The sequence below is a fragment of the Geotrypetes seraphini genome, chromosome 15 (assembly GCF_902459505.1).
Source record: "Geotrypetes seraphini chromosome 15, aGeoSer1.1, whole genome shotgun sequence".
Lineage (NCBI taxonomy): Eukaryota > Metazoa > Chordata > Amphibia > Gymnophiona > Dermophiidae > Geotrypetes > Geotrypetes seraphini.
The window spans coordinates 27,984,891-28,129,069 of record NC_047098.1 but is presented as its reverse complement, the minus strand read 5'-3'; the positions used below and the strand labels follow the sequence as shown (position 1 = coordinate 28,129,069).

Genomic DNA, 144,179 nt, shown 5'->3' with positions numbered 1-144,179 from the left:
CTGTGAGGATCGCTATAAATTAAATTCACTACTCAGCTCTAATAATATTCAATAAATAATTAATTATAATTAATTATTTATTGAATATTATTATTATTAATAATAATAATTTATTGTTTAGATACCGCCAAAGCCAAGGTAGTTCGAGGCGGTTTACAATAAAGAAGAGCTGGACATACAGCGAAAAAACAATGAAGTCTTTGAGTGCATGGCTGTTTGTAGAGAATAATGTAACATTGTAGGGACGGGATTACAATAAGAGTGGGACAATGGGGAGCTGTGAGTAGTGAATTTAACCCTAAATACAGACCATATTTTACTTCCAAGCAAAAAGCCTCCACACCCATGAACCACAGCTAATGATAACTGAAACTAAATGCAATGGTGTTTTTACAGCGACTGGCTTTGTGCCACAGTCAGAGTGACAACTGATGCCAGGGAGGTTAATTCCTAAGGAGTTTATCGTCCCAGATTTACAAGCTTAAAGTCTTGGTAGAATTTTGTATTCAAAGCATTTATTGATAAACATTTGTGCAAGATCATAACTGTATTAAGTGCAATCGCTGTACAAAAATTTATAAAATGAATACAAAGAGTAGCCCCTCCCCATAGGACTAGTTTGATTTATAATCCCTGATGGTCTAATGGTATAGTCAAGGCAGGAGTGAAGCCTCAGTTACAGCAGCCTTTTTGAAAGCAGAACCAAAATGGGTAGGAGTAACTGGGGATCACTCCTGCCCCAAGTACACCCCTAGACCACCAGGATTGTAAAATAGGCCTGGGTAGGAGGGGCGAGGCACCTGAGGGGTCTGGGAGGAAGATGGTTGAAGCTAAAATTGAAATAACCTTACAGCCAAAACTAAAACTGGGCAGAAAAAGGGATTTTAGGCTGGTTTTTGTACCATAACCAAAACCAAAACTGAAATTCAGTCATCTTCTCAATGAAGGGTTCAGTTGTCTTCTCAATGGTCTGCATATTCTCTCTTTATCATGCATTGAAGAATTAATATTTTATATCTTTGCAGTATGTCAATTCTATATATGAAGCATGAATGTTATCGAGTTCCTGCATTATTCCGGGTCCCTTCAAACAAACAATCTCTTCTATATTAATAGTATAAAACCTGTTTTGGTCTTATGTTTCAGAGCTTATCCAGATTGTTAGATGAGGATTTTGAACACCCCTTAGGTTCAGAGGAACTGGATCATGAGAAGGAAGAGATTATGCTAAATGAGTCTATGGAACCCCAAGAGCCTGAGCTCAAGTGGACCCGAAGCTTAGGGGACCCATTTGACAGTCCATCTCTGACCTTTCAACGACTCATGAATGACTTCCTTCGCTCTCCAAGGAGATACAGAAGCAGAAGCAAAAAGGGTCTTTCCAGGGGATGCTTTGGTGTCAAACTGGACAGAATTGGAGCACTGAGTGGACTAGGTTGTTAACTGTACATTGGTGAGTATGTGTGGAAGGAGACTTGGGGAGGACTAGGTGAGAGAAATTTCATTAGTACCGTTTACTATACAATCCCTAGGACAGAGATGTTTCTCCTTCTTCCTGGTTTCCTTCAATGTATAGTTTCAGATGTTCCCCATATAATCTCTTCTACTTGTGTTATGAATGTGAAGGGTCTCTAAAGAATTGCCACCAGATCCCATAATGAGAATAATTATATAAAGAGACTAGGAAAATATCTATTTGAAGCATAGTCTATAAAAAATAGGTGCCTACTTTTCCTTATGGAATACTTATGTAAGGTACATTAACGTGTGCTTACATTACAGGCATAGACATTTACACCAGCCACAGAGCTGGTCTCATTACTTGCACCTAATCTGGAAAAGAATATGCATAGATTTACGGCTTTTATTTTGGAAGTGATAGTCACATTTTTGATATCCCAAGACTGGCACTGGGATGTCAATTCTGCATGGATGTCCCCAAGTGCCGATTTTGCAAAAACAGCATCTAGATGTGTTCAAATGATAAAGGGGACTGATCTGGATGTACTTTTTTATTGGGGGGGGGAGGGGACAAGGGCAGACCCAAAATATGGACCTCCATGTTCTATTTCAGAAAGGACACGAATGCCTGTGTTCAAAAAGATGGAGGTAAGGCATTAGACCTGCCATTTGGGACATACAGATGTCAGTAGAGGGCTTGAACAGAGCAATAATCCATGAGAGAGCATAGAGGCCACTTCGCTCATCCCCAGTTGAAACCACCAAGGGATAGTATGACAGTGGGGGGAGACAAACATCCATGCTTCTAAAATGGTTGATACAGGGTTACCATATGGCTCCAGAAAAAGGAGAACGGATTGAGACATCCGGGTTTTACCTCTATTGAAAGCAATGGAAGTAAAAGCCGGATGTCTCAAACCGTCCTCTTTTTTCTGGAGCCATATGGTAACCCTATGACATAACCATTTATGTGTCAGCACATTGGCGTCTATCTGTGCCATTTTCTAATCACAGCTGTCCTCTGCTACCACTAGCACTACTTTTTCCAATCATTTCTGTAGTGCTACTAGACACTGTACACCAAGCCACAGGAAACTGTCCCTAATTAAAAGAGCTTAAAATCTATGAGACAAACTGGACGAGAAGGTGCATCAGTGGTGTGGTGTAGCGAGGATGAGTGGCGCCCTGGGCCAGTGACGCTCCTCTCTTGCCATCTTCTCCTCTCTGCCCCTCCTGCCGCGTGCGCGCCACCTTTCCTTCCCCCGCACCTTTTTGATATTCAGGCGCAAGCAACATCACGAACTTGCTGCCCGCGTCGTGTCGACTAGGGGACACTCGATGAAGTTACAGGGAAATACTTTTAAAACCAATAGGAGGAAATATTTTTTCACTCAGAGAATAGTTAAGCTCTGGAAAGCGATGCCAGAGGTTGTGGTAAGAGCAAATAGCGTAGCTGGTTTTAAGAAAGGTTTGGACTAGAGGAAAAGTCCATAATCTGCTATTGAAAAATATATGGGGGAAGCCGCTGCTTACCCTGGATCAGTAGCATGGAATGTTGCTCCTCTGGGGATACTGGAATCTTGCTACTCTTTGGGGATTCCACATGGAATGTTGCATTCTTTGGGGTTCCAGAATCTTGCTTACTCTGAGATAATGGAATTTTGCTACTCTTTGAGTTTTGGCCCGGTACTAATGAACTGGATTGGCCGCCGTGAGAACAGGCTACTGGGCATGATGGACCATTGGTCTGACCCAGTAAGGCTATTCTTATGTTCTTATGGTTTTATCCCTCTGATGTCACTACCTAGGTACGGGGGCTGAAAGTGACATCAGAGAGAGGAAACGCCGACATGGGCAGCAAGTTCGTTATGCTGCTCCACACAGGGAAAATTAAAGAGGTTTGAGGGAAGGGGCACACACACATGGCAGGGGGGGAGTGGTTGGAGAAGAGGATGGGTGCCTGAGCCCCTTACAACAGAGATGTCAAAGTCCCTCCTCGAGGGCCGCAATCCAGTTGGGTTTTCAGGATTTCCCCAATATATATGCATGAAATCTATTTGCATGCACTGCTTTCATTGTATGCTAATAGATCTCATGCATTTTCATTGGGGAAATCCTGAAAACCTGACTGGATTGCGGCCCTCGAGGAGGGATTTTGACACCCCTGCTTTACAAAGACCGCACCTGGGGTGGACCGCCCCCTCCCTTACTATGCCACTGAATACACTGTGCTCAGGTGGGGAAATAAGAGAGATCTTGGTGCTTAGAAGGAGAGTTGGGAATTGAAAGCATCTATGCCAGGGCTGCCCAAGTCCGATCCTCGAGATCTACTGGCAGGCCAGGTTTTCAGGATATCCACAATGAACATGCATGAGAGAGAGATTTGCATCCCAAGAAGGCAGTGCAGGCAACTCTCTCTCATGCATATTCATTGTGGACATTCTGAAAACCTGGCCTGCCAGTAGATCTCGAAGACCGGACTTGGGCAGCCCTAATCTATGAAGGACCGCTCGCACCCCCACAGCCTCCCCACCCCCCATCATGGAGAAGCTGCCTACCGTTGTCCTGCTGCTTCCTCTGCCGGCGGTCCTGCCCCTTCTCTGAGCCCAGCGTCTGCGCTGCTTCCTCTTCCGGCGGTCCCGCCCTTTCTCTGATGTCAGAGAAAGGGCGGGACCGGCGGAAGAGTAAGCAGCGCAGACGCAGGGCTCAGAGAAGGGGCAGGACCGCCGGCAGAGGAAGCAGCAGGACAACGGTAGGCAGCTTCTCCATGATGGGGGGTGGGGAGGCTGTGCGGGTGCAAGCGGTCCTTCGGGGTGGGGGTGCAGGTGCGAGTGCGAGCGGTCCTTCGGGGTGGGGGTGCGAGCGGTCCTGCGGGGTGAATCGGACGTCAGGGGGGGGAACTATGTAAAAAAAATGTGTACAACGCGCTCATGAATATAACGCGCATGATTATACTCGGTTTGTAAAATCGTGTATAACGTGCTCATTATATGCGTGAAAATACGGTACTTGTGTATCTGTCCACATATATGTATAAATGACTAGAAGATTGCAATGGCGCATGTTTATGCCACCTAAACTTAGGTGGTTCCTTAAAGAATCGCAGTCCGTGTGTATTTCTCTTTCATTCTCCCCCTCCGTTTCTCTTTTCTGCTGCTCCTTATACTCCTTCATCATCATCTTCCTGTAATATAGTCTATGAAGGATTACAAAGTCCCATTTGATTAAACCAATCCTTTCTTTCCTTTCACAGAACACAGGGGGTCAGCTCCAGTTTCCCATAACTGTCTTCACTTAAGTCATCTGTAAAGTTTGCACCAATTAAATATATTTATCTGCAAGAACCACTGTGTTATTGATTTCATATTTTAATGATACAAATGTAAAAATTATGGCACTCTGTTTTATTGGTAACGTTCTTGTGTTGGTTAATATGAATATTTTTTCACATGACAAAAATATATGAAGAAAATAAAAATTTTGTTTACATAAAATTACTGAAAGCCAATTCATCAAAACGTATTGTATTATTAAGAGCAAAAACAAATAAAAGAGGAAATCCAGTAATTTCAATAACTTTAACTCAAGTTTGAGGTGCAAGGAAATCTCACAATAGCTAAGCAGTACGTATCAATCTTTTTGTGGTTGTGATCTCCTAGAGGTAGCAGAATAACGATGCATCTTTGGAGATCTCACCTAGAGAATGACATGGGGACAAATTTTCCCCTGTCCCCACAGGAACTCTATTTCCCTGTCCCATCCCCATGGGGTTTGCCCCATTCCTGTAACCTTTGCCTTAACTGCACAAGCCTTGAACACTTACGATTTGAAAGTGTTTGAGGCTTGTGCAGATGAGGACGGAGCTTAGGCATTGGTGGAATGAGGCATTATGACATCACAATCTGAGCTCTATCTAGAATGTTGCTACTTATGATTTTAAAGTGTTTGAGGCTTATGCAGATGAGGACGGAGCTTAGGCATTGGTGGAATGAGGCATTATGACATCACAATCTGAGCTCTAGAATGTTGCAACTTATGATTTTAAAGTGTTTGAGGCTTGTGCAGATGAGGACAGAGCTTAGGCATTGGTGAAATGAGGCATTATGACATCACAATCTGAGCTCTAGAATGTTGCAACTTATGATTTTAAAGTGTTTGAGACTTGTGCAGATAAGGACAGAGCTTAGGCATTGGTGGAATGAGGTATTATGACATCACAATCTGAGCTCTAGAATGTTGCTACTTATGATTTTAAACTGTTTGAGGCTTGTGCAGATGAGGACAGAGCTTGAAGGAATGGGGCAGGGACAGGAAGAGAACTCTCCGGAATGGGGAAATGAGTTCTTGTGGGGACAGGACCCCTGTGTCATTCTCTATTCCTACCCAGGCAGCAATCCTAAATATGGGTTTTGAGACCCCATTTGGGGTCCCAACTCACAGTTTGTGAAACTCTGAACCACCTAGGGATTGATATTCAAAGTGATTTATCCAGGCAGAAGCGGCAAAGATTCTTAGAAACATAACATTTAGAAATCTCTAGTCCCTCAGAATCAGAAAGAGCAAGGAGCTCCTTCAAATATTTTCTAAACATTCAGAACAAATAGGAACATTTAAAAATGAAAATTCTTTCCTTCAGCAACATTAGTATTTTAACAAACTGTCTTTATTCACTGATACATGCAGCCTTGCATCTCTGATTCCAAAGCATGCATACGAGTCTTCTTTCCTGGGTAAACTCATACAGATCTCGCTACTCTGACAATCTTCCAGACCACAGCAGCCAACTTTTTCAGATTATTTTGGGTGTTAAACTTTACAGAAATCTTTTCAACAGAAATGATCTCTCCTTGGACACAGTCAAGAAGTTTGATCAGTATTGGGGGGTGCTCAAGTACACACAGCATCCATAGAACTGGCTCCTATTCTCCACACTTACCATCTCAAGTGAGCTTAGATATTCAGAGTTACAATAAACAAAAATAATTTTTTTTTTGTTCTCTGTACACTTCCCCAGGCTTAGGGTATCATGCTCAGAGAGCCACCATTTGCCTAGCACAAATTTTATCATCATATGTACCAAATGTGGTGTGACCAGTGGCCACTAGGGAGTGCTACAGTAATTGTCATTAATCTTTTAGGACATAATGTAGATGTTTAATCCCCTACTGAAATGGAGGATAAACATCTATGAATTTACCATTCCCTTGTCCCACCCAAGACACGCCCAGATTACACTCCCTTGCCATTTGCATGCGCTTGGCTTTGATACATATCCCAGCTTTGTAAAATGTGGACTTAGCCGTTTTAATATATGCGGTGTATAAATATGGTAAACAAATGTCTAACAAAACATACACAAACATTGAACTGCTGATTTGTGCACATATCAAATGTGAATAGGGCTGGATTTAGCTCACATTGAGCTCTATATTGTACATGTACCAATAGAGAAAATGATCTCAGGTAAAATAGTCCCTGAAAGGAAATTGGAACCATACATAGAGCAAGAAAAATGTGATCAAACCTACCACCCTGTTAGAAACAGAGCGAACCAGAGGTTGGTGGCAGAACCTCACATTTCCAACGTTCTACTTCCTGAACATGTATCAGAATTTCAGACTTTCACTCAATGGACAGTGCAAAACACGTCCAATGACATTCCATGTAATTTAACAAAACAGAAGACAGAGAAAGGGAGTCCAAAAGTGCAATGAAACTGCCTCCAGAACTGGAATAAAAATTGTACTTTATTACACAGTATGTGAACAAAACGTATGACCCGACACTGACAGTGTTTCGGCTCTTGCCTGCATCAGGGGTCTTTGCTCTTTTTACAATAATGCATCCAAATGTAGCAAAAAAATCCGATGCGACGTGTGTTCTCCTCACTCCAGCATTAAAACTCTCCAAAAATGGCAGATAACAACGTCAACTCTATGTACTATTGTTTTTTCCTTAATTGTTCTCTTTTACTTTGACTATTGTAATTCTTGCCTTTTACCTTTTGTTCCTGTTTGTCTTTGTCTTTAAAAGTCTTCAAAAGTTGTTAAAAGTTACCGTTTGGTGACGTAATGTCAGCTTAAACTTGTATTTTAGCTAAAGTTTGTTTTATGGTTTTATGAATTTGTACACCGCCTAGAAGGCTGATTGGGCGGTAGAAGAAATTTTAAATAAACTTGAAACTTGATTGGAGTAGTGACGCTGATTATAATTAAAATCATGTGCTAGCAGTTCGTATGTTAAACAACCACATGATTTTAATTATAATCAGCGTCACTACTCCAATCAGATGGTTAATCACATTCAGCGTCATTAGTACATAGAGTTGACGTTGCTATCTGCCACTTTTGGAGAGTTTTAACGCTGGAGTGAGGAGAATACACGTCGGATCGGATTTTTTGCTACATTTGGATGCATTATTGTAAAGAGAGCAAAGACCCCTGATGCAGGCAAGAGCCGAAACACTGTCAGTGTCGGGTCATACGTCGTGTTCACATACTGCACTCCCTCGAGTACCGCCATGTCCTTCTTGAGGACATGGCGGTACTCGAGGGAGTGCAGAGGAGGGCGACTAAGCTGATAAAAGGTATGGAAAATTTTCCATACGCTGACAGGTTAAAAATGCTGGGGATGTTCTCCCTGGAGAAGAGGAGACTTAGAGGGGACATGATAGAAACCTTCAAAATCCTAAGGGACATAGAGAGAGTAAATAAGGACAGATTCTTCAAACTGAGAGGAGCCACAATCACTAGGGGTCACTCGGAGAAATTGAAAGGGGACAGGTTTAGAACAAATGCTAGAAAATTCTTTTTTACACAGAGGGTGGTAGACACATGGAACGCGCTTCCGGAGGAAGTGATAGGCCAGAACTCTGTACAAGGATTCAAGAAGGGTTTGGATAGGTTCCTGGAGGATAAGGGGATAGAGGGGTACAGATAGAACTTGAGGTAGGTTATAGAAGTGGTCAGAAACCACTTCACAGGTCGCAGACCTGATGGGCCGCCGCGGGAGCGGACCGCTGGGCGAGATGGACCTCGGTCTGACCCAGTGGAGGCAACTTCTTATGTTCTTATGTTCTTAAAATACAATTTTTATTCCAGTTCTGGAGGCAGCTTTCACATTTCTGGTGTTGTTGTTTTTCGATGTAATTTAACAAAACATTATTTGTTTGTAGAATGTTTAGTTCATTATTTTAAATTTGTTACCTCTAGGACTTCTTTTTTTATTTTTTATTTTATTATTTTAGAAGACTACAACAGTGTATTACATTTGTTACAGAAAGAGTATTTACAGACCTATTTTCATAAAATACACCAATTCATACAAGAAATTATCAAAAATATTGTTTTACCCACCCACCCTACTTATCAAATAATAATAATATTCAATAACTTATTATTACATAAAATAATATAAAATATAAACAATTATTAGAAAAGTACATCAATCCGTGTGTATGAAATAATAATAAAAGTTAAATATTCTTATTAAAAAAAAATAATAATTTGATATATAAATTTAGGATGTTGTAATGTTCCCTGAGTTAGATGTGACTCATGCGAGATTGGAAATCAAGATGCTCATGGGAGTGATGATTTATACACATACTATGTATACCCAATACATATTGACAATAGTTTGTGTTCACATCAGAATAATAATTCTGATTGTAAAATTTTAGACATGCCTTGAATACTTCATGCCAGACAAGGATGGGCTATAAGAAAATAACAAGACTATTTCTGGACTTGCATAAGCGTCGAACAACTAGCATAGGTTATGACTCTTAGTAGACATTGCATGAAATCCTCCTTCCAATCCCTTAAGAGGGTGCTCTAATATGATGCTCTCAACAACCATCTCTCCAGAGGTGCGAGTTGTTCTGAGAGGAGTCCTTTTCTCAAGTGCCTCTGGCATGTTGCCTTATCTTGCTAACTCAAGACCTTCTGTTGCATCACATTTTTCCACTTGCATCCGATTTCCTCGCCTCCTTGTGCTAATAATACCAGTCAAGACTCACCATTGGACCTGTAGTTATTTTTTTGGCACTATCTATGGTACTAGAGTACTCCCATATGATTTATGGGAAATATAAGATACAAAAGAGTAGGAGCTCATTTAACTACCAAAATGAGTCATTATTTCAGCAGCTCAGTTTACAAGGATGCTCCAAGACATCTCCATTGAACAAGTTACTGTCTTTTTAGCACTTCAGTCTGACAATTGACAATAATTTCACTCTACCAATTCCAAAATACATAAGGAATTGCAACTACATTCAATGTATTCAGCTGGATCGTCAGAATACCAGCAAAGTAATGTAGCTTGATAGATTTGCCGTTGCATATCTAAGTAACAAACATTAATTTATTTTGATATATAGTAGAGCGGGACTGCCCAAGTCCGGTCCTCGAGATCTACTGGCAGCCCAGGTTTTCAGGATATCCACAATGAATATGCATGAGAGAGAGATTTGCATTCCAAGAAGGCAGTGCAGGCAAATCTCTCTCATGCCTATTCATTGTGGATATCCTGAAAACCTGGCCTGCCAGTAGATCTCGAGGACCGGACTTGGGCAGCCCTGTAGTAGAGAATAAGAATCATTATCAATTCTCTTGAAAATCATATAATACAACAAAAAAGAAGAAAAAAATGGTTTGTTTGAAAAAAATGAAAAATAAGTTATTCACTGCAGCATAAGGATCAATGACGAGCCCAGCCAGCTGAAGTGACATTACTTTGCTGGTATTCTGAAGAGCCAGCTGAATACATTGAATGTAGTTGCAATGCCTTATGTATTTTGGAATTGGTAGAGTGAAATTATTGCCAAGTCATCTCCAGCATATATGGACACATTGAGGGCAAACCATTCCTAAGAGAGAGGGCAGCCTTTCCAGTACCACTGTATCATAGATATCTGGGGGAGGGGGCGGGGAGCCATTACAGCTCTCTCTGAATGTTATTCATCAGAGATGCATGATTCAAAGAGGGCATTGATATGCAAAAAGATCACAGCAATGCCTTTATTTTTCATCTCTGCAAAAAAAAAAAGAAGGCAAAACCAATTTTCTTTTTTTTTCATTTCTCTATTCTGTCTGATATTTAAAATTATGTAGCATAAGGGAAAGCAGAAGTAATTAGGGGGCCCTTTTACTAAAATGCATAAAAGCCTGGGCTTAATGCGTTTTAACAATGGAGTTTCCCCACTAAGCCCAGATTTAGTACGCCAGGATTTAGGGCTTTTAAAATATTTTTGGTAGATTGTGCACTCATTTTTCCACTAGTGCACAGAACTTGTAAAAATATTAACATGAAAGCACTTACCAATTCCCTATTTCGGAGGTGCCGAATGGTCCCGTGTTAAGTCTCCGTTATCCAGTTAGCACATGCTAATGTGAACACGCAAGCTGGATATTGCTTCAATGCCCACTTTCTACGCACGACACACCCCATCTCAAAAATATTTTTGAAAAATGTGTGATTAGCGCACAAAAAACTGCCAAATTACCGCAAAATGCTTAATGTGTTTTGCAGCAAGCCTTTTTTCATTAAGGGCCTGATTCTGTAAATAACACATAAAAAATTGATGCCAATCATAACGGTGCTTAGTGATATACACATTATATGCACTCTCCTCTATCCTTCCTAGTCAGCACTTCTCACTCTTTCCCCATTGTCCCCATTCTTCCCAATCGAGCATCTCTCTCTCCTTTCCCACCCCCTCAAACCAGCATTTCTTATTTTCTTTCTCCTTCAGACAAGATCTGTTACACTCTGTCTCCCCTCTGCCCCAAATGGCATCTACTCCAAATGGAGGCCTTGCATAAGCCCCTTGCATGCGCCCTTCTTCCTAAGGCTCCCCCTGTGTACCTCAGCAATGCTGATTCCAATAGGCAACTTGCCACCAGCTTTGCAGACTTCCCTCTACTGTGGTCCCACCTGCGAAGAAAGAGGAAGCGACAACATTGAGGGAGGGAATGTGGTAGAGGGAAGCCTGCAGAACCCGTGCAGATGGAGAGAGGGAATTCTGAAGCCAAATTGCATTACAGTTGCACAGAATTCCAGCAGGAGCAACTAGCATGCACCACACATCCAATAATACCCAAAAAGCACCCACTGTGCCAATTAAAAACTAAAACAAATGCTTGGCAGTTATCTAATCTAATCTAATACCTGAGATTTCAATGTGTTTTTAACTACTTCTCTGTTGACCTGGTTGTGTGGTGGAAGTTCTTTATTTACATAAACACAGCACAGAGAAATAAAACCACCCTTAGAAAACCAAAGTAGTGTTAGATTTAAAGACCCAACAAAATAAGTTTTAAATTTACTTGAATTCATAGAAGGAAAATACATTCCATGGAAAATATTGAACAGGTTTCTGCTTACAGAGACATTTTTTCTATGGATTTTTTTTTTTTTAAGTTGCAGGAAGGGAAAATTTGAGGCAAAAAGACCAGAAATTCATAACAATGCATGCAAATTCATGGAAGGAAAATACATTCCATGGAAAATATTGAACAGGTTTCTGCTTACAGAGACATTTTTTCTATGGATTTTTTTTTTTTTTAAGTTGCAGGGAAGGGAAAATTTGAGACAAAAAGACCAGATATTCATAACAATGCATGCAAATTCATGGAAGGAAAATACATTCCATGGAAAATATTGAACAGGTTTCTGCTTACAGAGACATTTTTTCTATGGATTTTTTTTTTTTTTAAGTTGCGGGAAGGGAAAATTTGAGGCAAAAAGACCAGAAATTCATAACAATGCATGCAAATTCATGGAAGAAAAATACATTCCATGGAAAATATTGAACAGGTTTCTGCTTACAGAGACATTTTTTCTATAGATTTTTTATTTTTTAAGTTGCGGGAAGGGAAAATTTGAGGCAAAAAGACCAGAAATTCGTAACAATGCATGCAAATTCATGGAAGGAAAATACATTCCATGGAAAATATTGAACAGGTTTCTGCTTACAGAGGCATTTTTTCTATGGATTTTTTTTTTTTTAAGTTGCAGGAAGGGAAAATTTGAGACAAAAAGACCAGATATTCATAACAATGCATGCAAATTGACTTGCAGGACTTTGCATGGAATTGCCTAGTAGTTAGAGCACTGGGCTGCCAATAGAGAAGCCCATCTCAGATCTTACTGCCCCTCCTGGTACTTGGTGAGTCATCCAATTCCTCCTTGCCCAAGGTATAAATCTAGAAGATTACAATAGAGAATGGCACAGGGACACATTTTTCTCCGTCCCCACAGGAACTCAATTTCCCCATCCCGTTCCCACGAGTTATGTACCTGTCCCTACCCCATTCCTGTAAGCTCTGCCTTAACCACATAATCTTTGAACACTTATGATTTTAAAGTGTTTGAGGCCTGTGCAGATGAGGACGGAGCTTAGGCATTGGTGGAATGAGGCATTATGACATCACAATCTGAGCTCTAGAATGTTGCTACTTATGATTTTAACGTGTTTGAGGTTTGTGCAGATGAGGACAGAGCTGAGACATTATGACATCACAATCTGAGCTCTAGAATGTTGATACTTATGATTTTAAAGTGTTCGAGGCTTGTGCAGATGAGGACAGAGCTTAGGCATTGGTGGAATGAGGCATTATGACATCACAATCTGAGCTCTAGAATGTTGCTACTTATGATTTTAACGTGTTTGAGGTTTGTGCAGATGAGGACAGAGCTGAGACATTATGACATCACAATCTGAGCTCTAGAATGTTGATACTTATGATTTTAAAGTGTTCGAGGCTTGTGCAGATGAGGACAGAGCTTAGGCATTGGTGGAATGAGGCATTATGACATCACAATCTGAGCTCTAGAATGTTGCTACTTATGATTTTAACATGTTTGAGGTTTGTGCAGATGAGGACAGAGCTGAGACATTATGACATCACAATCTGAGCTCTAGAATGTTGATACTTATGATTTTAAAGTGTTCGAGGCTTGTGCAGATGAGGACAGAGCTTAGGCATTGGTGGAATGAGGCATTATGACATCACAATCTGAGCTCTAGAATGTTGCTACTTATGATTTTAACGTGTTTGAGGTTTGTGCAGATGAGGACAGAGCTGAGACATTATGACATCACAATCTGAGCTCTAGAATGTTGATACTTATGATTTTAAAGTGTTCGAGGCTTGTGCAGATGAGGACAGAGCTTAGGCATTGGTGGAATGAGGCATTATGACATCACAATCTGAGCTCTAGAATGTTGCTACTTATGATTTTAACATGTTTGAGGTTTGTGCAGATGAGGACAGAGCTGAGACATTATGACATCACAATCTGAGCTCTAGAATGTTGATACTTATGATTTTAAAGTGTTCGAGGCTTGTGCAGATGAGGACAGAGCTTAGGCATTGGTGGAATGAGGCATTATGACATCACAATCTGAGCTCTAGAATGTTGCTACTTATGATTTTAACATGTTTGAGGTTTGTGCAGATGAGGACAGAGCTGAGACATTATGACATCACAATCTGAGCTCTAGAATGTTGATACTTATGATTTTAAAGTGTTTGAGGCTTGTGCAGATGAGGACAGAGCTTGCAGAACTCTGCACGGTTGGGACGGGAAAATGAGTTTCCGCGGGGACCAGGAAAAATGTGTCCCCATGTCATTCTCTTTTCAAACCCAAAATGCTTTCTAATACTCAAATATTTTCTGCTTTATGAAGCCTTTGCAGACTTCATGCTATTTTTAACCAGATGAAACATGAACATGAAACAGTTTGTATCCAAACAGGTTGGTGAACCTGGACTCGACATGGTCCATGTTTCGAAGAAACACTCCTTCCTGAGGGGTCCTAAAACAGTCTCATATACTGGGGAACTTTATGGATAACAACTGGAAACAGCAATGTAATGAACAACAAGGCAGGCTTGGAAAGCTCCTTCGCAGTGCGGGTATGAAAGACTTGGGGCCTGTTTTACAAAGCCGCGCAGTAATGGCCCCGACGCCCATAGAGATTTAGGGCTCCTTTTACAAAGGTGCGTTAGCGTTTTTAGCGCATGCACAAGATTAGTGTGCGCTAGCTGAAAAATTAGCGCCTGCTTAAAAGGAGGTGGTAGCGGCTAGCGCGTGCGGCAATTTAGCACGCGCTATTCTGCGCATTAAGGCCCTAACGCACCTTTGTAAAAGGAGGCCATAAAGGGCTTCGGGGCTGTTGCCGCATGGCACGTGCCCTTCGTTCGCCACACGCCATTTTGAGGTGCGCTAAATTGTCGTTGCGCTGAGTTATCCTTGCGCTCAATTGTCTCGTGCGCTATTGTCTTTGCGCGGTATTATCTTTGCGCTGATTTGTCTTCGCGTTTTTGTCCGCGCGCTGTTGTCTTGCGCGCATGTGACCTGTCACCTTGTAAAATAGGCCCTTGGTGGTCTTGTAGACCATTCCTGCAGTTTTTTCTTTTGTTCCTTGTTCAAAGTGCCCACACAGCTAATTGAAAATTGCTCCCACAATTTTGTAGAAGTTAATCCTCTCCATTCTTGTGCTATAAAAGCTTCAGTGATCCTGTGATTCTCATAAGTTGTACTTGTAATAAAATATTATGACAGTACTGAGAAACGAATATGAATCCAACAGACAGAAAGTCGTGAATGAACTTCAAAGGGGAAGGGGTAAAACGCGGACCTGACGGACCTCGCGGATCTAAACCTGCACGTCCTTAAAAATCTGAGGTCCGTGCCACTTGTAGTTAGTTTCTGGCTCTGACAGACCTTGATGAAAATTTAGCGCTGACAGATCCGTCTCAGCATAGGGAGGGAAAAGTATTAGGATCCGTCAGCGCTAAAATGTCACCGAGGTCTGTCAGAGCCAGAGACTAAAAGTGGCGCGGCTACTTTGCTGGCAATAATTGAATGTTTATAGAGCCCGGACAGTTGGGCCGAGTCCCCGCCACTGGTATCTTTTGCAGGAGAGATTTTCTGCAAAACTTCAGGGGAATGGTTTTAGTCTCTGGCTCTGACAGACCTCGGTGACATTTCAGCACTGACGGATCCTAATACTTTTCCCCTCCCTATGCTGAGACGGATCCGTCAGCGCTAAATTGTCATCGAGGTCTGTCAGAGCCAGAAACTAACTACAAGTGGCACGGATCTCAGATTTTTAAGGACGTGCGGATTTAGATCCGCGAGGTCCATCAGGTCCGTGAGATCCACGTTTTACGCCTTCCCCCTTCAAAGGCTTCCATATTATCAGACTCACAATTTCCGATACACAAAATAACAAAACAAAAAACAAGAAAACAGGTAAGATGGTTGTTGATTTAATTGGAAGTGATATGAAATGTTCTGAAATCTGGTAATATAACTGGTTTATTTTTTTTAATAAAAATATCTCGATATCACCATCACCTGTCATCTTAACCTGCTGTCACAAAATTGTGTGGACAAACTCATTGGTTCTCAAAGTCCTGTATATTCCTCTGGCTATTGTGTGCTGAGGATTCAAGTTGAGCTCCTTCTGTGCTGTTTTCTTGCCATATTAAGAACGCTCTGTTCCTTGCAACAACAAAGTTATGCGTTTCTTCTTGGAAACGTCATGTCAGTGGGAGAATCACGGGAGGAGCGCCTGAAATAATTGACTTGTGACACATTCCTCATCTGCAACTCAATGCCAACTAAAAAGGGACTCTTCCTTTGGGCGAGCTGACTTTGGAGTGGAATGGAGTGGAGTGCTGGAATGTGATAAGGATAAGTTTGCAGATAACCCCGGGATCCGGGATCATCCCGGGAGGGTATAAAAGCGTGAGGAAAAGAGGGGAAGCAAGCAGGAGGGAAAAGAGAGACACTGACCCAAAATCCTCAAAGGACAGACATCCCAAAGTTGACCAGCATGGACTCCAAAATCTATTTTTCCTGCGGTCTCCTGATGCTTCTCCTTGTCCAGTTTCGGTCCAATGGAGCCAATCCCGTGTATGACTTGAGTCCATATCACGAACTGGACAATTTAAAGGTGAGCCCTTCAGCCTTTTTTTTTTTTCTTCTTTCCAATTTGCAGCATTATAGAAATAAAGGAGGGAACGGAAGTCTCTAGCAGCTCTTGTGGTTTCTTACACTGATGTCTGAGCTTGCTGATTTGTGATGCATAGTGAAGGAAAGGTAGCTGACGGCTAAAGATCATGGATGTCAAAAATTCAAAGTTTGAAGATATGTTCCCCCCTCCCTCTAAGACTGCCTTTGATCATCAAAGGCAATCTTAGAGGGAGGGGGAAACATATCTTCAAACTTGGCTCCCTTCTGAACTGTGTGCTGCTAGTGGTTTTTTTTTTTTGGGGGGGGGGGGTTGGGAGGGGGATTTCAATTTGTGATTCCTGCGGACACCGCTAGGAAAGAAAGCCCTCAAAGCCTGCTTGCATTTTAATAGGGAAAGAGATGATTTCGTTTCATTTTCGAGTGGCGTTCTAGAGGAGAAACTGAAAATGTCGACTACTGCGCGCTCTATGCATGAACGACCTGATCTTTTAAAAAAAAAAATTTTTTTTTTAATACTGTATGGTTCAAATTAAGGGTACCATATGACTCCAGAAAAAGGAGGATGGATTGAGACATTCGGGTTTTACGTCTATTGCTTTCAAGGGCAGTAAAAGCCGGATGTGTCAACCCGTCCTTCTTTTTCTGAAAAGCCAAAGGGCGATCCTAGTTCAAATGAACTTTGGAGAAGCCAAGTGCTTTGGCACCTGAGAAACTCCTGGCAGGTAATAGAACATGCATTTTTTTTTTTGGGGGGGGGCATTGGCAGATTTTACTGCATCTATATAATTAATATCTCTCTTTAATATAGGTTTGTTTTCTATACACATGCATATCCAGGAGGGGAGGGGAGGGGGGTATTTTATTGTACTATGAATAATTTTGTTTACACCATTGATTTCTAAAAGGGGTGGGGGAAAATGGTGACTTTAAATTCTGTAAGTTAAAGGTGCTTCTTTCTGTTTTTGTTATGTATTTAGATATATATGTATTGCACTGTTCATACTTTTTTTTAAATAATTCTTTATTCATTTTCAAATTTGACAAGTGCACAAAATAATATAATTCAACAAGTTATTACATAATAGCACTTTGATATCTACTACATAAAAATCTAGTGATACATTTAACCCCCCCCCTACCTCCCAACCTTCATCTTATTTTCAATCAGAATATACACATATAATAGAACATATTATAACATATTATGTAAGATTGTTCCCAACACCCTCCCCCCTTTAGTGTGCCAAAAGAAAAGAAGAAGAGAAGAAGTGATGACTATTCACTACAATATACTGTTCATACTTGAAAATTAATAAAGATATTAAAAAAAAAGAAGATGCAATTTTTAGGCTGTTAGGCAGAGCTGCAAAGTTCCATTCATAAAGAGAATGCATGTGATTTTGCGACCAGTCGCTGCAACCTTTGAACAATTGTTTCACCAGAGGGTTGAATCTGTTTCTAGGCTATCATTGAGAGACTGCAGGAGAAGTTTGCTCTGATCGAAGCCATCGATTCCAACGCCGAGCTGCAGGACCTGGGAGTGCAAGGGGGTATTCAGTCCGACTCCTTGGAGGACGGTGACAGCCAGCAGTCGGAGTCCCGGATGATCCCCAACAGCCCCGTGTCTTTCAAGGACTCCATTCTCAAAGGGCTACGTGGTCTCCAGAACCCCAAAATGCTCCGAGACTCCAGTTGCTTTGGGAGACGGATCGACAGGATCGGTTCCCTCAGCGGGTTGGGCTGCAACAGTGAGTCTCATTTCATTTGCCCTTAACTGGGGCTGGCGGTTGGGCACAAAGAGCAATTAAGAGCATGAGCGTCAAAATGAGGCACCACTTCTGAAGTTCAATGGGGGGCTGGGATAATGTTATTATAGGGCAAATGGGAACTTTAGGGCGAATTAGCTTCATTAGGAGACAATAAATCAATGGGCTATTAGAGCACTTTGGATCATCCTCGGCTCTATTCTGTGCTTTATTCCTTTTGCATTGAAATGTGTTCTTTATAAGTTCCAGAAATTCCAGCATAATTATTTTCTTGTAAAGTAATTTGCATATCTTGAATTGAAACCGACTCTTAATTTATAACATTTTTATTGAAGAAATTCAGTAAATATACAATAATATCATACAATAAAATAGTCATTACATTAAAATTCATCATATTAATTTCCATCAAATGTCTTTCATTTCTTCAAAATATATTTCCAAATTACCCATTACATCTCTCAATACCCTCCCCCTATTTCCTTCCCCCTTCCCTTTTTCCTATTCACCTCTTTCCCCCTATCCCCCTCCCATAATTTTTAATTATAATATTGTAATAAATGAATTAAACAAAATACAATTCAAATAATTCAACACATATATTACTATCATCCCCCTATTTTGAAACCGACTCTTAATAGACGGGGAAAATTACTTAAGGCGCAATTGGTTGGAGACGTCTTGTTCCAGCCAATACTTTTTTTTAGTGTTGTTGATTGCAGAATCGCTCATGACTCTTTGAATAAGTTTTTGGTATTATTTTATGGATATGATTCCTGAAGATTACAATATTTGTTTAATTATGTTTTTTACAATTTTATGTAAGTAAATCATGTAAACCGTTTAGTTTTAAACAGTATAGAAATTTAATAAATATACGGCTCTTTGATTTAGAAGCTAGAGCACGTGACAAGGCGAATATGAAAAGCGGCCGATCTATTTCTGTACAATGACATTGAGTTGTCTTTTCTTCCAGGTTCACGGAAGAATTGAAGTGAGCTGCTTTGGACCTGGGGACACTTTCCGCTTTGGTTGATTTTGTGACTCAGGCGGTGGTTTTTACCCGATTTCTAAACTCTCCAGTCATCCATCCATTTATTTATTTATTTATTTTATATTTATTGGTTGATTTTTAAGTATGTTCCCTTAGTAGATATTGCACATTAAATATGTTATCTTTTTTTTTTCCTCCTCTGCATTGTGTCTACCATTTTTCAACTGGCATAACTTGACAGATCACTCTTTAGGAAACATCTGAGGTTCAATTTCAGATCACTTTTCAAGTTTTATTAAAAATTTGATACAATTGCTTATCAGGATTTCTAAGCAAGGTGCAAAAAAAAAAAAGTGGGGAATTAAAATTAACATCAATTTTAAAAATATGGACACCAAAACTAAACAGAGACATTGGACTAACAGACAACAGAAGGTATGAGGGAATGAAATACAATTGTTATAGTATGAGTAGCAGGTGAGTTTCCCTGTGCTGAGTCACTTTAAGCACAGCTGTAAAATGGCTGGAGCCCTCAACACCTCTGGTCTATGTGCTAATTGGCTAGGCCAGGGGTGGGCAAATTTTTTGACTCGTGGGCCACAATGGGTTCTAAATTTTGACAGAGGGTCTGGACCAAGAGCATCTTTCTATACCTCTATCCCTCCCATCCTCCTGTGCAGCAGAACCCTTGCCCAGCTTCTAGCTTTCCCTCCCTCCCTCGTGCAGCAGAACCCTTGCCCAACTTCCATCCTGCCCTCCCTCTCATCCCTTGTGCAGCAGAATCCTTGAGCACTCGCCCCCACCGTGCAGCCAAACCCCCACTGACCCTCCATCTTTCCCTCCCATCCGAACCCTCCAGAGCAGCATCGGGCCGGCAGCACTCTAAACAAGCTGCTTCATGGCCTTTTCTCGTTAGGGGCTTCCTGGTGCTGCATTACTGATGACATCATCAGTGATGCGGCAGAGGGAATTCCCCGACGAGAGGCCATGAAGCAGCCTGAGTGCTGCTTGCCTGATGCTGATCTGTAGGGAGGTATGTAGGACTCATGGTTGGCAGGGTTCAGATGGTCAGCGGGTCAGATTAAAAAAACTAAACAGGCCAGATCTTGCACGCGGGCAGTAGATTGCCCATGTCTGGGCTAGGCGCTTTGATGTAGTTGCACTGAGTAGCACTGCACATGCCTATCCTCACACGCAGACAGGCCCCTAGCGCTAAAAAAGGAAAACTCTTTTTTAACATGTGGGAAGCAAGCAGAGATCCAAAAACGATCTTGGACCGTGCTCAGGCATCCCATGAACTTTTCAATACAGCAATATACTAAAACATATTTCACCAAAGAAAAATTTAGGATTCTCTGTTATAGACAATGTTTTTATCTTCATTTTACCATTCCTGGGCTGAAGCCTACTCTCAGGTATTTAGAAAATATGAGAAAAATAATGGTTACAATTCCTAATTTCCAGGCCATATAATTGCAGTTGAGTTCTGTTCCAGTGGTTTGATTTTTCATTAACTGCTTAAAAACATAAAGAGAAGTAAAGGGTGCTTATAAAGAGAAATGAGGTCTCTCCCTGCTCTCCAGCTGTGCTTATAAGCTTTCAAGTTTATTTAAAAATTCTTATACCGTCCAATCAACCTTCTAGGCGGTGTACAAAATCATAAAAACATACTTTAGCTAAAATACAAGTTTAAGCTGACAATGCATCACCAAACAGTAACAATAGCTTACAAAGACTTTTAAAAACAAAGACAAACATGAACAAAAGGTAAAAAGGCAAGAACTACAATAGTCAAAGTAAAAGAGAACAATTAGGGAAAAAGCAATAGGAAGGGCTGCTATAAATAATGTTGAACTCAATTGCCCTTAAAACGACAGTTAGGTCTGGAAGGCATCAAGAAAGAGAAATGTCTTCAGCTTCGTCTTAAAATTATTAAGAATTGATTCTTTGCGTAAGTAATTTGGGATACTATTCCAGAGAGAAGGGGCGGTAACAGAGAAGATAGTCGACCTCATTGTATTTATATATTTCAGTGACGGAATAGAAAAAAGGTTATTGGCTGTTGATCTTAGAGTCTTAGAAGGATTATAAGGGGTGAGAAGACTTGCTGCCTAGGAGGGAACCTAGGGAAACTTTCTGCCTTGTGCGCCTTCACCAATTAACTTTTTTTTTTTATTTTTTTTTTTGCTGTTTATCCCTGTTTTGTCTTTCACCAGCAGGCAGCTCGATTGATTCAACTATTCTGAACCCCTACAGCATTTTTTTTAAAACTCCATCACCTATCCTACTTGTTTGTAATACAGCTCTTGCTGCCAGTTTAGGACTGTCAGGGAGGATAATTACAACACCATGAGTTTACTTCATTTCAAAGTCATTTAATTCTCTGGGGATCTCCTAATAATAACCTGTAACGTCTTTTAATCTTTTGTAAACCGCATAGAACTTCACGGTACTGCGATATATACCGTAAACTGTTGTTATTATTATTATTATATACTGCCAAAGCCATGATAGTTCGAGGCGGTTTACAACAAGAACAGCTGGACAATCAGCGAAAATATTTTTATTTATTTATTCAATTTTCTATACCGTTCTCCCAGGGGAGCTCAGAACGGTATACATGCATGTATTCAGATACTCAAGCAGTGCACCTCATAACAACACACACAGACAGGAATCTCAGAAAGTAGGTTAAAATATCATCTTGGAAGTGCACTCCACAAATTGATTATTTTTTTGTAATTCTTTATTTATAACGCAGACATAGAACACGAGAAACACAATGAGCCCTGGCACAAGAAGGGCAACATCAAACCAACAATAGCTCTCCAAGCACATAAACTGTGTTAAACATTTTCAAGATAACAAAAGAGAGAAATAGGTCCCCCTCCCGAGAGATGGCCAAAAGACCTCCCCCAACCCCCACGAGGACCATGAGAAACCAGCCTCCTCCCCCACTATCCAGACCTCCACCCAACCAGGCACCTCCCCTCTTCCCCTATCAATCCTGCATTCCGGAACTATCCATTCCCTCCACTGAAAGAAACCGCCCCCCCCCCCAGATCTTCAAATTGCTGCTATCGACGAGTCAGCAACGCAGATAATCTATAGCGCTCACATACCCATCCCAGTTCCTCTCTCATTTGCAAGGTAGGCACCGTCGAGCTCTTCCAATGTATGGCAATCACCATCTGGGCCGCCGTGAAGGCCAAACAGGCCAACCGATCCTGAGCAACCTCCACCCCTCCAGGCAGCACCCCCAACAATGCAGTTTCTGCTCTCAGGGCTACTGGGCATTGGAGAAGTTGATCCACATAACCAAACACCTGAGATCAATATTCCAAAATTGTAGGGCAAAATGCGCTTCCGGAGATTGTGATAGGACAGAGTACCCTACCGGGCTTCAAGAAAGGATTGGATAAATTCCTGAAGGACATGGGGATTGAGGGATGCAGATAGAGGTAGAGATAGGTTATGAAAGGGCTTAGGAAGAAGGATAAGGGGGATTAAAGAGTTTAGACAACAATCACCTTACAGGTCATGGACCTGATGGGCGCGATGGACCTCTGGTCTGACCCATCGGAGGCAACTTCTTATGTTCTTATGAAATTATTATTTTTTTAAAATTTAAAAGCAAGATCAAATGACTTCTAGTGTGGTTAAATAGTCCTGTGAAAAAGGCTATTAAAGCCAAGTTAATTAAGCTTTAGAAAAAAAAAAAAAATTGGGTCTGCTTAGGAAAATAGGAAAGAGTATAAGCACAAGTTCTTTAAAACATTAAGCTAAGGCAAGTAATAATTGGAAATATACATTTGCCACAAAGGCAAAAATTAACTCTTTTACTTACATCAACACAAGAGACTTACAAGGAAGTTTCCAGGAGGTAAAAAGGGCACTCAGAAAGAATAGGAACATAGTAGGGATGTGCATTTTCCAGTTGGAAAACTATCTGCACTTAAAGAAACCACACTCAACCTCTGATTGATGCATGCAGAGTTAATTTATGTGCATTCAATTTTCACATACATTAAGCACATTTTGTGTACATTAATTTTAGAAAGGAAAATAGTAAAAAATATTCCAGAAACTCCAAAAATGATTCCAAAACAAACAACGCATTTTTGTGAGCACTACCACAGCAGAAAAACTAAATCCCTTGCACTTGTTTTAACGGCAGAGGATACTGAAGAGACAGCCATACTGGGTTCATTTTCAGATAATTTAAGGGAAAGATTCTTGGAACTGCATACTACCTAGATTTGACAGACTGTAATAGCCCTTACTCTAAGCACCCTAGGATTAGGGCCTGGGGTAGGGGCATTTAGGGATGATTGCGGTTAATAGTGTGCAGTAGGTGGGTGTAGGGACACTAGAGAATATGAATGTTAAGGTATGAGTGATGGCGTGTGTTTATATAAAAGAAAGGAGAAAGATATAAGGCTGGTAGCAGGTCTGGAAAACGGGGTATCGTCTTGAAACAGCCCTAGCGAAACATGGATCCAGGAGAAGCCCCATTCAGCTATATGATAAGCTAAATTATTATACTAATTTCTTGAATCAAACTATTTAAAGTTTTATGGATTAAGACTGAAAATTTAAATAAGAATTAATTTATTAATAGGATAGTGGTTGGGATATGACCAATGAGGAGGCTAGCTACATTTGAATTCTGTACTATGCCAGATCTGATTCTGTACAGAAGTAGCCACTGAGATCTATTCCTTTCTAGCACTGAAAATTATGAATTGAGCATACAAAAAAGAAACAAATGAATTGCTATTTGCTAATTATAGAATACTGAAATTGATTCAAGACCACTAAATCAGATAGATCAGAAAGAATTTTTGAAAATAAGCTTTTTGACTACTATTTGATACATAATTAAATGAGGACATTTGACCTGACACCAACAGATAACCAGAGTCTCTCAGAAACACACTTTAGTTCAGGTAATATTTTATAAGTACTACATCCAGCAAAAATCAACCATATCATGCTACACAATCATCCTGGAAAACTACAGGTTAAAGTAAATATGTGATGATGGTTCTTTGCTGACACCCAAAACAAAAAAAGCTGCCTAGCTATGCCAATGCTGCTGCTTTCTCTGGCTTCCAGTTATAGGGGATCTTACTCAATCAGCTTCTGGGGCTCCACTCTATTCTCTGATCTATCCCCTACTTTGGCCTTTCTTTTTCGCTTCTTATACAGCTGCTTAAATTTTAAATTTCAGGCTATAGCTCCAATTTGCTATATTAGTTACCTTCTTCTATATTAGCCTGTTTATCTCTCTTGTAATCTCATGACCCTTGAATACCACCATGATGTCTAGCAATGACAAAAACTGCCAGTTTTCACTATTTCCATATTTTCACATACAAGTGCTGCATACTTGAGCGCCGTGGAGTAGGGTTACCATATGGCTTCAGAAAAAGGAGGACGGATTGAGACATCTGGGTTTTACTTCCATTTGATTCAATAGATGTAAAGCCCTGATGTCTCAATCCGTCCTCCTTTTTCTGGAGCCATATGGTAACCCTAGGTGTGGTGCCACAAGCTCAGGTTGGTCTCACAGTTTCAAGTCTTATGAGATGTGAAACCACAAGACCAATCTGAACTTCTAGCCTGATGTGGCTCAAGCTTACAGACCTGAGTTAGGATGGAGAAGCAGAAATCCCACTGTAAACAAGAAAAGAATTGCCAAGCTTTCAAGGGCCAGAATAAAAAGCACTTGGTGGGCTGGATTCTGGCCCACAGGCCATAGATTGGCCATGCCTGTACTAAAGTCTTTGGTTTCATGTTCAACAGCAGTCCTAAAAGCAAATATAATACTAGAAAGCATTAAGAAGAGAATCACTAGTTAAAGCTATACTGTAGTGTTAAAATTAAATATAAAATGCCAGCAATATTTCCTTGTTTACTTCCATTGAAAACAATGGAAGGAGGACAGATCGATCCAGGTTTTACTTCCATTGAAATCAATGAAATTAAAGCTGGATGTCTCAATTCGGCCTCCTTTTTGGGGAGGGGGTAGTCACAAAAGTATTTTTTTCCAGAGTAAGCCATTTGTGAGGTGGTGAGGCAGTTGCAGGAGTAGTTTGGAGATGAGTATAGTTTGTAAGGTGGTGAGGCAGTCTGCTAGGGGTAGGTTTTAGGCGACTGGACAATTGTACAAGCTAGTTTTTTAGAGTGGGGCAGTGGGATAGATGAAGCAATTAAGATTTATACAAAAAAAAAAAACCCAAACATTTTGCACTTTTGATTCAGGCCACTATTTTAACATAACTTGATTATTGTAATTCCTCTTATGGGGGAACTACTGCCTTTTATTGAAAAAAATTATAGCTTATACAGAATATACGGTAGTTGCAAAAATTTTTAAAAAGAATATCACAAATCACCCCTGTTTGCAGACCTTCATTGGCTTCCATTACAAGCATGTATTGATTTTGAATTAGCTTGTTTTACTGGGCCAGACCAATGTCCATCAAGCCCAGTAGTCCGTTCTCATGGCTCCAATAGAGCAGTGTTTCTCAACTCGGTCCTGGAGTACCCCCTTGCCAGTCAGTTTTCAGGATATCCATACTGAATATGCATGAAAGAAATTTGCATATGCAAATCAAGTTAATACATATTCAGTGTGGATATCCTGAAAACCTGACTGGCAAGGGGGTACTCCAGGACTGAATTGAGAAACACTGCAGTAGAGCTCCTTTTCGTAGCAAGTTTTCTCTATGGCACTAAAACAGCAAGCTTGAAGGAAAATTCTGATTGATTTTTCCATTTTTTAAATAACTTTCTGCTTTAACAGGTTTTTAGAAAAATCATTTTCCTACAAGGTGCAAATAGGGAATGTTCGTCCCATGTCTTGAAAGTTTCTTCAAATTTTTATTTCATAGACGCTTCAAAACTATTTTATTTCAACAGTTTTCAACCAAAGATTGATCTGGCTTCTTTATGCTTTGGAATTACATTTTACTGATTTTCATTGTAAACGGTTTTGAGTGCACTCATTGGAAAAAGTGAATATAAGAATAGATATTATGTATGTACTGTAAATGAAGCCTCTCCCCCTTTTTTTACTAAATCGTGAAAGTGGTTTTTAATGCCCACTGGCACACTTTTTATCCTTTTCTCAAACTACTTCAACTGAAATTATGAAGTTGACAGAGGGGAAACTAGAACCTTCAGGGATGCATGTAAATAGATTATATTTAGTTGAAATGGCCAACCTCTTTAAGAGGTGTGTAAAAAAACAAACAGTGTATAGAGATTTTAGCTGCAATAGTAAATCTAATATTACATGTGCATTTACATAGGATGATTGATTTGGTATAAACATGTGCATATTAAGAAGGATGATGGAATAATCATGCCAGTATTAATAACTCTGTATTGTAACAGCACCAAAGAGCTCTATGTATTTCAGTATTGAGCCCATGTATTGTAACACCTCTACAGAAGCCCATGTATTGTAGCACCTTTGCAGATACTCTTATAGACCGCTCTAAATTGACTCCCCCAGTCATTAGTGGCGGTATAGAAACTCACAAGAAACACTGAATGCTCTGAGCTGCTCCCGATGCTCATAGGAACTCTATAAGCGTAGGAACAGCACAGAGCATTCAGCATGCTGGCTGGTGCTAAAAACTGCTTTTGCGGTTTTGTAAACAAAAAAAAAAAAAAAAGAAGGGGGGGGGGTGTACATAACCTACCTTGATCATTGGAAGGGGAAGGTATGGGTCAGAGATCTCTAACCTTATTCACATAAAGGACCACAAAGAGGCTTCAAAAGGTTTTGGGCTCACACTTAAAAAAAAAAATCAAATCATTATTTTTACCTTTGTTGATTTTACTTAAGCATTTTATCCTCCTTCACTTCCTGCCTTATATAAGGGAAAAGGGATTGGGACTTGTATACCGCCTTTTTGTAGTTTTTACAACCACATTCAAAGTGGTTTTACATACAAGTACTTCAAGCGTTTTCCCTATCTGTCCAGGTGGGCTCACAATCTATCTAATGTAGCTGGGGCAGTGGAGGATTAAGTGACTTGCCCAGGGAGCAGTGCAGTATTTAAACCCACAACCTCAGAGTGCCGAGGCTGTAGCGCTAACCTCTATGGCACACTCTATATCCCTCTTTCACATTCTTTCTTCCTCCTTTCTCTAACCTATTTAGTTTCCATCTCTTCCCTTCCATCTACATGCACGATTACCTCCTTTCCCCTCTGCTCCATGGGCATCAGCTCCTGCTTTTTGTCTCTCCTTTCTCTTCCTCAATCTCTCTCTCCCCCCCTCCCCGTACAGCCCACCTCAGCCCTCTGAACCTACGTCAAATGCTACGACCACACTGAAGGCCTACTGCTTTTCTGTATTCCTCTCTCCTCCTCCCCCCTCGTCTCTGTGCTGCAGCCCACCTGAAAAGAAGTAAGACTGGATGGGATGCTGCAGAGATGGGTACAGATCACTCAACACCTGCTGGAGACTGAAAGAAGACTGAGGGAAATAGAGAGGAGGGGCTAGGATATACTGTCCCAAAGTTTTGTTTTCAGTCTCCACCTGCTGGTCATGATTAGATATATACCCATTCGTAAAGTTAACCTCTACTGGTCTGGAGAGTGCTAAAGAAGTAGAATGCTTTCAGTGCAGCAGTACTTGAGGCAAGTTCAGAGGGCCACAGCAGAGAGATGTTTGAGGACTGCTGGGGGCCACATGTTGGAGACCACAGATGGGAGCTATTTAAACATTTTAATAAATAAGGTTATTTAAAAATAGTGTGTGTGGGGAAAGATGTTTGAGGGAAAATGGGCTGATGGGAAGACGCAGGGCTCCTTTTACAAAGCTGCACTGATTAGCAGCACGCTGAATGCAAATAAGCCTATTCTATTCGCAGGAGGTTCTTCGCATTCAGCAGGCCACTCAGGTGTAGTGCAGCTTTGTACAAGGAGCCCTCAGCGAGGTCTGACATTAAATTTACAGCTAATATGATCTTCCAAATCCATTGAGTAAAGCAACATTTTTTTTCATTCTACTGTCTAAATCCAGAATAAGACTGTATTCATTACTAAAGAAGTTGCTATGTTCTGAGAAGGCTTTTCTTGGCTCCCTGCTACAGCCTTTGGTTGCAAAACAGGAATCATGTTAGCACAGACATCTTGAACGAGAAGAGTGGGGATGAACAGTACATATCAACCTTGGGTAGAAATGAGTTTGAATACAAACATCTACAATATTGTATCTAAGATTCTATATTTTATGTTTGTATTCAATAAACTCATTTCTACCCAAGGTTGATGTGTACTGTTCCTTCCCCACTCTTCTTCTCATTGTACATTAATCTTGAGGTTGTTTGCCTGGTTTTTTTTGGACTAGAGAATGACACAGTGACAAAATTCATCACCGTTCCTGTCCCCGTGGATAACCGCGGGAAATAAACCCATGTCATTATCTAGTGTCTATTTCATCCTCTGTCCTTCTACACCAGCATTATTCAAAGCAAAGCTTGCGGGTCAGTGGTTGTGGCCATTCATACTCTGATTCTTCCCTCTTTCCTTAAAGAATGACATGAAGATGGTTTCCCGTGGTTATCCGCGGGGACGGGAACGGTGATGAATTTTGTCACCGTGTCATTCTCTATTTTGGACTAGGACAGACATCTTGACAGCCAGTAACTTGCTGACATTTTCACAGGATAAAGTAACACAGCAGCAGCCCCCATGATAGTGAAGTGCTACTTTATTTGAACTTTTAAACACATGGTCACGTGACGCATTTACATTCCAAATGGTCATGCAATGATAATACATGATAATTAATGAATTAGGTATTTAGGCTGGAATGAAAGCAATACCTAGTGACATATCTATAAGAGCCTGCCCGTCAGGTTCCAGAACAGAGGCTTAATCCACGGCTTAGACTCTTAGTTATAGCACTGAGCTCTAGTTGTTATGGACCGGATCCAGTAACTGGCATTGGGAAAAGTGAGTATTTAGTGCTAGCTTAGTGCCAATTCCCATGACTAAACTTAGGTAGCAGGACTTATGCCTGATGAAACCAGATGTAAATCCTGGTGTGCATCCCCCACCCCAATTCCATAACACTGCATGGAACTTTTGGGAATGCTCATGACGCACCTGTGCCTCCCACCCATAGGCATGCCCCCTCTTGGGTTGCGCACAAGAGAATTTAAGAACTGCTCTTTCTACAATCGCACAAAGGCAGTTGCATGCACAACTCCAAATTATTGCCAATACCCATAATTGATTATTAGCAGCCAATCAGAGTTAATGGCTCATGGATTAATTTAGCTGCGCATGCAACTCAGGATCGTGCACAAATTTGGGTGTCATTTACTGATTTTTTTTTTTTTTTTTTGGGGGGGGGGTGGAATATGTGTTGTCCAGTGGACTGGTTTTCAGTCTTGCTTTAAAAAAAAAAAGTTTTTTTAACAGCTTCTGAGATACACCAAGCCTTAGACTGTGTTACTAAACTACAATTGATTTAGAAGGGCTGGAACTAGAGGTGACATAGTTCCACAGAGCCAGTGTATCATGCTCATTAGATACAAAGGTTTAGGGATGGGGAAAAAAGTTAACTTGTTAAAAAAAACAAAACCAAAACACTTTATGCTAAGGAATAGGCATGATATCTTTGAGACACATTATGATTATGTTGCCACATCAAATATTTCTACAAAAATATACAATTTATGTACACAAATTAATTAGCTTATATCATTGAACAATAAACAGTGCAAACAAAATACTGAAAGAGAAACCATCCACGGTGAGGGAGCAGATGGTTATACAGTTTGGGGACTTTGCGCTGGGGGTGAAGCCCTTGCTATAAAATGTACAATTTCAAGTTTGCTTTGTAATATGTTTCCCCCCCCCCATCTTTCAAACCCATAGAAATAGTCCTTATGCTAGACAGACTACTTCCAGTCATCTGGTGAAAGTCATCCTTTCCAAAAAAAGCAGCTTGGAAAAAATAAGTGCTGGGACATGTTTACTAAACGTAAAATCGCTTCTTTACCTCTGACTACAGTACATAGCAATCAACAAATGCAATCAGGCGACTCTACTGTAGAAATTCTGTTGTTCGTGTTCCTAAAATAATTGAAGAGGTCCTGATCTAAACCTCCATTTTACACCGATAAACCACTTTAAAAAGGAAACTAGGGTCTAGTTAAGAACTGCAGTTCCCTGGTTAGATTTTCTGTACGATACAGGATGTCATGCTTAGGTTTTCATCCATAGCCTAGAGACAAAGGGAAAAAAAGTAATACAAGAAAGGAAAGAAAAGAGGGGAGACAATGACAAGAATAGAACAGCAAGAAAAAAAAAAACATGCTAAGAGCTTGTGCTGTTTCTGATAAAATAAGGTGGAATATATATATATATATATATATATATATATATATGCCACCTTATATAGAATTAAACTAAATCAAGAAGGGCAATATCACAGATTTCAAAATTAAAGTTCTATATAATGGCAACACTGGAGTTAATGATCATTCACGTCAAAACTAACTGGAATGCCACATTCTCTCCATGGTCCCACAGTATAATTAGAATTTCCTGTTTAACAATCCTGAGCTTACTTGAACCACAACAGTCGATGCAAGGGCTGGACCAGACACGTGCCGCTTAAAGACAAGAAACTGGTGATGCTGTTATTATACAGCAAAACACAATGCAAAAAGAGGCACCATTAAAGGCATTAACCATACCAGCATTCAGTGTTATAGCAGAGAGCAAAAGGCACAGTATGTGAGCACTAATTTATGACCTGGTCCCCAACTGCAATGGAATCAGAAGGAGAGCCATATAATTGCTTCTCATGAGAATCCAAAGTCTATGAAATGATTTGAGTTAGAAGAGCTTATTCTTCAGATGATTTATCTGAAGTAAGATCTATTCACATGCACTCAAAGTATTTCAAATTGAACAGTTTTCCTATTCAGAGAAGGATGTAAGAAGTAGAGAGAAAAAACAGTAAAAGGAATAGCTTCCAGGCGAAGCAGATGAGGTTGACCCTTTTGGAAATGGTTTCACTGTGATTTTTATTATACAAATTTTTTTCCAAGCAATGGAGGAGAAAGGCAAATACAAAATATAAATAACAAATAACTTAAAAAAAAAAATCTCTTTTTGAAGAGAGAATGAGGTAGGGAAGGAAAAAAGAAATGGATCCAGGTCAGAACAGTATTACAGTTTCATCATCAAGAAAACCCTTTACACCTGGGCTAATGAGCAGATGACAAGGTATGTAATGCTGCAAACATTTTCAGACCTTCATTTCTGTCCTGAATGAGTGCAAAAGCTCTGTCCTGGGCATACTGCTGTGGAATGTATGCACATGTCCTTAGAGGAAGTTGATTTTGTCGGTCAGACGTCAAAGGCCAGAGGTCAAGCAGTGCTGTCTCAACCTAGCTTGAAGGAATTCATTGGTCAGGTTGTGCCTTGTGATTATTCCAACAATCTAAAAACGAATAGAATAATCTTGAAAGAGTTACTAACTCACAAAGTAGCTTCAACATTGCACAGGGTATGAACATGGAGCATGTTGAGGAAAAAGCATGTATATATACATTCATATCCTCATAAGTAAAACGGAACTAGGGAGATGTATTCAGGCAGACCTTTATATATGTAGCTATCCATATGGGGGTAGAGCAGGGGACTCAAAGTCCCTCCTTGAGGGCCGCAATCCAGTCAGGTTTTCAGGATTTCCCCAATGAATATGCATTGAAAGCAGTGCATGCACATAGATCTCATGCATATTCATTGGGAAATCCTGAAAACCCGACTGGATTGCGGCCCTCAAGGAGGGACTTTGAGATCCCTGGGGTAGAGGGAGGGCACAAAACAAGAGCAACCAGAAAATAGAAGTGCTTTTATGTTAAATAAGTGCTGAAAAATAGCTAGACATGGTCTAATTAAAAAAAACAACCAAACAAACTCACATGCACTGCAGGTATAGTACATTCAGGGCTAGATGCATAAAACATGGTCGCTAAGACCATGTGAGTCATTGTTGGCTGATATTTTGACCAACTGTGGAACAACGATTGATGCTCCCCTATTCCTCTGCCCTCCATCCAAGCCCGCTGATTAACCATTCCCCTTAACTTTATCCATGACATCCTGTTTGTCTTTGGGAAACAGAGAAAGTTGAGATCGTGATGTCATAATGCCTCATTCCACCAATAAGAGCCAACCTCATCAGTGATGTCATAATGGCTTGATTGTCCTGTACTCCCCTCTGCCCTCCAACCCAGCCAGCAGATTAACCGTTCCCCTTAACTGTATCCATGACATTCTGTTTGTCTGTCTTGGCTGTTTAGATTGTAAGCTCTTTCGAGCAGGGACTGTTTTCTTCTTCTTCTTTGCGACGCTGTACAGCGCTGTGTACATCTGATAGCGCTATAGAAATAATTAATAGTAGTAGTAGCAACTCTCAATAACCTTTAAGAATGAACTTTATTAATCTACTACTACTACTTCCTTTTCAGTGTCAAATAGCACAGCATTAGCAATGGAAATTTATGTGCTTGTGCACACCCTTCTCCCCATCCTATAGCTTATTTAGAAACATGTTTTCCTATTATACTGCTTGTGACAAAGGGCTAGATTCACAAAGCAAACTGATCATGTACCGATCGGTTTGCGACCCCTTTACGGAGTAAATTTCCCTCCTGGCCTGATTCACTTATCTCTGCTGCAATCAGCTTGGAATCTGTGCATGCAAATGAGGTGAAATGCATGCAAAGTAGGCATGAATGCAATTCACAAGCACAATTAATCCGATCCAACTGGGAAGGCCGATCAACCGAAGAAGCGACTGCTGGGGACCAGTCAAAACGTCTTTCCAACTGGAAGCCCTGCTCTGCAATCTCTCCTGCTGCTCGCCCCGCATGCTGCCCTGATCTTCCCCACAAATGCCGCCCTGCTCTGCCTCGATCTTCCCCAAATTTCTCCTGCCCTTCCCCGCCCTGCGAGCCCGTGATTTTAACCAGCGGGTTTAAAGCGGGTTAAAACCACAGGCTAGCAGGGCTAAAAACTAAAAAGTTAAAAAGATGCCCATCTTGGACGGGCATGCGCAGACCATCTACAGATGGTCTGCACATGTGCACGGATCGGACAACAGTGATCCATGCAGGCAGATGGGGGCGTTCCTCCAATCACCCCCATCTGCATATTTTATCTTCCATAATTCGTCAGACTTGCCCGGATCGGACCCGATCGGGCAGGTTGATGAATCTAGCCTTAAGTACCCTGGCAAAATAGGAGATAGTGGAATGATACAAAGGGGTGATCAACTCATTTATACCTCTAAGTTACTAGCAGTTCTGTGTGATTAAAACCCCAATGACATGCACTCGATCACTGCTTTCCTCTTTCAGCAGTAATTGGAGATGGTACCCGACGCAAGAAAATATACGATAACCTTCTAGCGACACAGGCAACGAAAATTGACCCCACCATCTCCAAGCTGCTGATCAAAACAACAGACATTAAAGTATTCCGAAAAGAAATCAAAACTCATCTTTTCAAAAAACACTTCCCATCATTCTAACCTCACTCCTATAGCACTAGAATATTCTCTCATGAACACCACCACCACAGCAACACCTAGTCAATTCTTCAAACCATTTCCCCATTACATAGTCAGAAACCTATACAAGAAATCACCGTCTGTAACCAGAAAACTGCTTCCTTCAACGTTGTGTAACTCACTACTGTATCCCGAATGTATTATTACTCATCATCGTAACCTATTATATACTTACTTCTTTGTTCTGTAACGCTCCTGGAAATGTCCAGACTACTAAATTTGTAATCTGCTTAGAACCGCAAGGCACAGGTGGAATAGAAATCACTAATGTAATGTAATGACTCACCTCCCCCACTGCATTCACCACCGGCAAGTGCCGTAGGCCCATGGTTCTGAAGAGGTTGAAGACCTGGGATACGTGACTATTGGGTGACACGGTGAAGGAAGAAGGGTTCATGTAAGGGGTGACATCCTGTCAAGAAGTGGAAAGTACAAGATATGACTAAAAATATGTTATTTTCTCAATAACAAAGAAGTTTAACCATATCAATGTATATATAAAAATAATTATTAACAATTACTGAAAAGCCCACGCTGAAACCATGCAGTCAAAAGCTCCACGGAGCTTGATGAAATCACAATGTGTGCCTTGAAACTGACAAAGTGTTGACAGCCCTAGTAGCCAATTCTTTATAGAACACAAAGGAGGTATTTATCTGATCTTAAAAACTCACACTGGCATCAATACAGGGTATTTCTGATATCAGTCTAATAAAAGGTATCACTGCCTGCAAAAAAATCCAGTTTTCTTCAAAACCCATAAGGCAAAGGGATCAATTTAAACTCTGAAAAATAACTTAGTAAGGATGAACATGACTATTCTTGCTTTACATTGTTTAACAAATATTTGGTTTTATTTAATTTTGAAAGAGAATGCAAGCCTCATAGATCAATGGCAGTACCGTGAATTGCCACAAGGAGATAATGGTTACTGTGGATGGGCAGACTAGATGGGCTATTTGGCTTTTATCTGCCATGATGTTTCTATGTTTCTAAATCCTCCTTCCAACCAAGGCTTGGGCTACTGCAGAATGGACATTCATAGCCTCTGGGGGGTCCCCAGTCGATACACAATAGCAACACCTAATGGCCAGATTTAAGGACCACGACTGAAAATCTCCAAATAGAAATTTAACATACTGTGGCCAGGATTCTCAAAAACTTGCGTTAAAAAGCGACAGTCTGCTAATGCAGCCGTTTTGATAGCGAATTGAAAAAAAAAAAAAAAAGCAAGACATTCTCAAAAACTCGCACATGCAAATCAGGTCGGCGGACAGCTGCGAAGATTCGCTAAATTTGCATGTGCCCACTGCTGGGCGTGATGGCGTTAAAGTTTTGAGAATCTGGGCCTGTATATCCACCAGCCAAAGGACTGTGGCTGAAATGATTAGGTTGAAATAGGCTGAGAAGGGACCAAAAATAAGGGTGGGGGGGAACCCCTAAGTAGTTGTGGCGATAGAAATTTCTGGACCTAAGAACAAGAGCAGTGTGATGTTGACAGAAATCCTGCATTGCAGTAGTAGTTTATTAGAATAGACAGTAAGAAATCATCGAGGTCAGTGGTACAGCACTGCCAGAGAGTTTTTCCAGTGATCAAAGAAGCTTATACACTGAGGAAACTAGGCTCCAAAATATGACAGCATTGCTGTTGTGGATCAGGGATAAATACAGTAAACCTTCGATTTAATGGACTGTTTGGAGGGGAGGGGTGTATGTTAACGCGATTGTCTGGAAAATCCAAATATCCCTCCCTCCGTGAATAACTCCCTTCCTCCGGGGGGGGAGTGGTTATTACTAGAAAAGCCCTTCTTTTCCTTTGGGAAGTGGCTGCTCAGCCCCCGAACACTGCACTGGTGTCACTCGAAGAGCGTCGCTGAAGAGGGTGATACATTGCAAACTGGGAGTTGTAGTCACCGGGGAACGGTCCGTTAAATCCAAAGTCCGGATAAACAAGGTCCGGATAATCGAGGGTTTACTGTACATTGCAAAACTGTTGACTAGAGACAGGTATAGGAATGCTGCAAGGTCATAGACCATAAGCAAGCAGTCTAGAAACCATAGAAGAGAACTGCTTACCAGAATCATGCGTGGGTTTAAGAGTGTCAGATCCAGGTCATGGATATCAGGGAATCGTGGGTAATCTTCAGCCATCTCTGCATGCGACAGACGAGGTTGGCTGGCACTCTGCAAAGCATATCAGATATACTAGTTATTCAGAAAATACAAGCTCACCTTCATAAAAGCTAACTAAATAAAAGAGTATTCTGATTTTTACTTCCCCCCCTACTTTCTGTACAGATAAATTTAAGTACAATGTTCACAGTTCCTGTAAGTTCCCCCTCCTTCCCAAACAAAACCAGCATAGCCAGTCCCAGAATTACAAGACTCACTAAAAACAACAAATGGATAAAACAGCAAAACTAAACAAAAATATATATAATTAAATGGAAAAAAAGAATCTAAAATCCAAATTTGATTACTTGTCTTCCAAAATCTGGGTTTAAGGAAGTTACAAATCCAGGTACTGTTTGTAAGCCCTTTTGAATAGGAACCTATCATCTAAATTGTACCTGAGGAAGTGGAAGATGAAGTGACTTGCCCAAAGAGCACCGGGGGGGGGAGGAGGGAGAAGGATCTGGAACCCTGGCTATTCTGGTTCTCAATATCCTGTTCTAACCAATAGGCTACTCAGTGAGCAAGGACATCCTCTTTGTCCCTCAGAACACAGAGGGTGAGAGAATATACATAACATACCCCAGGACTCAAAGAGAGTGAATATAAAAACTTACTGATTGATTCTCAGAGTAGCAAACCCCTCGAACCAATAAGGTGACCAACTGAGACCGCAAGATCAGTCCATGAAAGGTCAAAGGTCGAAAGCGCTCCTCCATAGTCCACTCTTCACTTGGTGACTGGTCAGGGTAGAGATTAGGGTAAGGAGTATATCTAAATAATCAGAAGACAGATGGAAGGATAAAATGCCAAGAAGCATCTGCAGTTAGGAATGAACCAAGGTCAAGCAAAAATGAAGGAAACCAAAAAAAAAATAATAATAATAATAAAAAAATCAATGTACAGTATATTTTCAGTGTTTTGCAAAGTAAAGCACTACAGCAAAGAGCACAGGGAAGGTCACCTGCGCTCCAGCATCTGTTGTAATAAGTCCTCCTTCTCATCTGGTTCCACCGCTGAAATATTTTCATCACACATGTTGCGCAGTTCACTGGAGGGGTAAGACTTCATGGACTGGCTCCGTTTACGCTGCTCCCCAGCTCGGGTCAAAATGTTGGATTTCTGCAGTGTGTGTGTGTAGGGGGAGGGGAGACAACAAACAAGAGAAACCAGTGCTTAGGGATTACTTCCAAACAAGGGGATAATTTTAAAGAATTTTATGCATAGAAACCAACAATTACAACACTGCATAAGATTGTGCACCACCTTTGAGGATAGCTCTGGGTGCCTATTTTATACAGGTTGCCTTATAAAACAGGAGCTTTTGGAAACTCTGACACAAGCACCTTTATAGGAGATGAAGATCCGTTTTTACAACAGGACTGCTGGCTATAAAGCATAAGTGGAAACACTGGGTTAAAAAACATAAACATAAGAACATAAGTAATGCCTCTGCTGGGTCAGACCAGAGGTCCATCATGCCCAGCAGTCCGCTCATGCGACAGCCCATCAGGTCCAGGATCTGTATAGTAATCCTCTATCTATACCCTTCTATTCCCTTTTCCTTCAGGAAATCATCCAATCCCTTCTTGAACCCCAAAAACGCACTCTGTCCTATCACGCCCTCTGGAAGCGCATTCCAAGTGTTCACCACCTGTTGGGTGAAGAAGAACTTCCTAGCATTGGTTCTGAATCTGTTCCCTTTTTTCTGAATGCCCTCTCGTTCTTGTAGTTTTCGAAAATTTGATGAATCTGTCCCTCTCCACTTTCTCTATGCCCTTCATGATTTTGTAAGTCTCTATCATATCCCCTCTAAGTCTCCGCTTCTCCAGGGAATAGAGCCCCAGTTTCTCCAATCTTTCAGCGTATGAAAGGTTTTCCATACCTTTTATCAAGTGTGTCGCTCTCTTCTGAACCCTCTCGAGTATCGCCATATCCTTCTTTAGGTACGGCGACCAATATTGGACGCAGTACTCCAGATGTGGGCGTACCATCGCCCGATACAACGGCAGGATAACTTTCTTTCGTTCTGGTTGTAATACCTTTCTTGATTATACCTAGCATTCTATTCGCTTTCTTAGCGGCCGCTGCGCACTGTGCCGACGGCTTCATTGTCTTGTCCATCTATTACCCCCAAGTCCCTTTCTTGGGTACTCTCACTCAATGACAGCCCTCCCATCGTGTAGCTGTACCTCGGGTTTCTGTTTCCTACGTGCAAGACTTTACATTTCTCTACATTAAACTTCATCTGCCATCTTGTCGCCCACTCCCCTAGTTAGTTCAAGTCCCTTCGTAAATCTTCGAAGTCTTCTATAGTCCTAGCCCCATTAAATAATTTTGTGTCATCTGCAAATTTTATTACTTCGCACTTCATCCCTGTTTCTAGATCATTTATAAATACATTGAATAGCAGCGGTCCAAGCACCGACCCCTGCGGAACACCACTCATGACCCTCCTCCAGTCTGAGTAGTGGCCCTTCACTCCTACCCTCTGCTTCCTACCTTCCAATCAATTCTTGATCCATCTGTGTACGTCTCCTTCCACCCCATGGTTCTTCATTATCCGAAGTAGGCGTTCAAGGGATACCTTGTCAAAGGCTTTTTGGAAGTCTAAGTATACGATGTCTCTGGGGGTCCCCTTTGTCCATCCTTTTGTTAATTCCTTCAAAGAAGTGCAATAAGTTCTTCAGGTACGATCTTCCCTTGCAGAAGCCATGTTGGCTTGTTATCATAAGTTTATTCCTTTCTAGATGCTCCTCGATGCTATCTTTTATCAGTGCTTCCGCCATTTTCCCCGGAACCGAGGTCAGACTTACCGGTCTGTAGTTCCCCAGGTCACCTCTCAATCCCTTTTTAAAGATGGGCGTAACATTGGCTATCTTCCAATCCTCCGGGATCACGCCTGTTTTCAGGGATAGATTACAGACTTGCTGTAGTAGTTCCGCTATTTCCTCCTTTAGTTCTTTCAGTACCCTAAGGTGGATTCCGTCTGGGCCTGGTGATTTGTCAGTTTTTAATTTTTCTATCTGCCTGTGTACGTCTTCGAGGTTTACTTCCATGGATGTTAATTTTTCTGCTTGGTCTCCTTTGAAGATTTGTTCAAGATCAGGTATATTAGCTGTGTCCTCTTTTGTAAATACTGACGAAGAGAACATGTTTAGTCTTTCCGCCACTTCTTTCTCCTTCTTCACCACTTCCTTCCTATCTCCGTCATCCAGCGGTCCCACCTCCTCCCTAGCCGGCTGCTTCCCTTTAACATATGTGAAGAACGGTTTGAAATTTCATGCTTCCCTGGCAAGCCTCTCTTCATATTCTCTTTTTGCTTTTTTAACCACGAGGTGACATTCTTTTTGATACTTCCTGTGTTCTTTCCAGTTCTCCTCGGTTTTGCCCTTTTTCCATTTCTTGAAAGAATTCTTCTTATCACCTATCGCTTTCTTCACTTCTTTAGTGCCAGGTCTTTTGTTCGGCTCTTTTTGCAGCATGTCACATGTGATCTATTCTTTAAGCTGATAGGCCTGTGCTGCTGAAATACTGCTTCCTAAAATCTGCACTTGTACTTATTACACTCCCAAGGCCTAGATTTATTTTTCTTTTATCAAAATCACAACTCAAAGTGACATGAGTTATTCCCAGCCAAAACTGGCTTAACAGTCTTCTTGTACCTGAGGCAATGAAAGACGAAGTGACTTATCCAAGGTGGCAAAGTGTCAGTGGGATTTGAATCATTAAGGCAATGCTCCTCATTCCTCTCCTGGAGGGCCATCTAGCCAGTTGGGTTATACATAAGTATGAGATAGATTTGGTAATGTGGTAAAATGTTGCTTTTTTCGTTTGCGCTTAATCCGCTCTATGTCTAAATTCCTAGAACCGAAATCATTGAACATTTTAATACACTCCCTAGTCATATCCAAATTAGATTACTGCAATTCACTCTTGTTAAATATTACTCAAAAAGAAAAAAAACGTTTGCAAATAATTCAAAATACTGCAATTAAAATCATTCACAACGGCAAAAAATACGATCATGTAACACCTTTTTTAATAGACTCACATTGGCTTCCTATTAATCAACGAATAACCTACAAATGTAATGTAATGTAATGTAATTTATTTCTTATATACCGCTACATCCGTTAGGTTCTAAGCGGTTTGAAGAAAATATACATTAAGATTATAAATGAGAAGTAAGAAGGTACAAAATATTACTTCTAACATTTAAAACATTATCCAGTAATGAACCTCAATTTATAGACCGATTTTTAATTCCATATAACTCGACTCGTTCCTTAAGATCCACAACACAAGGGTTGCTTACGGTTCCTTCTTTGAAGATCATTGGAACCAGACGTCACGACATATTTTCAGTTATGGCCCCTCTTACCTGGAATACTCTCCCTTTATATATCAGAGAAGTTAAAGACCTGAACTTATTTAAAACCAACCTAAAAACATTCCTTTTTAAAGCTTATTTTAATATCTAAAACACATTCTTCTTTTAAATCAGTTTAATTTGATTATAATAAATTTCATTGTAAAGTTTCTTTTACTTTTTAAAATAACTTTTTAAAAACCCAATCCTAACGTTTTTTTCCCCTACTAGATTTTCGTTTTCTTCTCTCCTGAGAAACTGCAATTTGTAACTTTTACCCACCTTTATTCCTTCCTCATGTACCTCAGTTCGTCTGTATTGTCTGTTAGTGGTCTCTTACCCCCCTTCTTAAGGTTGTACATAACATATTTTTAATTGTTACTCGCTTAGTATTTAATAAGCGATTTATCAAATTTAATAAAACTTGAAACTTAAAACTTGAAACTATATATGGATGTACATTGTATGTGGTAAACTGACCTTTGCGCGAAGGACATGGTGCGCCAATTCCGCTCAGTCAAACGTGTGCGCAGTGACAAGTGCGCACATGAAGGAAACGGAATTGTCGGGGCGAAATGGTAAGTGTAGTTGGGGGGGGGGGGGTTGTGGCAATCTTTGAATTTAGAGCGCGTCGGCATTGAGCACCCCCCCCCAAGAGCGTGAGAGTATGTAATTGTAAAAGGTTCCCACATCCACGTTAGAATGAGAGTGCGAGTTGTAATCGAGTTCTAAGTGTAGTGGTGGGGATTCTCCCCCCTAAACGAGAGCGCCAACCCCCTCCGAATGACAGTGTGTGGGGGAGTGCCCTGTCCCAGAGAACAGAAAACAGAAGGAATAGGGCGGCGCGCATGTGTCGGGGCTGAATTGTCGGCGCACCAATATCCTGCACGCATTTGACGGGTCACCTTGTAAGCATATTTATCCTATGTATACCGTAAAGCCCGTCAGGCTTTACGGTAACCCTGAAAGCCTGACGGGCTAAGTGAGGTTCCAGAGGAGGGTTGAGAAGAATTGCATCAGGTACTCTTCCACATGACACATGATCTTACCTTATATTTAATGTTATTGCTGATTAGCTGATTGCCCTTCATGAACTCCCTCTCATTAGCACGGTTCTCCGTCACTACAGGAAAGGCATGATGTGCTGTGGTGCGCAGAATACTAACTAGGGACTGAATCCGGGTGTGGGGATACACATAGGTCAGATTGGGCTCCATAATATCACTGGCTCTCAGCCTGGAACAGAAAGGAGATTGCCTTCAGCAATATCTATGGTAGAGAGTAAAAAAATGTATACAATGGCCTGAATCCACGGTGGGCTAGTACTCAAGACAGAAGTCATGTACAACATGTGCATGGCTGAAGGGTTATCCATACACCCCGATTCTGTACTTTGCAGGCTATAATGCCATATAATGAACCAATCAGAGGGTGACCAAAACCGTTTTTTAATTTTGGGTTCAGCCAAAAACCAAATCTGCAAATCAGAACTTACTCTGAGATTTCAGCTGACGCCAAAATTGAAAACTGTAAAGACATGTCCCTCTCCTCATGCGTATAAAAGTGAGCCACACTCTCTGAACAAAATCATTCCCCCGCCCACAGCTGGGTCTACCTTAAAAATCCTGGTGGTCTAGTGTCCAAATTAGTGTCCACAGTCAAAATGATTTGTCGTAACATCCTGCAGCGCCGGCAAAGGCAGGAATGCCTGGGGATTGCTCCTGACCCAACCAGGTCACTAGACCACCGGGGTTTAGGTCTTAGGAGGGGAGTTAGAGCAGGGCCTGCTTTTTGTTCATGCGTGTGTGGAGTTGTGGTGATGGGGGGGAGGGGTTTGTGGCATTTTTAGCCAAAAAAAGACAGAACTTGAATTTCAGGCCCGTTTCTTGCTGAAACTAATATTTGATTGGCCTCTAGAACTAAAAATGCAAGATGCTGCTATAATGGAGTTTCAAAGACCACCATGGCCATTGTGACCTACAAAGAGCCCAACATAGATTCAAGCCCACAGTCCTGAAACAGATTAAAAAAAAAAAAAAAAAATCACTCTAGGTGTCCGATTCCTAAGGACATGCAAAAAAACAGTTCAAATAAGACGAGAGAAAAATATTTATATGCCTTTAAATAAGATATTCAACCATTTTCCCATCAATCGGACATTAAAGGCCCCAGCCCAGTTGTTTACTAAACCTCATAACTCACTCTAAGACACAAATCCACTGAAATAATTTTTCTCACTTGTCCATTTCTGGTCTAGTTTCCCATTCTAGCAGCGGCACACCACGTAAACCTATATGGATATCATAAATCCCCTTGTTAAAGAAATCGCCTGTCCATTTTGCCACCTGGAAAAGGGAAGAAGACAGCAATATAAGGTGATGAGGAAAACTGTAGATAGAAGATGGAAGGCCAGCAAGTAAGACAATAACTCTACACTGTACATATAGACACCCTGTACACCTGGTAGCTGAATACCACAAACCAGCCATGGATCACATTTTGGGGTGGGGAAGGGAGCAAAAATAAAAAACAACGAAAAAAAACACCTTACCATCAGTGTTATCATTATAGGCAAACCATAAGTGATCTCATTAGTGGATTCTACCAGGATGACAGTCAGGCTAATGGTCATGCGAACCACACCCCCCAGGAATGCTGCAGCACCAATCAGAGCAAAGGTACCAGAGTAGATGTGATCCAGTCCTATGTAACTAGGAAAGGGAAGATCACACAACATGTCAAGCCAAATCCAATAGGCCTCCTCCATATATACACACAATCCTCACCTACATGTGCACACATACCACCACATTTGTACCTACAGCCTCTACGTATGCACCTTTTGCCTTAGGCAGGTGGACTTCTGAAACATCCATAAAGACATCTTCCACTCAGATAAATCTACATCTAGACTCCTGACAACCACATAGCCACTCAATCTATCTATAACCCCCTTTCAGGAATATCCACACAAGGTGCCCCCACCCACCCATTAACAAATCATCCTCTCCAGATACCTCCATACACCTTAAACACGCCTTTCAGAGAAAACAAAATGTACCCTTTAAGAAGGTTCGCAACAAGACGTCCAAAAGCTGCACCACAGAGCAGGGATGGTACAAAGAGACCGCTAGGCACAGAAACCCCATATGTCCAGCAGGAGAGAAGGAAATAAAGTCCAAAGAATAAGGACAGCGTAACAGGACTGAAAGTGCCTGGAAGAGAACAGCAGAAAATACAGCAGCTTACTGCACTCAGCACTGAAGGGAGAAAGAGAAGCTCTGCAACGCCACTGGCAGAAGCGGCGAATACTCACCGTCCTGGTGAAAGAGCTGCAGGATAGCCGACTCCTGGGTGTTGAAGAAAAGCGTGGCCATGTCATTGTACGTCTCATTTGGACAGAAGAAGGTTCTAATGCTGGAATTCACGGCCTCAGATGAAGATACCTGATCAAGATAGTTAGATGCGTCCCGGAAATGAAGGTTACAAATGGGTCAATGATAACTGGAATTCCAGACCAGAGGGAGACTATTTCCAACCCTCCCTAGCCCCAGTATGTTTACAGTAACCAGCATCACCACGCCTCAGTGGCGAGAACTGTGCTAGTGCCAACAGCACTGCATATTTCTGGTTTCTACAATGATGTGTTCTCACGTATGGCGTTTTTATTCAGTAATCTGCATTAAACATAAAATTATTAGTTTTATAAGATAAATTGGAGTAAATCAGAAATTCTTCCACTCAATGTCCATTGTACAAAAGGTTTGTTTGATTCATTCCCCTTTCTTTGGAGGGAGGATGGAATAAAGTATTTAGGCATTTGGATTAAAAATATGGAAGAAACAATGAAAAATCGTTATTACAGAAGGTTACAGAAATGTGTGAGCAATGGAATCCTTTACATCTTTCATGGTGGGGGAGAGTCCAAACTATCAAGATGATGATTTTGCCTGTGGTTTGTTATCAGATGGGTATGTTGCCAGCTTATTTTCAAGGTTCCTTTTATAAAAAATTAAATAGCATTCTTATAAAATTTATTTGGCTGGGTAAAACTCCTAGAGTGGCCTTGGTATCTTTACAAAGACCAATTTCAGAGGGAGGGGTAAATTTTCCCAATTTTTATAGGTATCATAAAGCCTATATTTTGTGCCAGGGTATGTATTGGGTCCTCCCAGAGCTCATGGAAAAACTCCCAGATTGATTGTGGCTAGAATGGCAACTCATGTCTCCATTACGCCTTTGCCATGTGCTCAGTATCAAAATGCCTAGTTACAGTAAAGATAACAGAATATTAGCTGATACATGGAAAACATTGCGTTATGTAAGTAATTTAACAACTATTCCAATTCACAAATCTACAAATCAATCTATATGGCTGAACTCCAAGATTCAAATTGGCGGAGAAAGGCTCGCCTGGAAGCAGTGGATGATAGCAGGAATACGTTTAATAGATGATTTTATTTCTAATGGTAAAATGTTTGAATTTTCACAGTTGCAACATAAATATGGCTTTAATAAATCAGAAAGTTTTAGATTGTTGCAACAGAAGCATGCCATTCAGGCGGGGTTCCCTGACTGGAAAAACCTTAATAATCAATATAGTATGGAGTTCTTATGTAAGTAAGGGAATTTTTTAAGTACCTTCTTACTTCTCATTTATAATCTTAATGTATATTTTCTTCAAACCGCTTAGAACCTAACGGATGTAGCGGTATATAAGAAATAAATTACATTACATTACATTATGCTTTCAGGCGGACTTCTTGGGTCACCAGGCCACCCAGTGGTATAAATTGCTGACAGGATTTATTAAAAAGAAACCAAACACTGGTCTGAGAGACATTTGGAGCATTGAGATCAAGCATCAAATTACTGCGTCTCAATGGCCACGAATTTGGACTTGGAGGATGAGATGCACAGCGTCAGCATCTATGAGACAAACTTGTTTTTTCTGTTACATAGACCCCTGTTCGGTTACAAAAATTGGATAGCTCTAAGTCTAATAAATGTTGGCACTGTCATCTCGAAGCAGGGACTTTTAGATCATTTATTATTCTATTGTCCATTTATTATGAATTTTTGGAAATCAATTTGGGACCAAATTAATTGTTTACTAGACAACCCAGTGGCATTATCATATGATACTGTGCTATTTGGTATGGCAATGAGAGCAAAAAGTCAGATTTCTACAAATAATAACAAATTATTACTTATAATGACTGGGGTTGCCATTCAACAAATTACGTATAATTGGAAAAATTATACATAATTAAATTATAATTTTTGGTGGAATTCCTTATGTCATGTTTATAAAATGGAGAGATTTATTGCAATACAGGGGGGATGTTTCAGGAAATTTCAGGATGTGTGGGAGCCATTAACAAAGTATTGTACTGATTAGATGACATTTTTTCCCTTAAATTTACAAGTTCAATTGTGAGAGGGGGTAATTTTATTGTTACTTATTGTATAAGGTATTGATTATATAATAGGAAAGGGTGGGAGATAACAGCATATCATTTATACCATTGATGATTATTAAGTGATATATTTATTGTTAATTTGTTTGGACAGATTGTTACACTTATTGTAAGTTTGAAAATGAATAAAGAATATTAAAAAAAAAAATTATTAGTTTTGTATGTGCAGAAAATAAGTTAATTTAATTGAACTAATCCACTGGATTTGGACAATAATAAAGATTACAGATGCTGCTCTGGAAGTGCAAAGTCCAGTTTCAGTGACCTTAAATGACTTGCACTTAGATGAGGAGAGGAAACACACACTTTGCCTGGGCCATACATGTACAATGATTGCATGTTCGCTGCATAAACGTGCATTGTACTAAAGACACATTTGTTTTAAAAGTGCACGGTTACCTGTGGGATATCGGTGTCATTAGCTCCAGGAGCAGGCAAAGATAATTTTCTGCATTCTCCTAAAACCATTGAGCCAGTAAACATGATAACGGTAGTGACTAAAGCCACGAGCAAACTCTCCAGCACTCTGCAAGGAAAGAGAGAGTCAAAGAATCATGACAAACCAAACCTGCAAGTATTATAGCGCCAAGGATCACATACAGTCAGTGCCCAATAACTATTCAACCCAGAGAATTCATTAAATGGTACATTCACACTCCGATCACCACCTAATAAAATTTATACTTAAGTCTGGGCACAAATTTCAAAACTGCTCTGCGTTGGTGCAAAGTCCATGAGAACTTTTTATCCCCAAGCTTTACGTCAGATACCCAGACATTGCCCCCTGCTTTTTCTGTAGGTACTTCCCCTTGAAATCCCATGTAGGTTTGCAAATATAATCTTCTTTTTTTTTGTAATTGTTTATTTACACCATAAACACCACAATACATAAATCCAAAAAGCAGGAACCAATATTGCAACAGCACAAGGTTCACAAATAGTAACATAGCCACAACATTATTACTGACTTTTAAAACTAGAAAAGCAGGCCAGCTGGAATTTGTCAATAGACTTTTGATTCCATATACCTCATTACGTTCTCTTCGATCCTCTGATCAAAATTTATTAGCAATTTCATCCCTGAGCTATATAAATACTAGGAGAAAAACTATCTTTTCTGTGGTTGCTCCAACCCTTTGGAACTCAGTACCAAACACGTTGAGAGATAACAACTAGAGAATGACATGGTGGATGTTACCCGTGGCTAGCAGCAAGTAACCAAACGTTTGAGGGGGGAAAGGTGCTCACCGCAGGTACGGGGACAAGGCCATCCACCACCCCGTGGAGCAGTGAATGGCCTTGTGCCCGCGGTTAAGGGAGGGAACATGCGCAGCCCCCTCCCTCCTTCCTACCTACCCGAATCTATCTATATCCCTCCCTCCCCCTTAACTTTACGACATGTTTTAAGGTTTCAGACTTGTTGGAAGCCGCCGGAGCGTACGTGCAGTCGCGTGCGTGTATGGGCAGAAGCTTCTCCTCTGATGCAACTTCCGGTTGCGTCAGAGGAGAAGATTTCCGCCCACTCACGCACGTGACTGCACGAACACTCCGGCGGCTTTTAACAAGTTTGAAACCTTAAAACGCGCTAAGAAGGTGAGGGAGGGAGATGCACGGACCAGCGCAAGGGGTGCCGAGGGGCAGTGAGGTGGCGAGAGGGAAGGGTGGATGCTGCGGGGAGGGGGCGGTGAAGGGGATGGGGCAGTGACCGGGACAGATTTTTTCCCCATGTCATTCTCTAATAACAACCCTTGAGAAATTTAAGTCTTCTCTTAAGATGCTCCTTTTTAAAGATGCTTTCCAAGTTTAACTGTCCTTATAAGGATTTTAAAACTTTTTTTAGTCCATCTATATTGGACCTACTTGTTACAACCCCGCCCCTCGGGGTTTTTTTCCTGGTACCCTCTCTTTTCTTAAAATAATATTGCAGTTCTCCCCATTTTCCTTTGTATCCGTTTGTCCAGTCATGCGTCTTGTTTTCTGTCCTGTTATGTTAATGTTTTTAAGGTATATTATTTGTATTACCCTAATTTTTATTGTACAACCACCTTGAAATATATGATAAGGTGGCATATCAAATTTTTATAAACTTGGAACCTGCGTCATGGTTTGCAAATATAATCTGACTGGGATTTCTGTGTTCTCCCACTTGTATTAGCATAGACATTGCATTTCAGAGACCACCCCACGAAAGAAAACTAGCATGAAGGATGCTCACTCCCTCCTGCTAATGGAGACCCCTCTTTCTTGCCACCCCAAAAAAGGAACAGGGATGCCCACTCCCTCCTGCCACCGGATGCTTCGTCGAAACACTCCCCCCCGCTCCCTGAATCCTCCCCCATCACCGTACCTTTGCTAGACATTGAGAGCTGGAGGGAAGAATGTCCCTCCAGCTCCAAGCCCCGCCCATGGAAAATGACAGGCTTTCCCCTCCCCGGTGCACCATGTGATACACAGGGAGGAGCCTAAGGCCCTGATTGGTTCAGATGCCTAAGGTCCCTCCCAAGGCCTTCTCTGTGCACCATGTGATGCACAGGAAGGGGCCTAATCTATAGGTAAAATGTAAGTGCAATATATTAAGGCAGTGGTTTCCAATGTGTGTCCTCCAACGTCTTCCATTGCAGCCCTCAAAAACAGTTGGCCAAAATGCGCTTCAAATCCTGTAAATGTATTAATTTCAATCTTGCCCACTTTATATGATAACTGCAAACAATCTCTTAAGCGCGTTACTCAGATGTCTCATGTATGGAATTTGCTACTGATGACAATACAAAATAACACGAGTTTTTAAAATATATCCTTGAAGTGTTGTAGATTCAATAATTTTTAATGGTTAATGCTCAGTTTGAACAAGCAGATCAAAGTGGTTTACAAAGCTGGTGGTATGTGTAAGCTTGAAATCTTTTGGTGGCTCTCAGAATTTTCTCGTAGTCACACTGTGGCCCTTTATACGAAAAAGGTTGGAAACCACTGCATTAACATTGAGTGCTAATTCTATAAAGGCATCTGGATGCAGATATTCCATTCTAGAATACTAGCATAAGTCATGCTCACTTTGACTAAATTTGTAAAAACATATTTTCTTTGGTTTATTTATCTTTACACATCCAGGGGGGTGGGGGGTTGGAGGGAGGGGAATAAATATTGATAGTGATATTTGGGTAACTTTATTCTTTATTTGTATTATATATTAGGATATATTATGGTATTACCGTATTATATGCAGGAAAATGAAATTATTGAATGATATTTATGTTACCTGTATAGATAATAGTGTAATATGTGGAATATATTTTGTTCTTTCATTTGTATGACATTGTTTTTGATTAAAAATCAATAAAGAATTAAAAAACATGACAGCAGATAAAGGCCAAATGGCCCATCCAGTCTGCCAATTCGCAGCACCTCCTCTTCCTAAGAGATTCCCACATTTTCTTGAATTCAGACACCATTTTTGACTCCACCACCTCTACTGGGAGACTATTCCTTGCATCTACCACCTTTTCTTTAAAAAGGTATTTCCTTAGATTACTCCTCAGCCTCCTCTTAACCTCATTCTATACCCTCTCACTCTTGAGTTTCCTCTTCAGTTGAAAGAGAATCTCCTCATACGTATTTATGCCACTTAGATATTTAAACATCTCTTTATCATCTCTCCTCTCCCACTTTTCCTCCAAAGTATACATATTGAGATCTTTGAGTCTGTCCCCATACGTCTTATGGCGTAGACCACTGACCATTTTAGTAGTCTTCTTCTAGACCGACTCCATCCTGTTTATATCTTTTTGAAGGTGCGGTCTCTAGAATTGCACACAATATTTTAATGGAGATCTCACCATTGTTCAGGGGCATCGATACCTTCATTTTCCTACTGGCCATTCTTCTTCCCTATGCATCCCAGCATCCTTCTAGCTTTCACTGTCACTTTTTCAACATGTTTGGCCACCTTAAGATCATCACATACTATCACCCCCCCCCCCCCCAAGTCCTCCTCTTTAGCGCACAAAAGTTCACCTCCTAAATTGTACCATTCCCTTGGGTTTTGCATTTCTTAGAACTAAATCTTAGCTGTCAAATTTCAGACCACACCTCAATCTTCACTAGCTCCTTTCTCACGTTAGTCACACCATTAGGGGTATACATGGAAAATGACGGGGCTTCCCCTCCCTGGTGCACCATGTGATGCACAGGGAGGAGCCTAAGGCCCTGATTGGTTCAGACGCCTAAGGTCCCTCCCAAGATTTTGGTACCATCTGCAAAGAAACAAATCTTACTAGATCTTCAACAATATCGCTTACAAAAATGTAAAAAGAACAGGCCCAAGAACCAAACCTTGTGGCACACACTGGTAACATCCCTTTCCTCAGAGCGATCTCCATTGACATTACCCTCTTTCGCCTTCCACTCAACCAGGTCCTGACCCAGTCTGTCACTTTGGGGACTATCCTGAGGGCACTATTTATTAGACGCCTGTGTGAACACCATCAATAGAATGGTATAAACGCACAGACCTGAATGCAGAACTTTAGAATTCAGCACAGTATTCTTAAAGATACACATGTCCCACCCATGCCCTATCCTCCCCGAAGAACGTCCCCTTCCATTTACACAGAGTTGTGTGCATAAGTGCTGCGAGTGGCGCATGTATATACATGCCCAGATAAATGCCAATATGAGAGTAGAAATAGTGCTTCCATTTAGGCCCCAAAATTACAGAATAAGAGGGCAAGATATTTATTTATTTTTCATATTTCTATATCGCTTATAACCTAAGTGGTTTACATTCAGGTACTCAATCATTTTTCCCTATCTGTCCTTGTGGGCTCCTCCTAATCTACCTGGGGCAATGGGGATTAAGTGACTTGCCCAGGGTCACAGGGATATATTCAGAACCTTCTACTATAGCAGCTGCATATATACAAAAGAAAGTTTTCCTGCAGTATGAGGGGAAGATGCTTATTCTTCTCATCTGAAAAGGACATCGAGAGGCTTTCACTCACCCGACGGATTTTTACAAAAACACATACAATAATGAAATCAGTCTGGGGGGATGGAAGAGGCCAAAGACAACAAAAAAATAGGGGTCAGGACCATCTGGCACACATCCTATGACTGCATGTCAGTTCACTATACCTGTTCTGCAGTGCTGGTACTGCAAGAGTGTATACAATCTGTAGGCAGATTCTGTACTGTAGAAGATCAGTACACCTGGCCAGTGGTTTTCAATATACTCGCAGTGCCAGTGTTGTAGGACAAGCCCCGGAATGGCACAGTCCTATAAATTTATTTGAGGAAACCCAGTGCAAGATTCCAGTGTACAGGGGACACTCACACCACCCCGCCATGTCATTTCTTAAGAAGATAGCAATATATTTTAATGATTGGGAGGTTGTTTTATTTTTCACTATCTTGAATGCTTTTTAAGAAAAGATAATGCTATAAGTTTAATAAATAATTAAAAAAATTTTGACTTGATTTAGCTGCATTTTATCCCCTTTTGTCGCTAACTGAAAAATCCCTTTTACAATCAACCAAGAAACACGGAGCAGAGAGAGGCTGCATCCTGTCCTCCTAACTCAAATGCTCTAGATGCGGTGAGACCGCATCTGGAATACTGTGTTCAATTCTGGAGGCCACATTACCGTAAGGATGTGCTCAGAGTTGAATCGGTTCAGCGGATGGCCACCAGGATGGTCTCGGGGCTAAAGGGTCTCCCGTACGAAGAAAGACTGAGCAAATTGCAGCTCTACACTCTCGAGGAGCGTAGGGAGAGGGGAGACATGATTGAGACATTTAAGTACATCACGGGACGGGTAGAGGTGGAAGATGATATCTTTCTTCTCAGGGGACCCTCGACCACAAGAGGACATCCGCTCAAGCTCAGGGGAGGGAAGTTCCGTGGAGACACCAGGAAATACTTCTTCACGGAGAGAGTGATTGAGCATTGGAACGAGCTTCCAGTGCAGGTGGTCGAGGCACGCAGCATCTCAGACTTCAAGAACAAATGGGATACCTATGTGGGATCCCTACGAGGTCATGCCAAGGGATAGGGTCACTAGGACTGAATGAGCGGGTCAGTAGAGTGACAGTATAATTACAATTATTCTTTAGGGGGTCAGTAGATTTAAGAGGGTGGGTAAATAGTGTGGGCAGACTTGATGGGCTATGGCCCTTATCTGCCGTCATCTTTCTATGTTTCTATGTTTCTAGAACCTCTCTTCCTATTAAAAAAAAAAAAAAAAGAGTCAAAAACCATAAATTACAGCACCCACCATGCACCACACTTACAGACACATCCACCCACCCAAAACTACATCTTGCACACAAATACAACCTCAGAGGACCAGGCCTATGCAAACTCTCCCCATACAAACCCCATAGATGCAGGAGGAAGAAGAACAGGTGCAAAAGCAGCACAGGTACCTGGCAAGATTTGGCTTTGGATGCACATGTTGCATGCGATATTTTGCAAGTCGCTTATTCAAGCAGTTGAACGTGGCACCTAGAAGGCCCCCAATGACCCCAATAACGATGAAGAAAGCCAAATCCACAGCAGTCCAAAGGTGGCACTTCTTATCAGAATCAGAGCACTGGAGAAAGAATGCAGCAAGTGAGAACGTGTCACAAAGAGCAGAGGGCAGCCAGCGAGGGAAACGTGAGCACATTTGTTCAAACATAACAAGAAACTTTAATCTTCTTCTGCAATCACTTCCACTCCAAGGATCATTCCTCTCAACAGGTGAGAATTGCTAAGTCACAATCACTGACACTATTCCCAGGATATACACATTCAAGTAATGCCATGTGTGGCACTGAGATTTTATGCCACCTCCACGCAAAGGGAGAATTTTAGGTTAAAAATTGTGAAAAACAGGGTATACTCTAATATTTTCATAGAATGATAAGGCAGATGAGCTGTAAGACTCACCCTGAACTCGCCAAAGTTAAGTAGCCCTGGTGCCTGAAAGGATCCCCAAGTCTCGAACTGGAGTCCAGACCGGAAAAAATTTAAGGTGAAAGTAGCAGACATGGAGCAAAAGAGCTGAAAAAAAAAAGCAAGCACAAAAAAGAAAGGCTAATATAAACAACAACAATAATAATAATAACTTTATTTTTGTATACTGCAATTCCACAAGCAGTTCAGAGCGGTTTACAAAAGGAAGAGACCATACACAGACAGCGATGTTATAGAAAAAAAACCCCAAGAAGTGATAAACCTGCAGTGCAGGAGCAAAACGCAAGTCACATAGAGCAGACCTGGTAACTCAATTTACCAATCAACGATTCCCCAAATCTGCTGTGAGCCAAGCCCTCAACTCAAAATTTAAGTACCAAAACAGCGCAGGCCATTCATTGCGGCTCCTCGCGCTAAAAACTGCTATCGCTATCGCAGTTTGATAGAAGAGGGCCTTAGTGTGTTTATAGATTCTCAGGACCCTACCAAACTCCAGAATCTTACCCATTTCCATATTTATCTTACAAAGGATGTCCCTTAGCCCTATCAAATGCCCCTTCTCCCATCCTCCAATTTACTCACTCCTTCACCAAAACTCCTAGACTTTTATTGCAAGCTTTCTAACGCTTCACTTTTTAAAAAAAATCTTTATTAATTTTCAAATGTTAACAGTGCCATACAATAAATTTAAACATAAACACTACACAGAGCACACTTTAAATACACAAATAATTCAAAAAACAAATCATTTTCACCGCCCCTCCTCCCCATAATTAATAAAAGAAGAAGTACATATTTAATTTCAATAATATAGATAATTAAGTATAGCAAACAATAATACATTCCCCTTTCACCACCCACCCACCCATCAAATAAAAGGAAAGGTACATGATAATTATTGTGACTCAATAAATGCACTTCCTCTTAATTCGTATTGTGAATAACACTATCACCTTACAAACAAACGCTGTCACACAAGTCAGTACTCACTACCTTATATAGGTATTTAAGAGAAAAACAGGGGTCTCAAGTGCTCACAATCAAAGGCCTGAGATATACTTCAAAGCCAGTGAATGATGTATTGAGCTATCATCAATCCCGTTTATTTTCTCTGTACCTTATAGTGGTTAATATTCTTTTTCTTAGTTAATATTCCTTGTGTTTAAATAATCATTCAATAATTTATTAATCCTTTGCCATTAAGTGCATTTCGGAACTACTTAGCTTATTTTTTCTTTTTCTCCCTCTTATTGATTTTCTATTGACTCTCTTGACTCTCTACGGAAGATCTCCGTTTCGCTCCCGTGTGTTTACTCGGGGCTTCATCAGGAAAGCACCAAAGGTCACTCATAAAATCTCCAGCGCAATACTACTATTCTTTCTTTATTGCAAAGTGGAAACTACTTCATTCTGATGTTTCCTCTTCACCTGGAGAGCCTCCATTCCAGATGAAGAGGAAACATCAGAATGAAGTAGTTTCCACTTTGCAATAAAGAAAGAATAGTAGTATTGCGCTGGAGATTTTATGAGTGACCTTTGGCGCTTTCCTGATGAAGCCCCGAGTAAACACACGGGAGCGAAACGGAGATCTTCCGTAGAGAGTCAAGAGAGTCAATAGAAAATCAATAAGAGGGAGAAAAAGAAAAAATAAGCTAAGTAGTTCCGAAATGCACTTAATGGCAAAGGATTAATAAATTATTGAATGATTATTTAAACACAAGGAATATTAACTAAGAAAAAGAATATTAACCACTATAAGGTACAGAGAAAATAAACGGGATTGATGATAGCTCAATACATCATTCACTGGCTTTGAAGTATATCTCGGGCCTTTGATTGTGAGCACTTGAGACCCCTGTTTTTCTCTTAAATACCTATATAAGGTAGTGAGTACTGACTTGTGTGACAGCGTTTGTTTGTAAGGTGATAGTGTTATACTCAATAAATGCAGTCAATGGGCTCCATACCATTTTAAATGCGTTACTATATTCCAAACATTCCGCGTTCATTCTTTCATACTTGTAACTGGAACCTAAGTTTGCCCACCAGAAACTGCCGAGAATCTCGGCGAGAGGGAGAATTAGAAGGCCTTGAGCATGCACAGATGCATGCTCAAGGCCCGGCAGAGGCAGGAGGATCTTCAAGCGGCACCGGCTCATCCTGTGGGCTGTGTGCCGGTGCCAGATGGGGGGTAAGTTTTCAAGTTGTTCAGGCGGGGGGTGCCGGTTCACACGGGGGGGAGGGGTGCGATGCCAGTTCTCGGGGGGGTGTTGGGTGTTCGCAAATCGAGTCAACAGTAACACTCGGTTTGCGAGACAAGTTTTGCGAGAATGCTTTGCTCTTCTTGCAAAACACTCGCAAACTGGGTTACTCGCAAACCGAGGTTTGACTGTAAGTCCAATACAAGTGGACTCATAAAAAAAAAAAAATTTAAATCCTTAAAAGGACATTTACACTTGAAATGATCCATCCTTAATCCCCCAGTGGTTACTGTCCCTCCCCCCTCACTCCTGAAAATGACATTGAAAAAGGAAAACAGGTTCCCTGACATTATTAGATATTATGGCATTCTGTCCACAGCAGCAATTAGGTCTGAAGGGCAGCCTAATGGTCACTGCAGTAGACTATAAGCCAGGGGACCAGGTTCAAATCCCACTTCCAACTCTTTTTTGCCTCTAAATTGTGAGCCTTCCAGAAACTGATATATACCTACTATACCTAATTATTAAAGATATCCATGCAAAACTTACACCTTAAACGGGGAAACACTAACTAGGACTTCAGAAGAACGGGACTTGGGAGTAATCGTCAGTGCAGATATGAAGGCTGCCAAACAAGTGGAGCAGGCCTCATCCAAGGCAAGGCAAATGTTGGGATGTATCAATAGAGGCTTCATCAGCCGCAAACCTGAAGTCATAATGCCGCTTTACAGAACCATGGTGAGACCTCACCTGGAATACTGTGTGCAATTTTGGAGACCACACTACCAAAAAGATGTGCTTCGAGCTGAATCTGTCCAGCGAATGGCCACTAGAATGGTCTCCGGACTCAAGAGTCTCTCATACGAAGAAAGACTGGGCAAACTACAGCTATACACTCTTGAGGAGCGTAGAGAAAGGGGAGACATGATTGAGACATTTAAGTACATCACAGGTCGTGTCGAGGCAGGAAAGCGATATATTCTTCCCCAGGGGACCCTCGGTCACAAGGGGGCACCTGCTCAAACTCAGAGGGAAATTTAATGGTGACACCAGGAAGTATTTCTTCACAGAAAGGGTTGTAGATCACTGGAACAAACTTCCGGTGCAGGTGGTCAAGGCCACCAGCGTGCTCGACTTTAAGAATAAATGGGACATCCACGTGGGATCCCTATGGGGGTCGAGCTAAGGATCTGGGTCATTAGCACTCAGACTTGATGGGGTGGGTCAGAAGAGTGGGCAGACTTGATGGGCTGTAGCCCTTTTCTGCCGTCATCTTTCTATGTTTCTACTGTACCTGACTGTACACTACCTCAATAGTCTTCAGGCTTGCAGGTATTTCCCTGGCTCTGAAGAGCTAATCATTTTTAAATAACCGAAATTACAGTGGAATATGAACCTGTGAGACCTGAATTAAAGTTCACTGCATGGACCACTAGGCCACCCCTCTGCTCTGCAGGGATGTCTGTGGAAATTTGTGTATAAATATTGCCAGAATTGACATCCTTATCCCGTTTTTTTTTGCGCTCATAAATTGGTTGGTTTATTTTGGAACACGGCTGTTCATTTTGGACATTCTCACTCATTTCTGAGCAGGAAACCCCCAATGTTTTTCCTGCTCACAACATCCAATTCTGACTCGTAGAGGGGCATTTTCAGAACAACATCCATGTGCACACAAAGTTACATCTGCTGCAAAGCACAAGTAAGCACAAGTAAGTGCATATGTGTGCTGGTAATTGTTGTTTAGGCACATATTCTACAAAACAATCCTACAAGTGCTCTGCCCTCAGCTATGTTTTCTAAATGCCTACCTTTATATTTCCTTGGAAAATTTTATAAAAGTTTCAAGTTTCAAGTTTATTAAAAAGTTTGTTATACCGCTTATACAAATTTCTAGGCGGTGTACAGCAATAATAAAAAGAGGGAAATCTTTAAAAATAACAAAACAAATTAGTATGGATATATTAAAAGCAAGACAGTATTAATTAACAAAAAAAAAACAACCAAAACAAAACCGTAGACTGAGACTAAGAGATAAACTACACACAAATAGGGAAAAGGGAAGAACTACAGCATTTAAAATAAAGCACAATGGGTAGGGAGAGAGACTGCAATTAGTTTAGTCCTGAAAAGGACAGTTTTAACCGAAAGCATCCTCAAATAAGAAAGTTTTGAGTTTTGCTTTAAATTGTTTTAGAGAGGATTCCATCCGCAAATGGAGAGGCAATGAGCTCCATAGAGTAGGAGCAGTCACAGCAAAGTTATTAGATCTCAAGGTGTTGATCAATTTGAGAGATGGTACAATTAAGAGATTGTGTGATGTGGAACGAAGAGATTTAGCAGGGTGATAGGGAATAAGAAGTCGGTCAATAAATACTGGTTGATTGAATGAACGAGTAGTGAAAGTTAATAAGATTTTATAGCTAATTCGGTGTTCGACCGGTAACCAGTGAGCATGTTCAGGTCACTTTAAATAACTCCCAAAGTCCACTGCCAAGACTTCACATGCTTTCAAATATTGCACTCCCTGATCTGATATTTTTCCTGCACTCTGTCTCTCTCCACAAAAATGCTTTCTCACCACTTTCCACGTGAGCCCCTGGTTCCAGAAGGAAGACCCTTCCTCCAAGCTGAACAAGGTCCCTCCTATAGGAGCCCCAAAGGCAGCAGCAACTCCAGCAGCAGCTCCAGCTGATACAAAGTCCCTCTTGTCCCTAGAGAAAAAAAAAAAGAAGTAAGATTTAAAAGGATGAAGGATCCTTCCAGCCTCCAAACACCAATCAAACTGGGCAATGCCCCTCCATTTTTGGATACCAACAGCATGGCGCAGTGACATAAGCCTAACTATGGAAAATTGTCATCACCTATAAACCAAGATCTAAAAAGAGTGTAATACACAATATACTGGCCTTATCTTAAAGGCATAGTCCCAACAAATAACATCTGGATAAATTCAAAGTATAGGAATATTTTTAGGATGCCTCGGCCCCACCACTGATTTATCTTGTACCTGCGGGAAGAATTACGTGGTGCCTCATCATTGGCCTTCCTTTTCAATATCATTAAAGTGTCTTTGTGCCAACTTCAATGTTGTTTGTTTAAATAGAGAATTAATATCTAGTACATAAATATATAAATATAAAGTGCTTCAGTACTTAACTTAATGTTCAGCCAAAACAAACAACATTGAAGTTGGCACAAAGACACTTTAATGATATCGAAAAGGAAGGCCAATGATGAGGCACCACGTAATTCTTCCCGCAGGTACAATATAAATCAGCGGTGGAGTGGTGGGGCTGAGGTGTCCTAAAGATATTCGTATACTTTGAATTTATCCAGATGTTATTTGTTGGGACTATGCTTTAAACACAGGCTGGATAAGAAGCTATATATTGAATGTGCATTGCCATAGATTGTTATGCTTATCTTAAAGGCATGCAGCAAACTCCCTGGGGCACTTCATAAGACCATGAGCCATCAAACAATAAAAGAAAACATTGCCTATTTTAACTTCTCAAAGGCTATAATGTGTGAGAAGGCCTGGGGTCAACATGTAAATAGCAATAATTACTTCACTTTCTTGAAGAAGTGCCTCTAAAATCAATTGTCTCTCCAGCTCTCCCAAACCCATAATACCTGTCATTGCGGAAAAAGGGAAAATTGAACCGGATCTTCTGTAGAGAGAGGCTCTGGAACTGAAATAAGGACATGAGAATCTGTCATTACTGGCAAAGCAAATTGTTATTTTTAATAGCTATGGTTCAGGCTATCTGTGACCATCTCTGGGCAAATGTGACTAAAGTCTCCAAAAACAAAAAAACTTAAGGTTTTCTGTTAAATCAAACAATTTTATAATAAACAGTCCAAACCCCATCCTTTTATATAAAAAAATAAAAGTTAGAAAAATGTAAACATGTAACTTTTTCAGATTGCTTATAGACTCATGACTTGGGGGGGGGGGGGAAGAGAAGAAAAGAAAATTGGTCAGTCTCAACATTTTAGGTCTACTATTTTAGTCACCTTTTCCTAGAGATGGCCACATTTTATAAATATATCTTCCTTATACAGAATATTTGTTTCTAATCATCCATTTTTAATTAAATGTTAAAGTAATCATCACCATGTTCTCTACATTAATCAGACTTAGACAAGTTTATTATATGATGCATTTGCTAATTAATGAATAATAATATGCTATCTACACATGATGCCTAGACCAGGGGTAGGCAATTCCAGTACTCGAGAGCCGAAGACAGGTCAGGTTTTCAGAATATCCACAATGAATATGTACGAGATGGATTTGCATGCACTGCCTCCTTGAGATGCAAATCTCACATGCATATTTATTGTGGATATCCTGACCTGGCTCCAGCTCTCGAGGACTGGAATTGCCTACCTCTGGCCTAGACCAATATAGCCTCACTCTCAAATAGAATTTTAATTTTGACTTCAGCGGTGTCACTTTATGGCTAGGTAGTTGTTGTAAACCATCCAGTCTTCCACACTTCCTTCATCATTAGTCCACTATTTCATTTTTTCTTATAAATCTTTTTCAACCCTTATTCATATATTTATTAAACACTTTAAAAAAAGACAAGCTTGTATAGCAAAACTTTCAAATTGCACTCATCTGTACAAGCTTTGGCATGCATTGGCTTAGGGGACTGTTATCCCCAATATGTCGGTACCGGTGAGTCTTTAAAGGGACCAGATTCCTTTCATGTGCTGTTTGTTGCTGTATTTGGGAGATGAAATGGCCAGAGCCCTTGATATAGCTTTTTGCAAAACAGGGTTGCTGTTGGGTCTGACTGAATATTTGGGTTTGCCTCTATCTTTCTTTGCAGTGGATATCAGCAATAGAATTTTCTTTCTGCCTGGGACTGACCGTCCCTGGCAACTATGAGGATAAGTTCCTGACTACATATTCATTATTATTGAAGAAAATGAGAAGAGTTGATATATTTTTGTGGAGTTTTTTGAGAGACCAATGACTGTGCTGGTTTTAAGAAAGGTTTGGACAAATTCCTGGAGGAAAAGTCCATAATCTGTTATTAAGACATGGGGGAAGAATCTGCTTGCTCTGGATCGGTAGCATGGAATGATACTACTCTTTGGGTTTTGGCCAGGTACTAGTGACCTGGATTGGCCACCGTAAGGATGGGTTACTGGGCTTGATGAACCATTGGGCTGACCCAGTAAGGCTATTGTTATGTTCCTATGTGCTAGCGCCACTGCAGGACAATGTACTGAAAATAAGGAGCAAAAATGTTTTTCTGAGGTCTTTTTCTCCACTTTTTTGGATTTTTGCATGCTAATGAGCAGTTTGGCAACGTGTACGAGGTAGACTTTTGATCATAGTTGGATTGCCTCTTAAATAACCAGCCCCACCATTCTATCTCAGCGAATAGCAAAACATCTTTTACCTTCCTCCAATGAGGGATATGTCCCCATGTACAGTACTGCAAAAGGCAATACTAAGCATTCACTAATAGAAGTCCTCTTTTTGTTACATGAACCCCCTTATTTGGCACATCGTTTGAATTTATATGTGCCATCTAGATCACTTAGATCAGAAAATAAAGACGTCTTATAGTACCATTGTGTCATGAAATAATTCATGAACATATTAGAGCCGCAACATTTTCTTTGAAGGGCCCTCAGCTTTGGAATGGTAAACAGACTGTTAGGGAATTTAGATAAATTTAAAACTGAATTAAGAGACCATTTCCTTTTTTTGATGCATATGAGAAAGGTTAGCAGCAGTCTGGTATGGAGAGAATCCTGGAGAGACTAGAAAAAATTTTTATTTTTATTTGTTTGTTTGTATTGATTATTAGTTTATGTAATTTTAAATTAATTTTAAATTGTTTTATTTCTATTCTTATTTTTATATTGATTTATGTAAATTTTAATTGTCTGGACTTTTAGATTGTAAGCTGCTCAGAAGGCTCTGACCCTTGGTGTGGGATAGTAAGTTTTAATAAACTTGGACATTGCTCTAGCAAGCACGTAAAGCTAGTCAGGCAACAGCGGTGACAGTTTCATCACAACTGCAAGTTATAACTGCACAGAGCTGGCAAGTGGCTGAGTGAATGATTCCTGTGCTGTGAATTATGCCTGCATGCTTTTATGACAAACTATCTGATTTTTTTGGAATAAACTAAGCAATTTTTATAAGATTAAGGTGCTAGTTTGAATGAGGATTTTTTTAGATTCATATTATGTTTTTATTTATGATTTTGATATATGGACACCTTCTTTTTAATGGATTTTTTTTGATTCTTAGTTTTAATAGTTATTTTGTATGGCTGTGGTCTACTTAGTATAAATCATAAAAATATGTGCAATATATACCAGTGGTTCCCAATCCTGTCCTGGAGGACCACCAGGCCAATCGGGTTTTCAGGCTAGCCCTAATGAATATGCATGGAGCAGATTTGCATATCTGTCACTTCTATTAAATGCAAATCTCTCTCATGCATGTTCATTAGGGCTAGCCTGAAAACCCGATTGGCCTGGTGGTCCTCCAGGACAGGGTTGGGAACCACTGATATATACAACATATTTATATATTCATTGACAGTTCTCATTAACTCCTAATGCAGCCCTCAGAAAAGGGTGCAAAAAGGATCGAACAAAAGACCCGGCGTGGATAATCAAAGAAGTGAAGAAAGCGATAGGTGATAAGAAGAATTCATTCAGAAAATGGAAGAAGGGCAAAACTGAGGAGAACTGGAAAGAACACAGGAAGTATCAAAAAGAATGTCACCGTGTGGTTAGAAAAGCCAAAAGATAATATGAAGAAAGGTTAGCCAAGGAAGCACGAAATTTCAAACCGTTCTTCAGATATGTTAAAGGGAAGCAGCCGGCTAGGGAGGAGGTGGCACTGCTGGATGACGGAGACAGGAAGGGAGTGGTGAAGGAGGAGAAAGAAGTGGGACTAAACATGTTCTTTTCGTCTGTATTTACAAAAGAGGAAACATCCAACATACCGGAACCTGAGCAAATCTTCAAAGGAGACCAAACAGATAAACTAACATCCATGGAAATAAGCCTTGAAGATGTACGCAGGCAGCTAGAAAAATTAAAAACTGACAAATTGCCGGGCCCGGATGGAATCCACCCAAGGGTTCTGAAAGAACTAAAGGAAGAAATAGCGGAACTACTACAGCTAGTTTGAAATCTATCCCCGAAAAGAGGCGTGATCCCGGATTGGACGATAGCCAATGTTTCGCCCATCTTTAAAAAGGGTTCAAGAGGTGACCCGGGGAACTACAGACCGGTGAGTCTGACTTCGGTTCCGGGGAAAATGGCGGAAGCGCTGATAAGACAGCATCGATGAGCATTTTGAAAGGTATAAACTTCTAATCACAAGCCAGCATGGCTTCTGCAAGGGGAGATCGTGCCTAACGAACTTACTGCACTTCTTCGAAGGAATTAAAAAACGGATGGACAAAGGGGACCCCACAGACATCGTATATTTAGATTTCCAAAAAGCCTTTGACAAAGTACCCCATGAACGCCTACTTCGGAAACTGAAGAACCATGGGGTGGAAGGAGACGTACACAGATGGATCAGAAATTGGTTGGCGAGTAGGAAGCAGAGGGTAGGAGTGAAGGGCCACTACTCGAACTGGAGGAGGATCACGAGTGGTGTTCTGCAGGGGTCAGTGCTCGGACCACTGCTATTCAATATATTTATAAATGATATAGAATCAGGAACGAAGTGCGAAATAATAAAATTTGCAGACGACACCAAACTATTTAGTGGCACTCAGACTAAAGAGGATTGTGAAGAATTACAAAGGGACCTAAACAAGCTAGGGGAGTGGGCGACGAGATGGCAGATGAAGTTCAATGTAGAGAAATGTAAAGTATTGCATCTAGGAACCAAAAACCCAAGGTACAGCTATACGATGGGAGGGATGTTATTGAGTGAGAGTACCCAAGAAAGGGACTTGGGGGTAATAGTGGACAAGACAATGCAGCCGTCAGCACAGTGCGCAACGGCCGCCAAGAGAGCGAATAGAATGCTAGGTATAATCAAGAAGGGTATTACAACCAGAACGAAAGAAGTTATCCTGCCATTGTATTGGGCGATGGTGCATCCGCATCTGGATTACTGCGCCTAATATTGGTCACCGTACCTTAAAAAGGATATGGCGATAGTCGAGAGGGTTCAGAGGAAAGCGACACATTTGATAAAAGGAATGGAAAACCTTCCTTCCACTAAGAGACTGGAGAAACTGGGGCTCTTTTCCCTGGAGAAGAGAAGACTTATAGGGGACATGATTGAGACCTATAAGATCATGAAGGGCATAGAGAAAGTGGAGAGGGATAGATTCTTCAAACTTTCAAAAACTACAAAAACGAGCGGGCATTCGGAAAAGTTGAAAGGGGACAGATTCAAAACCAATGCTAGGAAGTTTTTCTTTACCCAACGGGTGGTGGACACCTGGAATGTGCTTCCAGAGGGCGTGATAGGACAGAGTACGATATTAGGGTTCAACAAGGGATTGGACAATTTTCTGATGGAAAAGGGGATAGAAGGACTACTACACATGTCCTGGACCTGTCGAGCCGCCGCACGAGCGGACTGCTGGGCATGATGGACCTCCGGTCTGACCCAGTAAAGGCACTTCTTATGTTCTTACTAGTCTTTAAGCCCGTTACATTAACGGGTGCTAGAATAGATGTGTGTCTTTGTCCTTTTATTTTTCTCTCCTTGGCTGCTTTCTGTCTGTCTGTCTTTCTGCCTCTCTCCCTCCTGCTATCTGTCTTTCTTTCTGTCTCTCTTTCCTCCCCCTGTCCATCAGTAGCCCTTCTCCCTTCCTTTTACCTCCCCTGTGTCCACCACCACCCCTTCACTGCTCCCCCTGTCCAGCAGCAGCCCTTCTCCCTTCCTTTTACCTCCCCCCTGTCCAGCAGCAGCCCTTCTCCCTTCATTTTACCTTCCCCCTGCCCAACAGCACCTGTTCCCTGCTCCCCATGTCCAGCAGTAGGCCTTCCTTCCTGTTACATCCCCCCTGCCCAGCAGCACCTCTTCCCTGCTCCTCCTGTCCATCAGTAAGCCTCCCTTCCTGTTTCCTCCCCCCCCCCTGCCAAGCAGCACCTCTTCCCTGCTCCCCCTGTACTGCAGCACCCTTACCTGATTCCCCTGTCCAGCATCTGGCTGTTTAGAAGAGGAGGGCAGACAGAAGAGCAGCAGAGGGCCTTATAGTACTTCCTGACTGTGGATAGGTCTGCCGCTGCCTGGAGGAGCTGAAGAGCAGAGTGGCCGGCGCTTAGGTTGCTCAGGTGCGTGGGAAGCTCTTTTGCCTGCTAGTGTGTGTGAGGAGCGACCAGGATCGCGTGAAATGTCAGACGTTCTTTCGCCGACCATTTAGTTCTGTGCCGGAGGTATTTTTAAGTTTAAAGCTGCCACGGCAGCTCGTTTCACGATCCCCGCCTGCGTTGGAAGACTTCTCCGACTCAGGTGGGGCTCGTGAGAGGAGCCGCCACCGTGGCTTAGAACTTAAAAATAACTTCGCTCAGAACATCCTTGGGAGTTCTGCGAGTGTGGTGCCATTTTTTCTCCCAAGGTAATAGAACCCTAAGCGCACATGCGCACTCCTGCCACCACGGACATACGGATCACAGAACACACAGGTAGGAGTGCACATGCGAGCTTAGGGTTTTATTATAACAGATGTTGGGCTTTTTGTGTATTTATGCTTTCAACCTTGATACGGTATATAAAGTTCCAAATACAGACTTTTTCTCATCCACTTTGCTGGGGTTTTTTTGCCAGTCAAAATTTTAAAACATCCAGCAATGTGATCTAGTCAATTCCTTTCTGAAGTTCCTAAACTCTACTGAGAAAATATGCATTCCCAAGTCATTCACAACAGCATTTAAGATCAGAGTTTGTTATTTCACAAAAATAAGAGCCTAGGAAAAAAATTGGATTCATATGAAAGTAGCAAGGCAGAAACACCTGCTATCCAAGAGTAACATCAATGCTTGTCTCACATTTGCAAAACCACACCTGGATAATCTTCAAGCCTTTTGGGATAATGTTCTATGGACAGACGAGTCAAAATGGAACTCTTTGGGCAACATAGGTCCCATTACGCCTGGCATAAAGCAAATACAGTCAAACCTTGGTTTGCGAGCATAATTCGCTCCAGAAGCATGCTTGTAATCCAAAGCACTTGTATATCAAAGCGAATTTCCCCATAGGAAATAATGGAAACTCAGACGATTCATTCCACAACCCAAAAACTTTAATACAAAATACTATACGTAATCGTATTGCAAGATCTTGCTCATTTAGAACAGTCACTACACTCCCATAGAATCAGAGAGAGAAGACCCATCGGCTCAGTTGTGATGATGTGACGTGTGTATATGTACTCATATTGCAAGACCTTGCTCATTTAGAACAGTCATTACACTCTTGCAGCGTCAGAGACAGAAGAACCATTGGCTCAGTTGTGATGTGTGTATACTGTATGTACTTGTATTGCAAGACATTGCTTGTATATTAAGTTAAAATTTAATAAAATGTCTTGCAAAACACTTGCAAACCAAGTTACTTGCAATCCAAGGTTTTACTGTACAGCATTTCACAATAAGAACATCACACTGACAGTCAAAACATGGTGGAGGTACCATTTATTCTGCACTGTACCAGAAACTTCTTAACCTTTTCCTATCGTGTGTCCCGGATGACGGGACAGTCCAAAAATGACAGACAGTGGATAAACAGTCTGTATGGACTAATAAAGATCCAGGATCACAAAATATTTGAATTTACAGACTTATGACTTATTTACATTATGTTTACTAAACTAAACTAAACCTTAAGTTTATATACTGCATCATCTCCACGGATGTGGAGCTCGGCACAGTTTACAAGAACTTAAAATATAGGAAGAGAAGGAAAAAAAAGGTTTACATGAACTTATACATAGAAGAGAAGAGTAAGGGGGGATAGAATTACATTTTAGTGAAAAGCCAGGTTTTCAATTGCTTGCGGAATAATTGGAGGGAGCCCAGGTTCCACAGCGGGGTAGTAAGGTTGTTCCAAAGATCTGCGATTCTGAAGAGAAGGGATTTTACCAGTTTGCCTGCATAGCGAATACCGTGTAGAGAGGGGAAGGATAGTTTATACCTTTGGGCGGGTCTGGTAGAGTCAGGACTCGAGGAGTTGTAAGATAGTAGGATTAAGGGAGGAAGGATGCCATGAATGATCTTAAAAGCCAGGCAGGAGCATTTGAAATGGATTCTGGAAATCACTGGGAGCCAGTGAAGTTTGGCTAGGAGTGGGGAGACATGGTCAGACTTGCGTTTTGCAAAGATCAACTTGGCTGCAGTATTCTGGATTAGCTGGAGTCTTTGAAGACTTTTTTTTTGATAGGCTTAAGTAGATGGCATTGCAGTAGTCTAGTTTGGAGAGGATGATGGATTGGACAAGGACGGCAAAATGTTGTTGGCGAAAATAGGATCTTACTTCCCTCAGCATGTGGAGGTTGAAAAAGAATGATTTAGCCAAGGAGTTGAGGTGGTCATTGAGGGAGAGAGAAGACTCGATAATGATGCCAAGGACCTTGCTTGAGAACTCAAGCTGCAGTGCAGCACCTGAGGGTAGTGTGAAGAGGGTGGGCAGGTGTTCTAATTTTGGGCCGAGATAGAGTAATTTTGTTTTTGTTTCATTCAATTTCATCTGTACCGAGAAGGACCAGGAATAGAGTCTCATTATGCAAGCTGTAATGTTCTCGTGGAGGTTGGTGAGGTTCTGGTCTGTCTCAAGGAAGACAAGGATGTCATCAGTGTATGTGTAGATTGTTTTGAGGGGGGATAATTGGAGGAGTTTCAGGGAAGACATATAAATGTTAAAGAGAATAGGGGATAGGGGTGATCCCTGAGGGATAATTTACAATAGCTGTAAATGATAACGGTGAATAATACAAATCTTTGCTAAAATAATTACAATTGGTACCAGTGTAATGTAAAATTTATTACGATAGGAAAAGGTTAAGAAGAATGTTTGGTTACCTATCCATGAGTTGATGCCGCAAGACAGTGATCCAAAACGCAAAAGCAAGTCTAAATTTGATTGGCTGAAGAGGAACAAAATGAAAGTCTTGGACTGGCCGAGTCAAAGTCCTAACCTGATCCCAATAGAAATGATGTGGCACCTGAAACTAGCAGTTTGTTCTGTCCCCATATTCATGTGAATAGAGTGCTGTTTAAGATGCAAATATTATACACTGTTGAGAGATTAGTAAGTGGAGCCTCTGGCTCTCAGTGTGCATAGCTGCAGTGCAAAGGGCTTTTCTTAGATACGTAAACAGTGAGAGTGTGTGTCTTTAAGCCAAACACCCAGAGTACATTGGGGAAGCACATGACTGTAGTCTCTCTCTCTCTCCTTTTATGTAAAGAAAACGGGTTCTATCTTTAGCTACCACATGCTGTGGAGAAAGCCTAGAGAGGGCATTGATTCCCCAATCTGTTTCTACGCTTTGTATTTGCTAGCCTCCTAACTTGAAATTGTTGGCAGATACAGCTTGTGAGAGAAGCTAAGTACATATTACCTCTAACACAGGGTCTGTGATAACATTCCTGGCTTTCCCTATACCTAGGATGTGCCAGTAGAAGTGTTGATTCTGTGAGAGAAGAAGCTGCCTTGAGATCTGTGGCGTCGATAGTTGGTATATTAAAATTAATAAACTTGAACTTATTCTTTGTTTTAAGTTTGATGTTAAAGAAATCTGTTCAAGAATCAGTTTAAAAAAAAATTAGATGGAAAGGGTATTTGCTCTGCAACAAGGTAATTATAATAAGTTTAAAAAGATTTGGGGGCCATTGGCGATTTATTCTAACGATCAGACATCTTAAACACTAAAATATTGAAGAAGATAGGGGGTGGGATTCTGAAGGATAATAATTGATATTTGTTATTTATTGAATATGGACGGGAGGGGTGGGCTTCTTCCTATTTATTTGGAGTAATACAAATTGGTATGTGGGAGGGAGGGATGGGTTTCTTATATAATTATTTAATTGGAGTAATACAAATAAGAATGTCAAGTGCTGAATTAAGGTATTTTTGTATGAATATTGTACACTTGTTATAATTTTTGAAAATGAATAAAGATATTAAAAAAAAAAAAAAAGAAATCATTCAATGTGACATTCGTATATAAAAGAGTCAGGGGAATCAGGAGGAGGATAAATCTTTCACATCACTGCATGTTCCCTATTCCATGGTCCCCTCTGTAGAACCATCAAACAAAATCTTCTGCCACCTAACCAAATGTACTCGGATTTTAAGGAAAGTTACAATACTGCTGTCTAACCCAGAACAGCAAAACATGGCAAAATGTCCCAAAGAAGACTTCTCAGGAGAAAGGTCACAAACGTATTTTTAGAAAAAGATTCAGTTACTGTAAAGGACACTTAGGCATACACTCAGAATATGTGTAGTCCGACCAAGAGCCAAAGTTCCTATAGCCGAACCCACCGTTCCATCACTGTGTATGGCTATTAAGTGTTGAAAATAAGGTGTTCTTCTGAAATATCTGACTGAATTTTTCAATGGCAGGAAGGATAAAGAAATCCTACTTAACTTAAATTTGTTAGGAGGTCTCGACATGGGCCATGTTTCTCCTGAGAAGTCTTCTTTCTGTGTTATATATATTTGCTTTGACTTCTCAGCCCTGAAAATTTTGTTTGTACAATCATCCTCACCTCTCCTATTTTTGACTTAAAATGTCCCAAAGACCAACCCCCTTTAACTAAGGTGCGCTATGCTTTTTAGCGCGCAGTAAATATTAGCTAAACGCCAACACATATATGTTATCCTATGGATGCGTTAGCGGTTAGCGCATGCGTCGATTTAAATGCGCGCTAAAACGCTTAGCACACCTTTGTAAAAGAGGGCCCAAGTGTTCCTGGGACAAGAAAAACACCAGAAAACACAGCAGATCTGGACACAGTTATGGTGCTAACCTGTGGTAATCCAGCACCTACAACGGCACCACTATGAATCATGGGACCTTCCTTCCCCACAAAGAGACCTGTAATGAAGCAGCAATATAATTCCTATTAATTGGCACATTAGAGGCAGTTATCTAGAATATAATCTAGTCAGAATCCGAGAGCTTTGTTCACAAATATTTACAGTACAGGCACATTGCAAATAAGAGAAGAACAGCAAACAGATGACAAGGACAGAAAGGTTAATAACAAAACATACAAAAGACTTATCAGATTGTTTGAAACAAGAGGACTGTGGCCTAGATTCTTGAACCGGCGTTGATTTCTAGGTGTCGGTAGATGCCCATACCTCCATTAAAAACAATGCCCAATTGATTCGAAAGGTTTTGGGTAAGAAACTCATACTTAGTGTTTGGATGCAACCGACCGCACCTGCTTACTGGGCTTTGGAGGAACCACTTTCATAATTTGATGCTCTTGGAGCAACGCCATGCCTGTTTGTCTCTCAAGCGGAAACATGTGGGTTTTTTTTTTTTTTTGCTGATCTGGGACTCCCACAGTCAATCGCTATCCCCTAGGGCCAGAAGTTTGGTCTTAAACTCGTTTTAAGTTTAGGCTCTGCTTGTCCTCAGATGTTTCCCGGGGTGCTTGGTATGGTGTATGGATGGTTGGTGTGGCTGTGGTGGTGTGAGTTCATCAGTGATTTGAGAGCTGTGGTGGTGATTTCTGTGGGGGGTGGAGACGGTGTGGGTCAGTCTCTGTTAGGCACTTGCTGAGCGGCATTAGAACACAGCTTGCTCAGCATACATTATGGTAGTATCTGCATTGGGGTAGGGGAGGTGTTGGTGGGGTTGGGGGCTTGGGTATGGCTTGTTGGGGGTGGATGAGGTACAGGGTGTGAGCCTAAGGGGAGGGGGGGATAAAATCAAACCTACCTATTGTTGTACTTTTGTTTTCTCGAACTTGTGCTAGTGGTTTGCTGTGCTTATTTGTTTGTTATACAACAATAAAAAGATTTACACTAAAAACAATGGCCAAATGTGTTTTTAGAGATTTGAAGCACTTACTAGCGCCTAGAATAAAGGCGCTGGAATCACACCTACATACGTGCTTTAGGTCACATGCCAAAGTAGGTGAGGCCAGTGCTGGAAGTGGCATTAAGAGGCCTAAGGTGCCTACGTAGGCGTGATTCTCATGAAGATAAGCACCAGAAATGTAGGCCCGAAAAACACTGGCCTATATTTCCAGCAACCTATCTTTCGTATTGACGTGATTCTAAAGCCTGCGACGATGCATGCGACATATGAACAATGACCGCCTATGTCGGCACAGGTTTGAGAATCCGGGCCAGTGTTTTCAAATCTCAACCAAGGGCGGCAATCTAGCAGAGGACAGTGTCTCCAACAGTGCAGCATGTCCTTCAAGCCTAGGAGGTAATCAGGGATTTGCGTTTTCTTACAAATACAGGATATAGCAGAAAGCATGAAAGAGTATTGTCACTTCAGCTGCATCCAAGTTCTGACAGCAAACCGCAAGAATCAAGCAGCTTTTACCTCCTGCTACACTGAAGACAACTCCAAAAGCTTTGCACACCAGTGTTTGAAGGCGAACAACCCCTGGAACCTTCACCCCATTGAGGTAACATTTGATCTCTGGAATTCCTGAGCCAGCTGCAACAGGCTATGGGAAAATAGTTCAAACATAAATATCACCAGAAACTAAGACAAACTAAAGACAATTGTTCCCGTTATTTACCTTCAACCTAAACTTTGCATCATAAATTCATTTGATGATGCTTGGAAGGACTGCAATAGAGGAAACATATAAACAAGGATGTTACTGTGAGCTACATGAATTGGACCAGAGATTGTATGATTGACCCTCTAAATGTATTGATAAACACTCTAGATAACTGGACTAAACTGGAACAAAAACACTATACAGAAATCCTACAGCTATCAAGATAAGATTTAGCCATTTAAGGCTTTCAGTTTGTTTGCTCAGGAGCTCTTATTCCTTTCAAAACTCACAATGGACTTGGCCTTCAGGAAACTTTACCTAAAAACCTCTGCTGTTGCTTGCATGCTCCCTACTATTCTCCACCTCAGATGGTTCCCTTTAGTCTCACCTGAATCAAGACAAGAAGGCTGGCAAAAAAGACAAAGATCAGGTTAACTCCAAGCAGTTCCAAGAGGGATAAAGCAAGGCAACCCTTTTCACTGCAGTCCTCCACAGCTGCAGGATTAGGTCAAGGAAGCAGGGAGTTGGAATGTGAAGACAGACCGAACGCAGGTACAGTATTTGCTTCAGGCATCCTATCATCTAGATGATCTTCCGCTACTGTCTTCTTTCCAATTCAAGCAAGGCTGCCATCAGCCATGCAAGCCCCAGATGCCTCTCTCCCCCAACCCCAACACAGGGTCTTGGCCATCTCTGCTCCTCTCTATAAAGATTTTTGTTATCCAGGCAAATCCTAGTTGCTTTCATCCTTTGCCCCCCCCCCCCCCGACCAGCACTCAACTTAGTAAGGTCTGTGCCACACGGGTGGGCTCCAGTGCCCTCATAACTGCAATAAAATACATGTGTGTAGATATGATCAGTGAACATTACATACAGATATGAATGAAACTTGTTTCTACAATTTTTTCTGCTCCTCTTGTCTTTCAACTGTGGAACCACAGAAAGGATACAGTTCTGTACCAGGTTAAATTTAAGCTTAGAGAAGAGCCGAACAAAAAAGTCTACAAACAGCCCCACCTGGCAGAGGAGTTTGGGGTGGGGATGGGGGGAAAAAAGAGAGAAACAAAGATCAGGAAACACTACATGGGCATTTTTCTAGAGTTTTGTAACAACTCACGCTCTAGTCATTAATTTTATCTCCCAAAGAAAACCCCAATTTAGCTGCCGCCCCTCACATCTCCCACAACCCCTCTACCCACCAGAAACAGCTTCTCTCCCACTCACTTTCACTTGGATATCTTACCAAACCTGTGCAAACTCCAATAGCAAAAACCATTATCCACATCAATGCCTCATACTTCCGGGTTCTCTGTTTAGGAACAAAAAAAAAAGAGGAGTTTATGAATGGAAAGTTAAAAATTATCTGCTCTGTATGCCAGCTACTGTATGCTCAGTGCCAAATGAAGAGATGTCAGATGTTAATCTAAGATCTACATGTAGAAGCTTGCAAAAGGTTATTGTCACGGGGAGTCTCGGCACGAAAGGCCATCTTGAGGCTTGGAACACTACAGAAAAGAGGGAAAAAGAGTTGGGGATGAGGACTAGAGAATGACACGGTGGCGGTTTACCCACGGCCACCGCATTTTAGCCGCGGGTCACCCGCCGAAAACGGGGAAGAAAACTAGCAGTCGCTGCGGCGACGGGGGCAGGGCGGTGAATGGTCTTGTCTCCGCAGTGAGGTATCAAGGATCGCGCGGTCCCCGCAGCCACCGCCTGCCCGCCCGCCCGCCCGTAGCATTTAGCCAGCTCCCTCCCTCCACCTCACCTTAAATTTCGAGTTTTCCGGCTTCCTTTTTTCCGAGCCGCACGTGTTCAAAAATCCGTGCACGCGCGGCTGCGCGAGTCAATCAATCTTCTCCTCTGACGCAACCGGAAACAGGAAGTTGCAGGAGAGGAGAAGTTTGATTGACTCTGTCGCAAACATTATGGTGGTATATTAGTTGTGTTAATAAAAATTTATAAACAAAGCCCTGCCAGCTGAACATCTCTTTCTCTAGTTCAGCAGCAGGAACTTTGATTTATAAGAATGGAATACGCTAAATATTAGAGTACTAAGGCTTATATGGATGCTGCGGGGATGGTGACGGGGCGGTGAATGGGATGGCAGTGGCGGTGACGGGGATGGCAGTGACGGTGATGGGGCGGTGAATGGAATGGCGGTGACGGGGCGGTGCAGAGGATGGTGGGCCGGGGACGGGGCGGTGACGGGGACAGATTTTTTCCCCGTGTCATTCTCTAATGAGGACCCCAATGGTCCCAGGACAGGTAGTTTTGGCCCCTAGAACCATTTGAGGTCTCTGTCCCCAATGTATAGGATTTAGGCAGGAGTATCTGCAGGGCAGACACCAGTAACAAAAAAACCCCAAACAAACCCAAAACAGACACCTGATGCAGGAAACTTTGGAAGAGAAGGTTTCACTATTGATGTTCATAAAACACGTTTTGAAAGGGATGAAGTAACACATCATTGTAACCACCTCTAGGAAAGAAGCAGCAATTATTAACAGATACACCGGATTGTAAATTATATGGGATCTTTTATGACAAAACATAAGAACATTAGAATAGCCTTACTGGGTCAGAACAATGGTCCACTTAGCCCAGTATACCATCTTCATGGTGGCCAATCCAGGTCACAAGTACCTGGTAAAAACCCAAATAGTAGCAATATTCAATGCTACCGATCCAGGGCAAGCAGTGACTTCCCTCATGTATGTCTCAATAGCAGACTATAGACTTTTCCTCCAGGAACTTGACCAATCTTTTATTTTTAAAGCAGCTATGTTAACTGCTCGTACTACATCCTCTGGCAATGCATTCCAGAGCTTAACTCGTCTCCGAGTGAAAAAAATATTTCCTCCTATTGGTTTTAAAAGTATCTTCCTTAACTTCAGGATTCTGTAGACTTTGAGCATATCTCCCCTCAGATATCTTGTTTCCAAGCTGAAGAGCCCTAACCTCTTTAGTCTTTCCTCATATGAGAGGAGTTCCAACCCCTTTATCATCTTGGTTGCTCTTCTTTGAGCCTTTTCTAGTTCTGTTATATTTATTTTCAGATTAAGCGACCAGAATTGAAACATAGAAACATAGAAAAAAGCAGCAGAAAAGGGCTATAGCCCACCAAGTCTGCCCATTCCAAGTATCCCCTCTCCCTGAATTTACTCCCTTAAAGATCCCACGTGAGTATCCCATTTTCTCTTAAAATCCGTCACGCTGCTGGCCTTTATTACCTGGAGTGGGAGTCTGTTCCAATGATCCACTACTCTTTCGGTGAAGAAGTACTTCCTGGAGTCGCCATGAAACTTCCCTCCCCTGATTTTCAGCTGGATGCCCACTGGTGGTCGAGGGTCCCATGAGCCAGAAGATATCATCTTCCGACTCGATGCGTCCCGTGATGTACTTATATGTTTCAATCATATCTCCCCGTTCTCTTCTTTCTTCAAGTGAGTACAGCCGCAATGTTTTTAATCTTTCTTCATACGTGAGATCCTTGAGCCCCAAGACCATCCTGGTGGCCGTTCGCTGAACCGACTCGATCCTCAGCACGTCCTTTCGGTAGTGTGGTCTCCAAAACTGAACACAGTACTCCAAGTGAGGCCTCACCATGGCTCTGTACAACGGCATCTTAACTTCAGGTCTTCTGCTGACGAAACCTCTGCGGATACACCCCATCATTTGTCTTGCCCTGGAGGAAGCCTTCTCCACTTGATTGGCAACCTTCATGTCCTCACTAATGATCACCCCTAGATTGCGTTCCGCTGTGGTCCTGATCAAGGTCTCACCATTTAGTACATAAGTTCTACGCGGGTTTCTCTTACCCAGATGCATTATCTTGCATTTTTTAGCATTGAAGCCTAGCTGCCAAGTAGTTGACCATTGTTCCAGCAACAGTAGGTCGTGTGTCATATTATCAAGTAATAAGCTTTTGCCTACTATGTTGCAAAGTTTGGCGTCGTCGGCGAACAGTGATACCCTTCCTCTAAGTCCTTGCGTCATATCTCTTATGAATAAGTTAAATAGAATCGGGCCCAGGACCGAGCCCTGCGGCACTCCACTGATCACGTCCGATGCTTCGGATGGGGTACCGTTCACCACGCAATACTCAAGGTGAGGTCGCACCATGGAGTGATACAGAGGCATTATAACATTATTAGTATCGTTTACCATCCCTTTTCTAATAATTCCTAGTATTTTGTTTGCTTTTTTACAGAAAGCACCTCCGTCAACATTCTGCACACAGCCCAACCCTGGTGGAAGGCAAGAACCTCAAGCGTTATTGCCAAGGAGGTAAAGAAACAAGCTGTTTGATATGAAATACTGCAAACTAACCCCAACAGATCAACAACTTCAGCAGCTTTTATTTTTCAACAGGATGACAATTCCCAAGGACTCAGATCTACTACATCCAGAAAACAATTAAAAAACACTGTATATAGGATCCTACCTTTCTATCCAGGCTTTCCAGGACTTCCAAGTAAGGCTCATTGATGCATCGATCATAATCCAGACTCTGAAATGATAGTTTACAATTAACAGGCAAAATGCAACCCTCTTAATCATAGTAACATAATAAATGACAAATGGTCCACCCAGTCTGCCCAACCATACACGCTCTATAAAGTAATCATTTAATTTAAATGGTCCTTTTTCTTAGATATTTCTGGGCCAGAAACCCAGAGCTCTGCCTCAGTAGCGTGCTTAGGTTCTATCTACTGACATCTCCATCAAAATTCACTCCAGCCCATCTAAACCATCCTAGCCATCAAAGCCCTCCCCAGCCCGTCCTCAACTGAATGTCCATATACAGGACACAGACTATGCAAGTCTACCCAGTACTGGCCTTAGCTCCTTCAATATATACCCTTATTTTCTGATTTGAGATCCTCTGTGTTCATGTAATATAAAATCAACATAGTGGGGCGGGGGGGGAGGGGAGGGGGGAATGATTATACACGGTCAAGTCACATTATATGACCACCTGCTAATATCCAGAATAACTGCCTCTGGCAGCACAGCCATTAGCCAGACACCATGGGAGTGACCCAATAAGATGCTGGATGGTTGCTAGATGTATCTGGAGCCATGCAGACTGCAGTGCATCCGACAGTTGCTGACAGGTGCGTGGATTCAGTTGTCAAACACGATCGAGGTGGTCCCAATTGTACTTGACTAGATTAAGGTCTGGGGAATTTGGAGGCCAGGTAAGTAGTTGGAAGTCTTGGTCTTGGCTCTGCAAACCACTTGTGAACAATTCTGACCCAATAGCCGAAGATCATGCCTTTTCAATGTCTGATAAATTGTGCTTTTCCTCCCATGACAACTATTCGTTCATTGGCTGTGCGTCCCTGACATCAGGGTAGGCGGCGGTCATAATAATGTGACTTGACCGTGCATAACAGCAGTTCTCTGCTACTGCTACCACCAGAGCACATACCACAAGTCTCAGCTTCCCCTCCGAGAGCAGCATCCATGCTATACAAAATAATCAGTAAGCAATTTAGGGATGGTTGGCTTAGCAATAAGTTCAGTGAGAGAATTCAAGGCAAAGTACTGCAGTCACACTTCCAAGAATTCAGCCTCTGGACTTTTATATCTAATTTATCCTGTTCATACAATCTTGACGTAATTTCTAGCATCTGGAACTTACAATTTGGCATGATTTGTGATTGCCAAAAAGCTCTACAATTAAGACTTTACAAAAGTTTAAATACAGCTGATAAAGGCTATATGACCTATCCAGTCTGCTCATGCATACCAACTGCCCAACTTAAAATCTCTTCCTCTTCTTGCCTTTTTTTTTTTAAGGAAAGGGGATAGGATTTGATATACTGCCTTTCTGTAGTTACAGTCGCCAGAGGTTTACATTTTTGTACTTGGGACAAGGAATTTGCAGCAGGAATTAAACCAGGCTCCCCTAGTTCTTGGGCCAGTGCACTAACCATTAGGCTATTCCTCAACTCCTATGCATTCTTGAGTTCAGATATCATCATTATCTCTATTAGAAGACTGTTCCATCAATTTTCACCATCCCTTTCTATATAAAATAAAAAGTTTCCTAGGATTATTCCTGAGCCTACCGCTTTAACCATCAGTTACAGCTTTGCTCCAAGTTACAGCTTACAGCTCACTTTCTGCTCAGTCAAGCTTAAAAATGAAAGGTCACATACTATGTACTGCAGAGTCCATAAAAGCAAAGCTTCATAACAGCAGCTTTGGAGATATTCCATATACTGATGTTGTTCTATCTGCTGTACTAATAATAATAACAACAGTTTATATACCGCAGGACCGTGAAGTTCTATGCGGTTTACAATGATTAGAAACGTTACAGATTGAGTGAATAAACAAAGTTACAGATTGAATGAACAAAGTACAGATTTAGAGACAGGTGGTTCTTGCGCTCGGTTGTTAAGGACTAAGATTGAATAGGTTGGTTTCCAATCATGGATAGGACTTTTATGTTCCAAGCAAGTAAACAGCAGTCCTGGTTAGGTAACTACATCAATAGAGCCAGGTTGATCTATGGCGCATTTCGGAAAGAAATTAAGTCTGTATTGTTTTGATAAATTCATTTCTTAAATAGAAGCCATATTAATTACAATTAATTTTACTCTGACTATTCTTAAGAAATATGTTGTACTTTTGCTATTTGTATTTTGCTGATTGTCCAGCTCTCTTCAGTGTAAACCGCCTAGAAATCACTTGATTGTGGCGGTATAGAAGAATAAAATTATGTTGTATCATTATAAAGAGAAAGATGAGAAGATACTGAATAAAATAAATGCATTAAGTATTAAGTTGTAGCAAGTTAATTCCCACACCTCATAATCTTTACGGGGAAGAATCTCCTCATCCCCCTCATGTGTTTCTCCAAGAATAGTCTGAAAAACAAATGCAAAAATAAATATTTGAGGTTGGCAGAAGTTTTCAAGGGAACCCTGTTCTGTGCACACACTTTTCTTTACTAATCAACAAAAGAAAAGAGCAGGAAACTACAAGAGAAAAATCTGTATCATTCAGTTTATTGTAACAGTCTTGAATGGACACATGGAATAATATCCAAAGACAGATAAGATGTGTGTCCTTAACATTGTACCTATGATTAATAAGCTGTAAGCATGTTTTCCAGTCCAATTAGATTCCTTATTCAGATATGAATATATAACAAGACCTTTGGATAATTCTTATAGGTCCAATACAATATCAGAGGCTCTAAAGAATACAACTTTCTCCAGGATCAAATTGGTTAATGGCCTCTACACAACCAAAACCACCAAAAGCTATTTCTTTTACAGATATTCTTTTCTACTTACAATGTTTAATATCATATAAGGACTAAAAGGTAAAGGAATAGAGTGTGAAAAAAAGAAGAAAGAAAACCTTATACTAACAACACCAAAACAAAATGTTCTAGGACAGTGGTTCCCAACCCTGTCCTGGAGGACCATCAGGCCAATCAGGTTTTCAGGATAGCCCTAATGAATATGCATGAAACAGATTTGCATGCCTGTCACTTCCATTATATTTTTCTCTCATGCATATTCATTAGGGCTATCCTGAAAACCTGTTTGGCCTGGTAGTCCTCCAGGACAGGGTTGGGAACTACTGTTCTAGGACAATGTTTCCCAAGTCCATTCTCCTGGAATAACACAGAAACACAGAAAAATGAAGGCAGATAAAGGCTATATGGCCTATTTAGTCTGCTTAACCATGCCAATCAGGTGTTTAGGATATCAAGAATGAATATGCATAAGACTGATTTACATACACTGCCTCCACTATAGGGAAATCTGTTTCATGCATATTCATTGTGGATTTCCTGAAAACCTGACTGGCAAGGGAGTCTGTCTCCGAAAGACAAATTTTGCAATACAATGAATTTTAGGGGAAAAGGAATTTCAGAAAACAAGGATCAGAAATCTTTTTTTTAAAAAAGAAAGAGTTCCACATTTAATGTGGAAAGCAAGAGACCTACAAACTGAGGTCAGATCTGACCCCCCCACCCCACCCCACCCCACCCCACCCTACCCTACCCTACCCTACCCTACCCTACCCTACCCTACCAGCTCCTCGGGGGTGCGGCTCTCCCGCTCCCCACAGCAGCAGCAACAGCAGCAACGCCTGTCCCCACAGCTCGCCATCACCTCTCGCCACGGCTCCAGCTCACGTGATCACAGTCGATCACGTGAGAACGAACCAGATCACGTGGGTAGAGACCAAGCGGCTCGGTCAAAGCTGCCGAACCCACGTCACTTTTAGATCTATCAGTTCTGGCGCAAAGAGCTGGAAGATTGCGCTCTTGTCACGTGACTGCGGTGCCTGTTCCACCCGGGCGCCGCCATGTTGATTGAGCGGCTTTCTTTTGAGCTTTGCGGTGGCTTCCGGAACAGCTGACTTTTGGTTTTCTCCTGCTGCTAGTGACGTCGTAGCAGTCTTCTTACGGGAGCACGCGGCGGGGGCGGTCGTATTAGTGAGGACACCGGGCGGGAGCTGCTGAGAGGTAACAGGTGAGAGGTAGAGCCGGGCATAGCACAGGGCATGGATGAAGGGTATTTTGAGGGGGGGGTAACGGGAAAGGAGAAGAATGGGATGGGTGAGGAGAAGGGGGCTGGATAGTTAGTTAAGGCACCGGCTGCAGGCGCTCTGCTTCCGTTGTGAAATAAGAATAGACGGAGTTCAAGTACAGAACAAAGCTCGCTTAAAAGGATTCAGCCTCGCTGCCTTTGGGAAACACTTTTGCCGCGAAACTGCTACGCGTTTTGATGGTACATTGTGCTATATTTCTTTGTGTATCCTTGCTGACGCTGTACGACTGGTATTGCTGTCATTTAATTTGCTTATTTCCCAAAGTTTCGTTTAGAATATCGCGTACAAGTCTGAGACCGCACCTTCAAAAAGATATACAAAGGATGGAGTCGGGTCCAGAGGAAGGCTACTAAAATGGTGCATGGTCTTTGTCCTAAGGGGTGGGGGGACAGACTTAAAGATCTCAATCTGGAGGGAAGGTGGGAGAGGGGAGATATGATAGAGACGCTTTAAATACCTACATAATGTAAATGCGCATGAGTCGAGTCTCTTTCATTAGCTAAATTTAAGACTAAGCTTAAAAGTTTCCTTTTCAATGACGTTTTTAGTTAATAAATGACTTTACATTCCTTCTTAACCTTAAATCTTCTTATTTGTACTGTACTCCCTTCCTTTTGTTGTAATCCTGAAATATAGAATTTGATACAGAATGTAACCCTTTAAATATATATTTCCTAGTGTTTCATGATTGTAAGTTTTTGTAATTATGTAATATTATTTGTCTATGTAATAATTATCCCATGTTTTTATTTAGTCTTTTATGTTTGTATATCGCCTAGAATGTAGAATAGGCGATTAATCAAAATGCATAATAAACTTGAAACTTGAAAGGAATCTCTGGAATGAGAGGGCATAGGATGAAGTTAAGAGGTGATATGTGCCGGAGAGGGGAGATATTTAAATACCTACCTGATGTAAATGTGCATGAGTCGAGTCTCATTTGAAAGGAATCTTTGGAATGAGAGGGCATAGGATGAAGTTAAGAGGCATATGCACTAGAGAGGGGAGATATGATAGATATATTTAAATACCTACCTGATGTAAATGTGCATGAGTCGAGTCTCATTTGAAAGGAATCTTTGGAATGAGAGGGCATAGGATGAAGTTAAGAGGCATATGCACTAGAGAGGGGAGATATGATAGATATATTTAAATACCTACCTGATGTAAATGCGCATGAGTCGAGTCTCATTTGAAAGGAATCTTTGGAATGAGAGGGCATAGGATGAAATTAAGAGGCGATATGCACTAGAGAGGGGAGATATGATAGATATATTTAAATACCTACCTGATGTAAATGCGCATGAGTCGAATCTCATTTGAAAGGAATCTCTGGAATGAGAGGGCATAGGATGAAATTAAGAGGTGATATGCTCAGGAGAAATCTAAGGAAATACTTTATTACAAAAAGGGGGGTGGATGCGTGGAACAGTCTCCCAGTGGAAGTAGTAGAGACAGACTGTCTGAATTCAAGAAGGTTTGGGATAAGCACATGGGGTCTCTTAGAGAGGGCATAGGATGAAGTTAAGAGGCGATATGCACCAGAGAGGGGAGATATGATAAGAGATATTTAAAATACCTAAATGATGTAAATGTGCATGAGTTGAGTCTCATTTGAAAGGAATCTCTGGAATGAGAGGGCATAGGATGAAGTTAAGAGGTGATAGGCTCAGGAGTAATCTAAGAAAATACTTTTTTTACAGAAAGGGTGGTAGATACGTGGAACAGTCTCCCGGAGGAAGTAGTGGACACAGAGACTGTGTCTGAATTCAAAAAAGTCTGGGATAAGCACATGGGATCTCTTAGAGAGAGGAAGAGATAATGTATGAATTTTCCATGCTCAGTTTCTAGAATCTTAACCAAGAGCAATTATAGGTGTACTGCTAATTAGTGCCAATTAGCTAATTAAGCGATGCATGTAACTGGCACTATTCTATAACTTGCATGCACACACAATTTGACACTTAGAAGGCAATTCTATAAATGGCACTAAAAAATTTGCACTGAAAAAAATAGTGCTTAGCACTATTTCATAAATTGTGAATACATTTAGGCATGGTTTATAGCAGTGTTTCTCAACTTTTTCAAGCTAAGTACCCCCTAAGTTTAACAAATATCAACCGAGTACCCCCGACCACTGACTGGCCAAGCTCTGCCCCAGACCCCACCCCATTATTAATTGTAATGCAATTTTTTTCCATTCATTTTTCATATACACAAAGTATAGACAGCAGATATAAATTCTCAAAACTGACAAATTTCAATCACTGAATTGAAAATAAAATCATTTTCCCTATCTTTGTTGTCTGGTGATTTTATTTTTCTAATCATCTTTTTCCAGTCTCTGGTTGCACTTCCTTCTGTTTGTGCTCAACTATGTTTCCAGGGCTGCCTTATCCATTGACTGTTGTTGTTTTTTTCTCCTTCACTTTCTGTTCTGCACCCATCTTTGGCATTAACTTTTTAACATTTTTCCATTTTTTCTGCTTTCTTCTCAAAATCTACTTTTCTATGTTTTCCCTTCCCTTTCTATCTCTGTCCTCTTCCATGATCTGGCATTTCTTTCTCATTCCCTCCCCGTTTCCATGGTCCTACTTCTCTCACCTTCCCTCCCTCCCCCACAAATGGTCCGACATCTCTCTCCTTCCCTCCCGCCCCCACAAATGGTCCAACTCATCTCTCCTTCCTTTCCCCCCTTCTCACAATCTGGCATTTCTCTCCTCTCCCTCCCACAGTCGGGCATCTCTCTTTCTCCTCCTTCCCTTCCATTCCCTGGTCTGGCATCTCTCCCTTCCTTGAATCATCTCTCCCCCCCCTCCAGTGTAACATTTCTCGCTATCTTCTTTCTGCCTCCTAAAGTCCAACATCTCCCCTCCCTCCTATCTGCCCCCCTCCCAGTCCAACATTTCTTCCTCCTTTTCCTCCATCAGTTCAACATTTCTTTCCCTCTGCCTCCTGCAGGCTTCCTCTCCTCCAGTCCTTATTCCCTCCCCTAACCAACATCTCTCTCTCCCTCCCTCCATAAGTCCAACTTTTCACACTCTGCCCTCTCCCCCTTCCTCTGAGTATGACATTTCTCATTCCCTCCTTTCTGCCCACTCCATCCAACATCTCTCTGGCCCTCTCTCCATGAGTCAAACACTTTGTCCTCCCCACTTCCATCCAGTGATTGCTCCCTTCTCTTTCCTCCCCACTTCCATCCAGCATCTGCCCCCCCCCTTTCTCAACACAATAAACCTAAAGTGCCACTGAACCTCTTTCCCTTTTTGGGTTATCTCCTTTCCTTCCCCTCACCTTCGCAGTGCTTTTAAAAAAACAACGTTTTTTTTCTCTTGGAGGGGCCAAGACACAGCAATCATTCTCATGGGTTTCACGCGGCTGCCCCAAAGCTTTTCCTCTCCTGGCAGAGACAGGAAGATATGTTGGAGGAGAAGCTTCAGGGCAACTGCATGCAGCTTGTGAGAATGGCTGCCACATCATGGCTCCTCAGAGAGAAAACTGATTTAGAAAAGTACCTGTGAAGGTGAGATGAAGGGAGGGAGATAGGCTGACAAGGGGATGAGATGTCTGGATTGTGGGGGTCTCCTGAAGCTGTGGGGCCCAGAACAGCTGCCCTGTTTGCCCTCCCCTAACACCAGCCCTAGGTGGGAGACATACAGCGCTGGCACTGCGTATCCCCTGACAATGGTACACATACCCCCTGATGTTCGTGTTCCATGTGTTGAGAACTTCTGGTTTATAGAATAGTGCTTAGCACAGGGAACTATGGCTACATTTAGGTGTGAACAGATATGAACTAATGTGCACACAGGTGATTATAACACACAATTTAAAAAGATCAACAAAAGTGAGAGAGTATTATACTTATAGATACTACAGGGACCAGTGCAATGATTGAGAATTGAGCCGTATCGGTAGTGGACTAAAAAATTTTGCTTACCTAGTGGTCTCATAAGCTAAAAACAGTTCTCTGAGCACTGAGAAGTGTTAGAAAGTGTATGTTATAATCACCTGTGTGCACATTAGTTCATATCTATTTGCAGTTTAGTGCACTTGGGGCAATTAATTTTTCCTGAATATATATTTGGGTACATTTAGGTGTGACCATTTGCACCAGAGTTGTCCATTATTGGTCCTCGAGAGCCACAATCCAGTTGAGTTTTCAGGATTTCCCCAGTGAATTTGCATGAGAACTATTTGCATACACTGCTTCCAATGTATGCAAATAGATGTCTTTCATATTCATTTGGGAAATTCGGAAAACCTGACTTGGTGAGGGCCAAGGTTGGACACTTCTGATTTACACCAGTGAAAGCATGGTGTAAATCCCCATGCATAAATTAGGTGCAGACTCTACTAACTCTATAACAATGTGCATAAAATTGTAGGAATGCCCCTGCTCAGCCTATGACCCTTCCATGGCCATGCACTCTTTTTAGATACATGCACTAGAATTTACATGCACCTTTTTATAGAATATTCCTAAAAAGAAGTGCATGCAAATTCTAATTATTGCCAGTTATTGCCAATAATTGCTTGTTGCCCAATTATTGGCACTGATTTGCTTATTATTCAGTTAAGTTATGCATGCAGTTCAAAGTGCCATATGGGGTTAGTGCGCAATGTTGTTAAGTTTATAGAATTAGAGGGCAGAGGAAAGGCATGGCCCCAAACTGCCTGTTTACCGGCACTTCCTTTGCTCACCGGCTGCCACTACATCGTCGGGTGAGAGAGGGAAGGGGGTTGTCAGGACCAGCTCTACTGCTTTGGGTAAAGGAGGGAGGGAGTGGGGGGGGGGAGAAGGGAGGAAAAAAAAGTGACCAAGATAGAAGGGAAGAAGATGTTGGACCTACAAGTGGAGGTGGGAAGGGAGACACAACTATTTTTTATATTAACTCTCAATAACCAGAAACCATAGTTATCCAGTATCCACCAATCCCCATTGGTGCTGGATAACTGAGATTCTACTGTATACAGTTAACAGGTTACAATTTGCAGTAGTTCCAGTGCAAGTTTTTTCAATACAAGTTTTTATCCTGACTTGCCACATACTAGAGAACTAATACCAATATACATTGTACAGGTTGCAATTTGCCATAGTTACAGTGCAAGATTATTCAGTACAAGCTTTTATCCTAATGAGACACGTACCGAGGATTTGTATCAATATACATTTGTAATCTGTTGGCCATAGCTGGAGGAGTTAAGTGAAGAGGTATGTTTTTTTATTGCTTTCCTAAAGTTGAGGAGTCCTTCAGGGGAGATAATCTGTGGGGGCAGTTGATTCCAGTGGCTTGCTATGAAGTGGGAGTAGGAATGTCATTTAGCAGTTTGCAGTTGAAGGGCACGACCAGGGGGCATTTTGAGATGTATTTCACCATGGGAGCGGAGAGACCTATTCGGCAGGTACGGAGGAAGCTTGGTTGTCATGTAGCCTGGTGCCATCTTGTGCAAGGATTTGAACGCTAGCCTCAGGCCCTTGAAGATACAACTTTTGGCTACTTGCAGCCAGTGAGCCGATGATAGAGCCTGGGAGACAGTGTCACAAGCATGGAGATTTTTTTAGAAGTCCGATTGCCACGCTTTACACGTATGTTCTTTGCTGTGAGTCCGTTGACTAGTGCTTTGCAAGGCATAGATTTTTTTCAGTCTCTGGTGTTAAATGTATTTTACAAGAACAAAATATCTCATTTAGATCAGATCTGGAGAGAGACCCCTTTGGTAAGAAGTTGGCAGAATGCCCCTGATTATGTTTCTTTTACTGGTATAGCTGAGTAGTTAGGCCTAAAGAGAGTTCCAGGAATAGGAAGAAAAGTGCGTGATGTCAGGTTTCACCAAGAGCTATTTTGGTTTCAACTAAAGCAGCCAAGGCTGTTGTCAGCTATCTCTGTCCCTGAATTGGACACTGCTCTACCCTGTGGATTCTGGCCTTCTGACTAGCCCATAGAATATGACAGCACAATGATACAAAGGCCTATCTAGTTTGACTTTCATATGATGATAGCATAAACCAGCTTTACTCTTACTTCTCCACACTATGGATCTTGGTGTCTTTCACCTACCTTCTGGTTTTGTTACTTTAATTTTTTTTTTTCCTTCAGCACATCTATTTTTTTGTTTGTCCTGAGTCTACCCATTTTTTACCTCACAAAGAATTTCCCTTTTCTCTAAAAAGTACTTTGCTGTTGTGAATAATTTATATCTAGTGTTTTTGGGTTTGTTTGTGGGGGGGTTTTAATAGGAATTTGTTTGGGTGATCTTTGGAACCTGAAGATACAGTATTTTATTTTTTCATTCAGTGACTTGTCAAGCTGTGGCATTTGTTGCCAGAAGATGTGGTTAAGACATATAACATGGCTGAGTTTAAAAGGGGTTTGGACAGATTCCTACCATACTGTATCAGACCAAAGGTCCACGAGGGTCATGTATTTGAACCTTGTCCACCAGTGTGTCCTGACCAGGGTTGGCTCCACCTATAGACTTAAGTGAGGCCCTGGTTCAGGGCCCCAAAATCTCATTCCAGCATCTCTCTCCTCCCACCTCTGTTTGGGTGGAGAAGGAGAGATGATGGGATTGGGATTCCTGATTTTTGCACTCTTTATCACCAACATTAGGGGAGGAAACTTGATATAGAGGGGGAGCTACTACATCATGGGAGGGCTCCAATGCAAAAGTTGGCTCAGGGTGCCACAGTTCTTGAGCTAGCCCTGGTCCTGACTGAAAAAAGTTGGAAACCCACTGTGTTAGATGACATCAAGGACTACTTTATGGAGCAGCTGATTCAGAAATGAAGAAGTGGAGCAGTTCTAGACAGAAAGGGAATGGTAAAGGAGGAAAAAGAGGTAGCTGACAGGTTAAACAAGTTCTTCTCGTCGGTCTTCACAAACAAGGACACATCCAATGTACCTGAACCCGAAGAGATCATAAGTGGAGATCAAGAAGAAAAGCTGTCGCACATAGAGGTAAGCCACGAGGATGTCCTCAAACAGATAGATAGGTTGAAAAGCGACAAATCACCAGGCCCGGACGGAATCCACCCAAGAGTACTAAAAGAACTAAGAAACGAGATAGCAGAAACACTCCGACAAATTTGTAATCTATCCTTGAAAACTGGGGAGATCCCGGAGGACTGGAAAATTGCAAACATTACACCTATCTTCAAAAAGGGATCGAGGGGGGACCCGGGGAACTACAGGCCGGTAAGCTTGACTTCAGTTCCAGGCAAGATGGTAGAAGCACTGATAAAAGACGGCATCAGTGAGCACACAGAAAAAAAAATGGACAACTGAAAGCGAGCCAGCATGGCTTCTGCAAAGGAAGATCGTGCCAAACAAATTTACTACACTTCTTTGAAGGGATAAACAGCCAGATGGACAAAGGGGAACCCATAGACATCATATATCTCGACTTCCAAAAAGCCTTTGACAAGGTACCTCATGAGCGGCTACTTAGGAAGCTGTGGAACCATGGGGTGGAAGGGGACGTATACAGATGGATTAAGCACTGGTTGGCAGGCAGGAAGCAAAGGGTTGGTGTGAGGGGCCACTACTCGGACTGGAGGAGGGTCACGAGTGGTGTCCCGCAAGGGTCGGTGCTTGGACCGCTGCTGTTCAATGTATTTATAAACGACCTAGAAATGGGGACAAAGTGTGAAGTCATAAAATTTGCTGATGACATGAAACTATGTAGCAGGGTTAGAACCGAGGAAGATTGTGAAGACCTACAAAGGGACCTAAATAAACTAGAAGAGTGGGCAAAAATATGGCAAATGAACTTCAATATAGAGAAATGCAAGGTCATGCATATAGGGAAAAAGAACCCAATGTTCAGCTACAAAATGGGGGTATCAGTGCTAGGGGAAAGTACCCTTGAAAAAGACCTGGGTGTGCTGGTGGACACAACAATGAAATCAACAGCACAATGTTCGGCAGCCTCAAAGAAAGCAAACCGAATGTTGGGTGTTATTAAAAAGGGTATTACAAGGATGAAGGAAGTCATCCTGCCGCTGTATTGCGCGATGGTGCGCCCACATCTAGAATACTGTGTCCAGTATTGGTCACCGCACCTCAAGAAAGACATGGCGATACTTGAGAGGGTTCAGAGAAGAGCGACGAAGATGATTAAAGGTATGGAAAACCTTTCATACACAGACAGGTTAGAAAGGCTGGGGCTCTTCTCCCTGGAAAAACGGCGACTCAGAGGAGACATGATAGAGACCTTCAAGATCATGAAGGGCATAGAGAAGGTAGAAAGGGACAGATTCTTTAGCCTACTGGGAACCACTAGAACAAGGGGGCACTCAGAAAAATTGAAAGGGGACAGGTTTAGAACCAATGCTAGGAAATTCTTTTTCATTCAGAGGGTGGTGGACACCTGGAATGCGCTTCCGGAGGTTGTGATAGGACAGAGTACACTACTGGATTTCAAGGAAGGATTGGATTAGTTCCTGAAAGATAAGGGGATTGAGGGATACAGATAGAGGTAGAGATAGACTCTGATAGGGCATAGACAGAAGGACAGGGGGGCTTAAATGATTTAAACAAGGATCACCTTACAGGTCATGGACCTGATGGGCCGCCGCGGGAGCGGGCTTCTAGGCGCGATGGACCTCTGGTCTGACCCAGCGGAGGCAACTTCTTATGTTCTTAATCCTTAGTGGAACCAAATGATCTAGTTCAAAAAGTAACGGTGCTGGGGGCCACTGGACAGCAGTGGTCATAACATGATCAAATATGATTTAATAACTGGCATAAGTACACACAGGAAATTCAATGCATTAGCATTCAAAAAGGAGACTATGATAAATTGAGGAAAATTGGTTAAAAAACACAAAACAAAACAAAAAACCCTTCGTGGCACAGCACTGTGTTCATCTAGTAGAAATGTTAAGACATTGAAAGTCCTATGCTTTGATTCTACATCTTCCTGTATGTGTGATTTTTTTCACGTGTCTTGAACCAAGGGCTTGGCATGTTTCATGAAGACTTAAATGTACATTGATGCAAGTTTAGCACAGTGATTCTCAAACCAGTATGTCTGTCCCAAGTGGCGGGAGATGTGTTTCAAAAACATTTGACATCGACAGCAAGCCTGTGCTCTCCTTAGCAACCATCTGTGCCTGCAAGCTGGGGAGAGGAGAGATCTAGAGAGTCGGGTACCTGAAATCTCCAAAACTGGTCATTATTTCTGCTTCCCCACTACCCCCCAGTGACAATTGCTGCCATCGGCTCCAAATAGAAATGTTAAAGGTCTGCTGCCAAAGGATTGTACTTGCTACACAGTTTCTGAGTAGCATATTTGCAAGTTTTTTTTTTTGTGTTGCTATTGGAGGCGACACTAGAATTTGAATATACAGTATATTTGTTTTGTATAGCAGATGAGAAAAATCTGGGACTGATGTTACTATACAGTTTTTAAAAAAAAAAATACGGAATTGAATGTCAGGCAAATTCACACTAAACTTAGTGTTAATGAAATAAATATTTAGATAATTAATTCAGCTTTGAATTTAAGGGGTCCTTTTACAAAGCCGTGCTAGCAGTTTTATCGCACGCACCGGATTAGCGCACGCTAGCCAGAAATCTACCGCCTGCTCAAAAGGTAGCGGCTAGCGCGTGCGGCAATTTAGCGTGCGCTATTCCGCGTGTTAAGGCCCTAGCGCGGCTTTGTAAAAGGAGCCCTAAGTGTTCAGTGTATGAACACTATTTGCTAGGCGTGCCACAACAGAAGAAAAGTTGAGAACCACTGTTTTAGCATCTAGTATTTTTTTTTGCTACTGATTTCCTGGTTAGGATTTACCCTTTAATGCTTCCTTATATTTCAGAACTTCTGTATGTCTTGTCTAATGTACTGTCTTGTCTTAATATCCTGCATAGCCCCTTTGCAACGCCCTCCTTTTGATTCTGTTATGATCTAATGTATTCTCCATTCCTTGCTGTAAGTCGCCTTGAACCTTTTATAGGTATAGTGCAACGCACAAATTACAGATTAGATTAGACTTCTCTTTAGTTGCATCATCCCACAGTTTAAATGCTAGGGAAGAATTATTGCACTTTTGTTGGATACTAGAAAAGGTACTTACTTTTTTTCTGTTCTCTCTAACACCAAGTATTAGTAATTTTGTCTTTGATCTTTCACTGTTATCATTTTCATAGAGATCACTATGGTAAATGAGACCCAGAGCAGTGATACCACCAGCTGCAGCAGTGCTGATAGCTCTAAGGAAAGCTCCCGATGTTCCACTCCCATCCTTGATGCTGAACGCCATGAACGTCTACGTGAAAAGATGCGGCGACGGATTGATTCTGGAGACAAGTGGTTTTCCTTGGAGTTCTTCCCTCCACGAACAGCAAATGGTGCTGTCAACTTAATATCAAGGTGAGAAGTCCCCTAGGACTTTAAGTATATGCTTAAAGTTGCAGGTATGATGAAGTGCAGACTCCCAAAAATCACAGCCCAGTGTAACTGAAGCACATCTCTTACCAGCACCCAAAACTGTCTTTATATGAAAGAATTCTATAAATCTATTTTTTCCTTAGCAAAGCAGCAGATGAATCCAGAGACAAGTGGGAATAGCTCACATCGACCAGCAGGTGGAGATAGAGAAACTGATTAACAGTTGGCTTTATAGCCTGGTATTCCTCCTGTCCATTCAGTTTGCTCTATCTCCCAGCAGGGGTTGGAGCTATTCCAATAGCTCCTGGATTCTGGCTATGGCTGGAATTTCGAATTCTCCTGTTGAGGTTTCTCTTCAGTGAACTCACAATTGATTCTATTTCTCCTGTTGAGATTTTTTCTCTTCAGTGAGACAGGGGTGTCCGGCTGTACGGTGCCGGCTTTAGAGGTTACACTTGGGCCCTCCCTTGTCCCTGCCTCACCCTCCCTCCTCTGATAGAGGGTCTATCTGGGTCTCTCGTTTTTTCTTCTTTCCTTAAAAAAAAAAAAAAACACAAGAAAAGAGACTGCGGTGGCTTTCCATGCTTCAGTACTCTCAGGGGTGCTCAAGCTGTTCCTGCCGAGGTCTGGCAACCTTGTCTGCTGGGTTGTGAGTATGGCAATGGCAGGGTATAATTTCTGGTTGTTGGTTGTCTCCTTTATTTACAGCCGCTGAGCTTTGGTGAGTGGTTCGTTGGTGCGGCTCATCTCTTGGTTTTTTGCCTATGTTTGAGTGCACTGAACCCCTGCGTTGGGCTCAGTTGGAGTAGCTGCTGCCTTCCCGCGCACAGGAGAAGCATGGTGGTTTCCTGTGTGGGCGGGGGGGGGGGGAGTGCCCTCGCATATACACCATGGTTTGCTGAGGCTACCCGTCGATCGGCAGGGGCCGCGGCTGTGGTCAGGGTTCTAAAGGGTTGAAAGCCCGGGCCTTTTCCATGGACTGTTAGAGCACATGGGTGCTCCGATGCTGGCAGACGCGCTGAGGCGTTCTCGTGGTCTGTTTCGGCGGTTTTTTTTGTGGTTTCTCTCTTCGCCTTCCTTGGCTCTCGGGGTTTCCCTCCCAGTCGCAAGAGGCCGGCAAAACGGGCGAACGTTGTTGTCTGGCCGGTGGAGCAAGTCACATGGTGGCTTCAGTTTTCCGCTTGCCGCGGCGGTGTTTGCTTCTTCGACTGAGAGCCGTGGTCTTTTCTGAGCAATGACTGACGCTCCTGCACTGGGGGGGGGGAGGGCGCCGCGGCGTTCAGTAGTTCTCTGGGAGCCGGCTGAGTTGGGCTCATCCGTCGCTACGCTGCGGCGGTAGTTGCGGGCGGTTTTACCGGCCTGCATGTTTTTTTTGGGGGGCCCAGTGTGGGGGCTCTGATTTGTAGAACAGGCTCATAGCCTAATGGTTAGTACAGCAACCTGAGAGCCATAGGAGCCAAGTTCAATGCTAGCTGCAGCTTCCTTTGACTCTGGGCAGGTCGCTTTACTCTCCATTGCCCCAGGTACAAAATACATAACTGTATATAATATGTAAACTGCTGTAATTGCAACCACAGAAAGACAACTATAGCACAGCCATAGTCTGTTCACCACCATATGAGAGCTACTAATACCAAGCGTGCTATGACACTGCTTTAAATCTGAGTTGTGGCTTTTCCGGTTAGAGCAGCTGCCTCGTCTCCCTGAGGGTATGAGTTCAGTTCCCATTGCAGCTTCGGGTGCATCGGGACTTGTTAATTAACCAGAAAAAGCTGTTAAATCCATTTATATGGAATTGGAATATGTTCAACACCTTACGAAGTTTTGCCGCGCTTGCGTTATACCCTAGGGGACTCTCTGCAGCCCCGTTTGCTTGCGGTTTGACTCTATACTTCTCCCGATTTCGGCTGCCCTCCGTACTGAGTTGGATGAAGCCGTGTCACACTGTGTTGGGTTCAGGCGCAGGAGAGTGTCCAGATTTTTCGCTTTGACTATCTCTCGAAGTCTCCCATGGGTGACACTGTGTAATTTGGCAATTTTTTACATTGATACTGCCCTGACTGTGTCTGGGGACGCCATTTCCGATTTCCTTCGAGCATACCTCTCTTTTTCTGTAGAGCGTTCCTAGGACTACGTCCAGGGTGTCCCATCGTTGGCCTTCCCTGGGCCACTTTAAACTACACGCCCGCTGGCAGCTCTTTCAGCTGTCTCACGGACAGGATTCGGTCATATGGGCAGGTCACAACGCATTTGTCTAATTCCTGTTAAATTGCTATGGTTGTTCTGAGGGCGGTAGATGCAGCATCTTGATTGCATCTCTTGCGTATTCCCTCTATGGGCATCCGGCTTGTCGCTCCCGTTGCATAGAGTTAATCCTGTTTTCATGGGTTACTTTACGAACCTTGAATATTTTTCTAAGAGAATTTAATTTCTTCTTCCTGTTCCTGCAGTGATCTTACAGCTGTTTACTGGCCTCTTGCGCTTCATTCTGAAGGGGTCTTGACTTCTCCCATGGCCTCATACAGCTTTCACTTGAGGGAGTAGTCACTATGCTATCGGATCAGGGAGAGGTGAGGTTGGTTCCTTTTGCATTCTCCTCAGGTTCCAGTTAATTCTTGGAGTCTCTCTGTTTGCTGTTTTCCTTGCACGGGGTTGTGGTCTTCAGGACGGTGCTTGTAGTTCTTGGGGTACCACTGAATGTATGGAGGGCCAAGACTGGGGCATTGGGCAGGCCCATTCTAACCGATCAAGAGCCTTCTCTGCATCTAAGGACACAGAGAAGGACGGGTCATGTAAGTCCTTTGTTAGATATAACATGTGAAAAGCCTATCTAGTATTATTGGAAGAGTGCCTCTGAGCAACAAAAACCATTTGATGCATACCAAATTATATAAAGAAGTGCCTTTGCCACACATAAGGCCATGAGATTAGCAGGCTGCATCCCATTCTGCGGCTTAGTTCTCGGGGTCACACATTTCTGATCGCATCCTGGAAGAGGATCTTCATAGTCTCGTTGGACTTGGACTCGGCACTAGGTTGGCCTGCCTCCCTTGGAGTGGCGCTGTTGGATTTGGCGCATACCCTGAAATTCACAGGCATTTTAGAATCTGTGAACGTTTGACAATTGTTGCGCTGCCAGGAGATACATCCAGTTTACTGACTCCCTAGGAGCTTCGGCTCGCTTTCCCTTCGGCTGCTTCAGCTGTCGTTTTAGTGTCAGTGGTTCCCAGTATCTCAGGACTACATTTATTAGTATGATCCTAATGCACCGCTATGAGTGATTTGATGGCTCAGTGTGATTTCTCTTTTCGAGACATGACTCGGTCTTTACTGGACTTGCTCATGTCCACTGACCTTTCTAGGCGGTCGGTTTGGGGGGGGGCTCGCTGGCTTCCTTCCTCAGATCCTGATGTCTGGTCTTCAGGGGCACCTCTGTCCTTGGACATTCTTCTGCTCTTGAGCATGGTCAGGCTGCCTGTCTGGAGCTGCTAATTATTCTTCTGGAATGCCACTGAGGTTCCTTTTGGTCAGTATGAGGATGGGAGTGTTTCTCTACAGCTTGGGCAGTAGGTGTTGTTTTCGGTTGGAAGGTGAAGTTATTCTGCTTCACTGGGTGTACGCTCATCTTCATCTTCTGTTGGTAAATCCTTTTATGGATCAGGATATGAGTTTAGACAGACTTGATCTTCACGGACTCTCAGCATGGCACATTTATCGTCTGTTTCATTTTCTGCAGCCTGGATATTGAGAATTGTGGCTCGGGCGTTCTAACTCTTTTTATAAACATGAGATCTCCTGAGCCTGTCCTCATGGCTCGTCTCTCAATTCTAGACTTCCTAGCTTTCTCAGCGGGCCTAGGAAGTGTGCGTTAGAGGGGGTTGCTGTGTGGAGACTTTTTCGCCTCTGCATTCTCCTTTTCAGTGTTTTCCGCTGGCTGATGTCAGCTTGGTTCTGACATCTCGAGCTCACTTTCCGAGCACTGTATTTGCGGAAGCTCTGGCTTGGCGGCGCCGTCCTTCCTTACGGTATTGATGGGTTTCTCGCCAGCCGGATGACGAAGTTCCTGGTATCTCGGGCTTGGCTCGCCTAGGGTCCGATATCCTGGAATTTTTTATGTACCTCATTAGTTTTACGACCTTGCTTTTTGGAGAGGTCGTGACTGACGTGTAAAGTGGTGAAAAGCAGATTTTTTCTTCTTTAGTCCAGGTGTTAAGGAAGTCTTCTCCTGTGGCTTCTGCTTCCGTTTGGATGTTTTTCCTTTATGGGGTACTTCTTAGCGTCTGCACCACGCCAGAATTCCTTTTTGGGCACGAGTGTATGGCCGAGCGCTTAACGTGTAATTTCCTTTTACTTCTAGGGCCAGGCTTGGCTTGTTACGTAAGCTTGTTACGTGGGCTCGGTATTTTGCTCATCGCGTAATGTCAGCTTCATTTCATCCTGGTCTTTTGGCTCGCCGAGGGGCTGTGCCGTTGCTCATGTTGCTTCTCGTAGCCATGGTTTCAGCTCTGCAGTTTTCTTTTTGGGTGCAGGCTGTTTTCGGCGGGGATTCCTATTTCTGATTTCCGTTATATAGGGTGTCAGTTCGGATGGTACCACTATTCCTTCTGTAGGGGAGTCATCCTTTCTTTCTGTCACACTTAGTTTTCCTTCCCACTTCCTAGGAGGTAACCTGGGGAGCAGTGTTATTCTTCACTGCATTTTTTGATCAGTAAGTAGCTTTCTCCGAGGGCTCGGTTTCTGATAACTTTTAGTTATCTATTTCTCCTTTTTTGTAGTATTCCAGGGACGCCTTCAATGTATGGCGACATCCGCAGCCTCCATCACGCTATGGGTACAGAAGGACATTCTTTATGCCTGCTGGCTGGCAGGGAAGCGGTTGGCGAAAGATCTGCATGTCCATTCCGCTGGAGCAAGGTCTACCTCTTCAGCTCGGCCCGGAGGTTTTTATCTTGGGGGAGATTTGTCTCACGACTATTTGGTCTACCGAACGTGCTTTCTCTACGCATTGCTGCTTGGATGTGGGGGCGCCTGCAATAGTGGCATTTTGGGCTTCGGTTGTTGCGGAGGCAGCGTTTGCTTCCCACCCGGATTAAGGTTTGCTTTGCTACATCCCACTTGTCTCTGGATTCATCTGCTGCTTTGCTAAGGAAGGTAAAATTATGTTCTCACCTGTTAATTTTCTTTCCTTTAGAAGCAGCAGATGAATCCAGAGCCCCACCCCTTCTGTGGCTATCTGTCTGTGTCTTATGTGGCATTTTCAGTTCGGTTCTTGTTGGTTGTTAGATTTGTGAATTTATGGTTTAAGCATTCGCTACTGGAAAGAAGTTTTTTTGATGCTCATTATCCTATCTCGGGATGCTTGGGCAAGGAGCATAACTGAATGGACAGGAGGAATACCAGGCTATAAAGCCAACTGTTAATCAGTTTCTCTATCTCCACCTGCTGGTCGATGTGAGCTATTCCCACTTGTCTCTGGATTCATCTGCTGCTTCTAAAGGAAAGAAAATTAACAGGTGAGAACATAATTTTACCATCCCAAAGTAGGCTCTGTTCAGTGTTTTTTCTGGACATCTGTCTGCTGTGGTCAGCAACAAATACAGCATGGACAGCCAGTATAATGGATAAGATATGAGCTCAGGAAAATAGCAAGCAATCTTTGTGCCATAGGTTTGACCAAATGGGTGCTGGTGGCCCCCTGTTTATTGATGTGACCTGGCATCCAGCAGGAGATCCAGCATCTGACAAGGAGACCTCCTCCATGATCATCGCAAACACAGCTGTAAACTTCTGTGGTCTAGAGACTATCCTGCACATTACCTGCTGTAACCAAAGCAAAGATGAGATTACCAGTCATCTACAGAAGGCAAAGCGACTTGGACTGAAAAATCTCATGGCACTTCGAGGCGGTGAGAGCATTACATATTACTAGTAAAAGCAACTGAACCATTTCCCAATGTTATAATGAACTTTTGAATAAGAAATATCAAACTGCTAGTGTTTAAGCCCGTTACATTAATGGGTGCTAGAATATATGTCTGTCTGTCTTTATTTCTTTCTGTCTCTCTCCCTGCCCCTGTCTCTTTCTTCCTTTCTTTCTGTCTCTCTCCCTCCTGCTGTCTATCTTTCTTTATTTCTATCTCTCTCCCTGCCCGCTGTCTGTCTCTCTCCTGGCCCCCGCTGTCTGTCTGTCTTTCTTCTGTCTGTCTCTCTCCCTCCCTGGCCCCCGCTATCTGTCTGTCTCTCTCCCTCCCTGGCCCCTGCTGTCTGTCTGTCTTTCATTCTCGTGTGCTGAGACGCTTCAGCTCCAGCCCCCTTCTCCCACCTACCCTTAAATCACTCCTTTTGCCTTCTCCCTAGCCTGAACAACCGCCAAACACAGTTCAAATGTTGAGCATTGTTATGCCTACTTCTGTTTTTTTGTGCTCTTCTTGGTCCTGTTAGAGGGAGTGAGGGTGGGAGGGGGGAGTCGCTGCCATGGTTGCCGCCTCCGTGCATCCATTCTTAAGGTGCCTCCGCATGCGCAGTAGAAGGAGTCAGCATTGCCGAGGGAGGGAGATAGAGAAACCGCCGCTGGCTCATTCTACTGCGCATGCGGGAGCATGGCACCATGGAGGCATGGAGCCACGAAGATTGAAGTGCACTTGCACGCTAAGGGTATTATTATAGCAGATTACAAATTCAGAAGCAGGCTTTCTTGGTTTTAAGAACCAAAATAAATAATGTGGATTAACGACCAGGAAGGTGTGTCGCTATATTACAGTGGTACCTCCTTGTGACTGAAAGCAAGTAAAGACTTTTTTTCCCCTCTTTCTTTCTGATTATCAAATTTAATGTACTCTACAAAGATATGTTGCTTTCTTGTTTAGATCCTGTCGGTGAAGAATGGGAGGAAGAGAGAGAAGGTTTTAACCATGCTGTTGACCTGGTGAAGCATATACGCTCTGAATTTGAAGACTACTTTGACATCTGTGTTGCTGGTAAGAAAATGTTATGTGCTCAGGTATTCCATGCCAAACCCTGAAATTATATTCCAGACCAGCAGGTTTTTAAAATTTCAGGAGATTAGGCCTCACTGATGAGCCAGTAGTGTTATACCCATGGGAAGTTTGCAGAGAACTTTACTTGGAAATGTGGTAACAAACACAAACTCATTTTAATGTGCTCACAAACAGCAGTACATCAAAAGAAAGTTGGTTAGGAAATCCAATTCCTCACAAAAAATATTTATAAATAGAAAGCATCCAAGGGTAGAGCAATATCTATATAAATAATTTGGATGACTTTTTTCCATAAGTGACACTGTGGTTAGCATGTCTGGGATTATTTAACATTTATTTTATAACAAGTGGGAAGAGACTATGATATCGTGAATGTGACATAGGGTAGTAGGTAATTTTTCCCCAAAGACTCATGTTCATCCTAGTAATAGCACACTGCATGACTTGGATTACAAGTGAGTCTTAGCCTTCTCTCTGGAGTGGAATAAAGCCTATAGATAATCTGCCCAGCTTTTAGTTTCTTTCAATCTGAACAGAATAGGGGCAGCCGTTGGTAAATGCAAGTTATTCAATTGGTTAGCAGACTGTACCTCTTTTATGTATGTCCAGGCTGGGCTGTTTTTGTTGCACATTCTGTTGACCGTTGTTTTTGGTGAGCCTGGTAAAATGAGATTTTCACACATGAAAACTGTAGTCCTGCTTGTCCTTGGAGAAAGCAAAGTTATTCACCTGTAGCAGTGTTCTCAGATGACAGCAGGACATAAGTTCTCACATACCCTCATCTTCCCTAAGAGCTGTGTTCTTCATGCTTTTTTTTTTTATTCAACTGAGAGTCCCCCACATACACATGTATTTGGTCCTGCCAAAAGCATCCAGAAGGTGAAGGAAGACTGCGCAGCATTTGTACCAGGGCTCCGTCGTCAATGTCACCCACTTTTGAGAACTAATGTCCTGTTGTCCTTGGAGAACACCTGCTACAGGTAAGTAAATTTGCTATTCCCCTTCCCTTAGCACAAAAATGTCATCAATGTATCTTTCAAGGAAGAAAATCGTGAGAAAAAGATGTTAATCACTCAGTAGCGGACTGTCCAAAATTCATATTATTAAATGGCTGCACTATACGAATCTGTAAACTTGACACTGACAGTGTTTGGGCAAATATACCTTTGTCAAGAGCCTCCAAGCAGAGTCTTATATGCACAATGTGCTAAGAGCAAGCTTTGCGTTCTATGATCTCTCCACAACTACGTCTCAACACATTGTGCATATAAGATTATGCTTGGAGGCTCTTGACAAAGGCATATTTGCTGAAACCCTGACGGTGTCGAGTCTACAGATTTGTATGGTGCTGCTGTTTAATAAAATGAGTTTTGGACAGTCCGCTACCGAGTGATTGACATCTTTTTCTCATGACTTTCTTCCTTGGCTTATTGACTTTATCATAGAGGCCTGCTTTGGCTTTTTCTCCAGTGCATCAATGTATCTTCTCCAGATTTTGATGTTATTGATAAGTGGATGAGCCGATGTGTTTCTTTACCACCCCCTCCCCCCACAAGAAAAAGAGTCAGCCATGTAAATACAGTATTAGCCAGATCAGAGGCCAGAGTTGCCTCTATTGCTGCCTCTTTACCGGGTGATAAAACTTGCCATCAAAATTTTAAAAAAAGTTTGTGAGGACGAGGTGGAAGAGGTGACATAAAGGAACTGGTACTGTCAAGTCCCTGTCTTGGCCCACTCCTTCTGTGCCCCTTTTGGGTGGATATCAAGAGTACCTACTACTCAAAAGTGTAGGTTTTCTCCCTAGTCACGTCCTCCTCAGCAGACTCGGGCTCTGCACTCCTTTCCTTTGTAGCAGTGGGCACAGTCTAAGTAGGGGATAAGTTTTTGATTGGTTACAGCAGAGCATAGTTAACATTGGCCTCGAAAATTGTCCTCAGTAGTGGAAATTTTCAGACTGCTCGTATTAGTGCAAAGTCCATGAGTACTTTGCAGTCCCAGATTTTTGTATCATTTCTAAAAGTATGAGAGAGTATATTCTGTGGTGTATTAAGGCTTCTTTGCCCAAGGTGACTAATAGATCATAAGTTGTAGAATTGAATTGTTTCTCGGTGGGGAAGGAATCTATGCTTTTATAATGGCGACATCTAGTGGCCAAATTCAGGGTACAAATATACTGACCTACTTTGCTAGAGAGTATGGGACAAATTCTAAAATGTGAGTAAATCCCCAGGTAGTTGAGTATGAAGGCTCATTATTAGTCATTTTCCGAGATGTTGTTTTGGCTTAGCAGTTTTTCCAGCTCTTTTTTCAGCTCCATTTCAATTTGAATTTGGCCTCTAGCATGGTATTATGAGCCTTCATACTTTCATAGTACCATGCTAGAGGCCATTTCAATTGAAATAGAGCTGAAAAAAGAACAGGAAAAACTGCTAAGCCAAAAGAGCATCTCAAAATCAGGCTACTAATGAGAGGCTACAGCCCTTGTTTGTCTTTTGGCTGGAGTACTTACAAATAGAATACAAATATTCAGCAGCACTATATGGCCTGTAGGTGGCACTGAATATCTGTATAGCAGGGGTGCCCACACTTTTTTGGCTTGTGAGCTACTTTTACATGGAATTAATGGTAGTTCATTTTCAGTCTTATCAGTGGGTTAACTGTATTCATAATGTTGAAAATTACTTTTTAAATAGTTGTTTTGTAGTATGGGTTTGCAGGTATTACATAGACCCTTTTTCATGCTTGCTTGCTTTCTTTCAGGGTATCCTAGAGGCCACCCTGAAGCTGAAAGCTATGAAGATGACCTGAGGCACTTGAAAGAGAAGGTGGATGCAGGAGCTGATTTTGTCATCACACAGCTCTTCTTCCGCCCTGAGACATTCCTTAAGTTCCTGAAAGACTGCCGTGCCATTGGCATCACTTGCCCCATCTTGCCTGGCATTTTCCCTATACAGGTAGAATCCTCTGTAACTGGCATAGGAAGAGAAAACAAGGAAGCCTCCATTGTTAGAGCAAACATGAGATACATTGACAACTCAACAGTATTTGTTGCATGCATTAAGCCGAAAAAAAAAGAAAACAATATCCATTCCTAGTTGGGCCAAGGTTTTGCTGATTTTATTATTACAATGTAGTGAGAATTTATATTGGAAATTAACACGGTGCTGTCATTCTTGCATTTTTTTCTATATGTTCTTCCTCAATTTTTTTGTCTTGATCACACTCACTTGCTCTTACCATTGCTTTTGGAGAGGGAGTAAGAATAGCCTGTTGGCTTCCTTAACTGGAACCAGCTCCTGCTTGAGGTATGGTGCCATGGATTTCATTTGGAACTATAAGAACATAAGAATAGCCTTACTGGGTCAGACCAATGGTCCATCAAGCCCAGTAGCCCGTTCTCACGGTGGCCAATCCAGGTCACTAGTACCTGGCCAAAACCCAAGGTGTAGCAAAATTCTATGCTACCAATACAGGGCAAGCAGTGACTTTCCCTGTGTCTTTCTCAATAACAGACTATGGACTTTTTCTCCAGGAACTTGTCCAATCCTTTCTTAAAACCAGCTACGTTATTCGCTCTTACCACATCCTCTGGCAACACTTTCCAGAGCTTAACTATTCTCTGAGTGAAAAAAAATTTCCTCCTATTGATTTTAAAAGTATTTCTGTGTAACTTCATCGAGTGTCCCCTAGTCTTTGTAATTTTTGACGGAGTAAAAAATCGATCCACTTGTACCCGTTCTACTCCACTCAGGATTTTGTAGACTTCGATCATATCTCCCCTCAGCCATCTCTTTTCCAAGCTGAAGAGCCCTAACCATTTTAGTCTTTCCTTATACGAGAGGAGTTCCACCCCCTTTTACCATCTTGGTCGCTCTTTTTTGAACCTTTTCTAGCGCCACTATATCTTTCTTGAGATAAGGAGACCAGAATTGAACGCAATACTCCAAATGAGGTTGCACCATGGACATTCTTAGTCTGTTAACCATCCCTTTTTTAATATCCTATTTCTTCTCCCATTCCTTTGCTGTCTAATAATTGCAGTGATATGTTTTGGCCAACATACACAGCCCACAACTTCTTTCAGAACCTGGTATATATGCACCCTGAGCCGGGTCACTAGATATTGCCACTGTGTGCAGACTGGGGCATCCTAGTCTGCTATAGGATGTAACAGCCCTAGGAGGCTCGAAGCATAAAAAGTTGAGGATTGAACCCAATTCTTCCATATGATGATACACAGCACTGCCACTGTATCTGGCTAGCTTTGATAGAACCCTCATAATTGCCAGGTAATAAAATGAAAATTAAGAAAAAATGTTGATCGCTTGTTGTAAAATAACAGCTCAGTTACGAAATAACGATGCAAGGTGGGTTTTTTTTTTTTTTTTTTAATCATTAATGCACTATATATTAGTCAAGCCCCAGCATTGTTGCAATGAAAATACAGTGACATTACTAAGAAAAAAAAATGATACATTTTCATGATAGCTATGTGTTGTCCTTCCAACAGGGTTATCATTCTCTGCGGCAGTTAGTGAAACTCTCTAAATTAGAGGTGCCTGAAGAGATCAAAGATGTAATTGAGCCAATCAAAGACAATGATGCAGCTATCAGGAATTATGGGATAGATCTTGCCGTGGCGATGTGCCAGAAGATTTTGGAGAGTGGCATGGTGCATGGGCTCCACTTCTACACTTTGAACCGAGAGGTGGCGACTGTGGAAGTTCTGAGACGCCTGGGACTTTGGAAAGAAGATCCTAGGTGATTGCTGTATGATCTTGCACTCCCACCCCCTCCAGCCTGAAATACACACATAACAGACCTATCCAGAGGTTAATTGGGAAGTGGGAATTATTTTCTGAAGGTTAATAATAAATTCTGGAATGTCTTCTCTCTTGGAAAATGAGTGATTCATAAACCATGCAAGGGAAGATTTACAACTGGCATCAAATATTTATTATTTATACATCGCTTATGACCAAAGTGAGTTTACATTCAGTCCCAGTGGGCTCACTACACAGATCTGTGTTGGGGTGGCTGCTTAGATTTAATTCAGAAATTGAATGTTAGGGGATGATGGTACTTTCTATGGGGATTCTGTTAAGGGGTCTGTGGGTAATCATATTTCTTTGCCTCGGGGTTGCCAAAGTTTGTGATAGGGCAGCAAAAAGAGCCAGGGTATTGTTGGCAGACAAGCAGAAAACAAATAGAGTGTATTTATACTAAGAGTATAAGTGGGAATGACATTTAGCCATCCTAAAGTACAGACACTGCATTAATTTTCTGTCTTCGACACAGAAGCTTTGAACTGTGCATAAACAGGTCATTAGTGTATGCTATCATTGCTGAAACGCAACAAAATATACACCAACAAAATTTTCAATCGTCATATTGAAGTCTGCTTAATACCCAAGTATAAACACTGCAGTATTGGCTCACTTTTTTAGGCGATTAGCCTCCTAATTCTAGGTCACAGACAGATGGATAAATGGGCCTCTATAAGGTATACGAGAGCCTAAAAATGAGGCACTAATACCTTTAGGGGCAGATTCTGTAAAGGACACCGGTTTCAGCAGCTGCCTAAGAAGCAGCTGAGAATTGCACACTGGCTTCTTATACAGAATCATGTCTTCCCTAACAGACAGACGTCTAACCCCGCCTAATCGCCCCAATTCTCTAACCGGCGCTCATGTCACAGGCTCCAGTTAGAATTATGCCTGATCCCTTGTCATCAGCTGATCGCAGCAAGGAAATTCCCCACCATGATCAGCTGAGTGGCTGCAGGACCTGCTGACCCCCCCCCCCTGAATTCCCTAGGCAGGAGAGATGCCCCCCCGGATGTTCCCAAAACAACCCCCAACCAGCGACATCCCCACTCTACACTCCAACATACCTCTGTAGTAGAAAGTTTGGCTGGAAGGATGCTTACACCCTCTAGCTATGAATAAGAACCCAAAATACAACAATGGTACTTGCAAAGATACAAAAAGGAAAATTGCCCAAAGGATGCACTTGTTGAGCGTAAAATAATTAATATAAATATATTGAATCGTGAAGTGAATCCACTGTGTATCGCTGAGCTCAGTGGCGAGAAATCCCCAAAGGGTGCAAATCCCATGCTCTGTTGAGACCTCAAATTATTTCAATAAGGGAAGCCTTCCCTCGGGGTTAACCACACACCATGTGTGTGTCTAACATGCAAATATATAATAAACTCATGAAATACGTGAGTCCAAATCAAAAATAAACATGTTAATACGTTCAACAAAGGCAACTTCCTGAGACATATCCACTGAAAAAATAATAAAAGTAAGAGCGTGACTTAGTTATTCCAGGAAGATAAGAATTTTCTGGCATATCTTGTGCTTCCCCCTAAAAATAATATAAATGGTGCTCAGTTCAACCAGACCTGGTTTCAGGAAACAAAAACCCCTTCCTCAGAAACCTTGTACACTGTAACTAAACAAAATAACTTCAGAAATTGTTGACACCGATGCTCAACACTAGTTTGAGTTTTCAGTTGGATATGGGAGGAGCCAGAGTGAATGCACAAAGTTGAATTTAATAGGCTGATGACTGGGAAGGAAGTCTAAGACTCCGATTGGCCGAGGAGCGTTAGGCATCTGGGCCTTGGGCCCCTCCCTGGTGCATCCCAGAACGCACTGGGAAGGGGAAGACCTGCCATTTTGGAGAGATGGGCCTGCTGGCCAGAAGGTGTAAGCATCCCTCCGGCCAGACTTTACTATAGAGGTCTGTCAGAGGGGGACAAGGGTTCTGGGGAGCTCTTAGGATTGGGGAAGTGTGGGGGGGTCTGGAGGGGGATGTCGACAGCTTGGGGGGAGCAGGTGGGATTGGGCATCCCTCCTGCCGGGAGACTTCACAGGGAGGGTCAGTTGGTGAATCTAGCAGGTGGGAGTGGGCATCCTTCTGTGATTAACCTTCCTTTTTAATTTTATTGTAACTTTATTTCCTTCTCCCACCTTCCCTGTATGTCAAGTCTGTCCTCTCCCCCTCAAAATTTTTAGAATATATTTTGTTTTTTTAACTATTTTAACTATTGTAAACCGTTTGGATACATGTGATGGACGGTATAACAAGAAATTATTAAACTTGGAAACTTTGCAGGGAGTTTCCCTGTCTAAGCCACTCAGCTGATCACGGCAGGGGGGTTCCTTTGTCGCGATCAGCTCAGCAGCTGCATTTATTTGAAATGTAGGCCAGCATTTTGCTGGCCTACATTTCAGGCATCTGTCGGCCTAGGGAGACAACTAGGGCTGCTTAAGCTCGCCCAAGGCCACTTCAGGTGAAACCTTGGGCGAGCTTAAGTGTCCTGACATATCTCCCTCAACTACAACAAATGCCTACAGTTTCTAATTTTGAAGGCCACATCTTCAGAAGCTGAGGTACAAATTTATTTAGAACACTAGTTCACAAGCCAACACTTTTAGGAGCCTGGGTGAATTAATTAAATTTATGACTTTTTAAAAATGTTGCCTGTTTTGTTTTATTTTTGAAAATTGTATATATTATATTTTATTCTGTCTTTCATTCCATTCCCCCTCCCTACCTTTTTGTTCTCTCTTGCCTCTCTTCTCTCTAAACATAAAGCAATCCGAAGCCACTTGCAGTGACTCCTTTTTGGCTTGGGCTGGTGGCTCCATGTGCCAGTTTAGATGTCAGATTTGTCATTTTACTAAAATTTGTTCCGGTTCTCACCAGGCGTCCTCTACCCTGGGCAGTCAGCGCTCACCCCAAGAGAAGAGTGGAAGATGTTCGTCCCATTTTCTGGGCCTCTAGACCAAAGAGCTACATATACAGAACTCAAGACTGGGATGAATTTCCAAATGGTCGCTGGTGAGTGTCTAGTCAAGTGCTACAAAGTACAGTCGTACCTTGGTTTACGAGCATAATTCATTCCAGAAGCATGCTTGTAATTCAAAGTACTCGTACCATCAAAGCACATGTCCCCATAGGCCACAATGTAAACTGAAACAATTTGTTCCACAACCAAGGTTTACTATGGTGGCCCAGGGGTGGGTACCTGCCTGTGGGTGCTGCTGCCCTTGCAGCGTGGTGGTTTCCTTTCCCCGGGGTTCCTGTGCGGCTCTCCTCCCTCTTCGGCCGATGCCTCTGCCGTCCACCAGCGCCTCCCGGCTTCCGATTCAAGCCGGCCGCCATCCTCCAGACGCATGCGCAGGACCTCTGAACTCCCCCGTCAAGCCGGCACCGCTCCAACAACACGCGCACCATGTACAAGCACGCAGGACGTCCTGCATGCTACACCTTGGGTTTTGGCCAGGTACTTGTGACCTGGATTGGCCACTGTGAGAACAGGCTACTGGGCTTGATGGACCGTTGGTCTGACCCAGTAAGGATATTCTTATGCTCTTATGTATAGAGCTGATTTTGGGAGGGGGATTAGGTTTGTTTTTTATATATTTATTTAAAAAACTTATACCCTGCTTAAATACTAAGTGGGTTCCTAAAATCTTGTGACGGGGGTAAACAATAAAAATAAGTAAAATCACACATTCTGTATCTAATATCATATAGTAATCAATGTCCTCATCCATTTATTAAAAAAAATAAAGCTTCTACAAATAGAGGTCTTCAGAAATTTTTTGATTTGCTGTATATTGTTCACCATCCTTAACTGTCTAGCTAAGTTGTTCCACAATTTCACTCCTGCCACAGAAATAGCCCTATCTCTAGTATCTGCATATTTCATCTGGTGCAATCTGTCCATTGATGAACGTGTTGCCACCTCAGATCTCGGTGAATGTTGTGGACAATACCATGCCATAACTTGTGATAAATACCACGGTATTCCATGATGGACTGCCCGAAAGGTCAACACCAACACTTTAAATACAATTCTACTTTTAACAGGCAGCCAATACAGGTTTATCTTTGCAGGCTTGGTGAGACAGCATTATTACAGAAAAGTGCAAGGAGATGTTCCATAAGGTGCCATCAGCCACATTATCTGTGATAATTTATCTGATAAAGCAGAATCTTGCCTTAAAAAGCTGATGCATCAAAAAATCTTTTTTGAAATACCTTAGGCTTTAAGTAATATTTGAGGAGCGGCTTGCAGATAGACTTGTGTTCTTAAAAGACAAAAGAGAGTGGATAATTCCTTTTGTCTTGTCAGTGCAATAATTGTATTTATGTTTGTAAAACGGGCTGGCCAAGATGGAAATTATGAAATTGCCACTTACATGTGGAAGCTGCCAAGTATTTTGCCACTCTTTCTTTTTTTTAATGTTTCTATTTGTAAAATGGCTACTTTTTTATTTTCAATTCATTAATATACATTCATATCACAATGTGATAACAGGAATTAGAAACACATTCTAGGCAAATTCACACCAAAAAATTCCATTATTATCTCTCTGTTCACAAAAAAGGAAATTAAAGATCTATGATTCTAGGAAAATTCTTAAAGAAAAAGTAAAATAAACATAAATCCAATGACATGCTAAAGAAACATAAACCATGCTAGCAACCTAAACAGCTTTATAACTGTGAGACTAAATCTGGACATGAATTTCTTCTTTTGAATTAAAAAAAACTGATATTTTACTCATAGATAATCAAAAAACACAAGGAAATCTTACTACAAAGGTAGCGCCAAGGGCTAGAGTCCTGGCTTTCAACCTTTAAAAATTCTTGGCATCGCTTTTGAGACACTAGATAAATCAGGAATAACTCTTACTTTATACCCCAAAATCTTTCATGAATATAACGGAAATATGTTTGTTTATTTAATTTTCTATATTGTCCTCACAGGGGAGCTTGGAACGGTTTACATGAATTTATTCAGGTACTCAAGCATTTTTCCTTGTTCCAGTAGGCTCACAATCTATCTAATGTCCCTGGGGCAATGGGGTTAAGTGACTTGCCCGGGGTCACAAGGAGCAGCATGGGTTTGAACCAACAATCTTAGGGTGCTGAGGATGTAGCTTTAACCACTGCAAGAAAAAAACAAAAGCCCAAAGTTTCCACAGTAAGGAACGTAGAACAAAAAATACCTGAAAAGACTATGGAAAAACAATGTTTTTGAATTATCATTTATTGTAAAATCAAGTTCAAATAACAGGAAGTAACATCCACTTGAGAGCAAAAAACACCCAATTGTTGGTAATGGGACCTGATACGGTCCAAGTTTCGGTTCAAATGAACCTTCCTCAGGGGTCCAAGATACAGCTCACATGTAATGAATGGTCAGTGGGATGCATACACCAGTATCATTAAAAATACAAACAAATGCAAATCTCTTCAGCCAAATGCTGTGTCTAGCGCAGACCTTTCCTTTCTCCTTTGGCTGGAGGAAAACTCCATAGTCTGTTAGAGACAGATATGGAGGAAACCACTGCTTGCCCTGGAATCAGTAGCATGGAATATTGCAACTATTTGGGTTTCTGTCAGGTACTTGTGATTGGTCACTGCTGGAAGCAGAATACTGGGCTAGAAGGACCATCGGTCTGACCCAGTATGGCTATTATGTTAACGTACAGCCATTGGGGAAACACCACTCTCTGGTTCAAACTAATCCAACTCATCTGGAGGCTTAGTAAGGAAGACCAGCAGGTCATCGGCGAATACCGCTATCTTGAAAGAGGATTTACCAATATTCAACCCTTGACTATCATGGTTATTGGTGATCTCTCGGGTTAACGGGTCTAATGTTAAGACAAAAAGTAATGGTGATAGTGGACAGCCTGATGAGTTCCTCTTTGAATGGGGAAAGAGTCTGACATAATACCATTAGCCTACATATTAGCCTGTAGAGCAGAATATAGTGATTCTACTGCTCTAATAAAATGGGGTCCCACCCCATAAGCTCTCAAAACTCCAAACATAAATCCCCATACCACCCAATCAAATGCTTTTTCTCATTGAAGCTTATAAGGAGTGTTGAGGTGTCCCCAGTATAAGCCAATTCCAAGGCGGCCAAAATATGTTTCAAATTTTTAGCAATAACCTGATTGTAGACAAATCCCCCTTGAGTCTTAGATATTATCAAGAGGAGTACTCTTGAAAATCGATTGGCCAACACTTTAGCTAAGAGCTTAGCTTCATAGTTAAATAGCAAGATGGAACGATATGATTCTGGGCATGTTGGATCCGTCCACGGCTTTAAAAGAACTATAATCTTGGCTGAAGCTAAATAGGAAGGTAAGCTTCTGTGGTCTATGATCTTAAAAAAGACCGTTGTTAAAACGTAGGTGTGATCTCCATCTTCAACATCTTATAAAATTCATTTGAATAACCATCCATCCATAGGATCTTTACCCAAAGGGCTTCATTGTCTTACCTATTCCACCTCTTCCTCTTTGATGGGGGTTATCTAACATGGCCAAGTCCGTTGCTGAAATTTGAGGTGGATCTAAACTGGATTTCACTATCCAGTAGTGAATCATTAGGCTCTGCATATAATTTAGCAAAAATGACATTAAGATTACATTAATCTGACAATCCTTATATTGCAGTACCCCTTGGCAATCACTCAAGGTTGTTATTTTATTTTGACCTCTGTTACGTCTTATTAACTTCGCTAAGAGACTACTGCTTCGCTAAGAGACTACTGCTTTTATTGGTGTATTTATGTTTATGTAGTCTATAGTAATTTTAAAACTTGATGGTTTGTTGATTAAGTTCATTTAAAACTTGAGCTTCCAGCAGCTGTACTTTAACTGTAAGAGAATGATTAAGTCCATATTGCTGCCGTAATCGAATGGCCTGGCATTCCGAATACAGGACTTCCCTGCCTCACAACTTATTTTGAAATGAGGAGTACATGAGAATTTCACCTCCCAATACAGCTTTGGTGGTTTCCCAGAAATAGTATAGGGTCTGCCTGATGTTCCCTGTTCATTTCCTATAGGAAGCCTATTTTGAGAATAAATATTCCTGCAAGGCTATATCTTTATATAGATGCGTCGGGAAAGACCAGTGAATCCCAGAAGAGTATTGACCAGGGTTCATTAGTAAAATGGAGACCCATGCATGATCAGAAATCTCTATAGGGCCTATCTGTGCCGAGTACACCTCTATAAGAAGCTCCCTTAACAACAAGATGTAGTCTATAGAAAGAGCAGAGTGGGGATCATGATATGTGAGTGAAGTCCTTATCTAGGTGCAGTGCTCTCCAAACATCACCATATCGAGTGACAAGCATAGCAGAGGAACCACCCTCAACCGCCAAGATAGATTCTCCTCTGGAGGGTTGGGATCTGTCTAGACTGGGATCATAAACTTCATTAAGGTGAGATCTCCAAAACCATGTAGATGTTTCACAAGAGTATTGTAAAAAGAGTTTTGAATCACTTTGGGGGCAAAAACATTGCAGAGTACCACTGCCTTCTCATCCAGCTTAACTGATGCTATCACGAATCTAGCTTCTGGGTCTTGTATTACCTTTAAGGTAGTTACTGATATACATCTATATGATGACTCCGCCTTTTTTCTAGGTGCTGGGGCTTCAGTGTAATTCCCTGCCCACCAACGACAAAGCTTAACATGTTCTATTGCATTGAGATGAGTTTCCTGAAGGAAGGCTACCATCAATACCTTGAGACTATTCAATTTTTGTAAAAATCTTTTGTCTTTTTATAGGGGAGTGGATACCCCCTACGTTCCAAGTAACAATTTTAAGTGATTGCAAAACTTCCAAGTAAGTAAATTATGCTGTTACTAATATATCTTAAATAAACACTGACAGGGTGTCCCAACCACCACCCTCCCAGTATAAACTCAGATCGAGCTACACACAACTTTATAGTGTTCCCATAGAGACCCATCCCTCCCTTCAAATCCCTAGCAAACCCACAATGTACATCAATCCCAAATCTTTCCCTCCCATACCTCCAACCCTTCCTAAACTAAAACCCCCATCCCTCCAAAATCTAAACCTAAGCGCCAATATCTGTCTTGTCTTATTTCCTCTGTAATTTTCCCACCTGAGCACTGTGTATAGATGCACCTTCTTGTCCAGTTTGTCTGTCTTGACTAGATTGTAAGTTCTTTTGAGCAGTTACTGTCTCGTCTGTGTTTTGATGTACAGTGCTGCGTATGTCTAGTAGCGCTATAGAAATGAGTAGTAGTAGTTGTGAACCCATATCCCAAATCTCAGTAAAGGCACCTTTTAGATTCTGCTTCTTCCAGAGCCTAAACCCCTCTCTCCACCTAGCTACAACTCCTTTTGGACCATATCAAAAAACACTCATTCACATACATTTAAGCAGGCTTATGGGACTCTATCCCTGGCAAATGCCACATGCAGCTGGTCCAACATGAAAATGAAATATTTTATCAATATTATATGACATTGAGCTTCTAGGACTCAGTCTCACTGCGCTCCTAAATTGCTAATGAAAATACATAGATCTCGGAGAAATTTAAAATATTTCACATGCATACACCTACATTATATGAACCTGTCAAACTCATAACTCAGTGCCATTTTGGCCGAGAAAACGTAAGAGGATCTTTCACTATAAACTTTGACATGGTCCCTGTGTATCACCATATAAAAATGGATTCCCGTCAGATACACCAAATGGACTAAAACTACATTATGAATAGCGTCCTTTTTCTAGAAGAGGGTCTCATCCTTTCAGCACAGCTTGTTCCTGCACAAATCCAGTGGCCTCCAGCCACATTTATTGAAGAAGTATGGGTGCCCATCCAATATTGTCTTCAGGCGAACAGGACATTGCAGGCTGAAATTTAATTTGCTCCTTCACCAAACGCAAGAAAGTCTGACTTCTGTGGTAAGCAAATTAATGGAAACGCTTTTAAAACAGAGAATGGTCAAGTTTCTGGAATCCTGTTGATTACAGGACCAGAGTCAACATGGATTAACTAAAGGAAGGTCTTGTCAGACAAATCTGATCAATTTCTTTGACTGGGTGACCAAAGAATTGGATAGAGGATATGCGCTAGATGTGGTGTATTTAAATTTTAGCAAAGCCTTTGACAGTGTTCCACATAGACGTCTAATAAATAAATTGAGTGCCCTCGTGATTGGTCTCAAAGTGATGGGCTGGGTCAAGAACTGGTTGAGTGGAGGGCAACAGAGGGTAGTGATCAATGGAAATCACTCTGAGGAAAGGGATGTTACCAGTGGTCTGCCTCAAGGTTCTGTTCTTGGGCTTGTTCTTTTTAATATTTTTATAAATGATATTGCTGAAGGAATATTGGGTAAGATTTGCCTCTTTGCAGATGATACAAAAATCTGCAATAAAGTAGACACGCCGGATGGTGTGAATAACATGAAGAAAGAATTGGTGAAGCTTGAAGAATGGTCTGAAATTTAGCAGCTAAAATTTAATGCTAAGAAATGCAAGGTTATGCATTTGGGCTGCAAAAACCCGAGGGAACGGTACGGTTTAGGGGGTGAAGAACTTATGTGCAAGACAGAAGAGCAGGACTTGGGTGTGATTGTATGTGATGATCTTAAGGTGGCCAAACAGGTTGAAAAAGTGACGGCGAAAGCTAAAAGAATGCTAGGTTGCATAGGGAGAGGTATGGCCAGTAGTTAAAAGGAGGTATTGATGCCCCTGTATAAGACTTTGTTGAGACCTCATTTAGAATATTGTGTACAATTCTGGAGGCTGCACCTTCAGAAAGATATAAAAAGGATGGATTTGGTCCAGAGGAAGGCTACTAAAATGTGGTCTTCATCATAAGGCGTATGTGGACAGACTTAAAGATCTCAAATCTGTATACTTTGGAGGAAAGGCGGAAGAGGGGAGATATGATAGAGATGTTTAAATACCTACATAATGTAAATGTGCATGAGTCGAGTCTCTTTCATTTGAAAGGAAGCTCTGGAATGAGAGGGCATAGGATGAAGTTAAGAGGTGATAGGCTCTGGAGTAATCTAAGGAAATATTTTTTTACCAAAAGGGTGGTAGATGCATGGAACAGTCTCTCAGAAGAGGTGGTGAAGACAGAGACTGTCTGAATTCAAAAGGGCTTGGGATAGGCATGTGGGATCTCTCGGAGAGAGAAGGAGATAATGGTTACTGCAGATGGGCAGACTAGATGGGCCATCATGTTTCTATGTTTCTATAAAGGCCCTGCATCCTGAAGCAATTTTCACAGAATAATCCTGGAAGCAAAGTATCTTTACATTTTTGTATTCCAACTTTTCCCCAGCATGCAAAGCTTGTAGAATATCTAGTTTATGTGAGTAATTAAGCAGCTGGTAGATCATCACTCTAAGATGCATTGCTTTCTCCCTCCGTAATCTCTTGCAATGTGTTTGCTGCACCCGGAGTGATGCTGCCGTGGTCAGAAGCTTCAGAGAGTTGGTAAGCCAGTTCACAAAAAAAAAAAGGAAGGTCTTTATCTTACAAAGTCTCTTGCAGGCCCACCAGTCGGAGATTGTTCCTCCTAGAGCAATTTTCCAAATTATCAATTTTTGATTCCATTTCTGCTAAGACTTTGTTCACATGTGGTTTCTCTTCCACCAAGGTCTGAACTTCATCTTCTGCATTCCCTATGCAATTCTGAATAGCCTGTAATTCTGTGGTAAGTGAGGTAAACTTATGATCCATACCTTCCAGTTTGTCTAATATTTGTTGCAATTGTTTGCCAAAAGTGCACTCCATAGCCACTTTTATTTCAGTCATTATTTCTGTGGTCAATTTGGATCTAGGGGTTGGTGATAAAGGAGTGCTTTTGTCTACCATTTTCAGGTCAGGGGCTTTACCTTTATCTTTGTCACATTTGGTTAGTTTAGAAGCCATCTGCAGTGACCAAATAGGTTGCCAGTCTGTTTGAAAGAGTTTCCAAGCCTACTATAATTTGCAGGAATCCTCAGTATTCAAAGTTGCTGAATAAATGCTGATTAATGAGGTGACTGTTGGGAGCAGAGAAGTCTTGCATCCTCATTGCTCCGTGCCCCAACTAGAAGTCTTGGCTGTGGTCTTTAATCAAAGGGGCTCTCTTGATACTAGAACTGTATCTATTGCAGAAGAGCTGGAAGAAGGGTAAGTTCAGTGGGGAAGGGGGTGATCCTATAGTAGTTTCTCTTTTGAAGGGAAAAGCTTCCATTTGTGATTACTAAATCCTTAAATTTTTTGGAATAGCATTTTCTGGTTTTCAAGAATCCTCTTTAGGGATCCCATTCTAGAAGGCATAAAACACTCTAAAGTATTTACATCTAGCCATACAGGCTCTTATTATGACCAAGGGTATATACCATTGAAGCTGGACCAAGGGTGGGTAGATTTTAGCTGAACTCTTATCTTTTTAGTGCCAGTAAATAGGAAAACTTAAAACAATCTAAAAGTAACTACAGTAACTCCTCGAGGATCAATATGGTAAGAATCAATATTCTAGCCTCTGACTGCACTCATTCAGCCATCACAATGTACTGCAGTCAGTGGAGGGTGAAACTGTTTGTTTGGAACTGAACATGGCTATAGCATTTGGTTGAGCTGGGGTCTGACAAAGTGACTGCTGCTGCTATTCCTGAAGAAGTTTGATAGCAATTTGGAGTTTGTTGGAGAGAATGCTGTTTTCGTAGATTCTGTTGAAACTTTCCAGAAGATAAGTCTGTACTTTGGAGCTATTTAGAGTTTTTAAAAGATACAGAAATGATTTTTTTTTAGATATGGTTGTAACACTTGGTATAAAAATACAGGTGTGATAATGATGTTATATTGATCCTGGATGCTGAAGGTCTTTTGTTTTTTATTTGTGCATCAGTCAATTTTCATAAGTAAGTATTTAAATAAAAAAATTACAAATCCTATTTTATCATGCTACATAATGGGGGTAATTTTCAGCAGCCCACGTCAATGTAAAGTACCTACAGACCTTGTACCTAATTTTCAAAGTTAGTGCGTATATCTGTGTTACATTTGAAAATTTATGCACAGGTACAAAGGACCCAAAAGAATTTGCATCTATTTTGGATTTTCAAATCTTTATGCTTACTTTTCCAACTTCACTCTATACCTATACTGCTCTGGGAAGTCCTTCTTCTTAGTTCAGCTAAAATACATATGCTGTGGAACACTGTACATGCATTTGTTTGGACTGAGTGAGGGCAGTTGTAGACTGCAATCTATTTGCGTAAATTGCTTTGAAAATCACCCTTCAGAGTTTCAGAAGTTCACTGTTTGATTTTTGATTTTAAGAATCAATGGCCATGAATTTGGTCTTGGAGAATGAGATGTACAGTGTCTGCATCTATGAGACAAACATGGTTCTTTTTGTTATATAGAGCATTTTGGACCCCAGTTAGATTGTAAAAGTTGGATAGCTCTAAGTCTAATAGATGCTGGCATTGTAATCTGGAAGCAGGGACTTTAGATCATTTATTATACTTTTGTCCCTGTGTCATGGCCTTTTGGAAATCAGTTTGGTCACAAATTAATTATTTATTGGAAAACCATGTAGCTCTATCATATGATACAATCCTATTTGGAACATCAATGAGAATAGTCAAATTTCATCAAATAATAATAAACTTTTATTAATAATGACTGGAGTCGCCATTCAGCATATCACCAAAAATTGGAAAAATTACACAAAACTTAATTACACCTTTTGATGGAATTCATTGTGCCATATATATAAAATGGAAAGAATAATTGCTATACAAAAAAGGAATTATAATAACTTTAAGAAGATTTGAGGGCCATTGACAATTTATTGAAATGATTAGACACCTTTTCTACATTGAAAGTATAATATAATTATGGGAGGGAGGGTTTATATTCATAATATAGATTTAATCAATATTTACAAATATAGCATATATATGTTAATTTGATTATAATATCTGTGAATAGGGTGGGTGGGGGAGGGGGATAATTTATGTACTTCAGATGATAATAGAAAGAATTTCAAGTGATGTGTATGAATTAATTGTTGTAATATTGTATACTTGATGGAAGATGAAAAAATGAATAAAGAAATGGAAAAAAAAAAGAAACAAAGTTAAAGCTATTTGCTTTGTTGCTAGCTATTTGCACATGAACTATGTAAAATGGATTATTTTTTTTACATGAAAATATTAACATTTTCTCTTTCTATATATCTAGGGGTAATTCTTCTTCACCAGCATTTGGGGAGTTGAAGGATTATTATCTGTTTTACCTCAAAAGCAAATCTTCCCGGGAAGTGCTCCTAAAGATGTGGGGTGAGGAGCTGATGAATGAAGAAAGTGTTTTTGAGGTGTTTACCCATTACATCTCTGGAGAGCCAAATCACAATGGGTATAAAGTAAGTGCTGTTGCAAAAATGGGAAACACATGCAGGCTGGGTCCCTTGGAGACACCTAGCGAGAATTCTAAGGGAAGAATATATCTCTTCACCAAAAAGTGAAATAAAAAAATAGATCCTGGAGAAAAATGGATTCTTTGCATTTTCACATTTTAATGAACCAGGTAATAAGCATTTTGAGACCCACTAGTCCCATGGCCATAGTGGTCTGTTATATTATACAATATTCCTGAAGGAAATTTGCATAAGAACTTTAAAAAACTGCTTGAATAATTTTTTGCTGTAGTGCATTGCAACACAATACAATTCCCATCTTTGAAATAATTTTTAATTTATTTCTGACAACTAGTCCAGAAAACAAAGCAAAGACTGTGGAATACAGTGTTCTTGAGATGTTTTTTATAAGATAAAACTCAAAGTTCATAGCAATTGCATCCACTATAAGAAAAAGTTGATCCAGTTGGTAGCAACGGACCCGACACAGTCTGTGTTTCAGCTCAGGCGAGCCTTCCTCAGGGGTCCAAATCAGTGGTCACAAAATTAAAATATCCAGTGGGATGTACACACCAATTAAAATTTGAATAAAAACTAAAATAAAAATAAAAAACAATCTATACATATGCTGATGACATCCTTGTCCTTCTCGAGACAGACTTGAACCTTACTAACCTCTCTGAGAACATAACAGCTTGCATAACAAAACTCCAATCCTGGTCCTTCTCAGTTCAAATGAAACTGAACGAGTCCAAAATGAAACTACTCTGGTTCGGTCCAAAATTAGAACAGCTGCCCACCCTCTTCGCATTGCCCTCTGGCACCACACTGCAGCTTGAGTTCTCAAGCAAAGTTCTGGGCATCATCATCGACTTTTCTCTTTCCTTCAACGACCACCTCAACTCCTTGGTAAAATCATGCTTTTTTAGCCTCCACATGCTGAGGAAAGTGAGATCCTGCTTCTGCCAACAACATTTTGTCGTCCTGGTTCAATCCATCATCCTCTCCAGACTAGACTATTGTAATTCAATCTATCTAAGTCTAACTAAAAAAAGTCTTCAAAGACTTCAACTAATTCAGAACACTGCGGCCAAGTTGATCTTTGCAAAACGCAAATTTGATCATGTTTCTCCACTTCTGTCCAAACTCCACTGGCTCCCAATAATTTCCAGGGTTCATTTTAAATGCACCTGCCTAGCTTTTAAGATCTTACACGGCATCTTCCCCCCCCCTAATCCCACTATCTTGGAACTCCTCAAGTCCTGACACCACCAGGCCCACCCAAAAACTTAAACTATCCTTCCCCTCGCTAAAAGGTATCCTCTATGAAGGAAAATTGGGAAAATCTCTCTACTTCAGAATCATAGGGCTTTGGAATAATCTTACTGCCCCACTACGGAATCTAGGCTCCTTCCAACTATTCCGTAAGCATCTGAAAACTAGGCTCTTCACAAAAATATAATGCTCTCCTCCCCCCTGTACTCAACCTCCAAACCCAATATGTTATTTCTTCCTATATTAAGTTCTTGTAAACCAGGGGTGTCCAATGTCGGTCCTCGAGGGCCGCAATCCAGTCGGGTTTTCAGGATTTCCCCAATGAATATGCATGAGATCTATTAGCATACAATGAAAGCAGTGCATGCAAATAGACCTCATGTATATTCATTGGGGAAATCCTGAAAATCCGACTGGACTGCAGCCCTCAAGGACTGACATTGGACACCCCTGTTGTAAACCGTGCCGAGCTCTATAATTATGGAGAGGATGCGGTATATAAACTTAAGGTTTAGTTTAGTTGAAAAAAGTTCCTTAAGCGAAGGAGATACCACAAGTGTAAAAACGAGGGGCTGCAATGCTAGTCCAGAAAACACTGCAAAATTTAGGACTCCTTTTACTAAGCTGCGTTAGCGTTTTTAGCGCACGCAGCATTTTAGCGCATGCTAAACCTGTTCTACACGGCTAGAACTAACGCCAGCTCAATTTACCACGCGTTAATGCCCTAACGCGGTTTAGTAAAAGGAGCCCTTAATGTTTTTGCACAGCATTTCCCCAGGAATAAAGTCTGTACAAGAAGGATAGGAATGATAGAAAAGGAATAGGAAATTCTCTCTATGCAAAAACTAATATCAAAGTATCAAAAATTTGGGACGAGGGGCATAGGTGCAGGAAGAAATGTTGTAGAAGTGCCATCTTAGAAAAGGAAGGTGGCATTCCCATCATCACTGTAATCTCAAATCTCTGCTACCAGTGAAAGACCTGGTGAAAGATCTGGTTTTTCAGGATCTGTTAATTATGAATGGAAGAAAAGACACCTGGAAACAAACTTGTGATCTTACTTTACTATTTTACTTACGTCACTAAAAGGAAAAAGGGCAGCAGTGGAACTCAAAAGTTGTATGCATTTATTTATGCCTTCCTCTTATTCAAAGTGGTGTACATAAAATTACTGCATGCATGCATAAATAACAATGATTTGAAAAATAATACATCAAAAACATCCAAACACAATAAAAATTCTTTTGTTGCCATTACCTCCCCCTGCTGAGGTTGCAGAAAATGTATCCATCCACTCTAGGAAACTGTTAGCAGGCATATGCTGGGATTGTTTTTTTCCTTATGAAAAAGAGAAATGTATAGTTGGGAGACAAAGGAAAGCACAAATGCTAAACAAAGATCTTAAGTATTCCTCGATAAAATGATTGCTTATAGCAGGGGTGCCCAATACATCGATTGCGAAGGCAACATGAGCCGATCTTGGAGCCCATCCCGGGCTCCATGATAAACTTGCATTCCCTTTGCGATCTACCGGTCCGATCAGCCTTCCTCTCCCCGACGTCAGTTCTGCCATCGGAGAGGAAGTTCCAGACCAGCCAATCGCTGCCTGGCTGGCCCGGAACTTCCTCTCCGACATCAGAATTGACGGGGAGAGGAATGCTGGTCGGCCCGACGCTTCTGCAGGGAGAGCTTGGGGCGGTGGTTGCTTGGGGGCCTGTTCCCCAATGGTGGCGGCAGTGGCTTGGGGGAGGGCAGGGAGAAAGAAAGGGGGGACAGGGAGACAGAAAAAAGGGGGCAGGGAGAAAGAAAGAAAGGGGGATGGGGCAGGATGAGAGGAAGAAAAAGTTGGGGGAGGGAATGAGGTCTGGAGTAGAGGAAGCATACAGTAGGCTGAAAGAAGGGAAGAAATATTGATGCACAGTCAGAAGAAAGTGCAACCAGAGACTCATGAAATCACCAGACAACAAAGGTAGGAAAAATGATTTTATTTTCAATTTAGTGATTAAAATGTGTCTGTTTTGAGAATTTATATCTGCTGTCTATATTTTGCACTATGGTCCCCTTTTACTAAACCGCAATAGCGTTTTTTAGTACAGGGAGCCTATGAACGTCAAGAGTAGCGTGGGCATTCGGCGCTAAAAACTGCTATCGCGGTTTAGTAAAAAGGGAGGGGGGTAATATTTGTCTATTTTTGTATGGTTGTTACTGAGGTGACATTGCATAGAGTCATCTGCCTTGACCTCTTTGAAAAAACCCCAGAAGATAAATGATAATTAACATTTTCTCTGCGTACAGTGTGCTTTGTGTTTTTTTAAAGCTTTATTGTTGGTCGATCATTTTGACTTGGTCATTTTAAAAGTAGCTCGCAAGCCCAAAAAGTGTGGGGACACCTGGCTTATAGTAAGCTGTGCAACGTGTTGGATTTTTGTGTGATAAAAATATAATTTTTAAAAAAGTTAATACTGCGGGGGCCCCCGAGTTGTGGTTCAGAGCTTAATGCTACTTGTATACAGTCTGCAAATAATTCAGTTTACAGAGATAGGTAAAGCTTACTTCGCATCCCAGTTATAAAGCAATAATGGATTTATAAACATGAATTGTAATGTAAATTTAGGAACTAGCCAAAAATCAATGGAGAGTGACAGCAATCAAAAGATCTAATACATTGAAGCTATTGATAGTGTTAGAGCCTCCAATTAAGTGATTTTATTTATTTTAGTATTATTTATTTAGTATTATAGACCACTTATGCCCTAAGCGGTTTACATTCATTGACTTGAGTATTTCTCCCTGCCTCCCCTCCCTGGGCAATGGAGTGTTAAATGACTTAAGCAAGGAGCAGCGCTGGACTTTAACCTGCAACTTCAGGGTGCTGAGGCTGAAGCCCTGACCACTTCTCCACTGGTATTGAAGCTTTGAGCAGACAAAAAAAATTAACAGGACACAAGAAAATCTGAAAGAACTTTCAATCTGAAAGAACTTGCACTTTCCACATCTACAACTCAGAGACTTCCCACAGGGACATGATTCATTGAAATCAGATAAGAAATGTAGGGAGAGATACATAAGAATTAATAGGATGATTCATTTGGAATGTGCAGTGTTATGATGTTTTTTTATCTACCTTTTAAAATCAATAGGTCACCTGTCTGCCCTGGAACGATGATCCGCTGGCCCCTGAGACCAACCTCATGAAAGAGGAGCTGGAGAAAGTGAACAGACGAGGAATCTTGACTATTAACTCACAACCAAACATAAATGGCAGGTCTTCTACTGACCCCATTGTGGGCTGGGGTCCTAGTGGGGGCTATGTTTTCCAAAAGGTAACACTTCTCACCACATTCAGTGTCCATTCTCATCATCTCCTTGGTGCGTTTGTGTGTTTAGGTTATTGCTATCTTTTAATGCCTGTAAATTAAAATAATTGCTCTTTTCTTTTCCCCTTCCTTTCATCTACAGGCATACCTAGAATTTTTTACAGCAAGTGAGAATGTCTCTGCTCTACTCAAAGTTCTGAAGAACTATGGGCCACGTGTTAATTATCAGATTGTGAATGTGCATGTATGTATGACATAATTAGAGGCTGAAGGGTGGTTGGTTACATAGGGTAGGAGTTGTGGACACTACACTTTTCATTTTCATGATGATAAAACTTATGCATACTTTTTATTGAACTTTGTATGTCCCCATAGGGTAAAAACATCACTAATGCTCCTGACTTGCAGCCAAATGCAGTAACATGGGGCATTTTCCCTGGAAGAGAGATCATCCAGCCCACAGTGGTGGATCCTGTGAGCTTCATGTATTGGAAGGTAAAGGTTTAATTCTTTCAGAAAGGCTGGAGTTATGGAAATGATGATCCCATAGACCTGCAAGGCTAGAATAGGGAGGTATGATCAGTGTTGACAGGGTTGGGAAGAGGAAGGGAGACAGCAGTTGGTCCTTAAGGCTGGAAGGGATGGATGGGTAAGAAGAGGAGGCTTTGTGAATCAAAGTTGGAGGGAAGTTGAAAAACAGAAGGAGTGTGGTATATGTTGTGTTGTGTGGAGGAGAGAGAAAAGTGAGTGGGGACAGAAAAAAACAGGGGAATTAAGCATAAGGAGGGAGAGGGGAGAGAGTGAATTAGTGCATTGAGCTTGAGGAAGAAGATGGAAATATTGCTTGTGAGCCAAGCCTGCAGATAGAAAGATGAGAAGAGGAACAGGCTTGAAAGAAAAAAATGTTTTAAACTCTGAGGAGGTGCAAAGCCTTCTAACATATACAATATTCCTGAAGGAAATCTGCATAAAAACTTTAAAAAATTGCTTGAGTAATTTTTTTGCTGTATTGCATTGCAACACAATGCAATCCCCATCTTTGAAATAAATTTTAATTTATTTCTGACAACTAGTCCAGAAAACAAAGCAAAGACTGTGGAATACAGTGTTCTTGAGATGTTTCTTATAAGATAAAATTCAAAGTTCATAGCAATTACATCCACTGTAAGAAAAAGTTGACCCAATTGGTAGCGACAGACCCGACACAGTCCGTGTTACGGCTCAAGCAAGCCTTCCTCAAGGGTCCAAATCAGTGGTTACAAAATTAAAATATCCGGTGGGATGTACACACCAATTAAAATTTGAATAAAATAAAAAAGTTCCTTAAGCGAAGGAGATATGAGAAGGGAGGGGGAGGAGAGAGAGAGAGAGTCCTGTACAGATGAAGAAGTTTAAGTCCTTTATGAAACTAGAGGTGAAGAGCCCCCCCTGAAATCCCCTAACATAATAGGCCAATAAACACAACTAAAGGCCTAAGATGGCTGAGAATGCTCTGACTAAAACTGTCAAGCCTTTGCACAATCTATGCTTGCTGAAATCAGCAAGCCAAGCAAAACTTATGCTAAAATGAGCAAATGAAACGAAACTTATTCTTTTACATGGCAACTGGTATCACATCTGCTGTAATGCCAGGGAAGTGAATCTAAGAAGGATGAGAACATGTCTTGACCCCATTCCTTTGGTAAACCAGTTGCAAATATCTCCATTCCTGCGGATTTACTGTGGTGACCACGGTTTATCACTGTAAACGGTCCCCATGCCATTCTCTACTGTTTAACACCCAGTATCCTGTCTCTGGCAGTAACGCAAAGGAAACACTTCAGGGATGTGAAGGATGCAGGGCCATATGTAGAGACTCGTAATCGGGCCTCATTTGCACAAGTCAGGAACTGAAAGGTGGGGTTGAAAAGCAGTCATGTATGAAAAACAGTTGCTTAGTGGTAGGGCTAGACCTGGTGATGCTTCTGCATTTGGGAGATGGCCAGCAGAACCATCTACCACAAGGTTGTCTTGATTTGTTCTGCCCTCTGCAGGGTGAAATTGGAGAATAAAGAGAAGTTATTCTGAGTTCCCTTGTATACACTGCAGATTTTGTTAGTTATTTCTACATGGTACAGATCATACACATGTTATATGTGGTAGTAGTTGATGCACAAACGTGTGTTTTTCTACTGCATTACTCTATCACGCAGAGCTCTTGAGCAGGACTGTTCTCAGCCTTTGATCCACATTCTTTGACTTAGGACTCTTAGAGACTCCTGAGGAAGACAGGGTCATCGAAACAAGAACTGTATTGGGTCCACAGTTCCCATCTTATGGGTCCTAGACATTTTATTATGTGGATTTTATGACTGTATCTTCAATAATAAATTTGCTGTGAGATTCAGGGACAATAAAGCATCTTGGACATCTTCTCCACAGTGTTTTTGGTAGTTGATACTTCCTATAACTTTTCAGGGTGACATCAGAGAATCATGAGAACTTATTCTGAATTCCCTTGTGTTCACTGCAGATTTTGTTAGTTATTTCTACATGGTACAGATCATAAATGTTATATGTGGTGGTAGTTGATGCTTCCTATAACTTTTGCACATTAGCATTTCACTGCCTAATGTAAGATCTGTGCTTTGTGTTTTCCTTGTAGGATGAGGCATTTGCATTGTGGATCGAGCAGTGGGCAAAGATGTATGAGGAAGAGTCTCCATCACGTATGATTATTCAGTATATTCATGACAATTACTACCTCGTAAACTTAGTGGACAATGACTTTCCCTTGGAAAATTGCCTCTGGCAGGTTTTAGATGACATCTTTGAGGAGCTGAACTGTCCAACAGCACAAGAACCTGCTCTGCCCTTATTAGGAAATGTAGCCACAAGGCCAGCCTGAATATCATCATAAGGAAAAATATCTGCTGCTTTTCCTGTGGATACTTTGACATCAGTCATTCTCTAAGAAACCTCTTCTCCCAATAAACCTGCATCACCCTGTACATATATCATCACTTGTGTCTATGGCAGCTACAAATACAGGAACACAACTGACCTAATCATAGGAAATATGGAACTTTCTTCCATCCATTCTATTTTTTTTAATGGATCATGTGCTGCTAGGCTTAGCTGCAATGCCAGCAGAAGCTCAACTCTGTTTAATTTGTAAGAGAGCACTGAACCAGAATTGAAATGTACTGCGTTTTGAAAGCAGTGCAATTATATTTCTCAAAGACTGGGGGATTCCAGCTTTGGATTTTATCAGGAAAATGAATTTATTAAATAAAGTTAATCCAGCACCTGCCTTTGACCTTCTCCTCCTCCTTTACAAGCAGTGTCATCATGTGGTCAGTGCTATTTTAAAATGATGGCTGAAGCTGAGCCATTGATAGAAGAAAAAAAAGCACAGATAAAGATGCATGTGATGTAACAGGCAAAAAAAAGGGTGTAATGATTAGAAGAAATGCTTCTATGATTTTTGGAAACATTTTCATTATTTTTGCATTTAATTTAGCGCTCTTACCCTCTCCTTTACTAACGCGAAGCATGGATTTTAGTGCCGGCAGCGGCGGTAACTGCTCTGATGCTCATAGAATTCCTATGAGCATTGGAGCAGTTACTCTCGCTGCTTGCGCTAAAACCCACGCTATGCATTAGTAAAGGAGGGGGTTAATTAGGGCACTTATAATTATATACAATTAGAATGAATTCCTGCCTCAGCAAGAGTACAAATATTATCCCAGGACAAGCAGGCAGCATATTCTTGACTGATGGGTGATGGCACCGACGGAGCCCCGGTACGGACAATTTTAGAGTGATTGCACTCTAAGAACTTAGAAAGTTCTAGTTAGGCCACACCACGCGTGCGCGAGTGCCTTCCCACCCGACGAAGGCACGCGGTCCCCAGTTTCTTAGTTTCCACGGAGCTAAGAAGACGCGTGTTTCCAACGGCTGTTGGACTCTCTTTTTTCGCCTTCCCGCTCGCGTAATTTTTTCTTGTGAATTTATTCACTTTTTGTTCTTTTCTTATTTTCTTAAAAAAAATACGTCTATTTTTTGGATTTTTTTCGGTCGGCCCCAGTGGGGCCTGTTGGCACCATGCTACTGCCATTTTTCCCTTCATGCCCCCTTCACCGGGTTTTAAGAAGTGTCAGCGGTGTGCACGCCCTATTTCCTTATCCGACCCGCACAAGTGGTGCCTTCAGTGTTTGGGTCCGGACCATAGGGCAGAAATGTGCACCCGCTGTAGTTCTCTTCAAAAGAGAACTTTGAAGAACCGCCAAATTCAGCAGCAGATTCTATTCGGTGCCGCGATGGAAGTTCCACCGGCGTCGACTCCGGCGACTTCCTCCAAATCGGCACCGGTGGTTTCGACACCGCAAGAGGTCTCTTCGGTGTTGCACCCTTCAGGTAAGCCGGCTAAGAAGCCATCCTCTTCTGTCCTTAGGCCTGCCAGTCGAACAAGCAGTGAGCCAAGTCCTGCAAACTGAGCGCCGGCCCCGCAAATGCTCCGCTCCCATAGAAGTCACTGCCTCTTCATCGACATCGACTTCGCCTGAGCATCGAGCGGTACTGGTGCCATCGGGACCTGTCTCTGGATGAGTGTATAGCCTCCATCCTTCAGGTCCAGCTTAAGGAGCAATTGCAACACCTGCTCCCGGCTCTGCTAACCCCGAACCTTCTGGTGTCGGTACCCACTGAGCCTGCGGTACCAATAGTCGACCAGCCTATGTTATCGGCATCGACGCTATCGGCACCGCTTAAATCTGCCTCTTCCATTTCCATGCCTGTGTTATCGGCGGAGCCGAAGTCTCTTCGACGTACGGCTCACTCGGCCTCTGATCCGGTACCGCTCTCTGACACCCGTCCCGTGTTACAGTCACCGGGTACGGTGTCAATGCGTTCAGGCAAATCAGTACGCAAAACCAAGCATACCCAATCCTCTACTCCTTTGTCTCAGGGCCGTCTCCCATCGGTACGGGACCCTGATTTATGGGATGACTCCGATGATCCCCTCGGTACCGAGGAGGATTTTTCATCGGATGAGGCTGACCCATCGTGCAGGATCCTGCTAGTAAGCCAGAGCACTCTTCCTTCACTAAATTTCTGAGGGAGATGTCAGACACCCTTTCTCTCCCCTTGGAGTCTGATTCTAAAAAGTCAAAAGCGTTCCGAGAGGCTTTGGACTTTGACCAACCTCCCAAAGAATTTTTAAAGTTACCCCTTCATGATATCTTATGGGAAACTTTTTACAAAAATTTGGAAACTCCTCTTACTATTCCAGGAGCTCCAAGAAAATTGGAATCACTTTATAAAGTTATTCCTATCCCAGGGTTTGACAAACCTCAGCTTCCACATGAATCTCTGCTGGTAGAGTCAACCCTCAAAAAATCTGCAGGCTCTAGTGTATATGCCTCTGTCCCTCCTGGCAGAGAAGGCAAGGCCATGGATAAATTTGGTAAACGACTCTACCAAAATGCTATGTTGGCCAACCGTTCAGGTAACTATGCGTTTCACTTTTCCTTTTACCTGAAACATCTTATCCAGCAGATGGCCTCTTTTGAAAAATATATTCCTGACCGCAAGCTTTCTGCTTTTCAACAATGCACTGCCAGTCTCTTGCAACTCAGGAAGTTTATGGTCCGTTCCATCTATGACACTTTTGAACTGACCTCCCGAGCTACTGCTATGGCTGTAGCGATGAGACGATTGGCCTGGCTTCGCGTCTCAGACCTTGATGTGAACCACCAGGACCGCCTAGCTAATGCTCCCTGCCTGGGTGATGAGCTGTTTGGAGAATCTCTAGATTCCACCACTCAGAAGCTTTCTGCTCATGAGACGAGGTGGGATACTTTATTGAAAACCAAAAAGAAACCCCCCTCCTCCTCGTCTTTTCAGGCAGCAGACGTCCTATCAGAGGCGTTTTTCTGCTCGGCCGATTCAGCCTCATCCTCCTCAGCCTCAGAGGCAGAGGCAGAGGCAGCAACAACAACAGGCTTGCCAACAACAGCCGCCTGCCATGAAGCCTGTTGCTCAGCCTAAACCGACTCAGCCCTTTTGACTTGCTTCTCCAGGGCATTGCCAGTCTTCCTCCCTCATGTCCTCTTCCGCAACCTATAGGAGGTCGACTAAACATTTTTCTAACTCGATGGGAAGTTATCACCACCGATCAGTGGGTGCTCTCTATCATAGCCCATGGCTACTCCCTCAATTTTCAGACTCCTCCGCCGTTAGGCCTGCCAAAAGAGTCTGCTTCCAACAAGTCTCAGTCCCTCCTTCTAGCTCAAGAGGTTCAATCCCTCCTTCTCAACGCCATCGAAGAAGTTCCTCAAGATCAGAGAGGTCAGGGATTTTACTCCCGGTACTTTCTAGTTCCCAAAAAGACCGGAGACCTTAGACCTATATAGATCTCAGAGATCTCAACAAATGCTTGGTCAAGGAGAAGTTCAAAATGCTCTCTCTTGCCACCCTCTACCCTCTCCTCTCTCAGGGTGACTGGCTATGCTCCCTCGATCTAAAAGAGGCTTACACACATATTCCTATCCATCTGGCGTCCAGGCAATATCTACGCTTTCTCATCAATCAAAACCATTATCAGTACAAGGTGCTACCCTTCGGTCTGGCCTCCTCTCCCAGGGTATTCACCAAGTGTCTGATTGTAGTAGCAGCCTATCTCCGCTCTCACAATTTTCAAGTCTTCCCTTACTTGGACGACTGGCTGATCAAGGCTCACTCTCCTCAGGCGGTTCTGCTTGCCACCAGCCAGACCATTCACTTCCTTCGACTATTGGGTTTCGAAATCAATCTACCCAAGTCGCACCTCATTCCAACCCAGCGACTTCAATTCATTGGAGCCATTCTGGACACTGTTCTGATGTGGGCGTTCCTTCCATCCAACCAACCGCCTTCAGACCATCCTTCATCTCTGTCGATAGGTGTTTCAACAGATTACCATTTCTGCGAATCACATGATGGTGCTATTGGGGCACATGGCTTCCACAGTACATGTCACCCCCTTCGCACGTCTCCACCTGCGTACTCCTCAATGGACCTTAGCGAACCAGTGGTCCCAAGCGACGGATCCTTGTTCACAACACATATCTGTGACCTCGTCTCTTCGACAGTCGCTTCTTTGGTGGTTGACATCTTCAAATCTATCCAGAGGTCTGCTGTTCCATCTACCTACTCATCAACTAGTCATCACCACAGATTCCTCCCCCTATGCCTGGGGAGCTCACTTGAACGAGTTCTAAACTCAGGGGTTTTGGACTACCCAGGAAAAGAAACACCACATCAATTTCCTGGAACTCCGAGCGATGTTTTATGCCCTCAAGGCGTTTCAACATCTTCTCTTTCCTCAAGTACTACTCATTTGCACAGACAATCAAGTTGCAATGTACTACATCAACAAACATGGAGGGACGGGCTCTCGCCTGTTATGTCAGGAAGCCCAACGGATTTGGTCTTGGGCCACAGCTCGCCACTTATTCCTGAAGGCTGTCTACATTCAAGGGGAAAAGAATTCCTTAGCGGACAATCTCAGCAGAATTCTCCAACCTCACGAATGGACTCTCGATCCCACGACTCTTCAGTCCATTTTCGCTCAATGGGGCACTCCTCAAGTGGACCTTTTTTGCAGCTCCTCACAATCATCAGCTGCCCCTGTTTTGCTCCAGACTCTACTCTCCTCACCGTCTGGCGCCCGATGCATTTCTCCTGGATTGGACCAATCTCTTCCTATATGCATTTCCCCCTCTACCGCTCCTGCTGCGGACTTTGTTCAAGCTCAAGAGGGAACGAGCCACCATGATTCTCATCGCTCCACGGTGGCCCAGGCAACATTGGTTCTCCCTTCTACTTCAACTCAGTTACAGGGAACCCATACTTCTTCCACTGTTTCCTTCTCTGCTTACTCAGCATCAGCAGACACTACTGCATCCCAACTTACAGTCTCTGCGCCTGACAGCTTGGTTTCTCTCGGGCTGACTTCGGCTCATTCACTCCTTTCTCAGCCTGTCCGTTCTATCATTGATACTTCCAGGAAACCGGCCACTCTTCAGTGTTATCAACAGAAGTGGTCTCGGTTTTCTTCCTGGTGCCTCTTACATCACCATAATCCCATGTCTCTAGCAGTGGGACTGGTGTTGGACTATCTTCTTTCCTTGTCTGACTCTGGCCTCAAATCCACTTCTATCAGAGGAGTTCATCTTAGTGCCATTGCTGCCTTCCATGAGCCAGTTCATGGAAAACCCCTCTCAGCTCATCCTTTGGTTTCTAGATTCATGAGGGGCCTTTTCAATGTGAAACCACCTCTCAAGCCCCCTCCTGTGGTTTGGGATCTCAATGTGGTTCTTTCCGCTTTAATGAAGCCTCCTTTTGAACCTTTGGCCACAGCACATTTCAAATTTCTTACTTGGAAAGTGGTCTTCCTAATAGCTCTCACTTCTGCCAGGAGAGTTAGTGAGTTGCATGCACTAGTGGCCGATCCATCTTTCACTGTTTTTCACCATGATAAGGTGGTTCTCCGTACACATCCAAAATTTCTCCCTAAGGTTGTGTCTGCCTTTCATCTTAATCAGTCCATTGTCCTACCTGTATTTTTTCCAAAGCCTCATTCTCATCCAGGTGAACAGGCTTTGCATACCTTGGACTGTAAACGTGCTTTGGCTTACTATCTTAAACGCACGAAACCTCACAGATCATCTCCTCAACTGTTTTTGTCTTTTGATCCTAATAAGTTGGGTCATCCTGTATCTAAACGCACCCTATCCAATTGGCTTGCTGCTTGCGTTTCATTCTGTTATGCTCAGTCGGGTCTGACACTGGAAGGTTCTGTCACGGGCCACAAAGTTAGAGCTATGGCAGCATCTGTAGCTTTCCTCCGTTCCACTCCTATTGAGAAAATCTGCAAGGCTGCTACTTGGTCCTCAGTTCATACTTTCACATCTCACTATTGTCTGGACGCATTCTCCAGACGGGATGGACACTTCGGTCAATCTATGTTGCAAAATTTGTTTTCCTAATGGCCAACCTTCCCTCCATCCCTCTTTTTGTTAGCTTGGAGGTCACCCATCAGTCAAGAATATGCTGCCTGCTTGTCCTGGGATAAAGCACAGTTACTTACCGTAACAGGTGTTATCCAGGGACAGCAGGCAGATATTCTTGCGTCCCTCCCACCTCCGCGGGTTGGCTTCTTAGCTGGCTTATCCTAACTGGGGACCGCGCGCCTTCGTCGTGCGGGAAGGCACGCGTGGTGTGGCCTAACTAGAACTTTCTAAGTTCTTAGAGTGCAATCACTCTAAAATTGTCCGTACCGGGGCTCCTTCGGTGCCGTCACCCATCAGTCAAGAATATCTGCCTGCTGTCCCTGGATAACACCTGTTACGGTAAGTAACTGTGCTATTTGGTCTGAGGTAATGTGACTTGCCTAAGATCAGAAAAAAATAGGAGTTGAAAACAGGGGTTCCCAATTATCTATTCACATGATCTTCTCTCCCAGCCCTTGAAGGTCACCAATGCCTAATAGGGTAAAAGGGATGGGACTTATATACTGCTTTTTCTGTGTGGATACAATCAAAGCAGTTTGCATATTTTAGACAGGTACTTATTTTATACCTGGGGCAGTTAAGTGACTTGCCCAGAGGCCCAAGGAGCTGCAGTGGGAATCAAACTCGCAACCCCAGGGTGTTGAGGCAGCTGCTCTAACCACGAGAGCACTCCATTAGTACCACTACATGCAAATCTCCGTCGTGCATATTCATTAGGAATATTCTGAAAATCTGGCCTGTGGGCAGTCCTTCAGTACTGGGAGTAGAAATTAAGCACTACGGCGAAACCACCACTTTGCACTGGGAGATGCCCCTGAGGTTGCCCCTAATGAAGGCTACGAAACGGGGCTCTGTAGGGCGATCAGTGGCACCCTGTAAAAATCACAGCAGTCAGCAGACTAAGATAAGTTCCTGAACTTTCAGTACTCTTAATTTTTTTGTAAAACTGATAAGATTGATTTACACAGGAACGTCTTAATAATGTCAAATCAGATGCGATTTCAATTTGTGATCTTAAATTCTTCAGATTGATTCATATAAGACACTAGGGTATTTGGGCCGTTAGTCAGGTTTTTATGTAACGATATTATTATAAAGAAAGAAGAAAAAATTTTTTAGTAGATTAAATTAAAGTAGTTATAGGAAGTTGGCCCACTGGGTGTGTAAAGTGATGTAAGTGGGTAACGTCTGCCGGGCACTTGTGTGCTACTGGTGGTATTGAACCCAGGTGAACTCGCTTAAAAAGCTGTGTCTAGCGAGTTCCCACCTACTGAATGACATCCTTTACAGCTGGGCTTCACGTGTTACTTTGAGCCAGATAGGCCCATAACCCACATGGCATTTGAAGAATATGACAGCAGGCATTTGGGGATTAATAATAGGAAGGAACCGTATATGCTGGGAGGAGAGAAGCTGATATGCACGGACGGGGAGAGGGTCCTTGGGGTTATAGTGTCCGAAGATCTAAAGGCGAAAAAACAGTGTGACAAGGCAGTAGCTGCTGCCAGAAGGATGCTGGGCTGTATAAAGAGAGGCATAGTCAGTAGAAGGAAGAAGGTGTTGATGCCCCTGTACAGGTCATTGGTGAGGCCCCACTTGGAGTATTGTGTTCAGTTTTGGAGACCGTATCTGGCGAAAATGATAGGAGGCTTGCGCCAGAAGACCTATGAGGAGAGACTGGAAGCCCTGAATATGTATACCCTAGACTGAAAGGAGAGACTTGATTCAGACGTTCAAATACTTGAAGGGTATTAACGTAGAACAAAATCTTTTCCAGAGAAAGGAAAATGGTAAAACCAGAGGACATAATTTGAGGTTGAGGGGTGGTAGATTCAGGGGCAATGTTAGGAAATTCTACTTTACGGAGAGGGTAGTGGATGCCTGGAATGCGCTCCCGAGAGAGGTGGTGGAGAGTAAAACTATGACTGAGTTCAAAGAAGCGTGGGATGATCACAGAAGATTTAGAATCAGAAAATAATATTAAATATTGAACTAGGCCAGTACTGGGCAGACTTGCAAGGTCTGTGTCTGTGTATGGCCGTTTGGTGGAGGATGGGCAGGGGAGGGCTTCAATGGCTGGGAGGGTGTAGATGGGCTGGAGTAAGTCTTAACAGAGATTTCGGCAGTTGGAACCCAAGCACAGTACAGGGTAAAGCTTTGTATTCTTGCCCAGAAATAGCTAAGAAGAAAAAAAATTTTTTTAAAAAAAATTTTAAATTGAATCAGGTTGGGCAGACTGGATGGACCATTCGGGTCTTTATCTGCCGTCATCTACTATGTTACTATGTCTTGATCTGTAGTTTTAAGATTTTTGTGATCCTTCTCATTTAGAGTAAGGCTCCACATTTTTTGAGTAGAAATTAAGGATCTAGTCTATCTAAATGTGTTTTGTTTTTTTAATAAGGATACAGTAGATTTCTGGAGATAAAGATGAGCGTTAAAGGAGTTGAGCAAAACTGGATCTTTTTTTCCCCATATGCTGAAACTTATTTATTCTTTCAATTTGTCTATACTGCTTTTCATAAACAACAACAACAAACCACAAAGCATTTAGTGATATTTAGGGAAACCTTCACCTCCTTGGTTTCTAAGCTGAACACGGGTAAAGCCACGATCAATTTTCTGCTTTCTTAAGAATGGCCTGAGGCCTTAACTATTAGAATCCCATTCAGCAGAAAAGCCGGTATGATTGAGAAGAAAGGAAACAAAAGCAGTGCATAAATGTGCTTAGAAGGATCAGACTGGCAAGAAAGGCACAAGGAAGGGTCAAACATGGAGAGCTATGGGGTAAAGGAACTCCGATGTGAGTCTCCTAAGGCCAGTGCTGAAGTTTGTAACCTGCAGCTCAAACATAAGAGCTGCATGTTGCTGAAAGCAGGACATTCCTGTTCTGACAGCAGTGGAGGTAAATATTTATACAGAGCAAGAAACTCCTGGATGCCAGAGGGTAATTTCTAGTTGCCATAGTGCCCTGATTCCTGGGATCCATACCTCAGTTTCCCAAACTTCCAAAAAGCACAAAATTTGTTATTTGGACATAAATCCAGGCTGCAAAACTGTTTTAGTTTTATTATGCAAAAATAAAAGCGCCTCACTCATGCAATTCAAATTTATCATATAATTGTTGCAAAATTTACATCTGGGCTACTGCAGGAAACTGAGTTCCTGTACCTACAGCTCATATAAAATAAAGAACATGGAATGAAAAGAAAAGTAGATGGTGACAATATTTAAACTTAAATGTATAGTTTCAATACAAAAGCAGGGTATGCAAAATTATTCAGATATGCAGCAGCATCCCACTAACTATGCAAATCTACAAAAATAATTGGGTGACTTGACAACTCATAAGAAGAGCCAAGGGTAGGTCAGACCATTGGTGCACAATGCCCAATATCCCATCTCTGGTAATGACCATTCTGGGTCATTGGCAAATCCTAATAGGGAAGTTCAGTCCCTGTGCTTACTCCTAGGCTTAAGAGGTAGAAATACTCAATTCCACCTGGCTAATAATTATGTTAGAGCAGTCCACTTCAGGGCATGTTACACTAGATCAGCTTGTCCTAGTTAACATACCTGTCTTCCATACAATCCCACATCTTTTAAACACAACCATATAATTAACCTCATCCATATCCTCTGGCAAGAAATTCTACAGTTAAGAAGTACATTGACCGACTAAAAAATACTTTCTTAAATTTGTTTTAAACCTGTGACCAGGTTATCTTATTTGAAATGGTAAATAATTGCTTCTTATTAACTTGTCCCATACCACTCATGATTTTATATATTGTCATTGTATTACCTCTTTTGTCTGTTCTCTTATCACAGGCAAAAAAACTCCACTGCTCAAAAATGTAAATTTCAACACAGGCATAACACCTCAACTGTGCACAAGAAAAATACACAAAAATAACTTGACACGCCGATGTCTGCCATGTGAAGACATTATTCCCACAAAGCTGACAGACCTCCGCTCCAGCTGTGATACACACTCACGTCACTGCAAACATCCTTAGTTCCTGGTCCAACAAGGCTCTTGTTGCGCCAGTATAAGGCTGCGTCAGGGAAATTTTCAAAAACAATAATAAACCTCAGTGCACAGAACAGGTTCTCATCATGGTTCTAGAAGCAGCACCTGTCCGTGATTGATGCACTGCTTCCAGAATCATCCCCTCAGAGCCTTACATCATGACTCCTGTTCTAAAACTTACTTTCTAGTGTAAAAATGGTTTGTTTGTGCATCATAGGTATCTGAATGTCTGTTATGTTGCTCCTTTTTCAGGTATACATATTTAGACTCAAGTCTCTAATAGGTATTTAGATTCTGCCTCTATAACAGGGGTGTCAATGTCCCTCCTTGAGGGCCGCAATCCAGTTGGGTTTTCAGGATTTCCCCAATGAATATGCATGAGATCTATTTGCATGCATTGCTTTCATTGTATGCTAATAGATCTCATGCACACTCATTGGGGAAATCCTGAACACCCGACTGGATTGTGGCCCTTGAGGAGGGACTTTGACACCCCTGCTCTATAACCAAATACACTACGAGGCCTTGTGACATCACTGTAGACACACAAAGCTATAATCGCTGCTAATCCCTCTCCTCCCCTGCAGAGAATTACAAGGGCTACTATCTCCCCTCTTTCCACCCTCACCCCAAACCCTCCAAAAAGCGGTATATCAGCTTTCAATAAACAATAAAGAGCTAATCTATTTCCTCCTCTTCTTCCCACCCACCTAACACCAACTGTTTTTCTCCTCCCTTAACCTCCTAGCTCTGTTCCCCAATGAATCCAATGCTAGTATGAATTGCTATCTCCAAAACTTGCTCAAAAGTCCTCCGTTGTATTGGGATGTCCATTTTGCAAGGGCTAAACTGGTTCAGGCACCATGAGCAGATGCAGCAGATTCCACAGCTATGTACAGCCTCTTGTGATTTGCTAGTCCTGGCTTGAGATACAGATGAGAAAATTCAGAAAGATGGTGCTGGGATGAGATCTCAATAAAGACCAGGAGCTGTCTTATTGACCTGTTCTGTTGGTACGCTCTGATGATCAATAGATTGGTACGCACTTGCACTATGATCCCGATTCCCAGTAGCGAAACCTGCTAGGGTAAGAAAGACACTGTTACATGGGAATATCAGAAAATGAACATAATGGTTCTGTCCTCAAAAAGGAATCTTTCCCTAAAAAGGAGTTAATGACAGCAAAGCTTGGCCCGCTAGCACCAGATACTGGTACAACACTCAATGTCATCAAGTCCAACAGAAGGAGATAGGCCAAGACTTTGATATTTAAAATTCAGAAAGATGGTGCTGGGATGAGATCTCAAAGACTAGGAGCTGTCTTATTGATCTGTTCTGTTGGTACGCTCCGATGATCAATAGATTGGTACGTACTTGCACTATGATCCCGATTCCCAGTAGTGAAACCTGCTAGGGGAAGAAAGACACTATTACATGGGAATATCAGAAAATGAACATAACAGTTCTGTCCTCAAAAAGGAGTTAATGACGGCAAAGCTTGGCCTTCTGCTAGCACCAGATACTGGTACAAACACTCACTGTCATCAAATCCAACAGAAGGAGATAGGCCAAGACTTTGATATTTAAAAGTCAATTTTTTGTTTAAGGCTCAACCATAAGCATACCATGGATTAAAAAGTCAATTTTTTGTTTAAGGCTCAATCATAAGCATACCATGGATTAAAAAGGGATACAAATGGTCCAGAAACTATGGTTTCCATAGAACTAAAAGGAGAAAAGCATGGAAAGAACATAAGGATTGCCATACTGAGTCAGACCAGAGATTCTGTGTCCAACAGTGGCCAATCCAATTCTGGCAGAATCCCAAAAAACAGCACGATTCTATTCTACCAACCCCAGAGATAAAGAGTAGCCTTCTCTGGATCTACTTTAATAATGGTTAATGGACTTTTCCTTCCAAGCTGCCAATGCCAGGAAGTTCTTCTTCACCCAGAGTGGTGGACACATGGAACGCACTCCTGGAGGTTGTGATAGGGCAGAGCACTCTACGGGGATTCAAAGAGGGATTGGATAGATTCCTGAAGGATAGGGGGATTGAGGGGTATAGATAAAAGTAGAGATAGGTTAGGAAGAGTATAGATAGAAGAAAAAGGGGGATTACAGGGCTAAGTCAAGGAATACCTGACAGGTCATAGACCTGATGGGCCGCCGCGGGTGCGGGCTGATGGGCGCGATGGACCTCTGGTCTGACCCAGCGGAGGCAACTTTTTATGTTTTTATGTTCTTATGTTCAGTGTTACTGAATGGTTCTCTAACTCTCTAAATATCAGCACTGAGCTTTTTTTTTATATGAAGCTTTAATGCCCATGTGCAACATGACTGGCAGCTGCAGTTGCTCAAGAATGGCTACATCACAGAGACAAAATCCATCTAACATTTAATTGATTTTTTCAGTGAACTAACAGTGCGTTGGTGTGCTCAAGTTCCAATACGTCCCTAAGACAGGATTCAAAATGAAGCTTTCTTTGCACATGGGCATTTTAAGTGGCTGCCAGCCAGGTGCGAGTTGAAAAGTGTTTGTGATGCTTAAAGAGCATGAGGGGCATAATCGAAAGGAACATCTATGTCTGTTTTCGTCTAAGTCGCAAGTCGTCCAAAGTAGAAAACAACGTATTACACATCTTTGAAAAATACGTCCCAAAAATAATTGTTTTCGGAAATCGTCTATCTATACGTCCAGTCGCCAGATCGCCCATCTTTATACCACATTTTCGTCCAACTTTTCGTCCACGTCCAAACCACCTAGAAACAGACCTTTTGGACATGGGAGGGGTCTGAAAAGTGATGGACAGGGCACTAAACAGTGGGCTACCTTACAGGGCACTGCTGTGAACTTCACAAAAAGGGTGCCAAGTAATCATCTAACTACAGCTCCCTTATAGGTAATGGTGAGCCCCCCAAACCACCTCTAGAATCTCCTAGACCCACCTATCTACCACCCCAATAGCCCTTATGGCTGCAGGAGCCACTTATAGGGCAGTACAAAAGGGTTTTGGGGGATTTTAGGGGAGTGCACGTTTCACCATCAATGCAGTCATTACAGTGGCTTATGGGCATGGGTCCCTAACCCAGCCCCAAGACCATTTAAGACGCCTCTGTGCAGCGCGACTAGGTTTCCTATGCCAGGCTGCCAGGTGCAGATGTTCTGGAGGCAGAATTTAACAGTTATGATTATGATTTTTATTGGGGGGGGCGGTGATCATTGGGGTAATGTGTGGGGGTCTGTACTATGTGTTTGCAGTGCTTATCTAGTCACTTTGGGGTGGTTTTTGTGACTTAGACCATGTTTTAAATGATCTAAGTCACAATGTCCAAGTTTCGTCTATGTCATGTTGTAAAACGTTTGGTTATATGGTTAAAACGGGAACAAACAAACCAAAACTACAGATGTGTACAACGATGTAGGCGAATTTTATTGTGACAAACAAACTATATATAAAACCTTTTTACCAAACAGGGGACCCAACACGGTCCGTGTTTCGGACAACCTTCATCAGGGGTCCATGGTAAGTAAAGGTAAAAACATATGTCACAACAAGTATTGAAAAGGATAATATAAATCCAAACTCTCAGCCAATACTTGTTGTGACATATGTTTTTACCTTTACTTACCATGGACCCCTGATGAAGGTTGTCCGAAACACGGACCGTGTTGGGTCCCCTGTTTGGTAAAAAGGTTTTATATATAGTTTGTTTGTCACAATAAAATTTGCCTACATCGTTGTACACATCTGCAGTTTTGGTTTGTTTGTTCCTGGTTGTTTTTTTTACTGCAGACAAGGTTGGACCTTCCTCTTTTTGGTTCTGTTGCTCTGTGGTTATATGGTTATACATGCAGTACGACTAATTCTGTAGATACATCAATAAAAAGAGATTGCTTTGAGTAAACAGAGAGCATTAAAGATCTAACAAGAGCTTGGATAGTTCAGAGATTTTTCTCTGTGATGCAGCCATACTTGAGCAGCTATGGCTGCCAGTATTAATGAATTGATTTTCAGTGTCAATTTGTAAGGGTTTTTTTGTATAGTGAAGAGTTAGAATTAAAAGCAGACTGCATAAGTAAGTTTACTTCTGTGAGTAGATTTATCTTCAAGAAAAATGGAAGATAATAGAAAAAAAAAAAAAAAAAGAGTGAGAGGAAACCATTACTCTACCTTAACTAGCTGAAGGCGTGAACCATGAATAACTGTATGCAAACATGGTAGATACATCAAAGCCCAGAAGAGAAGGAAGTCAGCAAGGTGAGCCTCTTGTTCAGCTTGGGCACAGGACACAGATGCTTACCTAGGCTAATGATGAACTGACCACCTCGCTCACAATACATATGATATATGAAAAAGCAGGACAGAGGTTTGATGAGCAGACTAAGGATAGCCATGCCAACACTGAAGCGAAATAAATCCCTCCAATAATATTCTTCTGCTGTCGTAATTGGAGGTTTATAATACAGTGAAAAAACAAGGATATCGGAGAGAATGGAGAACAGCAGCCCAATCAGAAACTGGAGAGAGAAATAAACATTTAAGAATCAGTGTCTGGAGCAAAATCTGAATGCAGAAAATTCCTAGATACTACTAGATGGAAGACACAAAAATAAGGAGCTAAACATCCATACAGACTCCTCTCCACAAAAGCAGAAGACAAGGCTGGGAACTACATGCCAGATATCCTGACCTGGCAATATTCCCATGTGGGCACAATTCATCTTAATAATTTACCTGAAACATTTTACAAATAAATGTTCTACACCTATTCAGGGGAATTCTATAATATTCCATGCTACCGATCCCAGGGCAAGCAGTGGCTTTCCCCAGGTCTGTCTCAATAGCACACTTTGAACTTTTCCTCCATTAACTTCTCCAGGGAGTTGGAGTGGGGAAAAGTGCAAAATATGATGTACTTAGATTTCAGCAAGGCCTTTGGCAAGGTTCTGCATAATAAACTGAGGGCACTTGATATGGATCCTAAAGTGACTAACAGGGTCAGAAAATGGATGAGTGGGAGGCAACAAAGGCTAGTAGGACATAAGAACATAGGGACAGCCATACTGGGTCAAATCAATGGTCCATCCAGCCATTTCCTGCTTCAAAACGGTAGCCAAGCCAGGCCACAAGTTCCTGACAGAAACCAAAAAAACATCAAACATTCAATGCTTTTGATCCCAGGGCAAGCAGTGACTTCCCCCATGTGTCTCAATAGCACACTTTGAACCTTTCATCCATTAACTTCTCAAACCATTTTTTAAACCCAGAAATGCTAACTACTGTTACCACATGCTCTGGTAACAAGTTCCAGAGCTTAATTATTCATTGAATGAAAAAAATATGTCCTACTTTTTCCATGTAACTTCACTGATTGTTCCCTAGTCTGAACTTTTTGAAAGCATAGGTAGGATGGGAACTGTGTACTTTCCACAGACAAAAAGATTCAATCATCATTTACCCTTCCCTCTTAAATATTATTATTGATAGGAGTGGGGCAGCAAGCACATTTCATCCCTGGAAAGCAAATCCTGAAAGCATTTTCAAATCCTTCACCATTCTATTCCATTCTACCTATAAATAATAATGACAAATAGCAATGATATTTAACTAAATCTAAAACTAAAAAAAATCCTAGACTATGCAAAGCCATTACAATTTATCACTTACACCATGGGACCTTCAATCTTCATAAGAATTTTACTCTAGTGCAGATCCTAAATTAAATAAATCAATCCTATTCTCAGGCCACTCTCATTTTTCAACTTCAAACAGACGGAGAAAGATATATGTTTAGGGATGGAAATGAATGAATTGCTTAACTCACAGTTGAAATGGCATCGATGGAGTCTCTCTGTGCCATTGCCCAAACTCCCATTGCCAACACAGTGAAATTACCCCAGGTATAGGCAAGGGGCAACCAGGTATACATACATGCCCTGCAAAGAGAAGATGAGCAATCAGAGCACAGGTAGGTTAAATAGGGAAAACCCCAGTACTACTCGTGAATGAGCAATGTAGATACAAAACTTGTGGGGAGGAAGAAGTCGACCTGAACCATACCATATCCTTCCCTTATAGTATCATCTTCCCCAACTCATTCATGATGGGGAGGATTCTATAAATGGTGCCTAGCTGAATTCCGCACAAAACTTAATACAGTGGTACCTCGGTTTACGAGTGCACCGGTTTGCGAGTGTTTTGCAAGGCGAGCAAAACATTTGCAAACTTGGTGCCTCGTAAACCGAGCTTGCCTTGCTGTACGAGCGCCCCCCCCCCCCCCCCCCCCCAGCGATCCGGCATCCCCCCGCTCGCGTCTGCCGCCCCCCCCCCGCGATCCTACATCCCCCCCTCGAGCATGGCAATGACATCCCTTACCCCCACTGGGCACCAATGCCGGTGCCAGAAGATCCTCCCTCTTCTGGTGCGGCCTGGGCTGGGTGATGCGTCAGAGATCCTCCCTTCCCCCCCCCCTTGAGGAATCCGACGCTGCTCCATACCCCTCCCCCGCGATCTGGCTTCCCTCCCTGCGAACCGGCATCCACCCCCCACTCGCGTTGCCTCCCCTCCACCGCGATCATACTTCAACCCCCGAGCACGTCAAAGACACTTCCTTTACCCCGACTTGGCACCAGTGCCGGTGCCCGAAGATCCTCCCTCTTCTGGCGCGGCCTGGGCTGGGCGGTGCGTTGAAGATCCTCTCTCTTCTGGATGGGCTGGGCTGGACTGGCTTTGAACATTTGCACATGCTCAAAGCCTTCTGGTCTCGCTCTCAATCTCGGAGAGAGCAAGACCAGAAGGCTTTGAGCATGCGCAAATGCTCAAAGCCAGTCCAGTCCAGCCCAGCCCAGACCAGAAGAGGGAGGATCTCCAACGCACCGCACAGCCCAGGCCGCGCCAGAAGAGGGAGGATCTTCGGGCACTGGCACTGGTGCCAAGTCAGGGTAAAGGAAGTGTCATTGACGTGCTCAGGGGGGGGAAGTAGGATCGCGGTGGAGGGGGGGGGGGCATGCCGGATCGCGGGGAGGGGTTTGGAACAGCGTCGGATTCCTCAAGGGGGGGGAATGGAGCAGCGCCGGTAGCCTCGGGGGGTGGGGGGGGGAGGAGGTAGAACCAATCAAAGCAAATTTCCCTTACTTCCTATGGGGAAACTTGCTTTGATATACGAGCAATTTGGTTTACGAGCATGTTTATGGAACGAATTATGCTCGTAAACCAAGGTTCCACTGTATTTAAAATTAGGCTAATTGGCATTTTAATTGAAAACACCATTAGAACATCATTTTAAAAAACATTTAAAAACAATAATTAAATCTGCGCGCCTAAGTCATAGCACCTACTTGTGCATAATGATGCCTACCTGTAAAATGGACATGGTTAAGGGCAGAGAATAAGCACGATATGACCTTGGCACCATTAAGGCCAGAAAAACCCTGGCCTAATATACTGGCACCTACCATAATGGCGCCTATTGGTACCTGTCAAGTTAGGTGTCGCTAGGTGCAATTGTATAAATGATGCCAAGTGGTTGATTGACAGCCGTGATGAACAGTGCCTAGGAGTTAGGCGCCATTTATAGAATCAGCCCCGATATGTTTAGCCTGTACGTGAAAACTCTTAACACTGCTCCATGCAATCATACTTACCAGATAGTCAGCACCCAGTGTATCAGGACAATTGCCTGTAGAACAGAGATAAGCAGGGCAGGATTAATTCTTCGAGGGCCCCTAGGCACACAAGTACACTGGGCCCCCTTGGGCCTGCCCCACCCCCACCCTGATTTATCTGTTTTCTTATTTACTTCTTTATTTCCACTTATATTTCTTTTTTTTTAAATTCAAAACAAACAAAGTTTAGCATACCAGTGCGCAGTTTTTCTTCTATGCAACCCGCAAACATCTCTGAACAAATCCCCCTTCCTTCCCACCTACTTACCCAGGACATTAACTCTAAACCCTTTCAATATGTATATAAAAGTGTTCAAATATATTGTAAAGCAGTAATACTATCTGAAATATAAGTCTATATAATAATAACCAAGTTTACATCACCTAACTGCCTCACTCTACATCAACCAACTGTAACCCATATGTATGTATAAACAACCAAATCTGTAACTCCTCTAATATGTTCCACTCCATGTATGTTAACTTGCAACGAAACAACAAGGCAAGCAGTCCACCAAAGAAACCAATGTGAAACAAAAGAAGATTGGCAGAAAATAAGGAGATTCAAATTAGGTTTATTCAAGGTGCTCCCAAGAACCATGCCCAATGCATTTTGCCAAACAAGGCTAGTCAACGCTAACAAAACAACATGACTTTCAATCACACAGAACACAGAAAACACCTTCGCCTAGTATGGAATATGTAATCACAAACTAACCTCTCCCCCTTTTACAAAACTGTAGTATGGTTTTTAGCCACGATGGTAACAGCTCAGATGCTCATAGAATTCTGAGCATCAGAGCTGTTACCACCATGGCCGGCGCTAAAAAAAATGCTCTACAGTTTTGTAAAAAGGGGGGATAAAATAGAAATATGTAGACAAAGGTTAAATTGAACCACCAAGAAGCTGGACTCTGCTTACAATGCAACAGCGATGCATGTCCCCTAAAGCAAAAAAATAAATAAATAGAAATTTTTTTTCTACCTTTGTCTTCTTTGGTTTCTGCTCTCCTCATCTTTTTGTCACTCTCTTCCTTTCATCTTCTTTCTTTCTATGCCACTTCCAGAAACTGAATGCCTCCCCCTTTCCATCTTTCCCTTCACCCCCATTGGTCTGGCATCCATCTTCTTCCATTCCCTCCTCCAATGATCTGGCATCTCTCTCCTCTCCTCTCCTTCCCTCTCCCACACCCACACGGTCTGGCATTTCACTCTTTCCTTCCCCCACTTCCATCAGCATCTGCCCCCTTTCTTTCCCACCAACCTAAATCCATCCAGTATCCTTCCCCCTTATGTTTTCCCCCTTTCCCTGTACACCAATTCCATCAGCATCTGCCCCTTTCTTTCCCTCCAACCTAAATCCATCCAGTATCCTTCCCACTTGTCTCCCCCCTTTCCCTGCATACCAATTCCATCAACACTAGCCCCCTTTCTTTCCCTCAACCTAAATCCATTCAGTATCCTTCCCCCTTGTTTTCCCCCTTTCTCTGCACACCAATTCCATCAGCATCTGCCCCTTTCTCTCCCTCCATCACCCTTTCCACACAGCAACAGAAATGCACCCCCCCAGCAACGGCAATGGGCCCCCACCCGGCATCGATGATGACAACAACATCGCCCCCCCCAACATCGATGGATGGCAACACGGCCTCCCCCTGGCATTGGCGTTAACACAGCTGGCTTAGCTCCACGAAGATCCCACGATGACTGTGTTTGCCGGAAGAAGTAAGTGACATCGGAGGGGGATGTACCGGCAGACGCATTCATCATGGGACCTTCTGCGTTGGCCACGTTGCCATTGATGCCAGTGGTTGGCTGCGTTGCCGACCATCGATGCCAAGGGGTGGGGTGGCATTGTTGTTGTCATCGTAGGGTGGGGGCCCGTTGCCATGGAGGGAGGGAAAGGGGTCCCGTTGCCGTCTGAAAAAAAAAAAATGGCATGGTAAGTCGTCCTTCAGTGGGCCCCCCTGACTATTTCGGGCCCAAGGCACGTGCCTACTGGGCCTATTCATTAATCCGGCCCTGGAGATAAGAGGGGGTTAAAATGTGAGTTCCAAAAGTAATTCCCAAGCACTCTCATGGTCTGGATTTCAAGCAATCTTTAATGGATATTCATGAGCTATATTTGCTAAAAGAACCAAATTATTAGTATAGCAAGTCAGGAATCATTCATTCCTAACTTGCTATACTATTTCCCAAGTCCATCTCAATAATGGCTTATGGACTTGTTTAAGGAAATTATCCAAACCTTTTTTAAACCTCCTTTTTTTCCACAGGAGACCAAATATGGACTATCTGATGCTGTTTAGACTATGTTAACTGCCTCCAGAAGTAGTGCTAATATTAGGAATTATACTTTTGACTCCACAGACAGCCACCATTCCCTGGCTGTTTCCTCCCCCATTCCAATTTATAAGAAAAAATCTTTGTAATCTTCAGGTAAGCCAGCTCCCTACCCTGCACAAAACAAGATACAGTAAAACCTTGGATTTCAAGTAACTTGGTTTGCAAGTGTTTTGCAAGACAAGCAAAACATTTTATTAAATTTTAACTTGATATACAAGCAATGTCTTGCAATACAAATACTTACAGTATACACACATCACAACTGAGCCGATGGTTCTTCTCTCTCTGACGCTGCAGGAGTGTAGTGACTGTTCTAAACAAGTGAGGTCTTGCAATACGAGTACTTATAGTATTTTGTACTAGTTTTGGGGTTGTGGAATGAATTGTCTGAGTTTCCATTATTTCCTATGGGGAAATTCACTTTGATACATGAGGACTTTGGATTACAAGCATGCTTCTGGAACGAAGTATGCTCGCAAACCAAGGTTTTACTGTATATAGAATCAGGCACACAGTGCAGATTTCCTCATGTAAACATCAGCTTTCTGAAATCAGTACTTACATGCTGCTGTATTTACACATGGAAACGACAAACAAGGCTTCTAAAATAGCATAGCCATGTAATTACAGAGAGTGAAAATACTGTACTCCCCCTAAATTCACGGGGGTTCCGTTCCGGGAACACCCATGAATTTTGAAAAACCATGAATATGGTTTTTCAGCTGATCGAAGGCAGGAGAGGGCAGCTGGGGCGCCGGCGGGTGCTTGAATTGTACTTACAAAGCCGGGCACGTTTTCCGACCCCCTCTTCCTGGTACTAAAGTCATGGTTACACCAATGAGGAGCTGCTTTGATATGCCGGATAGCGTGTCAAAGCAGCTCCTGACTGGTGCAAGCATGACTTTAGTAGCAGGAAGAGGCGGTTGGAAAATACCGCAAATTACTGAGGCCGCGATTTGCGAACCATGAATTTGTGGGGGTTTACTGTACTGTAAATCTGTCCTTCCTGAACTGTATCCATAACTCTTTCTAATACCCGATATCCTCTAATTCCCAAGTATGCTACACTTTTTATATATGTGCTACTAAATTCTTCATGTTTCAAATTTCTATCATGTCAAGACTCTAGAACAGAGTTGTCAAAGTCCCTCCTCGAGGGCCGCAATCCAGTCGGGTTTTCAGGATTTCCCCCAATGAAAATGCATGAGATTTATTTGCATGCACTGCTTTCATTGTATGCTAATAGATCTCACGCATATTCATTGGGGAAATCCTGAAAACCCAACTGGATTGCGGCCCTCCAGGAGGGACTTTGACACCCCTGCTCTAAAAGAAAAGCAGAAACGGGGTTGAGCCTTCTTCCATGTCGTTAGCAACAGTAAAGTGTTCAGTTTAGCTATACCCTGTTTGCTTCATGACTACTGTACTTAAAACAGAAAGGTGAAGCAACTTTGTTGGAGGAGGGATGGAGACAGATAACGGAAGAGAGGGCACAAAAGAAATACTCTTGCACAATCACAAAACAAGAACTCAAAGGAAACCAGA

General features: G+C 42.0%; 5 protein-coding genes across 10 annotated transcripts in view; 3 read left to right on the top strand and 2 right to left on the bottom strand.

The window, feature by feature from the left end:
• The window catches only part of LOC117348736 (C-type natriuretic peptide 1-like), a 6,655-nt gene extending 1,829 nt beyond the window's left edge, over nucleotides 1-4,826 (top strand). Inside the window, exons 2-3 of the mRNA XM_033921146.1 lie at nucleotides 1,147-1,453; nucleotides 4,715-4,826. Coding sequence (XP_033777037.1) covers nucleotides 1,147-1,443 — 297 coding nt within the window. The 3' untranslated portion in view covers nucleotides 1,444-1,453; nucleotides 4,715-4,826. The remainder of the gene's footprint in view (nucleotides 1-1,146; nucleotides 1,454-4,714) is intronic.
• An 11,348-nt stretch (nucleotides 4,827-16,174) lies between these two features.
• On the top strand, nucleotides 16,175-19,417 carry LOC117349378 (natriuretic peptides A-like). Its single transcript, XM_033922781.1, has 3 exons — nucleotides 16,175-16,435; nucleotides 17,918-18,203; nucleotides 19,198-19,417. The coding sequence occupies exons 1-3, from the start codon at nucleotides 16,316-16,318 to the stop codon at nucleotides 19,212-19,214; spliced, it is 423 nt and encodes a 140-aa protein (XP_033778672.1). The 5' UTR covers nucleotides 16,175-16,315; the 3' UTR covers nucleotides 19,215-19,417.
• A 10,172-nt stretch (nucleotides 19,418-29,589) lies between these two features.
• Nucleotides 29,590-79,052, bottom strand: CLCN6 (chloride voltage-gated channel 6). The gene is made up of 23 exons (XM_033921231.1): nucleotides 78,801-79,052; nucleotides 77,559-77,618; nucleotides 75,182-75,247; nucleotides 71,981-72,046; nucleotides 71,688-71,754; nucleotides 71,126-71,232; nucleotides 70,551-70,677; nucleotides 69,010-69,077; nucleotides 58,651-58,709; nucleotides 57,596-57,728; nucleotides 52,787-52,900; nucleotides 52,282-52,448; nucleotides 46,261-46,387; nucleotides 43,698-43,827; nucleotides 43,443-43,596; nucleotides 42,933-43,092; nucleotides 42,620-42,726; nucleotides 41,431-41,617; nucleotides 36,974-37,131; nucleotides 36,627-36,783; nucleotides 35,914-36,021; nucleotides 34,124-34,249; nucleotides 29,590-31,701 (listed from the first exon to the last, which is right to left on the bottom strand). Exons 1-23 carry the CDS (start codon nucleotides 78,876-78,878, stop codon nucleotides 31,615-31,617), a joined length of 2,613 nt encoding a protein of 870 aa, XP_033777122.1. The 5' UTR covers nucleotides 78,879-79,052; the 3' UTR covers nucleotides 29,590-31,614.
• A 35-nt stretch (nucleotides 79,053-79,087) lies between these two features.
• Nucleotides 79,088-122,849, top strand: MTHFR (methylenetetrahydrofolate reductase). 3 transcript variants are annotated; one of them, XM_033921233.1, is made up of 12 exons: nucleotides 79,088-79,244; nucleotides 89,478-89,700; nucleotides 95,386-95,624; nucleotides 96,585-96,695; nucleotides 99,477-99,670; nucleotides 101,227-101,477; nucleotides 104,436-104,570; nucleotides 114,785-114,965; nucleotides 119,375-119,557; nucleotides 119,694-119,795; nucleotides 119,927-120,046; nucleotides 122,196-122,849. In XM_033921233.1, the coding sequence occupies exons 2-12, from the start codon at nucleotides 89,486-89,488 to the stop codon at nucleotides 122,436-122,438; spliced, it is 1,974 nt and encodes a 657-aa protein (XP_033777124.1). In that variant the 5' UTR covers nucleotides 79,088-79,244; nucleotides 89,478-89,485; the 3' UTR covers nucleotides 122,439-122,849. The 3 variants fall into 3 exon arrangements, with proteins under 3 accessions (XP_033777124.1, XP_033777125.1, XP_033777126.1); XM_033921234.1 differs by having other exon boundaries at nucleotides 79,092-79,237; XM_033921235.1 differs by lacking the exon at nucleotides 79,088-79,244 and adding an exon at nucleotides 79,347-79,502.
• A 10,209-nt stretch (nucleotides 122,850-133,058) lies between these two features.
• Nucleotides 133,059-144,179, bottom strand: part of AGTRAP (angiotensin II receptor associated protein) — an 11,632-nt gene continuing 511 nt past the window's right edge. The window contains exons 2-6 of one of the 4 annotated variants that reach the window (XM_033922935.1): nucleotides 140,268-140,302; nucleotides 138,449-138,560; nucleotides 136,925-137,141; nucleotides 133,994-134,026; nucleotides 133,059-133,698 (exon numbers count right to left, since the gene is read on the bottom strand). In XM_033922935.1, coding sequence (XP_033778826.1) covers nucleotides 133,592-133,698; nucleotides 133,994-134,026; nucleotides 136,925-137,141; nucleotides 138,449-138,560; nucleotides 140,268-140,302 — 504 coding nt within the window. In that variant the 3' untranslated portion in view covers nucleotides 133,059-133,591. Of the gene's footprint in view, nucleotides 133,702-133,993; nucleotides 134,030-136,924; nucleotides 137,142-138,448; nucleotides 138,561-140,267; nucleotides 140,303-144,179 lie in introns of all 4 variants that reach the window. The other 3 variants (XM_033922934.1, XM_033922933.1, XM_033922932.1) reach the window with 3 other exon arrangements.

Coding starts and splice junctions, on each gene's coding strand:
- LOC117349378 (XM_033922781.1), top strand. CDS start 16,316: ATGGACTCCAAAATCTATTTTTCCTGCGGTCTCCTGATGCTTCTCCTT. Junction 16,436..17,917: donor ACGAACTGGACAATTTAAAG/GTGAGCCCTTCA, acceptor ATCTGTTTCTAG/GCTATCATTGAGAGACTGCA.
- CLCN6 (XM_033921231.1), bottom strand. CDS start 78,878: ATGGCGAGCTGTGGGGACAGGCGTTGCTGCTGTTGCTGCTGCTGTGGG. Junction 77,619..78,800: donor GCCGCACCCCCGAGGAGCTG/GTAGGGTAGGGT, acceptor TTTGTTTTTCAG/ACTATTCTTGGAGAAACACA. Junction 46,388..52,281: donor CCAAAGCCAAATCTTGCCAG/GTACCTGTGCTG, acceptor CTTTCCTTGCAG/AGTGCTGGAGAGTTTGCTCG.
- MTHFR (XM_033921233.1), top strand. CDS start 89,486: ATGGTAAATGAGACCCAGAGCAGTGATACCACCAGCTGCAGCAGTGCT. Junction 96,696..99,476: donor CTTTGACATCTGTGTTGCTG/GTAAGAAAATGT, acceptor GCTTTCTTTCAG/GGTATCCTAGAGGCCACCCT. Junction 99,671..101,226: donor CTGGCATTTTCCCTATACAG/GTAGAATCCTCT, acceptor TCCTTCCAACAG/GGTTATCATTCTCTGCGGCA.